Source organism: Jaculus jaculus, chromosome 9 (genome assembly GCF_020740685.1).
Source record: "Jaculus jaculus isolate mJacJac1 chromosome 9, mJacJac1.mat.Y.cur, whole genome shotgun sequence".
Lineage (NCBI taxonomy): Eukaryota > Metazoa > Chordata > Mammalia > Rodentia > Dipodidae > Jaculus > Jaculus jaculus.
This window is the reverse complement of record NC_059110.1, coordinates 78800947-78922842: the sequence shown is the minus strand read 5'-3', so window position 1 is coordinate 78922842 and position 121896 is coordinate 78800947. Positions and strand designations below refer to the sequence as shown.

Genomic DNA, 121896 nt, shown 5'->3' with positions numbered 1-121896 from the left:
AGCAGAGTAAGGTTCCATGTTACAGGACCAGGGGCCTGGCAGGCTAGAAAAGGGACCAGGCATAGAGCTCACACAGGAGGGCAGACTGTTCACAGAAGCCAGTGATCATCCTCTGGCTTTCAAGGGGCACTGACTGAGGACTGAGTATGTCTGGTACGAGCACTTCCAATCAGACCACACAGTTAGCAACTGGGTACACACCCATGTTAAAACAAACATCTCAGCTTTTTTTTTTTTTACATGAATTAATTTATTTGAGAAAGAGAAAGAAGCAGATAGAGAAAGAGAGAATGGGCACACTAGGGCCTCTAGCCACTGCAAATGAACTCCAGACACATGTGCCACCTTGTGCATCTGGCTTACGTGGGTCCTGAGGAATCAAACCATGGTTCTTGAGCTTCACAGGCAAATGCCTTAACTCCTAAGCCATTTCCCCAGAGACATTTTGGCTCTTGAACCAAGTGAGAGCAGAAAGGGAGGAGGCCAGTAGAGAGGAGGACACATAGGCCACTGCCTTCTGCTGCTTCACGTGGCCCAAACAATGCAGAAGCCCCTTCCAGAGGGCATTTCCACAGGAATCAGAGGAGGCCATCCTGTTTGCAGACGTCGCAGAAAATCTCAGCAATGTCTCAAGTTGTTAAGTCAATCTCTAACATCACCCAGAAGACCATGAAACTTCCTGATGTGGCGCTTCTTCTGCAGTTGGCCCAGGGTTTCACTCAGCCTTACTTCTACCTGGCAGCCTAAGCCATTGTTCCTTCTTTGCCCACCCTCCTGAAAGGCCCCCAAGTCTATGGAGCAGGGACTCAGAGCTAGGGAGGGAGAGGATGGCAAGGGGAATTTCCTGTCATCACCCCAACCCCAATGCTCCCCCCACCTGCAGCACTGTAAGCGCAGAGATGACAACCATACCAAGGGAGGGTGAGGGAGTTGTTTAGGTATGTCCCGCTCACTTTCCTCTACCCATCCTCCATGCCTGGGCTTGCCCTACATCCAATCCATCTGACCACCCAAATGAGACAGACCTCCAGCTCTGAGTGGAGGTGCAAGTACTCCAGAATTGGAATACAAAGGCAGCACAACAATGGGGACAGAATCTGTATCCTCCAAGATGGCACCCTACCAGGACCACACAAGGTGATTGGGTTTTTGTGGACTGCACTAAATTTGACTAACCCCTGTGCAAAACCAATCCCTTAATCAATTCAAAGGACTCTGTAGAGCACCAATGATGTAGGCAGAGTCCCTGTCCTCAAAGAGCCAACCAGGTTGGAGGCAAGGACACACATGAACAGGTGAGGTCCTCTCTGACCTGGGCAGTGAAACCTGGATCCGAGTTGGAGGACTAGGGTAACAGCACATTAGCAACACTGTAAATTGGGGCGAGCCCATGCAACACAAGAAATACTGAACTCACACATGGCTCTTTCAGAAAAGAGGATATGAATAGGTTATGAGAAAACTGAAAGAAATTTGAAAATGATTCATGAAGACCTTGTTCATAAAGCAAAAATTCTAGCAGTCTGACTATAAGGCTGAATCCTTATATTCTAAAGATTTAACTTAAAAAAAATATTGTATTATTTATTTATTTATTTGACAGAGAAAAGTGGGAGAGAGAGAAGGGGTGCTCCAGGGCCTCTAGCCAATGCAGATAAACTCCAGATGCGTGTGGCCCCTTGTGCATCTGGCTAACGTGGATCCTGGGGAATCAAACCTGGGTCTTTTGGCTTGGCAGGCAAATGCCGTAACTGCTAAACCATTCCTTCAGCTCCTCAACTTTCATTTTTATCTAAAGGTTTTACTTCTTACAGTTTGCTTAGAGTCTCAGGAGAATGTGGCTGCTGAGGGTCACTAAAGACTAAGGTTATAAAGGAGACCCTGGACATGAAGGCAAGGATGAGGCTTACCCAGCTAAGTGTAAACCTGTGCACAGTGGCCAGAGAGATCTTGAGACCAGGCAGGGAGGCTGGGCCAGACCCATGCCGGAGGTGCTCAGCAACGCCCGACACTGGGGGGCTATGTCTAGTACTACTAAGTGGGGACAATGAGAGGTGGGAACACACATTCAAAGCACTACAGTGATCTTTATGGGAGAGAGCAAATCCATGAGCATGGTGCATCATGGGGACACAGGCTTGTTTGCCCAAATTATCCCCTTCTATACTCATCCATAAAATGGGAATAACGATGCTATCTGCCTCACACTGATAACAACAGCATTAGACAAATCAATGTAGGAAATGCACTTAGAGCAATGCTCTAGTATGTGCTCAATAAATGTTAACTTTTATTATCATTACTTTTTCTCTGACATGGCAAATGGTCCCTGTGTTCATATCAAGTATAAAAGTATTCTCAGTGGTTTCTGTAAATCACATTTCACTTTGCCTCTGGAAAAAAGCAAGTAAATTATTTCAAATAGACATGTTCATACTTCAAAATATTCAATTTATTATTTAAAAAATTAGCACAGTAAAAACTGCCATACAAATGACTTGATACTACCAATGACAAATGCTTCAATTGGTTCAAATGCACACATCCAACTCTTCAGACTGAAGACCTACAATTCCTTCAATGTACTTTTATGTTCTGAGGATATATAACATTAAGCAGAAAAACATTAACATTAAATGAAAATCAATTTTGCACAAATAAGTATGATCAAACAGCTTAAATTATCACCTGAAAGTCTGGCATTTCAGAAGCAATCCTGGACAATACTGTATTGTACATGTTATAACAGGGTTCACATTATTCCTTGGGTGTGTCTCATGCCCTCTGTTCTTCACTTTTTTTTTTTATTTTATTTTATTTTATTTTTTTGGTTTTTCGAGGTAGGGTCTCACTCTGGTCCAGGCTGACCTGGAATTAACTCTGTAGTCTCAGGGTGGCCTTGAACTCATGGCAATCCTCCTACCTCTGCCTCCCGAGTGCTGGGATTAAAGGCGTGCGCCACCACGCCCGGCTCACTTTTTTTTTTTAACCAAACCTGAGGCAAATAATTGTGGGAAACTTTTTATAATCACCTTATTTTTATACGCACTCCTTTTCTTTCTTTCTTTCTCTCTCTCTTTTCTTTCTTCCTTTTGTTTTGTTTTTCGAGGTAGTGTTTCACTTTAGCCAGCCTGACCTGGAATTCACTATGTAGTCTCAGAGTAGCCTTGAACTCATGGTAATCCTCCTACCTCTGTCTCCCAAGTGCTGGGATTAAAGGAGTGAGCCACCACACCCAGCTCCTTTTCTCTTTTTTTTAACTCAGGGGTTCTAAAACCCCAGAGGCTTTTCCCTTGGTTCCAGGACTTTAGCTAAGGGAGAACCAAGCTGTTAGGGTTCTTAGGTATATATCTCCCTCCCTCTGGGAGGTCTTCAACCACCGGCTCTGCTCCCACCTCCAATGAAGAGAAACGTCTGCTCCCTGGGAGACAACAAGGGCCACAGGAGAAGCCCTGATCCTTTCATGTCCTCAAACTTCCTCTGGATTCAGAGAATGCTTTTTATACCAGCATGTGACAATACATAGCAATAGTGACTTTGAGGAGATGAAAATGTGCACAGTCACCTTACAACTGTGTGCTGGGGCTCTTCGTACCACTGCTGCTCAAGCAGAGTTCTGCAGCATCACCAAACTCTACACTGAGTCGACCACACAGGAGAACAGATGAACTAGCAGGACACTGCCAGTGACAGAAAACAGGAACAAGGTGCTGAGGCCAGACAGTAACTGCATGTGGGTTATAATTAATGCCACCGTGGGTTCAACAGCAGTATGAATCCCCATGTGAAATATCTTTATCCATTACCTTTCAAAATATTTTGATCTCTACAGAGCCAGAAGAATGAACATTATTATTTCAGTAGGAACATTATAATTCTGAAAATAATGTACCATCATAATCACTTCACATTTCCTGGGCATTGATAAATGTAACACATTCCATCACAAAGTTCAAGAATCACTGCTGTGAGAATCTTGAAGACCAAGTAAGGTCTTTCCCTTCAGTGGGAAGCCTAGTATAAGGGTTCCCTGTGGGCTAAGACAGGCTAGTGCCATCTCTCCTCCAGGGTGACACAAGGGCCCCACCTGGCGTCTTTATGCAGCAGGCTCCAGGAACTCTGAGGTGAACACGGCTTCCGCATAGTCTTCACACATATCCTGCAGTTCTGCAGCCACAGCCCCCAAAGCTTCATCTACCAGCTCATCTGAAAAGCTGGAAGGCAAACAACACAGCTGAAGACATGGACAGCCATACAGAGAACCACTCTTTACCCAGCTGGAAACCTAGCAAGTCAATGCTAATGTTTTGTTTTGTTTTTGTTTTTTGAGGTAGGGTCTCACTCTAGCTCAGGCTGACCTGGAATTCCTTCTGTAGTCTCAGGTTGGCCTTGAGCCCTCAGTGATCCTCCTACCTCTGCCTCCTGAGTGCTGGGATTGAAAGTGTGCACCACCATGCCTGGCTTTCAACTCTAAATTTTATGGCCATTCATAGGTCCAGATGGGCCAAGATACTTTTAGTGAATAAAGACAATGTGAGTAGCCTGGCTCTCTCAGATATTTAGTAGCACCTAGATTTCCTAAGTTCCCATGGACAAAATGACCTCACCCTTAAGATGGCTGACACCAAAGGGGACCATAACCCAGCCCAAGCTCAGATCCACAGTGTGCCTACTCTTTGGGAAAGGGAGCAGGGTGCTCCAAATTTGTGCTCTCTGCACAAGACCATGCAAACCTACACACACACACACACACACACACACACACACACACACACACACACAATTTTTTTTTATCTGAACTGAGAGTAAGGTGCAGACTCGACAGGCCCCAAGTTCTTCAGTGTGTATTTCCTAGAAACAAGCATATTCCCTTAGACAACCAAGGCACAATTATTAAAAATCCTAACACCACTATAAAACTTCCATCTAATCTTACCTTATCCAAACAATGCCCTTAAAAGAAAACTTTTTCTAGCCCAGAATCCAATCTAGGATCACAGGCTGCATTTAGCTGCAATGTCTCTTTAGACTACTTTCATTTGAAATAGATCCTCAGTCTTTTTTTTCAATGACCTTACTATTTCTTCAAGAATAGACCTGATTTTCTGCAAATTGGCACCAAAATGGGTTTGTCTGATACTTCCATAAAATCACTGATATACTACACATTTCTGGAACGGATGTCATTGGAATAGGGTATCCCTTCAGGAGATCACAGAATATACTTGTCCCATTATTAATGATAATTCTGAATGCTTGAAATGTCTGACAGGACCCCCCCCCCCCGTGAAGTCACTGTTTTCTTTTTGTAGTTAATAAGTAGATAATTTGAGACCATGTGAATGTCCCATTTCTCATTAACCTTTCCTGAACCAATAATAATAGGTTTCCCAAACACTGATTTCTGAATCCATCATTCCTTCTCCATTTAATGGTTAGCACTCCACTATAATGAAGGACCTTCCTTTCTCCCTTACTTATATGTATTCAATCCATCAGTTCAGCATTATAGATTTGGTTTTTAATGTTACTACAATACACAAACACATTTTCTTTTGTGGTGCTGGGGAGTTAGTGCTCTACCCCTGAGCTATACCTCTAGACCTTCTTACTTATTTTTATTGTCTTAGACTTGGTCAACAGGGGTCCCTTCAAGCTGGCTTCTGTGTCCTCTTGACATAACTCCATCATCCTTTAGAGCACCCCCTTTTGGAAACAATATATTTTGGGCTCTGGAATCAGCCCCTTTCCAGGAAGCCCTGGGATCTTTTCATGGAGTAAAATATTTAGAAACTAAAATTTGGATTCCAGGTGAACTTACCTCTTCTACTCTGCTTCTAGAAACTTAACACCCTCACCTCTCTTGTTTCATATGCACCTATAAGAATTCACATAACTAACTCAACAGAGGATTCACTTTACTCCTTCCCTTGAAACCTTGCTTTCATTGTTCAATCTGCACTTACTTATTTGAACTATCTTACAATGTAAAGAAAGTAGCTGTAGAATTACTAACCCATGCCACGATGTTAACTGACTTTTCTTTTTTTAAAATTTTTTATTTATTTATTTGAAGTGACAGACACAGAGAGAAAGACAGGTAGAGGGAGAGAGAGAGAATGGGCGCGCCAGGGCTTCCAGCCTCTGCAAACGAACTCCAGACGCGTGCGCCCCCTTGTACATCTGGCTAACGTGGGACCTGGGGAACCGAGCCTCGAACCGGGGTCCTTAGGCTTCACAGGCAAGCGTTTAACCGCTAATCCATCCCTCCAGCTCTTAACTGACTTTGTGATCATAGCTTAGTATGTCCTCATAGCAGTTTTCTTTAGGCAGAGAGGGAGTTCTGCTGTCTAACCCCTCTAGCATGACTTGATTAGAGGAATGTACAGGAGAAAACATTTAACGTGGCTCCAAAATCAGACTCATACAAAAAAGGTAAATGAAGACACCTTTGCATTGATATCTGCTTCTCTTCTACCCCATCCCCACCTAATCTGATAATCTTTTGTCTTCTATTTCTTTTTAGGTATACAATTTGGGGACTTGGAAGCAAGACAGAGTCTCATTGCAGCCCAGGCTGACTTGGAAGTTACCCTGTGGCCCCAGGCTGGCCTCAAACTCACAGCAATCTGATCTGTCTCTCAAGCGCTAGAACTAAAGGAGTGTGTTAGCCACCATTCCCAACTCAATTTTGTAGCCCAGGCTGACAAGGAATTGACTACCTAGTCTCAGAGTGGCCTCAAACTCATGGCAATCCTCTTACCTCTGCTAGGGTTAAAGTTGTGTGTCACCACGCCTGGCCAACATGTAACTTTTAAATGGCGCCTTCCTGTATTGCAGACATTCCCTTTGTGTTTCCTTTCTGCCTTTAACATTTGTTCCAGTGAAGGCTATCTATTGGTGGTTACAGTCAAGCCTTTGTTCCTTGCTTTCCTTCCAGGAATATATTTCACCAGGTTTAGAATTGTGCATTGCTAGTTGCTAGCTTTTGAAACTTTAAAGACATACCAGGCTATCCAGCTTCTACTGCTTTTTTGATTCTCATTCTTCCTCCTATTGACTTTATGAGTTCCTCTGTCTTTGATCTTTTCCATAACACTATGATTTGGCTAAACATGGATTTCTCTATATTTTCTTTACTTGGGTTTTTTAGAGCCCCCTGAATGTGTCTTCATGTCTTTTTTTTTTATAAGAGAGAGAGAGAGAGACAGAATTGGAGCACCAGGGCCTCCAACCACTGCAATTGAACTCCAAACGGGTGTCCTACCTCATGCACATGAATCACCTTGTGCATCTGGATGTGGGGAGTCAAACATGGGTCCTTGGGCTTTGCAGTCAAGCATCTTAACCATTAAGCCATCTCTCCAGCCCCATGTCTTTTGTTAATGTCTATTAGCTCTTTGGAGGTCTCTGACTCATTTTCTTACACTCCTCTCCTTCTATGACTTTAACCCCACATATATTCAACTACATTATTATATCTGCTGTGCCTCTTACTCTCTCACCTCTTTACTTTTCAGCTTTGTGTCTCCACATATTATTCTGCATATTTTCCTTTGTTCCCTCTTCCAAGTCTTTGAGTTTCTATTCTGTTATGCCTATTTTTCTACTGAGCCTATCCAATACATTCCTCACTTCAGGAATCTTGTTTATTCTTTATTTATTAATTGATTGTGTGTCAGAGGGGGAGTGCATGAATATGTGTAGGCCAGAGGACAATCTTGGGTGCTGTTCCTCAGATACCACCTACCTTCTTAGAGGTAGGATCTCTTATTGGTATGAAGTACAAGTAGGTTAGACTGGCTAGCCAGCAAGACCCAGGGATTTGCCAGTCAGTCTCTGCCTCACCAGGCTGGGATTACAAACACATACCACCATATCCAGCCCCCCCCCCCAACCTCTTTACACTGGTTCTGAGGCTCCAACATAGATCCGCATGCTTGCAAGCAAGGCAAATGCTTTATCAGCTGAGCCTTCTCCCCATCCCTTCTTTCCCTCTTTCTTTTTCTCTCTTTCTCTTTCTTTTGCTCCTTCTTTCTTTCTTTTTCTTTCCTGTGGATGCACATTTGGATTTTTAGTTCTCTGTCTTCAGAAACTGAGACAATGCAGAGTTGAGCAGAGTTCTTGACAAGGCCTATCTGAATCTGGGTCACCCAAACTTGCTCAGTGCACCCTTTCAAGGACCCAACCACAAGTAACACAAGAGCTGGGGATGTAGCTCAGTGGTACAGGGCTTGTCTGTCATGCACAAGGTCCTGGGTCTCTGGAAAGCAACAAAGTAATGTTCACCAAGGCCTTATGTTGGCATCCTATGGATTGCAACCTCTTTCTTCTTACCTGAGAAAGCTGTTGAAGGACTTTTCTCTCTTCAGATGCACTATCCACTGCCACACAGTGGGCAAACTTCCCTGTCTTCTCTAGGATCCTGACCCAGTTATTCTTTATTACCTAGTGTCTTGATGCCTTCAAGTGCATATGTCTTATTTTCTATTAACAGTTATCCTCAGTGGGAAAGATGGTCCAAATTACGAAGTGCGTCATTACTGCAGAAGTGATTACCTGGCTTTGATATTTGCTTTGCTCTTTATAGTCTTACCACTGCTTCACTGCTGAAGTGTGAGAGAAGCACAAAGGGACTTCTGGTGCATTCCAACAGCTTGTGGCAGGTAGGGCAGGGTTTCCCTCTAACCCTCTTCACTCTGCCCCAGGAACATCTCTCCTAGAGCCCTCTGACCCTTACTCCAACCAATCTAGACTAGTTATTTTCTATACTCACTGGAAATTCTCTTGGAAGGTTTTTTTTTTTTTTTTTTTCCTTTTTTTCTGGAAGTTCCATGTTGTAATCCAAGTTTCCTAAACCCGAAGACTTCCTTTTAATGCACACCCTGCACTGAGCAGCACATGTCCTCCAATACCTTATGGACAGTCAGAAAAATTTAACTTTTGGATACAAACACCTAAAAATGTCTTTTAAAATTTATTTTACAGTAAGCATTTATACCCTTATATTAATGCTACTCTCACTTTGGGTAGAGAACCTTCTCTTTTCAGATGGCAGTGACCTTGGGATGTCTCAGAAGGTATCACAGTGCGGGAAAGAAGTGACTGGACTACTGAGTAACATCTCGATCACACCTTCCAAGGCTCAGGGTCTAATGCGGAAGAGGTGGTGGAAAGAATGTAGGAGCAAAAGGAAGGGTAGGACTCCTTACAACCTGCTCCTCCAGACATAAAATGGCCTGGATACCCATGACCTCATAGTGCCTGACACTACCTACACAAGACCATCATAAGAGGAGGAAAAGATCATGACATCAAAATAAGAGAGACTGATTGAGATGGGGAGGGGATATGATGCAGAATGGAGTTTCAAAGGGAAAAGTGGGGGGGGGGAGGGTATTACCGTGGGATATTTTTTTCTCGATTTTTATTAACATTTTCCATGATTATCAAAAATAACCCATGGTAATACCCTCCCCCCCACACTTTCCCCTTTGAAACTCCATTCTGCATCATATCCCCTCCCCATCTCAATCATTCTACTTACATATATACAATACCAACCTATTAAGTACCCTCCTCCCTTTCTCTCTTCCCTTTATATCTCCTTTTTAATTTACTGGCCTCTGCTACTGAGTTTTTTCCTTCTCCATGGGATATTTTTTATAATCATGGAAAATTTTAATAAAAATTGAGAAAAAAATTTATTTCGTTTATTTGAGAAAGTGAGAAAGAGGCAGATAGAGAAAGAATGGTGACACCAGGGCTTCTAGCCACTCCAAATGTACTTCTGACTCATGAACTCCTGACTTATGTGTCACTTTGTGCTTATGTGGGTCTTGGGCAACTGAACCTGGGTTCTTAGGATTTGCAGGCAAGTGCCTAAACTGCTAAGCCATCTCTCCAGCCCCTGAAAATGTCTATTTCACCTTTATCTTTAAATGATAGTGTAGGTTAACTTTTGAAAATATCCTCTTATAAAGTCTTCTAGCTTCCAGAGCTGTTACTGAAAATGATATGCCATTTTCATTTATGATTATTAGAAAGGGTCTAGTTTTAACTCTGTGAAATCTTTTATCTTCTCCTCCAAGGATGCTCACATTTTCCTTTCCATAACAACCTGCCACGGTGTGCTGTTCTGTATGCTCACTAGTTCATTCATTCCATTCCTCACAGTATATAACGCTAAATCCTTTCAATCTAAAGACTCCAGCCTTCTGAGAAACTTTCTTTAGCATCTCTTTGATAACTTCCCATTTTTTTTTCCACTTTCTGGTATTCCTATTCTTCAGATGTTAGGTCTCTTAGGACAACCCTTTGCTCTTTAAAAATCCTTTCTAGCCGGGGGTGTGTTGGTGCACGCCTTTGATCCCAGTACTCGGGAGGCAGAGGTAGGAGGATCCCTGTGAGTTTGAGGCTAGCCTGAGACTACACTGTGAATTCTAGGACAGCCTGGGCTAGAGCGAGACCCTACCTTGACAAACCAAACCAAAACAACAACAACAAAAAAATCCTTTCATCTACTACCTAGCTCCTTTTTTAAAATTCTACTGTTAAAGAGATCTGACCATTTTCTTTGAATTCTTCTGGTAAATTTATTTCAGCCATGTTTTTAATTTCTAAGAACCTTTTTGTAATTCTCTAAAAGCTCCTTTATAATAGCATTCTGTTTTTATTTCATGATATAACAGCTTTATTTAATTTTCTAAGAATATTAATTCTAGGGCTTAAAAAATGCCTTCCTCTGCTCATTGCACTGTCTCTCCAGTTTTCCAAATTCTTACTGATACTGTTGTTTAACATCATTATGGTTCCATGTCTTATTATTATTATTGTTTTTTTTTTAATGACAGATGGTGGGAAGGGATACAGAAGATACAATTAAATACACATATCCAATCTATTAAGCCAGAAATCTCTCTTTTCTAAAACCAGGAATACTAAGGGTTGGCTGTTATTGAAAGCATTATTACTAGGGCTAGAGAGATGGACAATGGGTAAGAGCACTTGCTGTGCAACCACGAGGACCTAAGTTAGTCAGGCGTGGCTGTACAGGCCACCACTCCAGTGCTGAGAGGGGTGGAAACAGGAGGATTGCCAGGGCTCACTGATCAGCCATTCTGGTCAAGAAACAGCAAGCTCTGGTTAGGGAAAGAGTCTTCCTTAAGGAAATAGAGAGAAGAGTGATAGAGGGGCTATGATATCCTCTTCTCCCCTCCATGTGTGAGCACACCCAACTGCACAAATATGCATATATCAAAAAAGGAAAAGAAAAAGAAAAAAAAAAAAGATGGCCTGCAAAGCCACGGACCCAGGTTCAATTCCCCAGGACCCACATAAGCCAAATGCACAAAGTGGCACATGCATCTGCAGTTCGTTTGCAGTGCCTGGAGGCTCTGGTGTGTCCTTGCTCTTTATCTTCTCTTTCTGCCTCTCAAAACAATGTCAAAAAATATTTAAAAAAAAAAAAAAGAAATAAAAGGCACAACTACCTTAAATTTTTCCAAACCAATCTTTTATTTACATCTAGTTCATATTATCTGCTCACTGTAACAATGTTTTTCTTTAAGTAGGAAGGGGAACTGAGACATTAAAATGAAAAAAAAAGCTCAGCTGGCTTCTCCCTTGCCAAAGAGATTATTATGTGAAATCAACTGACTTTGGATACTTTTTCTGAAATTAATAAAACTCATACCTAACCAGGCATGGTGGCACACGCCTTTGATCACAGCACTCAGGAGACCAAGGTAGGAGGGTCACTGTGAGTTCGAGGCCAGCCAGTGACTGCATAGTGCATTCCAAGTCAGCCAGGAATACATTGAGATTCTACCTCAAAAAACAAACATACAAACAACTCGTATCTTTAGATAGAACCCTCAAGCGAGAAATAAAAAGGAGGGCTGGAGAGATGGCTTAGCAGTTAAGCGTTTGCCTGTGAAGCCTAAGGACCCCGGTTAAAGGCTCGATTCCTCAGGACCCACGGTAGCCAGATGAACAAGGGGGCGCACATGTCTGGAGTTCGTTTGCTGTGGCTGGAGGCCCTGGCACGCCCATTCTCTCTCTTTCTCTTTCACTCTTAAATAAATAAAAAAATAAAAAGAAATAAAAGGAGAGCTAAAAAAGAAAAAAGGAAGGAAGGAAGGGAGGGAGGGGAGGAGGGAAGAAAGAAAGGATTATGCTGAATGGACAGATGTCACTTGGAGGAAAAGGATGGTGAAAGAAAACATGTAAATGCTCAAGCATTTTCTTCTCTCTCCCTGAAGCAGAGTGTCACTCTAGCCCAGGCTGACCTGGAATTCACTATGCATTCCCAGGGTGTACTTGAACTCATGGCAATCCTTTTACTTCTGCCTCCTAACTCTCAAGCATATTTTATATTTTTAAATATTTTATTTATTTGTTTGAGAGAAAGAGGGAGAGAAAAAGAGAGAATGGGCACACCAAAGCCTCTAGCCACTGCAAACAAACGCCAGATACATGTGTGCCCTTGTGCATCTGGCTTACGTGGGTCCTGGGGAATTGAACAGGGGTCCTTAGGCTTCACAGAAAAATGCCTTAGCTGCTATGCCATTTCCCCAGCCCTCAAACATGTTTTAACAGCTCAGTCTTCTACATTTTAGCTTACCATTCTTTTTTTTTTTAAGTATTTTATTTATTTGACAGACAGACAAACAGACAGAAGCAAATAGCAAGAGAATGGCATTCCAGGGCCTTTAGCCACTGCAAACTCCAGATGCATGTGCCACCATGTGTATCTGGCTTACATGGGCACTGGGGAATTGAACCTGGGTCCTTAGGCTTTGTACACAAGTGCCTTAACCGCTAAACCATCTCTCCAGCCCTAACCTACCATTCTTGATTGCCATTCAATTAAGAACTGCTAGAAGAATTACTCCTGCACCTAGAAACAAGAATAATAACATACAAGGGGAGAAAAAAAATTAATTTTAAAAAAGAACAAACAAGGAGAGCCAGGCGTAGTTGCACACACCTTTAATCCCTGCACTTGGTTGGGAGGCAGAGGTATATGGATTGTCATGAGTTCAAGGCCACCCTGAGACTACATAGTGAATTCCAGGTCAGTCTGGGCTATAGCAAGACCCTACCTCAAAAAACCAAAACCAAAACTAAACAAACAAAAGAATCACAAAACAAAACAAATTCCCTTTTGTAGAACACAAAAAAGCTGCAGATCGATCCTCAGCTAAAATGACAGATCTGCAATCCTACCCATGGCAGTAGTAAACTAACAGTCCCTCTTCACCTTACCAAAGGTGGGTGTGATGGCTGATGCTAACTGTCAACTGGACAGGACACAGAACCATCTAGGAAACTAACTGCTGGGCATGCCTGTGAGGGATTATTTGGATTAGGTTAACTGGGGTGGGAACACCCACCTAAAGTACAGGGACACCATTCCATGGGCTGGGGTCTTAGACAGTATAAAAAGAAGAAAGCTAGCTAAGCATAAGCATTCATCATTTTCTGCTGCCATTCCTTTCCCACTGTGATGAACTACAACCTCAAACTGTAAACTCAAATAAACCCTTCCTCTATTTAAACTGTTTTTTTTTAATTTTTTAAAAAAGTATTTAATTAATTTATTTATTTAGTTATTAGAGAGAGACTATGAGAATGGGCATGTCAGGCCCTCTAGCCACTACAAACGAACTCCAGATGTATGCACCACCTTGTGCATCTGGCTTATGTGGTACTAGGGAATCGAACCTGAGGTCCTTAGGCTTCACAGGCAAGTGGCTTAACCACTATGCCAACTCTCCAGCGCCTAAAAAACATTTTTATTTATTTACAAGCAAAGAGATAGATAGAAAAAAGAGAGATACAGAGAGGACATGCCAGGGCCTCTAGCTGAGGTAAACGAACTCCAGATGCATGTGTCACTTTGTACATCTGGCTTTATATGAGTACTGGAGAACAGAACCTGGGCCATTAGGCTGTAGAGGCAAATACCTCAACCACTGAGCCATATCTCCAGCCCCTAAACTTATTTTTGTTAGGGATTTTATCCCAGCAACAAAAAAAGGTAACTAATTCACTATATTCTTTGGAAAAAGAATTTAAAACTCAACCAAATTATCAATCAAGTATGAAGGAAGACATTATTAAATTTGTCTCAGTAAGTCTCCTCCAATACACAAAGCAGGACAAGCTCTGGCAAAACATTTTAAGAGTAAACCAAGAAAGAGGAAGACAAGGACAGTAGAATATAAGGAAGTTGTGGAGGGAGGAGATAACCTAGCACTCATCCAGTAAATACATCACAGCTAGAGCAGCCAGCCTGACTGGGGCCACCTCAGAAAAAGCAGGGGTGGGACTGAGAAACAAGGGTTAACCGGTATTTTTGTTCATCAGGAAAATTATACTGAAACATTTTTGGCTACTATGTATAAAAAAGTACGTGCCTATATAAAACAAGAGGCAGTTATTTACTCCAGAGACATGATTAAAACTTATTTTAAAAAGGACTATAACTATAGTATATTACTTAGTTCAGTGATGAAAAACTACCTTGCCGGGAGCTGGGGAAATGACTCACATGGCAAAGCACTTGTTGCACAAGCATGACTATCTGAGTCTGGATCCCTAACACCAACACAAATGCTTGGCAAGGTGGTATGTGCCTGTTATCCCAGTGCTCAGGATACAGACAGGTAGATCCCTGGGGCAAACTGGCTGGTAAGAATAGCTGGGTTCAGGGAAAGACCCTGTCTTGATAACAAATATGGTTGAGATCAATTGAGGAAGACCCACAATGTCAACCTCTGATGTCACACACATGCATGTGCATCTACACAAGCACATGAATGTGCATGCAAACATACACATGCATTGACTACACGCACATACAAAAAAGTACCTTGCAGCCAGGCGTGGCGCACGCCTTTAATCCCAGCACTCGGGAGGCAGAGGTAGGAGGATCGCCAAGAGTTCGAGGCCACCCTGAGACTACATAGTGAATTCCAAGTCAGCCTGAGCCAGAGTGAAACCCTACCTCGAAAAACCAAAAAAAAAAAAAAAAAAAAAAAAAGTACCTTGCATGTTTATAATAAAGTGATAGCAGGAGGAATTTAAATTTTGCCCTCTACAGAATGGATTTATATAATCTTTTAATTAAATATTGTACACATAAAAGAAGGCTATGTTTTATGATTAAAAAACTACATTTCCCAGGAGCGATGACCTGCAGGAAAAGGGCATATGAAGACTGTGCAGAGTCATTGGCTAGTTGTCTCAGCCATGAGGACTTCATAATGAATGTTTCCTGCCCAGAAATACTTGTACTTTCTAATGGAGTATGACCTTCACCAACAGTAACAAGAAATCAGCCTTGACTTGACTTCTGAATACTATAACTCTGCTGTTAAGGGCTGAATATATATGTCCTCACACCAAAGTTCATACACTGAACTCTAATTCCCAATGTAATGGCACAGATCCTTGAAAAGTAATTGAATTGAGATGAAGTCATAAGAGTGGAGCCCACATGATACCCTGAGGAGGAGGAAAAAAGAACTCTGCCCTAGAAAACAAAGTAAGATGGTGGCTGTCTGCCAAACATGAAAGGGGACATTCCCCAGTACTCTGATCTTAGATCTCCCAGCCTCTAAAGTTAAGAAATAAATTCCTGCTGTTTAAGCCCCTGCGTATACAGTATTTTATGGCAGTATGAGCTGGGTAGCCAGTCTAAGAGGAGGAGGCCCAAGTGCAAGCATTCTTCATGGTGGTAAAGCCCATGTTTTCTCATGGTCTTCTGCACATAAAGAATAACAGAGAAAGCTCCCTGTCAGCCCAAGGCAACCACTGAACCCAGGGTCCAAAGCAAAGAAAGCAACTTTTGCTAGTCCTTTATCCAGCTCTTCTGCAAGTCTGAAATTTGATGTATGGTCTGCAAATAGAGACATTTGTACATTTTACTGACCTTTCAGCTATCAGCCATGGGTTGAAGGAGCCCATAGCCTCATGAGATATGATCCGGAGGAACTGCTCAAAACGGCTACAGTAATCACCAATGCTGTGTCGCATCCCTGGTGGGACAAAGAGGGGAGCTCGGCCTTCTCTCTGCTGGGAATCTTCTGTGAGGGAAGGAGGGGGGACTTCCCTTTTCTCTGATCCCTCCTCAGTTCCCATACTTTCATCCAGGGAGCTGAGAATACATAAGGAGGATGAAGGAATTCAAATTGGTAAGTGAAAAAGAACTGTTCATATCCTTACGGTTTCTTTTCCTCACAATGAACAAACCTCAGCATTCTCTAATCATTCACACTCTCTTTCCACTAGGCTAATCCTTGGCACTGTAGGCATTCCTACAATATTCTATAATCATTCACACTCTCTTTCCACTAGGCTAATCCTTGGCACTGTAGGCATTCCTACAATATTCTATAATCATTCACACTCTCTTTCCACTAGGCTAATCCTTGGCACTGTAGGCATTCCTGCTCCTTAGACAAAATAATTGTGGAAGTAAATATCAGCACAACTAGCATGTACCAAATTGAAAACCAGCTGAATGTTGCTAGCATTTTGAAGGACTCCTTATGAAACAACCAACTTGATGCTCACCTTCAGAACTGCACTGGCTTTTTAGTACTTCATTTATTTGAGAGAGAGAGAGAGAGAAAGAGAGAGAGTGAGCACGCGCTTGTGTGTGTGTGTGGGGGTGCACCAGGGTCTCCTGATACTTTAAACAACTCCAGACACATGCACCGTTTGTGTGTCTGGCTTTACAAGGGTACTAGGGAATTGAAACCAAGTTGTCAAGCTTTGCAAACAAGCAACTTTAACCGCAGAGCCATCTTTCCAGTCCCAGAACTGTGCTGTTTGAATGAGCCATCTTAGTGTGCAAGATCTTGCTCAAAACAATTTCCATCTTATGGAAACTAAAGGTATCCAGAATTTGATCAGAATAAACACACCAAACAAATATAAAAGCACAAAGTGTCATAACTTACTTTGCATTGCAGGGCCTTTCAAGCATGATGTTCATGGCTGGCTCTCTGGGGGCCACTGCCTTGATGATGCTGATTGGATGAGGAGCCAGAGGCTTTTCACTTGATGCTTCTAGAGAAGAACAGACATGAAATGACTGCATGTAAAAAAGGTACCTTCTTCTGAGAAATGTCACAGTGAGGAAGCCACATGTATCTTTCTTAAGCCCTGAAGGCCACAAGCTAGTAGAGCAAAGGAAAAAACAGCTTCAAGCACAAAGGTGAACTGAAAATCACAGAGAAGCAAACCACTGACAAGTCAGTTTTGAGACACAGTGCAGGTCTCCCCAGCTCTGCAGGAGTCTGCACACAGCTCAGGCTGAGGAGATGTGGTTCCATTGGGCCCCTGCAACACCCAAGCAGTCTGAAGCACTGAAGTTTGTTTTTAACCTGTAAATACTTTGATTACTGAAGGAGAAAAAAACTTGCACCCGAATGCTTAATTAGCTGCTCTAGCTTGTCCCTGGGCATTGCTGGGGAAAATCTGTGTGACTGTCAAAACATTAATTTATTAACTACAACTTGGAGACTTGACAGCTCTTCTGCATTTCAGATGCTTTCTACTTTTAAATGTGTGAAGGAAGAAAACCTGTCCACTAAGGTAAGGTGTGCTGGTACGTCAACAAACTTTCTATGACTCACATTTACGTGCTTGTGACTGACTGCTGACTGTCTGGCACAAAGACTGCCCAAGTCAGGTTTGAAAGGTCATATTAGTGAGTAGTTTTCAGTTGTTCACAGAGTAGATAAGAGTGGAGATGGAGGCAGAGGTAGGAGATCGCTGTGAGTTCAAGGCCAGCCTGAGACTACAAAGTGAATTCCAGATCATCTTGGGCTAGAGTGAGACCCAACTCAAAAACAAACATAACAAAAATTCCTACTAGGGTTCCATGATGCTGGAATTTCAAGTCCCCAACACTCGTATCAGTCCTTAGTGCTGTAAAGAGCACCTTCTAAATGCATATGTAGACTCTATGCAGAGTCCTAGATAACCACTAATAATTTAAGTTGTCTTTGAGATGCTGTGCCAACCCTGTAGTAGGCACAGTGGAGGACATGACATGACAAACTCCAGGTCTCAATTAATTAATCAGTGGCTTTGTTAGGAGAGATAAGACACCTTAACAAACAGCTGTAATCTGCTAGGAAGGGTTATGGGAGTTCACTGGTAAGAAATACATGGTGCATGCCTTCAATCCCAGGTTAAGGTAGGAGGACTGCTGTGAGTTTGAGGACAGCCTGAGACTATATAGTGAATTCCAGGTCAACCTGGACTAGATTAAGACCTTATGTCGAAAAAACAAAGAAGGGTGGGAGGAAGGGGAAGACAAGAGAGTCCAAGTATAGAGATATAATTTGATTATGCCTTATCAAAATGTTTGGGACCAGAAGTGCTTTAAATTTTGAAATATGTGAAAGGCTTTATTGGTCACCCATCCTTAATCTGAAAATCCAAAATTTTTAGGACTTTGAAAGTATTTTGGACTTTAGATTTCTGGCTGGGGAATGTTCAGCTTGTGTAAGGAAAGGCACTGCACAAGTAGGACACATGAGCTGGGTCCAGAAGAATCATTTAATTATTACATCACATGAGGATACAGATGGAGGCTGGAGCTATGTCAACAGGAGAAATTAAAACAAAACAGTGCATGAAAGTGACAGAGAACCCAAAAGAGTTGTTTACATGGCCTATCTTTCTGTCAAAATTTGACATGGAGATTACTTTTTCTAAAACAATAGCCCAAATTCATATTTTAAAATAATTCCATGTGACATATGCTGTCCTAAATGGACTGCCATGAGTTCGAGGCCACCCTGAGAATACATAGTGAATTCTAGGTCAGCCTGAGCTAGAGTGAGACCCTACCTTGAAAAACAAAACCACAAACAAAACAAAACAAAAAAATATTTCTATCCCCAATGTCCTTTTGTCTCTTAGTAAGTAGAGTATGCATTGTATTCAAACTCCTTTAGAGAGACGTACTGCTTTACCATATTTAATTCTCCTTTCGTGAGTAAGGCAAACCTGAGTCAAACAGAATTTGATTAACACTTCCCAACCAAAATTGGGACATAGTTTGACAACTGCAGCCAAAATGTAAATGTATGAAGTTTGAAAAGTGGAAGTCTTTTTACAAATGTGCTAAAATAAGTGGTATCCTTCAAAGAAAAATGTCAGTGTCATCTTTAGGCAACAAACTTCTATCCAAAATGGATCAAGCTCTAAAGCTTCTAGAAAGAAAGAAAAAACTATCTCCTCACCTCTGTAGTAGACAAAAGTTCCTTAGACACCATAAAACAAAAACCATACAAAACTTGATCTGGATTTCATCAAAATTAAAAACTTTATGCCTTTGGACTGAAGAGATGGCTTAGCGGTTAAGGCGCTTGCCTGCAATGCCTAATGATCTGGGTTCTATTCCGCAGCACCCACATAAAGCCAAATACATGAAGTGATGCATACGTCTGGAGTTCATATGCAGTGGCTATGTGTCCTGGTGCACCCATTCTCTATCCCCACTCCCCGCTTGCAAATAAATAAATATTTTTTTAAAGTTAATGTCAGAGCCAAGTGTGGTGGTGCACGCCTTTAATCCCAGCACTCAGGAGGCAAAGGTAAGAGGATCACCGTGAGTTCAAGACCACCCTGAGACTCCATAGTGAATTCCAGGTCAGTCTGAGCTAGTGAGACCCTACCTCAGAAAAACAAAACATACACACACAAATGTCTTTAGGAAAAGAAGTTAAGCCAGAGATGAGCACAAAAGCTGTGTGAAACATCTACCTGAGTAGCCAGGCAAGGAAGAGGAGGAGGAGGAAGAGGAGGAGGAGGAGGAAGAAGAGGAAGAGGAGGAGGAGTGACAGCTAATGGATATGGAGGTTCTATGGAAATGTTCTGGAATTAAGGAAGTACTGATGATGATGGTCACAAACTATGTGAATATAGTTGTTATTTATAAAAAACAAAAAGGTAGAACTAGGAATGTAGCTCATTGGTACAGGGCCTCCTAGTCATGTATAAAGCTCTGGGTTCAATCCTCAGCATTGCAAAATATAAAACAAAAACCCTCAAAACATGTATTTGACAAAAATTTGTACCCACAACTATAAAGAATTCATACAGCCCAGATGGAAAGATGGTTCAGTGGTTCAGGCACTTGCCTGCCAAGCCTAACGACCTGAGTTCAACTTCCCAGTATCAACATAAACCAGATGCACAGAGCAGCACATGCATCTAGAGTTCGTTTGCAGTGGCTGGAGGCCCAGGTATGTCCATATACTCTCTCTCTCCCTGTCTTATAAATAAAGTATTTTTTTTAAAAAGGGAAGGGCTGGAGAAATGGCTCAGCAGTTAAAGGCACTTGCTTGCAAAGCCCATCAAGCCTTGGTTTGATTCCCCAGTACCCACATATAGTCAGATGCACAAAGTGGCACATGCACCTGAAGTTCTTTTGTAATGGCAAGTGGCCCTGGTTTTTCCATTCTCTCTCTTTCACATTGCAAATAAATAAAACTGTTTTAAAAAATAAAGTCAAATAAAAAGGTAGGGTGAGGAGGTGCCTCAGTTGGTAAAGTGTTTGGTGTGCAAGCATGAGAAACTGAATTTGAACCCTTAGCACCCATATAAAAGCTGGATGTGGTGGTGCCTGTAATTCCAACACAGGGGACTTGGAAACAGGAGGATCATCGGGGCTTTGGTTCAGTAAGAGACCCTGTCTCAAAAACTAAGGTAGAGAATGACTGAGGAAAACTCTGGCTTCCACACATAATGTGAGCTCACATATATATACATCCAAATAAATAAAAGTCAAAAGGCAACCTAATTTTAAAAATGTGGGCTGGCAGGGCATGGTGGCACATACCTTTAATCCCAGCACTCAGGAGACAGAGGTAGGAGGATTGCCATGAGTTTAAGGCCACCTTGAGACTACACAGTAAATTCCAGGTAAGCCTGGACTAAAGTGAGATGATACCTTGGGAAAAAAAAGGGGTGGGGGGAGGCTGAGAGATGGCTCAGTATTTAAAGGTGGCTGTTTGCAAAGCCTAATGGCCTGGGTTCATTTGCAGAGGCCCTGGTGTACTACCTCTCTCTCTCAAATAAATACATAGCTAAAAAAGGTTTTGGATACTTCATAAAGGATGATATACCAATGCTTAATAATCTCTTGAAAAGATTTTTTTTTTCTCTCAGTGATCTTACATTTTGTCATTTTTATTTTCAAGAATATAATTATAAGCCGGGTGTGGTGGCGCACTCGGGAGGCAGAGGTAGGAGGATCACTGTGAGTTCGAGGCCACCCTGATACTATATAGAGAGTTCCAGGTCAGCCTGACCTAAAGTGAGACCTTACCTTGAAAACTTGAAAAACAAAAAAAAAAAAAAAAAAAAAAAAAAAAGAATATAATTATAAGCCAGGCGTGATGGCTCACGTCTTTAATCCCAGAGCTTGGGAGGCAGAGGTAGGAGGATCACTGTGAGTTCAAGGCCACCCTGAGACTACAGAGTGAATTCCAGGTCAGCCTGAACTAGAGTGAGACCCTACCTCGAAAAACCAAAAAAATATATATAATTGTATCTTGGGGCTGGGGAAACTCTTTAGTGGTTAAAGGGGCTTGCTTGCAAGAATATATGTTTTAAAAATAAGACGTGGAGAGCCGGGAGTGGTGGTACATGCCTTTAATCCCAGCACTTGGGAGGCAGAGGTAGGTGGATCGCCGTGAATTCAAGGCCACCCTGAGACTACATAATGAGGTCCAGGTCAGCCTGGACTAGAGTGAGATCCTATCTCGGGGAAAAAAAAAAAAAAAAAAAAGATATGGGGGCTGGTGAGATTGCTCAGTGGTTAGGGTGCTTGCTTACAAAGCCTAACGACCTGGGTTTGGTTCCCAGTACCTACATAAAGCCAGATGCACAAAGTGGCACATGCATCTGGAGTTCATTTGCAATGGCTAAAGGCCCTGGTGTACCCATTCTCTTGTCCCTCCCTCTCTTTCATTCTCTGCTTGCAAGTAAACAAGTAAAAATATTAATAAAAAACGTGGTCCTGACAGATAACTCAGCAATTGAGGTGCTTGGAAAGAGAATAGTGATGGATAGGTAGGTGAAGGATACTCACTGTAGATGCTATTGTAGGAACAACTCTTTAGTAGTGAAATGTACAATGTTAGAAATTACCCAACCCACCCAGTTACTTGGCAGGTAACTGGTGAAAATGTTCCAAATATCACCAAGAAAGTCAAACTGAAGCACAAAGAGATGCCACTCTACTCCTGCCATATGGTTACATTAAAGACTGGCACTATCAAATACTGGCAAAGACATTAAGCAAACAGAGCTCAGTGGAGATGAGAGCTGACAGGAGTGTGACAGGACACAGCCTCTTCAGCAAATCTAGGAGGTTTTTTATAAGGTTATTTATACTTACCATATGGCTCGGCAAGTACACACTCAAGTGTTTATCCAAGAGAAATAAAAACTGGCATTCCACATAAAGACTATGTATTAGACTGGGTGAGGTGGCACACACCTTTAATCCCAGCATTTGGGAGGCTGAGGTAGGAGAATTGCCTTGAGTTCAAGGCCACCCTGAGACTATACAGTAAATTCCAGGTCAGCCTGAGCTAGAGACCCTACCTCAAAAAAATTTTTTGAGACAATGTCTCTGTGTAGCCAAAGCTTGTCTAAAACTCACCATGACACCTAGACTGTCCTGGAGTTCATAATCCTCCTCCTGCCTTAGTTTTCCTCCTGACTATAAGCATTAAAGGCATGTGACACCACAGCTGGCTCCTGATTTATTCCTATTTAGTCCCAAACTATATATCATCAAATATATATCCACAGGCAAACAGATAAGCTATACTCAGCAGAAAAAAAGAAGTAACTACTAAGTAGGCTAAACAACAGACCTCATGGTGCCTATATCCTCATCACTATGACCTGCTTTATGCTTATGGTAAGGAGATGGAAGCATAGTGATCACAACTGTCCTTCTAAGAGGCAAAAACCAGAAAACCTAATGACAGGAGAAAAGGCAAAGTGAGGTGGAAGACAAAATGAGTAAGAAGGCCATGAGCCACAGAATGAACAAACACAGCCTCAGAAGCTGGAAGAACTGGAAGGAACAGATCCTCCCCTAGGGCCTCAGGAAGGAACCTGCTTTGCCAGTACCTCATCTGCAGCCTGTCACTCACTTCTACACTTCTGACCTCCACTACTTGAAGAGAATAAATTTGTATTCTAAAGTCACTAATTTGTGGATCTGAAACGTTGGAAACTTTCGTTACAGCAACAATAGGGAATAAGCAATTATAGATGGATCTACAAAGTACTACGATGGATAGAGTCAAGAGTACATACTATATGGTTGCACTTCATGAGCCTCTAGATTAGCCAATGCTAACTAAAAGTAAAAAGTGCAGTGGCTGCCTGACAGGAGGGCACAAGCAGGAAGGTACTAAGGGAACTTTCTGAAGCAATGGTGTCTGGATTTGGGTTTGGGTAAGAAACACCCATGCATTTGTCAAAACCTCTCACAAGATCCAAGATCTGTGTAAATTTTATCTCAGAAGAAAAAGAACCATAAATATGAAACTCAAACTGATGCTATGCATGTTGTATGTTTAGGTAAAGGATACAATATCTGGCACTCTGAAATACAAATAATTTGAAATGCAAAGAAGAGATGAACTGATGGGTAGAGGGTGAGACATGTGACAGCAAATAAAACAAAATGTTAATTGCACAATCTATAAGGTGTGTATTTCAGTAATCACTGTATAATTTCTTTTCAATTTTCAGTATGTTTGAAGTTTTTTGAAATAAAATGTGGGGAAACACCTACCCTTTTTTTCTTCCTGCATCCATAAATGAGGATCAGCATATACAATTTTATTATATCTTTGGCGAACTGTCTCCTGGTATTTCTTTAAAAAAGAAAGTTTAATTTAGGAGAAAAAAATAAATTTCATTATAAACCAGAAGTAGTAAGGATGGAAAAAGCTATGAATAACAGATATAGTGTTAAGAATAGGTATCTGATGGGAGAGAAAGTGACTTGTTCATGAGGTGAAATCTAAAATAAAACAATGTGGGGGCTGGCGAGATGGCTTAGTATAACCAAGGTTCAATTCTCCAGGATCCACGTAACCTAGATGCACAAGGGGGCACATGCGTCTGGAGTTCGTTTACAGTGGCTGGAGGCCTTGGAGCACTTACTCTTTCTCCCTCCCCCTTTCTCTCTCAAATAAATAAATAAAAATAAATAAAACAATGCAATTAACATTACTACACTCTCAATAAGCTCCTCCACTAGAATCTGATGTAAAGACACACACATTGTATCTCCTGGTCAACTATCGACCACTTGTGGTGTATTCTGGTTCAAATTAGCTTATGTTTCAACAGGTACATGTGGCTACTAGCTACTGTTTGGGACAGTTACCCCAGAAAAAGGGAAAGCAGTTATAAAAGCAGGGTAAACTCTGCATCTTTTAGACTTTCAAAAGCCAACCACAACTTGTCTTCTTTATCTTTCTACTTAGCAACAAAAAGGAAATACAAGTAAAAAAAGAAAATGCTTAACTTGGTACCAGGGAGGCAGATAATCATCCTTGCTGTCTGTTCTTTATTTATTTATTTAATTTGTAACCTTGGTCACACTGCTTACTCCCATAGTGGGTCTCAATTTCCCACTCTGAATAATCCAGGGGTTGGGAAGTCTTATGTCTAAACTTTATGAGGAAAAGCACTCTACATGTAGCATTATAAAATTAAAGAAGGTGAAGGTACCTGTGATTTGACAGGCTCATGCTGTGGCCAGGTAGAAGAAAATGAACAGTGCCTACAAGCTTATATATGAAAAAGCCCATGGTCCAAAACTATGTCCAGGTCATGGTGCCAGTGTTTTCAGAACACAAGTCATTGATATCAGGGGAATAAAAACACTAACCACTTACTGAGTTATGTGTCCAGCAGTTTGCTAAATTCTTTATTCCTTATTCTATCATTAAGGTACCTACTAATGTAGACCAGGTAAGTGTCTACTAAAGTCATACCAAGGTAGTGAGCTGAGACTGAAAAGCAGGACCCTGTGGCTCTAACATATTAAGTGCCAACAGAATGAGGCAAAGAGGCAAGCCCCCAGGAGCAAACCAAACCAGAAGTCCTCAGCCTTACTTCCATTTCCTCCATCCTGAGCATCATGATCTCCAGATTTGGGCTATCCTTGCTGTCCCCCATGGTGGCTGAGGTTTCTGACCCCAAGATCTTAGCATGAGTCATAGCCCAAAGCTCATGAGTAGTGTTTTCCAAAAATTCATCCAGCTGATGGAAACTGTTAGATTCAGAATTACCATCTGGAGCCTACAAAACAAAGAAGGGTGGAAAGATGACACCAAGGGAACAGAAAACTAAGAATTACTGTTGATCCTAACAAGTCCACAGCATAGTGACCCCACTGGCAAACACAACAAATCTCTCCCCATCAATATGTAATAGGAACCATAACCTCAGTATAATTCTTTAAAAATATTTATTTATTTGAGAAAGAGACAGAGATAGAAAGAGACAGAAAGAGAAAATGGGCATGCCAGGGCCTCTAGCTACTGCAAACAAATTCCAGATGCAAGCACCACCTTGTGCATCTGGCTTATGTGGGTACTAGGGAACTGAACCTGGGTCTTTAAGCTTTGCAGGAAAGTACCTTAATTGCTGAGCCATATCTAAAGCCCCCCAATACAATTCTTATTGGTGGTTTAAATGATGACACTGACCAACTAGTACCACTACTGTCCATCTAAATGGTTATTTCACCTGTTCTGCTGTTAGGCAAGTACCCTTCTTTTATCATAGTTAGGAGGACGTGCATATTTTATTCGTCATATGCTCGAAAAGATTCTTCTCTTTCAGGTCAGTATTTTGTGAAGTCTCTGTGAGACTAGTTCTGATCTGAAAGAGCTTCACCAGCCTTTTGTGATTAGGTATGCTGAAGTTGACAAAGAACTTGATAGGCTGCACAGCACTTCTACATGCACTGTATTTAGCTTACAGATACATCTACATTCTGCTCTGAAAAGGGCTTTTGTGAGGGATGTCTTCTGGGTAAAGAATGAGATATTTCTGGGATTAATGTCTGCCTTTGCTTACTCATAAGCCTACTACTTTGAGCACATTTGCTTAACCTCTTTGGACTCACTAATCACTCACTTTGTGCTTGGCACAAAGTAAGACATTCAGGGAAAAGTCATTGCTATAGCAAAATTAAAAAAAAAAAAAACTGTTTCACAGCTTACAAAAGAAAATAATATTAATGGTCAATTTTAAAAGTTCAACCTTAATGAAGAAATAAAAATCAATTTAATGACCAATATAATAAAATTACAAAAAAAAAGCTAGAGACAACCAACAATACTGGTCTCATTAACACATACTTGAGTTTGCACAAGTAATATTTATCACCTATAAAGATTTTGCTGGGTGTTGGTAGCACACAACTTTAATCCCAGCACTCAGGAGACAGAAGTAGTAGGACTGCTACAAGTTCAAGGCAAGCCTAGGGCTATAGAATGAGTTCCAGGTCAGCCTGGGCTACACAAAGACCCTACCTCAAAAACAGTAACAGAAGCCAGGTGTGATGGCGCACACCTTTAATCCCAGCACTCAGGAGGCAGAGGTAGGAGGATCACTGTGAGCTTGAGGCCACCCTGAGACTACATAGTTAATTCTAGGTCAGCCTGGATTAGAATGAGACCCTACCTCGAGCCCCCTCCCCCAAAATTAAAAAAACAGGCTGGAGAGATAGCTTAGTGATTACAATGCTTTCCTGCAAAGCCAAAGGACCCTGGTTTGATTCCCTAGGACCCACATAAACCAGATACACAAGGTGGTACATGTATCTGGAATTTGTCTATAGCACCAGAGGCCCTGGCACATCTATTACTTTTCTCTTTCTAATAAATAAATAAAAATAAAATATTAAGCTGGGTGTGGTGGCACAGGCCTTTAAGCCTAGCACTCAGGAGGCAGAGGTAGGAGGATCACCATGAGTTTGAGGCCATCTTGAGACTACATAGTGAATTCAGGCCAGCCTGGGCTAGAGACAAACCAAAAAATAAAATAATAATAAATAATAAAATATTAAAACAACAACAACAACAACAAGATTGGAATATAGTTGGATATGGTGGTACGTGCCTATAATCCCAACTACTCTGAAGGATGAGGCAGGAGTACAGATTCAAGTTCTGGGCAACTCAGCGAAACCTTGTTACAAAATAAAAAGTACAAAGAAGTTGGGAGTTCTGTGGTAGAACACTTGCATGCTCAAGTCCTTGGCCTCAATCCTAGCATAAGATAAATAAATAAATATCAGAAACACTGTGAGCCATTAAAAAGATGTCCCAATGGGATAATACGAAAAGAACATCATACTATAAAGAATAAAATGTAAGAAGCATGGAATAAAATAGTATATGGTAAGTAAGGAGTTTTTAACATACTTCTTCTGAACTGGTTTGATTTTTAGGCCATTTGTATATCTAACTTTTCATTTTTAAAATCTTCATTTGGTAATTTTTTTTTTTTTTTTTTTTTGCTTTTTCAAGGTAGTATCTCACTGTGGCCCAGGCTGACCCGGAATTCACTATGTAGTTTCAGGGTGGTCTTGAACTCACAGCGATCCAGATACCTCTGCCTCCCGAGTCTTGGGATTAAAGGTGTGCATCACTACACCCAGCTAAAAATGTATTTCACATGAAAATACCAGCAGCAATAGACAAATATATTATCATGGTACTGAAAACCAGAGATTATTTTGTTTACTGGTAAGTCTATCAAGGGCTTATTTTTACTCATTAAGTGTGACTAAAATCAAACAAATATCTCTTCCACTTTAATGATGATAATTCTGAAAATTTGTGTTCAAGGTCCCACAGCTCTTTCCTAAGTTAACATATTGAAAAAAAATTCTACTTCACCATGACAACTTCCATGTGTGAGTCTGTTTGTGCTTATTTTTGTTCAGTTATATTTAAGCACTGACTACTACCAACAGTAGAGCTTGGGAAAACTCTGCAATGATGTTGATGTTTATAGCAGAATTCTAAGCACTAGACTGATTATTTTTCTCTTTAATCAATTGTATTAAAGAGGATTTAATACTCAGAGAATAATTTGCATATTTAAGGGCTGGCTATTCCACATTCAAATGCATCTACTTTACTGTCAGCATGTGTATAACCATTTCACTCTCCTTTTATATTAAAATGACATTATAAACCGGACTTGGTGCACGCCTTTACCCAGCACTCAGGAGGCAGAGTTAGGAGGATCGCTGTGAGTTCAAGGCCACCCTGAGACTATATAGTGGATTCCAGGTCAACCTGGGCCAGAGTGAGACCCTACCTCAAAAAAACAAAACAAGTCCCTCAACAGATGAGTGGATAATGAAGATGTGGTACATTTATACAATGGAGTTCTACTCAGCGGTAAAGAAAAATGAAGTTATGAAATTTGCAGAAAAATGGATGGACCTGGAAAGTATTATACTAAGTCAGGTAACCCAGGCCCAGAAAGCCAAGCGCCACATGTTCTCTCTCATATGTGGATCCTAGCTACAGATGACTGGGCTTCTGCGTGAGAATGAAAATACTTAGTAGCAGAGGCCAGTAAGTTGAAAAGGAGACATAAAGGGTGGAGAAAGGAAGGGAGGAGGATACTTAATAGGTTGATATTGTATATATGTAATTACAATGATTGTAATGGGGAGGTAATATGATGGAGAATGGAATTTCAAACGGGAACGTGTGGGGGTGGGAAGGGAGGGAATTACCATGGGATATATTTTATAATCATGGAAAATGTTAATAAAAATTAAAAAAAAACAAAAAACAAAACAAAACAACAACAACAAAATGACATTACAGAGTTGCCTTCCAGGTTAGATGCTTATTATTTTGATTGGAGCAAAAAAGTTTTTTTTAGCAGCTATGCTACAGAAAATACTAAGCCATGGGCTGGAAGGATGGCTTAGCAGTTAAGGCGTTTGCCTGCAAAGCCAAAGGACCCAGGTTTGATTCCCCAGAACCCGCATTAGCCAGAGGCACAAGGGGGTACATGCATCTGGAGTTCATTTGCAGTGGCTGGAGGCCCTGGCACACCAATTCTCTCCCTCTTTCTCTGTCAAATGAATGAATAAATAAAATTTTAAAAAGAAAAGAAAATACTAAGCCACATACTGGAATCTGTAGTGACCAAATACAGGCTTCCAGCTTCTAGTCATGACAGCCAGACCGAGACCTCACAGTATTGGTACAAAGGAATTATATCACAAATATTATGAATATATACTTCAGCTAAAATATTGCTCAATGATTAGATTATGGATACATTACTAAAATCTCCCTTCTTCCTGTTCCCAAGTCACTGACTAGTGGAACTTCACTTAACTTCCTTCTAAACTCTGAAATATTGGTACTTGCCCTGCATAACTACAGCAATGAGCAACTTTCAGCCCTCACAAAGACTGAAGAGATGCAACTTGCACTCTCTACTCCAAAGTCCCGAGCCCAGGCAAGGGAGGAACAGTCCTCCAAAGGAAGCAGAGTAGACAACAACAAAATAGGTTGTTTTCTCTAATATTTTAATTTCTTTCCTGGACCTTCCTTTCTCCCTGTCAGGTCAAGAATTGGTCACATGCTAGGCACTTCAAACCTGCTTGCCTTAGAAAAATATCAGTCCCAAAGAATAAAGGAAATTAGGTCAGTAATGAGCTAAACTAGGCTGAATGAAAGGAAACGAGGGTGGTTGTTCTGTTGCTACAGGCCATCAACATTCAGGGCCACAGTGTATTCACATTCTGTCATCAGAGGGAGGGAGAAAAGAGCCACTGACAAAAACCTGTGGCTCTAGAAATGTCTGTGTGCTGTTTGCAATGCTCACCCAAGTCACAATGCTAAATGTATACTGTAAGAATTAACACGCCAAATACAAAAAATCATTTTTACCCTCCTGAGTAAGATAATGAAGTATTTGCAAAGTAATCTGCCTATCATTTTTCCTTTGACTAGAGACATTAAGTAATAATACAAGAATACTAGCACACACCTGCTCTGCAGACTGGGCTGCCACTGTGTTCAATGATGGATGATCCTTCAAATGACTATTTGCTTCCACAGAAGAATTAACTCTCTATTAAAATGGACAAATACAATGGATTATAAAAACTTACAACTCATATTAGTACAAATGAACCCTGCTGCCAAAATAACTTGTGTGTGGAACTATTAATCAGCTCCAGCTTCATTAGGCTTTTTGCAGCAATTAAAGCACTTTGTCTTCATGAAAATGCCATGTGTTGTTCTTGGCTCTCCATAATTTTTCCTCCCTCAACTTTGTAAATACTGCCAGAGTAGCTGTGTGCTTTTATGCAAGTCATTCAACTTCTCTATTTCATAGTTTCCTCAATGGACAAATGAGGAGCCTATCTATCTGATCTGTAAAGCTCTCCTAGTTAAATACTCCTGAAATTTTCACAAACTACAAACATAACTTAATACTCCATAGACCTAGAATACCATCCACTCCATTTAAGGTTATAGTATGCTCATGTCTCTCAGGTTCTCATGTATCCCAGACAGGCCTCTCACTCACTATGTAGACAAAAATGACCTTGAACTTCTAACCTTCTGCCTCTACCTCCCAAGTCTCGGATAGTAGGTGTGTGTCAGCACACACAGTTTAGGCAGTGCTGGATCAAACCCAGAGCTGCTATCTGTGGCCTCATCTGTTCTGCATGAAAACACCATGGTTTTGATTTCTAGGGTGGCCCTACAGGGTCTTGCTATAGAATTTAGCTTACTGCTTATAGGAGGGTGGCATACTACAGGTGATGTCATGTTATTTTATCTTTGGGAAAACACTAGATTGTTTGTATAGAGAAGTGTCCAAATCTCTCTGCTGTGTTAAAACAGTCAAACATTCAGGAGGAACAGCGTTAGGGAGCTTTAAGTAACCATCAACATCACAAATAGACATGCTTATGCAAACTGCAATCTAAATTCCTCCCCTGAGTTCAGATGTGATGCTTCTCAAAGCAAGATTCCTCTCTCTCTTTCCCTTACCCTTTTCCCTTCCTCCCAGCAGAGAACACATGGAGACTATCAGGTGGACTACGGGTAGCAAGGGGCTCCAGTAGCAATGAGCCCATATACTGCATGCAGACATATCAGCCCTGCAGTGTCTAGCTGCCAAAGAGATACCTGGCCTTAACAAGGACCAGCATGACCAATATAGCAATTCTTTTCATTTTAGGATTCCCAAAGGTAAGCAAATGAGATCAGTTAGATTACCTGGGCTTTGACCACGAGAGGCTTCAAATGCTCCAGAACTGCCTCCTCTACCTTATCTGCTAACTGGGTGGCAGAAACACTAGAAACAAAATTGAAAATCCAAGTCAAAAGAAAGAATATGTCCTATTCTGTATATTTATCTAACCATCACAGGTGAAGAGAAATCAAGTAATTACAGAACCCAAATGGTCCTTTAACTGTAATGACCACACAAATCCCCTGGGGTCTTGCTAAATTTTCATTTGGATTCAGTTGGTCTGAGTGAGAGGGAGAGTTGGCACTTTCAAATGGGCTCCCAGGTGAGATAGTGCTGGCTAGTCTGGGGTTCTCTCTGCTTAGGATTCCAGCAATACTGAAGGAGAGTGAAGAAAGACTCGGAGGACCATTCAGAAAACATGACTGCCTCTAAACCACTGAAGAGGGAAGTCAACTATACAAAAGAACTTATTTTGCTCTCTTTGAAAACTCCACTAAAGCAATAGTTATAAAACCCAAAAAGATAAGGAGAAAAAGAGTGCTAGGAGACAAAGAACACAAACAAGAACTAACTTAACAGACTCAAGAAAGCTGAACTGGAGGCCATCAATGGGGAACATTTTAGAGAGCCCACATAATGTGTGCCAATGACTTAGGCACACATCTGGAAGTACCAGGACACCTAGACCTGACATGAGCTGGGAGGAAGGGATTTAAACATGAGAGACAAATCAAATGATGCTCCATCTTCTTCTACCTCTAAGAGATGCCTAGTTGTTCATTCTCTGAAGGGTCTCTGATCTAAAGATGACCAATCATGGATGGGGTTGTAGGTGCTGGGCTGGAAGGAGGGGCATATACATCTGCTAAATGCTATGCAGTAAGACTTGCAGCCCCTCCTAGCTCAGATCCCAAAACAGCACTGTCCAGACATTAACCTGCTGGGCAAAGGATCAGAAAACTCTGTGAGCAGCCTGACCTACCCAAAGGGCAGACCAAAAGATCAAATGAGGGTGCCCAGCAAACAGCACACCCAGATGGCATTCAAGGAAAATTTAAGTTCTACAACCCTGTCATCAAGTGATACTGGAATAGCCAAAGACATCCAGAAGGAAAAAAAAAAAAATGTGACCAGCATCTCACTTCATATACAAAACTCATTCAAAATAGATCAGAGACTTAAAAGGTTGAAACTATAGATATTTAGAAAAGAACAGGAGAACAACTTCAGACTTTAATTCAATATCCTGATTATAGTTCTAGTTTGCTATGTTGTTACTTTGGAGAACTGGGTAAGGTTTTTCTGTGTCATTATAACTTTAGGTGAATGTATAATTATATAATAATAAAAAGTTTCACAAAAAAAAGTTTCATAAAGTATCTCTAATTAAGAATTCTAGGGCTGCAAGGCCACTGAGAAATCCTGTTGGAACTGAGCTGATAACCTCCTCCATGTAGACCAGCTGACAAAAAGCTGGAAGAAGCCATTCTGCATGCAGTTCAAGGGGAGAAAGAGAAAATACCAGTGAAGATACTCAACAGTGGACACTGCAAGCTTTATATTTGACCAGCCAGGCCAAATGAGCCAACGGGTGCAATAGTGGCACATCGGTCATGGTGGGAACCAACTGCCCTCTAATTGGACCGGAGGGCCGCTCCATGGAAGGGAATATATTCCTGATACTGAAAACTTAAAACAGGGGTAGTCATGAGCCCTAGGGGTATAACATCTGCTGCTGTCTGGCTAAATGTATATACTATACTTATCAAACTGTGCAGTAAGCACTTCTCTTAATGTTCATACCCTTATGTTAATGCTACTCTCACTTTTAGTAGAGAATCTTCTCTTTTCAGATGGTAGTGACCTTGGGATGACTCAGAAGACATCATGGTGCTGGAAAGAAGTGACCAGAGTGCTCAGTAGTGCAATATCTCTATCACACCTCCCAAAGCTCAAGGTCTAATGTGGAAGAGGTGGCAAAAAGAATGTAAGAGCCAAAGGAAGGGTAGGACTCCTTACAACGTGCTTCCCCCAGACACAAAATGGCCTGGATATCCATGAACTCACAGTGTCTGACACTACCTACACAAAGCCATCAAAATAGAGGAAAAGATCATGACATCAAAATATAAGAGACTGATTGAGATGGGGAGAATGGAGTTTCAAAGGGGAAAGTGGGGGGAGGGAGGGCATTACCATGGGATTTTTTTTTTTTTTTTTTATAATCATGGAAGTTGTTAATAAAAATGACTTTTGGGGGAAAAAAAGAATTCTAGCTCCTTCTCACCTGGGTGAGGGAGGCAGGGCACAGCCAACAGCACAGGCTCCAGCAGGGCTGACGGCAGCCACGTGCCTCAGGCCCAGGTCCCCCAGCAGCAGTGCCTGCACGCGCAACTGCAGGTTTGGCACACGGCATGCCGCAGCCCAGTGAGTGGAGGTTCAGAGAGGATTAGTGATCTATGTGTGCTTCTTCAGGGGAGCAGATAAAGAACTTCTTCCCAAAATGGTTAATACACCGTTAAATGTGAAGTTAAACGAGACAGAAAATGGCAAGCACATCTCTATATTGAATCTACCTGGTGACATTCTTGTCATCCCTCAAGCCACCCTCAGGGGCAGAGTCAAAGGAAGAAGCATGCAGTATCACTCTAACTGTGGAAAAGAAGAAGGGTTAGAACTTTACTCCCAGTTTGTGCACCTATGTGCAAGAAGAGATTGAGGATGGGTGCTTAAGGGCCTCCTGCCACTATAAACAAACTCCAGACAGACACCACTTTGTGCATCTAGCTTTACGTGGGCACTGGGGAATTGAACCCAGGCCTTCAGGCTCTGTAAACAAGTGCCTTTAGCTGCTGATCCATCTCTCTCCAGCCCAAAGAAGGTACTTTTTTTGTTTTTAAGAGTGAAAATTAGGGCTGGAGAGATGGCTTAGCAGTTAAGCGCTTGCATATGAAGCCTAAGGACCCTAGTTTGAGGCTCAATTCCCCAGGACCCATGTTAGACAGGTGCACAAGGGGGTGCATGCGTCTGGAATTCGTTTGCAGTGGCTGGAGGCCCTGGCGTGCCCATATTCTCTCTCTCTCTCTCTGCCTGTCACTCTCAAATAAATAAAAATAAACAAAAAATATTTAAGAGTGAAATTTAGGGCTGTGGAGGTTGCTCAGTGGATAAAGCACTTGCCACTCAAGTCTGAGTACCCAAGTTCAACTCCCAAGACCCCATGTAAAAAGTCAGAAGACACAATAGGCTTCTGTAATCCCAGTACACTGTTGAGATGGAGCAGAGATGGGAAAATTTCCCAGAACCTCTCAGGAAGCATAGCACTCCAAGTCCAGAGAGAAACCTTGCCTCAAGTGAGGTGGAAAGAAGAATGCCCCAAATCTGTCCTCTGCCCTCCACACACTCACTATGGCATGTTCTTGTCCCACACTCACACATGTGTACACACGTACAAAAGGCAAAACCTAATATTTCTAATTACCAAAAAGATGAAGAGGGCTGAGCAGTGACTCAGCAGTTAAGGTGCTTGCCAGCACAGCCAAAGGACCCAGGTTCAATTCCCCAATACCCACGTAAAGCCGGATGCACAATGTGACACACGAGTTTGTAGTGGCTAGAAGCCTGAGTGCACCCATTTTCTATCTGCCCCCCTTCTCTCAAATAAATAAATAAATAAACAAATATTTTAAAAGATGAAGAAATCAAACAGCTGCTGGGTTTTCCTTGTATCACATAATCTCTTTAGTTCTGTGTTCTAACATCCTATAAGCTCTTTTTACACCTGTTTTCTGTATTCTGAACTGTGCTACTCTATTTTGAAACTTGAGAATCAATAGCTGTCTTGATAATGAGCTCATTGTCCTTAACTTTTGCTTTATTGATTCATATATACTTATTGAGATATAATAAACTTCATAAACTTGGGAGCTGCAAATGTCTCAAAGATTCTCCAATGAGATATATCTGTCTTTCAAAAAGATTATATTACCTATCTTAAAAAAAAAAAAAAAAGAACTCTGTAACTAGGAGCCGGCTTAGTGTTTAAGGCACTTGCCTGCAAAGCCTAATGACCCAAGTTCAATTTCCCAGTACCAAAGCCAGCTATACAAAGTGGCACATGCATCTGGAGTTCACCTTGCAGTGGTAGGCCCCAGTACACCCATCCTCCCTGTGTGTGTGATGTGTCTGCTTGATAAATAAATAAATATATACAAAAAGAATTCTATAATTAGGCTAATAATGGGTATGGTATATTGGCAAAATATGAGAGCATATAAACATTTTTAGGTTTGAAAGGTCTGAAAAAACTTATTTTTCCTTCTTCCCTTCTTTTCTTTTGGACAGGGTCTTATAGGCAGGCTGGCCTGTGTGACAATTTTCCTACTGATTGCTGGGATTACAGGTATGTGCCACCATGCCTAGCTCCCCCTCTCCTAAGAAGCTAGACTGAAATGTGGTCTACCAACACAAGCACCTGGACTGAGAAAGAGACAACACAACATGGAAAGCCTTCCAAGCGAGCCCGGCCTCAAGCTTGTCTTGCCTTGCTCGTACACAGCTCAAATCCCTGCTCCCCTCTGACCTGTTGTCTGCTGAGCACCCTTGCCCTCACCCTACAAGGCTAGGCAGAAGAAGCTGAGAGGCAAAGCATGACTAGGCAGCCATCTCTCCAGACCAGGCTTCTTCTAAAAGTTCAGTGACCTGATTCACCACCCATCACAGAGTGTGTAAAATACATACTAGACACTTGCTTTGTGAAAACAATACTGGAAAGCAGCTGGAAGCATCAGCTAGAGGGAAAAGATCCTTCAAATCTAAGATTCTGTAATTGCATGACTGAAAATTGTAATACAGACATCTTGGGTCTCCTATGACCAAAACAGCTTTCTAACTAGGACTGAATGCTCTGCCATGAATGGTGATAGAATGCACAGATGTTTCAACAAATATTTTGTTCCTTTGACTATGGGGTGACTACTTGTCAGAGACAGAAAAAGAGTCAACTGTAGGTGGCTCCACTACATCTGAAGCACACTTTTTCAGAACCATAGTTAGATGGCAGCACTCTCAGGGGGATAAATGGGAGATGCAACCTCATCTGAAAACCTCAGGCAGCATTCCAGAGACATGGGAAACAGAAGCATCCATGTGTTTACTCACCTTAGGACTAGCATCTTCTAAGAAATCAGCACACACAAGACTAATAATTCACAAAGAACTCCTCCTAACTATACACACCCAGGAAAACTGCTATAGTGCACATGGAGGTATGCAGATGATCATTCAGTCATTTACCCTTGGAATGAGGTAAGTCTAACCTGTCTGAATCAGTGACAACAGAGAATCATCCCCGTTTTTCCTCAGAAGCAAACACATACCTTAATGTTTGGAGTCTATCCCTTTCTTCAACTTTCAGTTCATTCAGCTCTTTGGTTCTTCGAGAAGTCTCAGCATCAAGCCAGTGAAGCCTAGAGAACAGTACAGAGTCACACCCCTTCTCCTCAAAGCACAGCTAGGGATCCTTTAGTGTTTATCTTGGCTCCACTACAGACTTCCTAGGTAGCATTATTCTTAAGGTGATAGAAAGCCAGACAGTTTAAGAAGTATGGTAGGCCTCAAATAATGTCAATTGATCTTAAAGGACAAGATGATGTACAACAGGCCTGATTACCTTTTCTACCTCAAAACCAATTATTTACCTCTGTTTTTGCTTTCTGTCCAATTCTTCTAGTTCCTTCAAACTTTTGGATGCATCAAGCCAAGCAAGCCTACCAGATAGTACAAAAATCAAGATAGCCATGTCTTAATGCCACAGGGTGTCATTAACACAGAATAGAACAGAAGTGAGGACCCCTCCCCACAACACCAATCCATCTCCATTAAAGGACCCAGTAGGTAATGTAGACTCTCTGTACCCATGCATTGTGTTCCCAGTAAAAGGACTTTTATATACACAAACATTTTTGAGAAAAGGCCACCTACAAATGTTCTCAAGAAAATTAGCCATCACTATTCTAAGAATTTCTTACTTCACTAGACCAAGACCTAACTGTATATTCAAGTTTAGACAAAGAAATGGACCTCCATGTAGGTATCGTGGAGTCAGCAAAAAATAAAAGAGAGGTGGCTAGACACATGGTTCAGTGGTTAAAGACACTTGCTTACAAAGCCTGATGGTCAATTCCGCAGTACCCAGGTAAAGCTGGATGCACAAAGTGACACATGCATCTGTAGTTCCTTTGCAGTGGCTAAAGGCCCTGGCATGACCATTCTCTCTCTGTCTTTCTCACTCTCATAAAGAGATAAATAAATAAACAACAAATAAATATTAGCCAGGTGTGGTGGTGCAGGCCTTTAATCCCAACACTTGGGAAGCAGAGGTAGGATTGCTATGAGTTTGAGGCCAGCCCAAGACCACATAGCGAATTCTAGGTCAGCCTGGATTAAAGTGTTCTATCTTAAATTATAGCTAAATAAGCAGGACTGGGGCTGGAGAGATGGCTCACAGGTTAAGGCACTTGCCCACAAAGCCTAATGACCTGAATTTAATTCCCCAGTACCCACGTAATGTCAGATACACAATGTGGTGAATGCATCTGGAGTCCGTCCATTTGCAGTGGCTAGAGGCCCTGACATGCCCATCCTCTCTGTCTGCCTCTATATCTTATTGTTTGCCAGATGCACAGTGATGCAAGCATGCAATGTCACACATGTACACAAGGAGACGCATGCATCTGGAGTTCATTTATAGCAGCTGAAGGCCCTGGCATGCCCATTCTCCCTCTCCCTCTCTGCCGCCTTCTCTCTCAAATATAATAAATAAATAAATAAATAAGGGGCTGGAAGGATGGCTTAGTGGTTAAGGAGTTTCCCTGCAAAGCCAAAGGACCCATGTTTGATTCCCCAGGACTCATGTTAGCCAGATGCACAAGAAGGAGCATGCACCTGGAGTTCATTTGCAGTGGCTGGAGGCCCTGGCCTGCCCATTGTCACTCTCAAATAAATAAAAATAAAATATATATTTTTAAATTTTTTATTTATTTATTTGAGAGCGACAGACACAGAGAGAAAGACAGATAGAGGGAGAGAGTGAGAATGGGCGCGCCAGGGCTTCCAGCCTCTGCAAACGAACTCCAAACGCGTGCGCCCCCTTGTGCATCTGGCTAACGTGGGACCTGGGGAACTGAGCCTCGAACCGGGGTCCTTAGGCTTCACAGGCAAGCGCTTAACCACTAAGCCATCTCTCCAGCCCAAAATAAAATATTTTTCAAAATAAAAAAGTAAGCAGGGATAGGACTATGCCTAATTCTTTTTTATTTTATTTTTAAAAGTTTTTTGTTATTTTTATTTATTTATTTGAGAGCAACAGAAAGAAAGAGACAGACAGAGAGAAGGGAAGAGAATGGGCACACCAGGGCCTCCAGCCACTGCAAACGAACTCCAGATGTGTGCACCCCTTGTGCATCTGGCTAACACGGGTTCTGGGGAATCGACCCTCGAACCAGGGTCCTTAGGCTTCACAGGCAAGCACTTAACCACTAAGCCATCTCTCCAGCCCCCTTAATTCTTTATTAAAAAAACCCACACAGAGCCAGGTGTGGCGGTATACACCTTTAATTCCAGCTATTGGGAGGCAGAGGTAAGAGGATTATCGTGAATTTGAGGCCACCCTGAGACTACATAGTGAATTCCAGGTTAGCCTGGGCTACAGCAAGATCCTACTTCAAAACACACACACACACACATACACACACACAATACAACTGTGCCATGTACAAAACTAGCAAATGACATACATGTAACTTTGAATGAATGAAGTAAAAGGAATAAAACACTATAGTAAGCCATAGTGTTGAGTGTAATGAAAAAGTTTAATAGCCCATCTCTTAAGTAATCACATCCAGGGCTGAAGAGAAGGCGTAGCAGTTAAGGTATTTGCCTGCAAAGCCAAAGGACTCAGGTTCAATTGCCCAGGACCCATATAAGCCAGACGCACAAAGGGGTTCATGCATTTGGAGTTTGTTTGCAGTGGCTGGAGGCCCTAGTGTGCCTATTTTCTCTCTACCTGCCTATTTTTTTTACCTCTCTCTCAAATAAGTAAATAAAAATAAAAAAATAAATTAAATCATTACATTTAGACAAAGGGAAAACAAGAAAGGAGCCCTGTAATTTTCAATTAATTGAAAAATACCAGCCCAAACCTGGCTGCTCCATGCGCAACAGCATCTTGCAGTTGACTCGACTCCTGAGTATCTTCTTGCTGGAAAGATCGTTCTTTTGCAGCATCACGGGGGCTGGGCTTCACCTTGAGCCAGGCAGCACTAAGCAAAATAGAACATGATGCCTTCATAATCATCCAGTCCACATCTCATGACTCATCAGAAGGTGTACACTACAAGCGCATTACAGTAATGCAAATCTGTAATATGGTACCTGCATGGGAAGCTGAATATGAACAAGCAAGACCTTCTAGGTTTCAGGAGTGGTATCAAAGGGGAGAAGAACCCTTTGCCTCAAGAAGTAGTCACTACTTTAAATGAAAAAAATTACTATCACAGAATACTGAGTGAACTTAAACAAACCCTGCTTCAATGCATAGATCTGAGTCATTAAGAATGTTCCATGTTGCAGCCTGACATGGTGGCACATGCCTTTAATCCCAGCACTTGGGAGGCAGAGGCAGGAGGATCACCATGAGCTCAAGGCCACCCTGAGACTACATATTGAATTCCAGGTCAGCCTGGGATAGAATGAAACCCTACCTCGAAAAACCAAAAAGAATATTCCATATTGCATTGTCTATCTGCCACATATACAGTCCAGAAGACAGTCCAGTGTAGAGATGGTTAGCAGTACAAACTTCAGCCCATTGATGCTTTTATATTACCAACTGAACTCACATCTCTGTATTGACTTATATATAAAATAGAGAAATCAGAACAAAAAAAAAAAATGGACAATCAAATCAGAAGACCAGATGTAGTTGCAGCTTTGCAAGTGAGTAAAAACATCAGGTTATTTTAGCATTGCTTTTTCTACCTCAGAGGCCGATGGGTGAGCATAAGAACCAATTCAGACCATTCAGTCACTAGAGGACTCCTGCAGACCAGGCTGCTCACCCTGTCCTCTCATGGCTCCCCAAGGCAGCCGTTGCAGTCAGCTACCTTCTCCCTGTTCATATTCACATTACTGTGTCTTCTTCTTTGTACTTTACCTCCTGTTTCTTCCCATTGTGCTGCCAAGAACTACCAAACCTTGGCAAATAAGCCCCATTTATCTTTAACCATGTCCCTAGAGCATATTTACAAACTAGACCCTGCTCCCTCTGAGGACAATACCTTTCTCTAGGTCCACAGGACAGCAGCCCTGCATTCTCCATGTGCTATTGAGGGTAACAAGATAATAATGCCAGCATTATGCTAAATAGTCCCTGTAGTAGGGACAGTCAAGGAGACATGAATGCTTTCAGAGTGCACAATTATCTTAACTTGGAATTAAAACTATTTGAAAATAACTCAGCAAAGATTTAGTGAATACCTACTATGTGTAAGCATTGGACATTAAAAAGTGGGAGATACATAACACAGCCTCAGGTAACCAGAATCTGTTGGTGGAAAAAATGGCAGCCCATTATCCTCCTACAGTCCACCCCCCCACCCCCCACACGACCCATGCACAGGGATGCCCATGGAAGGATGCTCCACTCATAGACAAAAGACAGCTGACAAGCTCCTGGACAGAAATTTCTCATGTGTTACTCACCCAAATAAGCACCTCTGTTTAATGGGAAGAATTTAGGCTACTAGCTCTAATGTGTATGTCACCTTTCTTCTGTGGAAGAGTAATAAAATCACAGTTTTTACATACCACTTGGGAGATGCTGGTGGGGATGTGGGGTTTGGAGGTATCCAAGGAGCCCTGTGGTCTTTCACAGGCTGTCGGTTAATTTTTAATCTAGATGACACTGTTGTCTGTTGTAACCTGCTTTTGCCATGAGGTTGGCTTGGTCTACTACTTTCAAATTTGTGGAGTCCCTGTAAGAGGTAAACAAGAGGGGCTGGAGAGGTGGGTTAATGGCACTCGGCTGAAAAGCCAAAGGATCCAGGTTCTACTCCTCAGGACCCATGTAAGCCAGATGCACAAGGTGGCACATGCATCTGGAGTTTGCTTGCAGCAGCTGGAGGCCCTGGCATGCCCATTCCCTTCTCTCTCTGCCTTTCTGTCTCTCACAAACAAATGAAAATAAAAAAGAGGTAAACAAAAACTACAAAGCCAAACAAATATCAAAGACACTCCAGTTTCAACCTCTGGTAACTGAAGCTCAAAGTGCTTCTTTGTTATTCATGCATTCACACTAAACCTAACAAAATACTATGACAGAAATTTGGAAAAGTATAAAATTACATTGACACAAACTCAGGGAGGTAGTAGAATATATGAAAAGAGCCAGGAATTTGTATTATATCATAGTATTATTTTTTCCTTAATTAAATCCCTTAGTTAAAATATTCCATGTTGCTTACAGGCAAATTATGAAATATTCTTGGTTAATATTTAATTCTTCTGAACCTTAGGTCTAACTACAATAAGTCAAAAAACTGTAAGATACAGCCTGGCATGAGGCTTTAGAGAAGAACATCCAGCTCCCAAGGTTCCTATTAAAAGTCTGTGTGGGAAGGAATAAAGACTTGAACCTAACCGATGATCTGAGTCTCACTTTAGCTCAGGCTGACCTGGAATTCTCTATGCAGTCTCAGGGTGGCCTCAAACTCACAGTGATCCTCCTGCCTCTGCCTCCCGAGTGCTGGGATTAAAGGCGTGCGCCACCACGCCTGGCTAGAATCTTAAATCTTCTTGAGTCTCACACTTTCAAATCCTGAATTTTAAGAGACTGCACAATTAGGATCATGGTATTAAATCAATTAATAATGTACTGAACCAGGACAGGAGAAAATATTCTGTCCTATATTACCATTACAAACTCTTCTTCTTTTTTTTTTTTTGTATTTGAGAGAGAGAGAATGGGCACACCAGGGCCTTCAGCCACTATGAATGAACTCCGGACACATGTGTCCCCTTGTGTGCATGTGCAACATTGTGTGCTTGCATCACTGTGCATCTGATTTACATGGGACCTGGAGATTTGAACATGAGTTCTTAGGCTTCACAGGCAAGTGCCTTAACCACAAAGCCATCTCTCCAGCCCATAAACTGGGTTTCCTTAAAAGAGAAAACCAATCCAGAGCTAAGCTAAACCAGCTTAGCTTGCTGGGTTCACAGGTTCTGCATTCAACTGCCTGAGAGGAAACTCGTCCACCCTTACTATTCTGTATGACCTTGGACAATGCCAGATTAATATAAATGGGCCAAAAGAAAATAATGACTTCATACTTGCTGTGGTCTGACTGACTCCAAAGTATCTTTCTTCCGAAATGGCACGTTCTCCGTTGCAGTCTTCTTTTTCAGTGCTCTTGTTTTTGCTAGGGCTAGGGCTTCATCTTTGACATCTGCACTGTGCTCCAGAATAAATGAGCCACCTTCTTCTGGAAGAATATCTGCACCTAACACATCAAGTTCACTCTCCAGCCTCCGAGTCACAGGTAACTCCACATCAGGCTGACACTGATCTACAGATTTCAGAAGGATAAATGGAGGAAAATTCTACTACAACACAGGTGAGTATGCCTACACAGAATACACAAACTCTTCACAGTTTGTCTAGCTCTGCAGAAAAACACATAGTGCTGTTGCCAGCCTTACTGCTCCCAATCTCAGCTGAATCTCAGCTACCACGTTAGCTAATTTCTCTGGTCTCTATGGTCCTAACTGAAATATCATTTTGCATACAAATATATAGGTGTGCTTTAATTTTTGGTGGAGAATTATATGCAAAGACTACTTCTACAATTGTACTCCTAATGTTTAACATTACGTTGTAATAGCTGGATATGCTTGTCAATTAAAAGGAATAACAAGATTTGTGTGAGCCTTATGGGACCAAAGAGATAAGAGAGGAAAGAAGTGTATAAGATTTCAGGGCTAGAGATGCTTAGTGGTTAAGGTGCTGTGTATATGGCATTCAATCAGCAATGAGAAAGGAAACAAAACTGGAGAGGAGATAAAGGCCTACATAGAAAATTCCAGAGAGGCCATGCTCTTTCACAAAGGTTCACTGCCACAGTACTTCAGTCAGCAGGCAAGCTTTAGATGCATGATGCCTACTGACCTTTGGAATATGATCACGTCCACATTTCTTCAAACTGACTCACTGGTTTATTCATTTAGCAATTTATTTGTTGTTTTCAGAAGCAAAGAAAATTGTTTGATATACACTTTATTTTATTTTTTATAAAATTTTTATTATTTATTTGAGAGAGAGAGAGAGAGAGAGAATGAGCATGTCAGGGCCTCCAGCCACAGCAAATGAACTCCAGATGCGTGTGCCTCCTTGTGCATCTGGCTTACATGGGTCCTGGGGAATCGAACTGGGGTCCTTAGGCTTCACAGGAAAACGCCTTAACAGCTAAGCCATTTCCCCAGTCCTGATATACACTTTAATAATTAGAAAGGAATCTTGTAAACAGGGCGTATAGCAAAGATAGGTCTTATATGTAACTGTATATGAACTTGGAGAATTGTATCTGACTAGAAATAAATGCATTTTGTAGCAAAAAAAAAAAAAAGGAGGAGGGGGAGGGGGAGGGGGAGAAGGAGGAGGAAGAGAAGAAAAAGAAAAAAGAAAATTTCAGGCAATCTAATGTCAAACTCAGTAATAAGTGAGTTTAGCAAAGTTTCTACTTATTGAAGCAAATAAAGAAGGTCAGTTATCATCCCTGCATATCAAAACAGCTAGTTAGGAAATATCAGAGAAAAATATCCCATTAACATTGGCCAAACAAACAAATAAAGCCAAAATCATAAGGTTGAGGGGAAAACAAACAATCCAAGACAGAAATAGGCAAAGGATAAAAACTGTAATTTAAGCAGAAAATACAAATTGTCAATAAAAATATGAAAAGATGACCAACTTCACTTAGTAATGGGGAAATTTTAAGTAATGAGATACCACTTTGCACCTATTAGAATAGGGGAAATATTAACTATGACGATTCCAAGAATAAACAAGGAGAGGACACTTTCACAAAACCACTAGCCCAGGAGTAAAAGTAGGGAAGCTACCTAGAAGAGCAACTTGTTGCTCCAATTAGTTTAAAGATTTGCAGCTGCACCATAGGGAAGATTCACATGGGCATTTCTTTCCTTCATCACTGATGAGGAAAGCAGAAACTAGCCTGCATATGCTGATTGTCTCAGCTTCAAAGAAGGCTGAAGAAGGGGGATCTTGATCCCAGGACCTCTGGGTTAGCCTGATCAACACAGTGAGACCTTGTTTCAGACAACACACACAACAGGAAATTAGGAAAAACCCAATGTCCATGATAAGAAAGAACTAAAAAACTATGACATATTTATACAAGGAAGACTTAGACAACAGATAAGAGTTAGAATTTAGAGGCCCCTGATGGCCCCAAAACATTACATACTATTGACAAAGCTCTTGTTTGTCTACCAGAACTTTATGGTAAGACCCAACTACTGAATCCTACACATGCTGGGGCTGCAGGTCACTGAGAAATCAAGCTGGACCTGAGCTGGAAGCCTCCTCCCTGTTGACTAGGTACCAGGATGCTAGAAAGAGTGATGCAGCCTGTTGGGGGACAAAAGTCATCAATGTTATTGACCAGCAGTGGACCCTGAAAGCTTTACAGCTGGCCATCCAGGCCAATACACCAACTGGTACAATGGTGGCATGTCTGTTATGGGGGAAATCAACTGGTCTGACTGGACTCAAGGCCTGCTCCACAGGAAGGAATTCATGCCTGATACTGCAAACCTAATGAAAAGCCTATAGCTGGAGAGGTAATGATCCTTGGGGGCCAGGAGGAGAAAGGAACTACTACTGTTGTCTGGCTAAGTGGATACATAATATCCACCAAACTGCCCTCTAAGTGCTTATGTTTATGCCCATGCATAAATGCTACTCTCATTTTTTTTTTCCCGAGATAGGGTCTCACCCTAGTACAGGCTGACCTGGAACTCACTATGCAGTCTCAGGGTGGCCTCGAAATCACAGTGATCCTCCTACCTCTGCCTCCCAAGTGCTGGGATTAAAGGTGTGTGCCACCACACCTGGCTTACTTCTGATTTAGAGAAACTTTTCAGATGGTGGTGACCACTGGGGTGACTCGAAAGTCACTATAGTGCTGGAAAAAAATGACAGTGGCATGTTCAACACTGAGACATTTCTATCACACCCTCTAAGACTCAGAAGCCACTGAGGAAGAGGTGGTGGAAAGAATATAACAATCAAAAGAAGGGGAGGAATGCTTACAACACTGTCTTCCAGATACACAGTAGCCTTGACATTCATGACCTCACAGTGGCTGACACTACTTACACAAGACCTGCGTAACAGGAAAAAAATGATGACATCAAAATAAGAGAGAGACTAGTTGGGAAGAAAGGATTCAGTGGAGGGGGGGTTTGGGAGGGGGAAAAGAGGAGATGGGAAGGGATTATGATCATATTATATTGTCTATATATATGGAAGTTATCAATAAAAAGTTAAAAATTAAACAAAATTAGAATTCACTGGGGTAGGGATATACAATGGTAAACAGATTGCCTAATATGTGTAAGGCTCTATGTTTGATTCTCAGCACTGGAAAAAAAATTAGAATTTACCTATTAATATGAAGAAACCTGAAGCTGGAGAGATGGCTTAGTGGTTAAGGCGCTTGCCTGCAAAACCAAAGGACCCGGGTTCGATTCCCCAGTACCCATGTAAAGCCAGATACATAAGGTGGCACAAGTATCTGGAGTTTCTTTGCAGTGGCTAGAGGCCCTGGCATGACCTTTCTCTCTCTGCCCTCCCATAAATAAATAAATAAAATGTTTAAAAGCTATGAAGAAACCTTACAAATTTAAGTAAAAGGAATGCAAACTGAAGGATGATGCATACTGTAAGATATCATGAAACAATATACTGTTTAGGTACATCTATGAGCAATACAAATATGAAAATACACCAAGCTTATAATAGTAACCTCTAGAAAGGGAGGTAAGAAAAGGAAATAAAGAGAAAAATATTAAAGAGATTTAAACTGTATCAGAACTAAGTAAAAAAAATTTAACTTGCATAGTGAATATGGAGTGTCCATTATTTTTATCCCTTTCCATTTTTAAAATTACTTATTTATGTATTTATTTATATATGTTTTAGAGAAAGTATGAATGTGGATATGAGCACATCAGGGCCTCTTGCTATTGCAAATGAAATTTCAGGCACATATGCTACTTTGTGTATCTGGCTTTATGTGGGTCCTAGGGAACTGAACCCTTTGCTGTCAGGCTTTGCAGGCAAGTACCTTTAACCATTAGTCATCTCTCCAGCCCCTAGAATATTTCATAACCAAACAAAAACTTTATTTAGACTTCTTTAGCAGCTTTAAGTATAGGGTCAGAATTTCCCTGTGTAATTTCTTTAATCAGATGGATTTCAAAGCTACACAAGTCAGGCAGCAAGGAAATCGGAAACAGAACAAAAGAATCCTCAGCCTAGAACTTATTTGTTAACTTCTAATTTTACACACAAGCAATTCTGACCTCTAAGTTCTATCACCTTTGTAGCTGTGACAAGCATCAATCAGCATGCAAGTTCCATGGAGCTGGGTCTGAGGACACCACCATCCTTAGAGCCGACAAGTTACACTAATGTAATCAGCTTGTCCTAGAACATTTCAGAAGCCACTAAGAAAGCATCAGCCAACAATTATGTAAATCACAAAATAGTTGATCCCATCAGACTCAATCATAAATCCCAAATGAAGAGGGCACAATGACGATCATCCTCCCTTGGGACTCTCCATACCATTTTGAAAGGGATGTGTGGGAAGGAGGAACCTTAGGAAATCAGAATGAACAATTAAGTAGAGTGGTATCTAAAACAGAGAGAGAACAAAGTGACCTTCTGAAAGATCACAAGAGTAAGAAAAAGAAAAATCACCACATTCTTCTCCATGAACAAATGTATTAAAGTTGCAACCAAATGAAGAGGGCACAATGACGATCATCCTCCCTTGGGACTCTCCATACCATTTTGAAAGGGATGTGTGGGAAGGAGGAACCTTAGGAAATCATAATGAACAATTAGGTAGAGTGGTATCTAAAACAGAGAGAGAACAAAGTGACCTTCTGAAAGATCACAAGAGTAAGAAAAAGAAAAATCACCACATTCTTCTCCATGAACAAATGTATTAAAGTTGCAAAGCAGTTACTTAGAAGCCCACTTCAATGCATAATGATGGGAACAAGGGTTATTATCATCCTTCAGATTCTGCACCACACTGTTCTGTTCATAATTAATTCACATTCACCATCTCATTCGAGCCTCACTATGACATCTCACAGAATAGGTCAAGATTACTAAGATTTTTGGTGAAGAAATAAGAGTGAAGCATGAGAACTTCCTTTTTTCAGGTGGCAATGACCTTGGGATGACTCAGAAGGCATCACGGTGCTGAGAAAAAGAGGGTACATTGTGGAAGAGGTGGCAGAAAGAATGTAAGAGCCAAAGGAAGGGTACAACTCCTTACAGCGTGCTCCTCCAGACACAAAATGGCCTGGATATCCATGACCTCACAGTGCCTGATACTACCTACACAAGTCCATCATAATAGAAGGAAAAGATGATGACATCAAAATAAAAGAGAGACTGACTGAGAGGGGAAAGGTATATGATGGAGAGTGGAGTTTCAAAGGGGAAAGTTGGGGGAGGGAGGGAATTACCATGGGATATTGTTTACAATCATGGAAGTTGTTAATTATTAAAAATTTTAAAATAAATTAATTAAAAAAACAGTGAAGCATTTTGCTCAAGGTCCTAAGGAGTGACCCAGCCTAGTCATCTGGCTTCAAGGCTGGGCTTATTCATTCTGTACTGCCAGGGACTGTGGAGTTGTTCTGTGTAAATGCATTTTCAGAAATAAGAAGTATACTTTATGACCATACAAAAGTCATTTTTCTTATTTTGAATAGGTCTAACATAATCTGGCTATATCAATACCAAAAGCACTGTTACAAACTAGAATAGCTACATTTTCATAGCACTTAGTAATTAGCCAATTTGTTACTTACAACTAAGTCACAAATGAAAATTATTTCCCCCATTTTACAGATTGAAAACTTGAGGTTCAGGCTGATTAAGTCAACCTAGGGTCACAAACTGGTACAGCTGAGATAATAATGTAGGTCTTCTCATCCAAGTCCTCCTGGTTGGTTTCTGCTTTTTCCTACTATTACTACTCTATGATGAGCTTTCATTAGTGGCATTTGCAACTTCTCTCTGAAGCTAGGCGGTCACTTTTTTCTAGAATTGACAGGCACCTCTAGTTTCTAACCTATCTAGCTAGGAAAACACATCTTTATGTGTAGGTCTGGAATGATGTCTACTTCCTCCATACCATTACAACCCAGAGCTCTTGCCCTGCTATAGTCTACTGCTTGAGGCCTTATTCCATGACATACCTTAAGTAGAGGACACAAAGACAGACAGACCCTCATCTGCAAAGTGGTGGTAAAGACAGACTTTACCTGCTTTATTCTGGCTGAATGGAAGATACTATATTAGTTTTACCTGCTTACCAATGGAGGGGAATACATAGCCCAACTATAGTGAATATATAATACTTAACTGACCAAATTAGATGCTCTCATTTTGGTACTGTGTAGAAACTAATGATATTTGATCTCTGTTTCAGTTCCTAATTTAAAAAAAAAAAGAGATAGAAGCTAGGAGCATGATCCATTTGGTAGGATATCTGCCTGAGGACTAGGTTCACCCCTGGAACTGAAGAGGCAGGAGGGGATGAAAAGAAACAGTGTGAAAGTAAGTCAAGCAATTCAGAGGAGGGAAGAATGGTGTAGTGGTTTGATTCAGGTGTCCCCCATAAATTTAGGTGTTCTGAATGCTAGGTTCCCAGCTGATGGAGATTTGGGAATTAAAGCCTCTTGCAGGCAGTGTATTGTTGGGGGTGGGCGTATGGATGTTACAGCCAGTTTCCCCATGCCAGTGTTTGGCACACTCTCCTGTTGCTATTGTCCACCTGATGTTGGCCAGGGGGTGATGTCCACCCTCTGTTCATGCCATTGTTTCTCCTGACATCATGGAGCTTCCCCCTTGAGCCTGTAAGCCAAAATAAACCTCTTTTTTCCCCAGAAGCTGCTCTTGGTTGGATGATTTCTACCAGCAATGTAAATCTGACTACAACAAATAGAATGAGACATGAGACTTCACAAAAGAATCTGAATGGAATAGAAAGATATTAAAAAGTGCTCAAATGATTAAGCTGCTCTTGGTTGGATGATTTCTACCAGCAATGTAAATCTGAGTGCAACAAATAGCGTGAGACATGAGACTTCACAAAAGATACCTGAATGGAATAGAAATATATTAAAAAGTGCTGAAATGATTAATTATCCTGAAGTCAATTAAAAGCAAAATAATATTGTCTATATGTACAGAGACTGTCAATAAAAAATTTTAAACCACAATAATAAATGTCTTACATACCAACCAAGTGGCTAAAGCTTAAAAATATAGTAAGTGTTGGCAAGTATTAGTAACAACTGTTCTCATACACTACTGGTGGGAGCATCAAGTGATAAAACTACTACTAAAAAATCTTCAACACAGCCAAGAGTGGTGGTGTACACCTTTAATCCCAGAACTTGGGAGGCAGAGGTAGGAAAGGAACCATGAGTTTGAGGTCACCCTAAGACTATATAGTGAATTCCAGGTCAGCCTGAGCTAGAGTGAGACTTTACCTCGAAAAAAATAAAATAAAAATAAACCTTCAGACCAATGGAATAACATGTATTTATCATCTACCTAACAATTATATTCTTGAGAATGTACCCAACAAATAAACAAGTACATGCACACTGAGAGACATATGAGCATAAGAGCAACCAGTGTTTGTCTTTGTAGTCACCAAGACTAGAAACAACCCAATGATTAAAAACACAAAATAAATTGTGATGCATTCATACAATAAGCAACAGAGATAAATAATCACAGCTACACACACAAATGGAAGAATCGCAGAAAGTATAAAGTCAGAGAAGTCTAAAAAGAGTAGCTATTTTATAAAGTTCCAAATCAGGCAGAACCAAAAAATGACATTAAAACTGTAATAATTTATTTTTACCAATTAATTTATTTAAAAAAATTATTATTACCTATTTATTTACTTGAGAAAGAGAAACAGGCAGATAGAGAATAGGCATGCCAGGGCCTCCAGCCACTGCATGAATTCCAAGCACATGCACCATCTAGTGCATCTGGCTTTACATGAGTACTGGGGAATCGAACCTGGGTCCGTAGCTTTATAGGCACGTGCCTTAACCATTAAGCCAGCTCTAATTAATAATAAAAATAATTTGAAAGAGGTGGAGGCGGGGGGGAAAGGCTGGATGGGGAGAGTACAAGGGGGATTTCATAGGTGCTAGTAATCTTTTTTTTTTTTAATTTTTCTGAGATAGGGTCTTATTCTCACCTAGGCTGACCTGGAACTAACTCTGTAACCAAAGTTATCTGTAACTCACAGTAATCATCCTATCTCTGCCTTCCTAGTACTGGAAGGAAAAGAATAGTACCTATTCTGAAGCTGCATAGTAGTTATATAAGTAGTTTTTTGAAAAAATTGTATTGGGCTAGAGAAATATGGCTTAGTGGCAAAAGTGCTTGCCAGCAAAACCTAACAAACAGTTCAATTCCCCAGTACCCAAGAAAGCCAGATGCAATAAAGAGATGAATGCATCTGAAGTTCTTTGCAGTGACTAGAGGCCCTGGCGTACCCATTCTCATACTCTCTCTCTCTCTCTCTCTTTCTCTGCTTACAAATAGAAGCAATAATCAATAACAATATTTTCAAGCTGGGTGTGCTGGTGTAGGAGGAAGGAGGATCACCATGAGTTCAAGGCCACCCTGAGACTACATAGTGAATTCCAGGTCATCCTGGGCTACAGTGACACCCTACCTTGAAAAACTAAAATATATACATATGTAAAAAAATAGTCCAGTTAAGACGGCGTCATAGGAACCACACCAAAGCAGCCTAGGGGAGAAAAAGCCAGAAAAAAAAAAAAAGAAGAAAAATATACTCTTCTACTAAAATGTGAGGTGTATGAGAAATTACCAACAGCAGCAGAGAAGTAGGAGAGATCCAGAGAGTCTAGGGCCCACAGAAGCAGGCAGAAATGGCTCCAGCAGCAGCAGCACCAGGTCTGAGTGGCTCCAGCCATAAGGCTCTGCCTGAGCAGCAGGAAAAGGCAGGCGAGGAGACTCTCCACTCACACGGGCCTGCTTGCAAACTCAAAAAACCTGAAGGGAGGACAGGAGGGGAAAATGGAGGAGCAGCTCCTGAGGAAGATGATTGCGAAGAACAGGGATGATGGATCAGCCACTATTCACAACCTCTCCTACCCCATCACCCAAGGCACCTTAAGGGCCAGCAAGCACCAGAGACCCGGGAAAGGGAGCTCATCTACACAGCACCTGACAGGCAATCAGAGCACCAAACACAGGGCTCCAACTTCATCAAACAAATGCTATTAGAACTAAGGTCACAGATAACACCAAACACAGTGGTAGTGGGTGACTTCAACCCCTCACTCTCATCAACTGACAGGTCATCCCGGCAAAAAATAAACAGAGAGGCATCTGGATTAAATGAGGTCAAAGAAGGAATGGACCTAGCAGGACATTTCATCCAAATGCTGCAGAATATACATTCTTTTCAGCAGCACAAGGAACATTCTCTAAACAGACCATATAGTAGGAAAAAACACAAAAAATCTTACCAAATACAGGAAAATTGAAATAATACCTTGCACTCTATCTTATCACAATGAGATCAAACTACAAATCAATACAAGAAAAGCTATAGAGCATACACAAAATCATGGAAACTAAACAATACACTACTAAATGATGAATGGGTCAATGAAAAAATCAAGAGGGAAACCAAAAAATTCAAAGTCCAATGATAATGAGAACACAACATACCAAAACCTTTGGGATAAAATGAAGGCAGTCCTAAGAGGGAAATTTATAGCTTTAAGTTCCTATATTTAGAAAGTAGAAAGGTCTCAAGTAAACAACCTAATGCTTCACCTTAAAGCCTTGGAAAAAGAACAAGGCAAACCAAAAATCAGTAGATAGGAAGAAATAATAAAGATTAGGGCTGAAATTAATGAAATAGATACCAAAAGAATCCAAAGAATCAATGAAGCAAAGAGTTGGTTCTTTAAAAGGATAAACAAGATTGATAAACCTTTAGCAAATCTGAACAAAACAAAGAGAGAAACGAAACAAATTAAGAAAATTAGAGATGAAAAAGGCAACATCACAACAGATACCAGAGAAATTAAAAAAATCATAGGGACTTACTATAAGAACATATACTCCACTAAGTTTGAAAATATGAAAGGAATGGATGATTTCCTTGATTTATATGACCTACCTAAATTAAATCAAGACGAGATTAACCACTTAAATAGAACTAAACAAGTATGGAGATCCAAGCAGTTATCAAAAATCTCCCAACTAAAGTCCAGGCCCAGATGGATTCACTGGTGAATTTTACCAGACCTTCACGGAAGAACTAACACCAATGCTTCTTAAACTTTTCCATAACATAGAAAAAGAAGGAATCCTACCAAAGATGAAGCCAGCATCAGCCTGATACCAAACCCAGTCAAAGATAGAACAAAAAAAGAAAATTACAGACCAATCTCTCCCTCATGAACATAGATACAAAAATTCTCAACAAAATATTGGCAAACAGAATACAAGAATATATCAGAAAGCTATTCATACCAACAAAGTAGACTTTATCCCAGAGATGCAGGGATGGTTCAATATATGCAAATCAGTAAATGCAATACATTATATAAACAGAGTGAAGGACAAAAATCACATGATCATCTCATTACATACAGAAATGCATTTGACAAAATCCAACATCCCTTCATGATAAAAGTCCTCCAGCGGCTGGGAATAGAAGGAACATATCTCAATATAATAAAGGCTATTTATGACAAGCCTACAGCCAACATATTACTAAATGGGGAAAAACTGGAAGATTTTCCACTAAAATCAGGAACAAGACAAGGATGTCCACTGTCCCCACTTTTATTTAATATAGTACTAGAAGTCTTAGCCATAGCAATAAGGCAAGAGACACACATAAAAGGGATACAATTGGAAAGAAAGAGATCAAGTTATCATTATTTGCAGATGACATGATTCTATACATAAAGGACCCTAAAGACTCTACTAGCAAACTGTTAGAGCTGATAAACACCTACAGCCATGTAGCAGGATACAAAATAAATACACAGAAATCAGTAGCCTTCCTATATGCTAACAACAAACACACAGAGGATGAAATCAGAGAATCACTCCCATTCACACTTGCATAAAAAAATAATAATAACAATAAAGTACCTTGGAATAAACCTAACCAAGGAAGTAAAGGATCTCTACAATGAAAACTTTAAAACATGCAAGCGAGAAACTGCAGAAGACATTAGGAAATGGAAAGACATCCCTTGTTCTTGGATCAGAAGAATCAATATTGTGAAAATGGCAATCTTATCAAAAGCAATCTACACATTTAATGCAATCCCTATCAAAATTCCAAAGGCTTTCTTCATGCAAACAGGAAAAACCAATCCAAAAATTCATTTGGAAACATAAAAAACCTCGAATATCTAAAACAATTTTGAGCCTCAAAAATAAGGCTGGTGGTATCACCATACCTGATTGTAACCTATACTACACAGCCATAGTAACAAAAACAGCATGGTACTGGCACAAAAGCAGACATGTAGATCAATGGAACAGAATAGAGGACCCAAATGTAAATCTGGGTAGCTAGAGCCACCTGATATTTGATAAAAATGCCAAAAATATTCATTGGAAAAAAGACAGCAAATGGTACTGGGAAAACTGGATATGTATCTGTAGAAATATTAAAATATATCCGTATCTCTCTCCATGTACAAGAATTAAGTCCAAATGGTTCAAAGACCTTAATATCAAATCTGAAACTCTGAAACTGCTAGAGAAAAAAGTAGGGGAAACCCTTCAACATATTGAGTTGGCAAGGACTTCCTGAATATAACCCCAATTGCTCAGGTAATAAAACCACAGATTAGTTGCTGGGACCTAATGAAATTTCAATCCTTTTTGTACGGCAAAAGACACTGTAAATAAAGCAAAAAGGCAACCTACAGAATGGGAGAAAATCTTTGCCAGGTATACATCTGATAAAGGATTAATATCTAGGATATACAAAGAACTCAAAAAAATATACATAAGAAATCAAACAACCCAATTAAAAAATGGGCTATGGAACTAAACAGAGAGTTCTCAAAAGAAGAAACACAGATGGCATATAAGCATCTAAAAGAATGTTCTACATCCTTAGTCATCAGGGAAATGCACATTAAAACTACGTTGAGATTCCATTTCACTCCTGTCAGATTGGCCACCATCATGAAAGCAATTAAACATAACTGCTGGCGAGGCTGCAGAAAAAGAGGAACCCTGCTACCCTCTTGGTGGGAATGCAATCTGGTCCAGCCATTATGGAAATCGGTGTGGAGGTTCCTGAGACAGCTAAAAGTAGATCTACCATATGACCCAGTTATAGCATTCCTAGGCATATATCCTAAGGACTCATCTCACTACCTTAGAGATATTTGCTCAACCATGTTTATTGCTGCTCTATTCACAATAGCCAGGAAATGGAACCAGCCTAGATGTCCCTCAACTGATGAGTGGATAATGAAGATGTGGCACATTTATACCATGGAGTTCTACTCAGCAGTAAAGAAAAATGAAATTTGCAGGAAAATGGATGGATCTGGAAAGGATTATACTAAATAAAGTAACCCAGGCCCAGAAAACCAATCACATGCTCTCTTTCATATGTGGATCCTAGCTACAAATAACTGGACTTCTGTGTAAGTGGGCGGAAAACTCAGTAGCATAAGTCAGTAAGCTAGAAAGGAGATGTAAAGGGAATAGAAAGGGGGGGAGCTAATAGGATGACATTGCATATATATGTAAGTAAAAGAACAGATTATAATGAGAGCGAAAAGGTCTAAGTGAGGTCAGGGGAAGGGATTGAGTAAAGAAAGGTGGAGGGAGGGCTAATCAAAATCTAAGAGGATATAAATTATAAATAAGTCATATGGAAACCTACTTTTTTGGACAATGGAACATACGGAAGCCATAGATTGTTACTAGAAAATTTTCAGTGCCAGAGATGGGATACATTCCAGTGAGTTGTTGGCCAGGGAGGTCCCTGATGCCCCAAAACATTACAGGCCATTGACAAGGCCCTTGGTTTCCTACCAGGAATAGATGGTAAGACCCTATTGCTGAAGTCTCCATATACTTGGGCTGCAAGGTCACTGAGAAACCTTGCTGGAACTGAGCTGATAACCTCCTCCATGTAGACCAGCTGACAGAAAGCTGGGTAAAGCCTTGCTGCACACAGTTCAATGGGAGAGAGAAATCGCCAGTGAAGATACTCATCAGTGGACACTGCAAGCCTTGTATTTGGCCAGCCAGGCAAATAAGCCAATGGGTACGTACAACAGTGGCATGTCTGTTATGGGGGAAATCAACTGACCTTTAATTTGACTGGATGCCCGCTCCATGGGAGGGAAAATATTTCTGATACTGAAAACCTACAATGGGGGTAGTCATGAACCCTAGGAGTGTAACGTCTGCTGCTATGTGGCTAGAAGCATATATTACACTCACCAAACTGCCCAATGAGCACTTCTCTTAAAAGCCATGCTGCACACAGTTCAATGGGACAGAGAGAAATATCCAGTGAAGATACTCCACAGTGGATACTGCAAGCCTTATATTTGGCCAGCCAGGCCAAATAAGCCAATGGGTACAAAAGTGGCACGTCTGTTATGGGGGAGACCAACTGCCCTTTAATTTGACTGGGGGCCTGCTCCAGGGGAGGGAATATATCCCTGATAGTGAAAACCTACAACAGGGGTAGTCATGAACCCTAGGAGTTTAATGACTGCTGCTATATGGCTAGAAGCATAATTATGCTCACCAAACTGCCCAATTAGCACTTCTCTTAACATTTATAGCCATATATTAATGCTACTCTCACTTTCGGCTAGAGAACCTTCTCTTTTCAGATGGCAGTGACTGTGGGATGACTCAGGAGACATCTTGGTGCTGAGAAGAAGTGATAGAGGAGGGCTCAGCACTGAAATATCTCAATCACACCTTCCATGGCTCAGGGTCCATTGTGGAAGAGGTGGCTGAAAGAATGTAAGAACCAAAGGAAGTGTAGGATTCCTTACAATGAGCTCCTCCAGACACAAAATGGCCTGGATATCCATGACCTCACAGTGCCTGACACTACCCACAAAAGACCATCATAATAGGAAGAAAAGATGACAATATAAAAATAAAAGACAGACTGATTGAGAGGGGGAGGGGATATAATGGAGAGTAGAGTTTCAAAGGAGAAAGTTGAGAGAAGGAGGGAATTACCATGGGATATTATTTATAATTATGGAAGTAGTCAATAAAAAATATTTTAAAATACACACACACACACACACACACACACACACACACACACACACTCACACACATATTAAACTTGGGTGGAGAGATGGCTCAGTGGTTAAAGGACTTGCTTGCAAAGCCTAACTACCTGGGTTCAATTCCCTAGAGCCACATAAAGCCAGACACACAAAGTGATACATTCATCTGGAATTCCTTTGTAGTGGTTAGAGGCCCTGACATGTCCATTCTCTCTCTATCTGAAAATAAAGAAATATTTTTAAAATAAAATTCTTTATATCTATTTAATTTGTATGTGTGTTGGGGGGTAATCAGACAGAGAGAATGGGTATACCAGTGCCTCCAGCCACTGCAAACAAACTACAGATGTGCCCCTTTGTGCATGTGGCTTACTTGGGTCCTAGGGATCAAACCTGGGTCCTTTGGCCTTGCAGGCAAGCACCTTAACCACTAAGCCTTCTCTCCAGCCCAATAAATATTTTTTTTTTAAATTTTTATTTATTTATTTGAGAGCGACAGACACAGAGAGAAAGACAGATAGGGGGAGAGAGAGAGAATGGGCGCGCCAGGGCTTCCAGCCTCTGCAAACGAACTCCAGATGCGTGCGCCCCCTTGTGCATCTGGCTAACGTGGGACCTGGGGAACCGAGCCTCGAACTGGGGTCCTTAGGCTTCACAGGCAAGCGCTTAACCGCTAAGCCATCTCTCCAGCCCCCAATAAATATTTTTTAATAAACATAAAATATAGCAAACTTACAGTGATACAGAAAAAGGGATTTTTTTTCCTCTTCTACAGAAAAATTCTCCAACCTCTAGTCTAGGCACCATATTGACTGCTACTTACCAATTCTAGTTTAAATGTAGCTCTTATTGACAAGGTTATAAATCCTGACTTTTCCTTCAGTGCAACAACTGTTATAGCTCACCTTCAAAGAATAAAATATTTGGCAGTAACATTTTAAGACACATACCAGCAAGAAGCCTCTTTGCCACTGAAGGTCGACTTGTTTCCTGTGGAAATGTCTCCTTTGTTACAAAGGATCTCCTCTCCCTCTTGGATGATATAGTTGGCCATTTCTCCAAAGTCTTTTGACTACCAACAGGAAATCTGCTCCGAACTTCTGTGACACATTTTTTCACCTTTTTGGGGGATAGTTTCTTTTCTAGCAGAGATTCCAAAGCCTGTCATGAAAGAGTATCTCAGAAAATTGGAAAACAACATCCTAGAGAAATGCTATTAAATATCTATACTGGCTAACAAACTGTTTTATGCCAGGCATGTGGTGGCACATGCCTTTAATACCAGCACTTGGGAGACAGAGGTAAGAGAATCAATGTGAGTTCAAGGACAACCTGAGCCTATAGAGTAAGTTCCAGGTCAGCCTGGACTAGAGCGAGACCCAACCTCAAAAAAAAAAGTGCTTCACTTAATTTAAATTTTCATTACTAAGTATAAACATGATTAATAAAAAATAACTTCTATATGTTCCTTTATAAGTTTAACTCACTAAAAACAACAGAGACAACAGTTGACACAGCAAGCCTTAAGTTTGGCCAGTTAGGCCAAATGAGCCAACAGGTAAAATAGTGGCATGCCTCTTATGAAAAAAAACCAACTGCCCTCTAATTAGACTGGAGGCCCACTTCATGGGAGAGAATACATGCATGATACTGAAAATCTGTGACAGGGGAGGGGGAAGTCATGAGCCCTAGGGGTATAATATTTGCTGGTTATAACTATAGAGCTAAATGTATATATACACTATGCTCACCAAACTGCCAGGTAAGCACTTTTCTTAATGTTCATACCCATATATTAATGCTACTCTTACTTTTGGTTACAGAAGCTTCTCTTTTCAGATGGCAGTGACCTTTGGGATGACTCAAAAGGCACCATTAGTGCTGAGAAGAGGTGACAGAGGAGTGATCAGCACTGAAACATCTCTATTACACCTTCCAGGGCTCAGTGTCCATTGCAGAAGAGGCAGCAGGAAGAGTGTAAGAGCCAAAGGAAGGATAGGACTCATTACAACACACTCTTCCAGGTACAAAATGGCCTGGATATCCATGACCTTGCAGTGCCTGCCACTACCACAGAAGAGCAGTATAATAGGAGGAAAAGATGATGACATCAAAATAAAAGAGACTGACAGAGGGGGAGGGGATATGATGGAGAGTGGAGTTGTGAAGGGGAAAGTGGGGAGGGGAGGGAATTATCATGGTTTATTGTCTAAAATTATGGAACTTGTCAATAATAAAAAAGAAAAAACAGAGAGAAGTAGATATGACCCCTTTTAAGGTGTCCAAATTTAAAATTAAGGATCATTTTACAAATTAACTAGTCTTCCAAATATAATTGGACATGCTTTAACAACATTTAAGTTCTCAACAAGGCCAAATAAATTCAAAGTACTTTTTTTTTTGAGGTAAGCCCAATAGATTGGCCTTTTTTTAAAAAATGAGAGTGGGAACAAAAACAACAGTGTGTGTGTGAGAGACAAAGAGAATTGGCACTTCAGGGCTTCCAGCCACTGTAATTGAACTCCAGACAAGTGCACCATCTTCTGTGCATATGCGACTTTGCGCACTTGCATAACCTCTAAGCCATCTCTCCAGCCCATTTAAGGTGTTTTAAATGAGCAAATATATGATATTTAACACGTATTCTCATAAACTAAAGAACAGTTAGTGGGTCCACTGACTTTGGGTCATTCATCTACCATAGTAATAGCAAGAGGTTGTGTCACTCTCATCCTAGAAAGACATTTTCTCTAAGTACCCACCCACTCAATACTGGGCAGTATCTGGCCAGTGCAGAAAAATCAAGGACATGTGAATACGGCTACAGACTGCTGACAAAAGTAACAAAGATAAAAGTTGTGAAATGGTACAGCTTATCAATAAGAAATGCCAGTTTCTAGCCAGCCGTGGTGACGCACACCTTTAATCCCAGCACTCGGGAGGCTACCCTGAGACTACAATAGTGAATTCCAGGTCAGTCTGGGCTAGAGTGGAAAAAGAAAAAAAGTCAGTTTCTGAGGGGAAAAAAAATCATTCCTCCTGGCTTCCCAAAGAACGGAAAAACTACTTGGCCAACATGGCCCTGACTCATCCTAACAGACAACACCAGTATCAGAGGAGCTTTAGGGCTACTCTTGGGTCCCTAACATCTCCTTTGGAGAGCCATTAGTGACCTCCAAAATTAATCCTTGATTAAATATTGGCTATCTGCGTGGTCTTAAACACTCAGAGAGAAATGTATAATCAAAGATAAAGGGATATCTCAAATATTATATGGCCAATTAAGTAACAGAAGAGCTTTCCAAGAGGGTAAACAAACAAGGCCTTAAGACAATAGTTCTAATTCTATAATAAGAAAAAACAATTACAGATGTCAAAAGGGTTATTTAATCTAAAATATATATGGATGAAGGTCACTTAATTCAGAAGACTTCCTTATACTTATGCTAGGACATCATTAAATAAATCCTGAGGCCAACAACATATTGTATAGCCCTTAATGGCACCCACTGGCTCTATGGTACCAACCTTTGGCCTTGGCTACTCCCATATTAAAAAAGGTACACTCTGGAAGGCTATTATACAAAATATGGCATATTCCCCATATTCAAAGTTAAATGTGTATATGTTCCTGATAGCTCTGCTAATATATGGGCCATGTCAGACACTACTATGCCATTCAATGAACAGTTCTGGAAGAAAATCTCAGCCAGCTCATGCTCAGATGGTCCTGAGACAGTCTAACTCCATCTTCCTGGATTCTCTTGAACGCTCCCCAAGGCCTGGAAGTCCACAAGAAGGAAACACTAAAGCGACCAGTTTGCTGTGTGCTCACTTCTCGACTCCCTACTTTTTTTCTTTCTCCCCAACATTTTCTTCCAAGACTAACTTCCTGTACTCCTTCAATACACAGTTCAGGGTCCTTTAGAAAGAATAGTTCCCCTCTCTGGGAAACACTAACTGCCACAACTCCATGCCATTCAACAGGAAAGTTCGTGGTCTGACATCATCACCCCTTGTCCTCTAATAGCAATTAGAGGGGGAAATGAGAGGGTGACTAGACACCTGAAGGTAAAAAAGGAAGGAAAGTTTGCACTTGTTAGAAATCAAAGATGATCTGACTTATCTCTTGCCTAATTCCCTACATTTACTTTTCCACAAACAACCAGGACCCCTCCTGGGAGGGAGGTCTTTCATAGGATTTAAACATTGGTTGGTCAAGTTCAGCCCCCAGAACTTGGTACCAGAGCTAACCTCTTCCTGAGAGAGCCCCTAGCCCTCAACAATCAGCCATCCCTCTGGTTTCACCTAAGCCAGAAGACAGTCCATCACTGAAAGGTTAGAAATACCTTTGCAATCCCTCCACACAAAAAATTGGCCTCGACATCCATGATCTCATAGTGCCTGACACCACCTACACAAGACCATCATAAGAGGAGGGAAGGATCATGGCATCCAAATAGAGGAGAGACTTATGGAGATGGGGAGTAGATGTGATGGAGAATGGAATGTCAAAGGGGAAAAGGGAGGGAGGGTATTACCATGGGATATTTTTTATAATCATGGAAAATGTTTAATAAAATTGAGAAGAAAAAAAAAAAAAAAGAAATACCTTTGCAAGGGGAAAGCAGGCTCTCAAGACAACTTGGGAACTTCCAGCAGTAGGTGAGTTTTTCCCTCTGCTGAGCCTGGGCTGGTTCAAGTGCAGGCCCAGAGGGGAGGACCCTAAGTCCTTACTCTCCACTTGGGCTCCTTTATTCCCTTCAGATCCCCACAGGGCAGGAGCTCCTTGAACTTTCTTTTCTCTTTTCTTTCCACACTTTTTTTTTAGGGGGGGGGTTTCAAGGTAGGGTCTCGCTCTAGCCCAGGCTGACCTGGAATTCACTGTGGAGTCTCAGGATGGCCTCAAACTCACGACAATCCTCCTACCTCTGCCTCCCAAGTGCTGGGAGTAAAGGCGTGCACCACCAAGCCCAGCTCCACATTTTTTTTAGTCTAGGCCCTCCATGTGGGATTTCTATCCATGAGGGCACCTTTCTTTGTCTCTGTACTTCCCTAAGTAAATTTAATAATTTGATAAATAAAACAAAGAAATGCTAGTTTCTTGCATTATTGGAGATTTTCAAATCTAGGAGAGAGAAACATCATGTTTGCAAAGCATTATAAAGCTTACTCTTGCCCAAAATTTGGCATATTCTCTTGAGATCCTTTCTAGGATTATGAAGAAATGCCCTCTAAATGAAATTGTTTTGGTTAAAAAAGTTTCTTACAGGTAAATTTAAACATCATCATGATTTGGTGCTAGTGCCAAAAACTTGGGATCTGCATTTGACATTAACTTTCCTAAGCGACATTAACATTAACATTCCTCTGTGTCTACACACTGTATTGGAAGTAAATCACTAAATAATGTAACTGTAAAGCAGAGAGGACCTAGAGACCACCTAGAGCCAGGTAATGGGATTCTTCCCCTGCCTCACACACCTTTCCTTGATAGCCAACACCTCACTGTGATGTTTCATGAATATATACTATCCTTTTCTATTTGTGGATGAAAACAAAGTAAGAATTACCACTGGCATGGGAGGCAAATCACTTTTAGGTCTCAAGATAATGAACTGCATCATCCATCTAGACTTTGCTTTTATTTATCCTAATCTAGCTTTCCCCTTTGTTTCCACAGCATGGCTCCGCCGGCACCTTGGCTGTTCCTAGTGCCTGGTGAGGGCACGCAGAGAGATGGCAGGTGGAGCTGGCAGAGTGGGAAGGGCCACAGCACTGCCCAGGCTGCCCTGCTCAGTGATGGCTGAGAGTGGGTTTGTGCAGCCTGCTCCAAAGTGTGCACCACCGGCTAGGTAGGTCAGCTTTCCAGGCCTTGAAAAGTCCTCTAGTTGCCTGGGGGCAGAAAGAATTTACCATTTCCACCTTGATTTAAGAGCAGTTAAATTCAGTGTCACCAAATTTCTACAGTCCTTGGGACGTTTTCCAGCATAGCCTTTGTGTTGCTCATTCACTTTTGGAAACTAGTGCTGAATGTGATGTCAAAAAAGCACAAGCAAATGCTTTTGCAGCCTTTTCCTACCCTTATGTTTTGAATATTGGGTGTAGGAGCTGCATAAGTGACATCATGCTTAAAAAACAAAATCTTGATCTATAAAATAGTAGTTACAGGCTGGGGAGATGGCTCAGTATTTTAAGAACATTTGTTACTTAACTATGAGGGGCTCTAAGGCTAGAGACCAGCAAGTTAGACTCCTCAGAACCAACATAAAAAGCTGAGCATGGGGCTGGAGAGATGGCTTAGTGGTTAAGTGCTTGCCTGTGAAGCCTAAGGACCCCGGTTCGAGGCTTGGTTCCCCAGGTCCCACATTAGCCAGATGCACAAGGGGGCGCACGCGTCTGGAGTTCGTTTGCAGAGGCTGGAAGCCCTGGCGTGCCCATTCTCTCTCTCCCTCTATCTGTCTTTCTCTCTGTGTCTGTCACTCTCAAATAAATAAATAAATAATTAAAAAAAAAAAAAAAGCTGAGCATGGCCATGAATGTCTGTAACCTCAGTCTGCAACTCCAGTCCACAGAGGGCTCACGGATGGAATAGTAGTACTGGGTTAAGGGCAGGACTCTTTCAAGCATATATGTGGACAAGAGAGTAAGATATGGTCCAATGTTCTCTCCTGTCTTCTTCATGTGCGTGTTTGAGGCTTGCACATATGCAAGCACACATGCATGTGCATGCATACTCACACACACTCTAGTGGTAGCAGAATCAATTACAAAATCACAGTGCCTCAGTAATGATGAATTGGCACAACTGTATGGTAGCACATTGCCAACTGCAGGGACTATAGAATTTAGGATATAGGTTATTCCTGTCTTTGTCAATAATGAGAACTAAGAACATTGTCCATTCCTAACTAGAACATGCTGTTTGACTACCAGAAGTTTCTAGTCATATCGTAAGACTTGAGACTCTGCAAGTATCTTTCTTTTTTTTAAAAAAAAAAAATTTTTTTTAAATTTGAGAGACAAAGAGAAAGTTGAGTATGAGCAGCCCATTGCCTTCTGTTGCTATAAATAATCTCCAAATGCATGTTCTACTTTGTGCATCTGGCTTTACATAGGTACTTAGAGAATCAAACCTGAGCTGTCAGGCTTTGCAAGCAAGCACCTTTAAAGGTTGAGCCATCTCCCCAGGCCCATCTTTCTTTATTTTCTAGAACTCACCTACAGTAAATACCAAGATTCTAATCTAATCACTAACTGGAAAGCCCTTTCTGTTTTCTTCTATGTTAATGATTTTTTTTCTTTCTCTCTTTTTCTCTTTTACCATGCCAGGGTTGACTAGGGCCTCACACATGCTAGGCGCTTTAGCCCTGTCAATAAACTCTATTAAGTGTTACAATCAGGAAATGGGGATGGAGACACAGCTTAGTGGTTAAAGCACTTGCCTGCAAAACCTAAGGACCCATTTTCTACTCTTTAGATTCCATGTAAGCCAAATACACAAAGGTGAGGCAACTGCAAGGTCACACATGCCCACTAAGTGGCGCAAGTGTCTGGAGCTCAATTGCAGTGGCTGAGGCCCTGGCATGCCAATTCTCTCTCTCTCTCTGGCTCTCTTTAAAATAAATAATAATAACAATAAAAAGTTACAACCAGGAAATGGGGCATTCTATATGATTAATGGGTCCAGTACCCATGTAAAGCTAGATGCACAAGGTGGCATACCCATTCTCTCTCTGCCTATTTCTCTCTCAAATAAAACTTTTTTTGAAAAAAAGAGAAATATAATATAGAAGAGTCTGTAAAAACAAAATAAAAATGAAAGTATTTTTTTCTCTCTGCAAATCTCTCAGTTCCAGACAGCAGTTTGTTTTGTATTCTCATGACTGCTACCAGGAACAGTGAGCATTACTTAATTGTTTGGAAACAATTCTTTCTACACAAAAATTGGAGTCTATTTCTTACCTCAATTTGTTGCAGAATATCTATAACCACATCAGGGATGGAAGGATCAGCATCTAGCTTGGCAGAACAAAGTGAAAGCTGACGAATAAGACTGCCCAGTTCCCTACACCGCGTAGGAACTGGGTGCTCTCCTCGGTCAGTAAACTGAGTAACAAACATCTGCAAAGCCCTAATGGCTCCTCGATGAGCAGCTGCCAGCCTGGACACTGCCCATGACTGCAACAAATAGCAAAGAAGGAATTAGTTCAACATCCAGACATTCCTAATCAAAACCTTTACGAATATTTGTAGTTAAGCAGGTATGTGGCTTATACCTTTAATCCCAGTACTCAGAAGGTCAAGGTAGGCAGGGGAACAGTAGTGACAGCAAGGCCAGGCTAGGATACAAAGTAGATTCCAGAACAGCCTGGACTACTGTGAGACCCTGACCCCCACCAAAAAAAAAAAAAAAAAAAAAGGAATCTACTATCTACTTTCTTTCTATAGAAAGTAGTTGTGAAAACTTTTTCAGAGTAAAGAGGACTATAATGATTCAAGGTTAAAAGAAAAAAAGGTTTTTTTTTTAAATTTTAATTTGCATACCAGGTTCTCTTGCAGCTACAAACTAACTATATAGATACTTGTGCCACTTTGGGTCTGGCTTTATGTGGGTGCTGGGGAGTTGAATCCAGGATGGTAGGCTGTGTAAGCAAGCACCTTTAATTGCTGAGCCATTTCCCTAGCCCCAAGCTTCAAGTTTTCTAATGACAAGTTAAGTCTTCTATCCTGTTCTGTTTTTATAGTGGTAGCAACCATAACAGGAAGGAGCTCAATCCTTAACAAGTATTCACAAACATGGACAAGAGTATTAGTATACAATACTAACATAGCAGGACATGGTGGTGCACATCTTTAATCCCAGGACTCTGGAGGCAGAGGTAAGAGAAGCTCTGTGAGTTCAAGGCCAGCCTGGGATTACAGAGTAAGTTCCAGGTCAACCTGGGTGAGAGTGAGACCCTATCCTAGGAAAACCAACCTGGGCTGGGGAAATGGCTTAGCAGTTAAGGCATTGGATTCTTCTATCTCTCTCAAATAAACAAATAAAATAAAAAACCACCCATACAATGCTAATATAACACTGTAATATGTGCTTTATAAATAAGCATCTATCATAATTCAATTATATCTTACCTTCTTAGTGTGCTTAATTTTACGGGGACTCAATTTATCTAACTCTTCCTGGATTTCTTTTACCTGTTTTATAAAGGGGAAAAAGTGAAAGCTTCATACCTGTCCATTATTTTTTCCTGTACAAAAAACAAAACAAAACAAAACACCACATCTTATCTTGTCCAAACACACCATTATTAACTCAAGTCACCTGAAAATGAGAAAAAGCTCCTCATTCACATACTACCAGACTGGCTGGTTTCTAGATCAAAATGGCAAATCGAGAAGTATTCAGCTGCCACATTGGGTCCCCAGTGTGAAAGGAATTTAATATAAACAAAAGGCAGTGTATCAGGTCATTAAGTCTTAAGAGTCAAGCTAAAAGTTTAACTTTCATTCTCTAAAATATAGGAAACCACTGAAGGCTTTTAAAGCAAAAGTCTGACAGGGTAAAACTCATGTTTTAGAAGAATCTGTGCTCAAGAGATAGCTCGGTGGTAGAGCATTTGCCTGAAACAATCTCTATGGCAGCACTGTAGAACAAGGACCAAAACAGAACTCAGAGAACTCCAGGCTGGAGAGCTAGATCATTGGCAAAAGGCACTTGCTTGTAATACCTGATGGCCTGGGTTCAATTCCCTAGTACCCATGTAAAACCAAATACACAAAGTACCACATGAATCTGGTGCTCATTTGCAACAGCAAAAGGTCCTGAAGTATTCATTCTTTCTCCCTCACCTCATGTAAACAAACAAATAAGCAAATACTCTAATTTAGGCACTTTCCTTCCAATGAAAAAGTGGCCAGGTGTGGTGGTGCATGCCTTTAATTCCAGTATTCAAAAAGCAGAGGTAGGAGGATCGCTGTGAGTTTGAGGTTAGTCTAATAGTACAGACTGAATTCCAGGTCAGCCTGGGCTACAGTGAAAGCCTACCTCAAAAAATAAAATAAAATAAAAATAAAATCAGTATGTGCCTATGAAAACCAGAAAGGAGTTAAAGGCTTATCCAGGAATAAGTAATTAAAGCTAAAACAAACTTTTAAAAAAAATCCATGCCATCAAAATATAAGAGAAACCAGTTGGAAAGAAGAAGAGATTCAGTGGAGAGGAGGTTGGAAGAGGTAAAAAATAAGGTGTTGGAGGGGGCTAGATCATGGTATGTCACCTATATTATCATGGTATATTGTCTACATTTATGCGAGCTGTCAAAAAAAATCCCATGCCAATGTAAACAATGGAAATGTCTATTTACTAACGATAAATGTTTCCTAAGACACTTCACAACATGTTTGTTTACTATTTAATGAAGAATAATTCAGCATATAATAAACTTGAGACGGATGGGAAACTAATAATGTCCCTTCCTCTAAAACTCAGGTTCATATTTATAAAGCATTTTTTCAGGGGAGAAATGGCTTTTAGTCTATTCTCAAAAGTCTATGACTTTACGGCCGGGCATGGTGGCACATGCCTCTAATCCCAGCACTTGGGAGGCAGAGGTAGGAGGATTGCTGTGAGTTTGAGGCCACCCTGAGACTCCATAGTGAATTCCAGGTCAGCCTGGGCTAGAGTGAGACCCTACCTCTAAAAACAAACAAACAAACAAACAAAAAGTCTATGACTTTAAAACATCAAAAGCTACAGTTTAAGAAGCAGCCTGGCAATTCACATATAACACACACACACAAATGACAGAAGGAAGACTAATGCCTGGTTCATGTGAACACACACGTGCACATGCACACACACTAAGGAAACTCAGAATTTATGTAGGACCCTTTGGTGTTAATCTTTCTGAGATAAAAGGAAAATTGAAATGCCCAAGAAAGTAATACTCAGGTGATTGTTGCTTTACTTCTCCCCAGGCTTTCCATACCTGCTGCTGAAGGACATAGAGCATCCGGGTACAACGCACAGCTTGCTCCTGTCTCCTGACATGGATTCTCCGCTCCTCATCTGGATCCAAAGCTTCTTCTAGTCTATCTGAAAATATTTTCCCCCAAAAGTGGATTATAAATGATATACAGAAACATAAATTACTTAAAAGAGTAGCAGTGGAGATCTCTAGTTTTATTTTAAAACACAAACAAAGCTTCCGTAACAGAAACTTTCACTTCTCATTAGTCAAGAAGCCAGGAATGAGTGAATGGGCCAGCATACACATACACAGATGGAAGGGACATGAGACATTGTTACGGTCTCCTCTATTCTAAACCAAATCTCAGGGGACAACCCTACTGTGAGCCAACAGCTGTTACGCTTTCTATATTTTCCAAAAACTCTTTATTGGACTATTTTTATGTTTTGTAAGATTATTTTTATACTTTCTTATCTTGAATTCAAGAGAGAGGTTCTTTTTCTAAAACATCAGGATAGGAAGTGTAACTGTCTAGTCTTCCATATATTTGCCTGGTAGTATACTCTTATGCACACTGGTGCTTCTCATTTTTAAAAGATTAGCTTAGACTAATTAATTGTTTCTGAAAGAAACTGAGGGAGATGCAGTCTGTCCAGTCCTTCAAGTCTGAGGTTTCAAACAACCCCCTTTTTAAAAACTCTCACAAACAAAAGCAATACTTAGTAGCAAAAGTGTATGAGTTTAATTTTCCTTTTTTTTTTTTAAAATTCAATGTAAGGTCTCACTCTAGCCCAGGCTGGCCTTGAACTCACAGTGATCCTCCTACCTCTGCTTCCTAATTGCTGGGATTTAATTTTCTTGTTACTCATTAAAAAGACAAACTAGGGCTGGAGAGATGGCTTAGCGGTTAAGCGCTTGCCTGTGAAGCCTAAGGACCCCAGTTCGAGGCTCGGTTCCCCAGGTCCCACGTTAGCCAGATGCACAAGGGGGCGCACACGTCTGGAGTTCGTTTGCAGAGGCTGGAAGCCCTGGCGCGCCCATTCTCTCTCTCTCCCTCTATCTTTCACTCTGTGTCTGTTGCTCTCAATTAAATAAATAAAAAATTAAAAAAAAAAAAAAGACAAACTAGAGGGGCTGGGAATGTAGCTCAGTGGCACAGTACTTGCCTAGCACACATGCCTTTGATTTTCCAGCACACACATAAGCACATGCACACACACTGAAGTCAACTAAGAAGACTAAGACTTTGTTCCCTGGTAACATGGCTTCTACCTAAAGTATCTGCTAGGGTCACTGCACAGCCCGACATTGAGGGGTGTCATAAGAAATGAGCCACAGCACATCTGCAACATTTCTGTGCAAATGTTTGTGAACTGTTCATGATATTACACAACATACTTTTTTTTAAAATTTTTTGTTGTTTATTTATTTGAGAGTGACAGACAGAGAGAGAAAGAGGCAGAGAGAGAGAGAGAATGGGCGCGCCAGGGCCTCCAGCCACTGCAAACGAACTCCAGATGCGTGCGGCCCCTTGTGCATCTGGCTAATGTGGGTCCTAGGGAACAGAGCCTCAAATCAGGGTCCTTAGGCTTCACAGGCAAGCACTTAACCGCTAAGCCATCTCTCCAGCCCATACACAACATACTTTTTAAGGAGGCTGACAAGAGAAACTTCTGTCCACTATGGAAGTTGTTTTCCCTACATAATTGCTTTTTTCTGTTTTAGATTTTGTCATAACAGCAGTCTCCTCTGCAACTGGCTTATAGAAAACTCAGATATAAGTTTGTAACCCACCCTAGTAAATCTGTTTTTTCCAATCTTCTTGCCTCCTATGCCATAGCATCCTCCAATATGTAATTTTAGCTTATTTTAAGTCAACAGATATTTTATAAGGTAAGTTAAATTCCTTTTATAATCTGCATATATATATATATATACACATACATATATGTATATACATTGTATATATATACACATATATATGTATGTATGTACATATATATGTATGTGTATTTTAGTTAAAAACACAAAATATAATTTTAAGCTATACACTATCCTAGCCAAGTAGTTCCTTTTGATACTCATCTCCTCACTCTTCACAATCTGAAAAAGGCTTGATTTCTTACTTGTTGGCTAGAATGACCCCAAATCCTATAGACATCACTCCCTAAGGAAATGCAAGGAACCTGAGATTACAAAAGAACTGCAGAAAGCCAGGTGTAGTAGCACATGCATAGCACATGCATTTAATCCTAGCACTGGGGAGGCAAAGGTAGGATGATGAAAGGCCATCCTGAAACTACACAGTGAATTCCAGGCCAACCTGGGTTAGTGAGACCCTACTTCATTAAAAAAAAAAACGCAGAAACTGGTAGATGATGATACTTCTTCATTTATACCCTGTTCCCAGGCATGATGGTGCATGCCTTGAATCTAAACACTTGAGAGGCTGAGGTAGGAGGACTGCTGTGAGTTTGAGGCCAGCTTGAGAATACATAGTGAATTCCAGGTCAGCCTAGGCTATAGAAGACCCTACCAAGAAAAAAAAAAAAAAATCTCATTTCTACCCTGTCATAAGGTATTTCACACAAATATCCACAACCTCCCTTTTGCTCTTTTGTTACTGCTGTATATATTTATATTTAACATTGTCCAGGTAGGAACTGGTTTTATCTACAATATACAAACATACTCTGATCTTTTTAATCAGTTGGAAATAATTTTGCCAGAAGGACTTTTAGGTTAACAAGGAAATTACAGGTATAGGAGTTCTAAGGTTCAAACAGCAGGGGCCTCAGTCTACATACAAAGTCAGTGCACAGTGAAGTCCACAGGGCAAGCTCATCTGAGAAAGGAGATCCTGTCAAACTTTAAGCCCAACTTTCTTGTCATGACTACTCAGCTTTAGTGAGACAACCACCCAATGGGAGGCAGAACTTAAGTGACGACAGTGGCAGGTAGTGCCCTAAATGAATATATCAGAATTATTCCACACCTGTTGCATATCACTGAAGAATCTAATTGTTCTCACCTCTTTTAGTTACCTCTTCAATTTTATGAATACAACTGCTCAATTCTTTCTGGAGTCGCTGAACTTCTAGCAGGCTTTTCTGTTCACAAAGGTTTTTGTGGTCCCCTATCCTGGATTGTGGCTGAAGTCCTGGATCATGGGTAGGTGATGAATTCTGAACCCTAAGATCTGACCACCCTGGATGAGATGTGTACACATATACCTTGGCACCTGAACTGGAAATTCCTACTTTGGATGGTCGGTGCCTGCACTGACACACTTGACTCTTCATGTCCTTCCTTTCGACCTTGTGGTCAGGAATTTTACACTTGGCATGTCCACATTTGTTAGCACTTCTGGGTTGACTTCTGAGATGATGTTCTTTTACATGTTCTTCAAATTGTCTTCGCTTCACATCTCTTTTGGCTAGGTGGACAGCATAGCTAAGTCTCTCTTCTGATATGACAGAAAATGAAACAGAACTGCTTAGGTCAGGTCCAACTCTCAAATCTGAGTCTCTACAATGATATGATTCATTGTACGAGTGTTTCAGTTTTTCAATTCTAATAACATGTGGACAAGAATATCGGATTGCCAAGTTGCTCGGATGTGTAGGGACATTCCTATTAAACTGCAGCTGGTTCTTTAAAGAACAAACAAAAGTTAAGCTCATATTAGAAAAATAACATATTGCATAGCTGATACATGTATATAGTCATATTCCTGATAGTTCACCCACAGAATTATTTGTGTGATACAGTCAACCATTTACATATACCTTTTGGTTCATTACATAGCCAAGTTTCTATACTACAATCACCTAGTCACACAGTTTCCATCTACTAATCATATTGGGGGTCTGTTGCAGTTAGCTTCATGATGCTGGCAGAAAACACCCAACTAAGAGCAGCTTGTAAGAGGACAAGCTCATCTGAGAAAGGAGATCCTGTCAAACTTTCAGCCCAACTTTCTTGTCATGACTACTCAGCTTTAGTGAGGCAACCAGCCTATGGGAGGCAGAACTTAGTAATGACGGTGGCAGGTAGTGCCCCAAATGAATACATCAGAAGGGTTTATTTTGGCTTACAAACTTGGAGGGAAGCTCCATGATGGAAAGGGAAATGATGGTATGAGCAGAAACTAGACATCACCTCCTGGCTAACATCAGATGGACAACAGCAGCAAGAGTGTGTCCCAAACTGGCAAGGGAAGCTGGCTGTAACACACATAAGCTCACCCCCAACAATACATGACCTCCAGGAGGATCTAATTCCTAAACTGTCACCAGCTAGGGACCTAGCATTCAGAATACAAGTTTATGGAGAACACCCAAGTCAAACCACCATAGGGTCCTCGCCTAAAAGTCATCTTATAAAGCTTCAAGTAGTAACCAGTAAGTTCCTCTAATTCCAATTATGAATTTCTACCCTGTTTTAAAATGCCAAGATGCCAGGCATGGTGGTGCATGCCTTTAATCCCAGCACTCAGAAGACAGAGGTAGGAGGATCACCGTGAGTTCGAGGCCACCCTGAGGCTACATAGTTAATTCCAGGTCAGTCTGGGCCAGAGTGAGACCCTACCTCGAAAAACCAAATAATAATAATAACAATAATAATAACAATGCCAAGAGACACTTGATCCACAAACATAACACACCAGAGTAGCAGATTTCAGCCACTGGGTGATATTTCCTAAGGTTTTCCTAAGATTTTTTTTCAATCTGGTGGTTAAATACATACCTAAAAACACCTTAACCCAGGTTCTTGAACTTAAGGTTGCATTTTTCTTTTCTTTGTTTATTTTTATTTACTTATTTGAGAGGGCCAGACAGAGAGAAATAGGCAGATAGAAAGAGAATGGATGCACCAGAGCCTCCAGCCACTGCAAACGAACTCTAGACTCGAGGTTACATTTTTCTTAAATTCCAAAGTTTTCACATGGAACTACAACTGTATTAAACAGACAGATTTTTCTAGCTTTTCCACTAACAGAAATATTTATGTGTCATGTGGTGGTTTGATTTAGGTGTCCCTCATAAACTTAGGTGTTCTGAATGCTAGGTTCTTAGCTGATGGATATTTGGGAATTAATGCCTCCTGGAGGCAGTATATTGTTGGGGTCGGGCTTGTAGGTGTTATAGCCACTTTCCCCTTGCTAGCGTTTGGCACACTCTCCTGTTGCTATGGTCCACCTTATGTTGGTCAGGGGGTGATGCCCACCCTCTGTTCATGCCCTCATTTTCCTTGCCATCATGGAGCTTCCCCTCGAGCAGTAGAAGTAGCCTGAGACACCATGCTTCCCTCATCCCTGCAGAAACTGACTGAGGCCTCTTGGTCTCCACAATGAATATCCATAACCCTATCGAAGACCCTCAACAGAATTTGGGCAGGGATGAAGGTAACTGTGTGTGCAACCTTTTTATTAAAACAAAGAAATATGAAAGTGGAAAGGAGGCTATGGTGGGAGAGGGACAGAAAAAAGGGAGTAGGGAAACATAAACTAGTTTGTTTCAAATACAACATGATGTAAACTAATTCTTTGTATGCTAGTAAAAAATAAGCTGGGAATAGTGATGAATGCCTTTAATCTCAGCACTCCAGAGGCAGAGGTAGGAGGACTGTCATGAGTTTGAGGCTACCCCTAAGGCTACATAGTGAATTCCAGGTCATCCTGGGCTAGTGTGAAACCCTACCTCGAAAAACCAAAATATAAAATAAAATTTTAAAAAAGAAAAAAGAAAGTAAGAGACAATGGAAGGGGAGGAGTGCTTTGCAATGCTATCTTCCAGACAAAGTGGTCATGGTATTGATGACCGCACAGCAGCTGACACAAGACCTTTACAACTGGAGGGGAAAAATAATGACATCAAAATAGAAGAGACTAGTTGGAAAGAAGTAGGGACTTGCTAGAGGGGGTATAGGGAAGAGAAAAAGGGAGGGTGGTAAGAGGGGATTATGGTAAGGAGCTTGTCAATAAAAAGTTTAAAAAAAAGAAAACAGGACAAATTGTCAGCAAATATCAAATCTAGACAGTGGTTTAAAAATGTTCAATGTGTTGGGAAAACTGGATATATATCTGCAGAAGGATGAAAATAGATTCTTCTCTCTCTCCATGCACAACAATTAAGTCCAAATGGATTAAAGACCTTAACATCAGACCTGAAACTCTGAAACTGCTAGAGGAAAAAGTAGGGGAAACCCTTCAACATATTGGTCTTGGCAAAGACTTTCTGAATACAACCCCAATTGCTCAGGCAATAAAACCACAGATTAATCACTGGGACCTCATGAAATTACAAAGATTTTGCACTGCAAAGAACATAGTGAAAAAAGCAAAGGGGCAACCTACAGAATTGGAAAAAATCTTTGCCAGCTATATATCTGATAGAAGATTAATATCTAGGATATACAAAGAACTCAGAAAGTTAAATAATAAGGAATCAAACAAGCCAATCAAAAAATGGGCTATGGAGCTAAAGAGAGCATTCTCAAAGGAAAAAATACGAATGACATATAAGCATCTAAAAAAAAAAATGTTCTATATCACTAGTCATCAGGGAAATGCAGATTAAAACTACATTGAGATTCCATCTCACTCCTGTCAGACTGGCCACCATCATGAAAACAAATGTTGGCAGGGATGTGGAAAAAGAGGAACCCTTCTACACTGCCGGTGGGAATGCAATCTGGTCCAGCCATTGTGGAAATCAGTGTGGAGGTTCCTAAAACAGCTAAAGATTGATCTACCATATGACCCAGCTATAGCACTCCTAGGCATATATCCAAAGGACTCATCTCATTTCCTTAGAAGTACGTGCTCAACCATGTTTATTGCTGCTCAATTTATAATAGCTGGGAAATGGAACCAGCCTAGATGTCCCTCAACTGATGAGTGGATAACAAAGATGTGGCACATTTATACAATGGAGTTCTACTCAGCGGTAAAGAAAAATGAAGTTATGAAATTTGCAGAAAAATGGATGGACCTGGAAAGGATTATACTAAGTGAGGTAACCCAGGCCCAGAAAGCCAAGCGCCACATGTTCTCTCTCATAAGTGGATCCTAGCTACAGATGACTGGGCTTCTGCGTGAGAAGGAAAATACTTAGTAGCAGAGGCCAGTAAGTTTAAAAGGAGATATAAAGGGAAGAGAAAGGAAGGGAGGAGGGTACTGAATAGGTTGATATTGTATATATGTAAGTACAATGATTGAGATGGGGAGGTAATATGATGGAGAATGGAACTTCAAAGGAGAAAGTGTGGGGGGGGAAGGAGGGAATTATCATGGATTTTTTTTATAATCATGGAAAATGCTAATAAAAATTTAAAAAAAATGTTCAATGTGGGCTGGAGAGATGGCTTAGCAGTTAAGGTGCTTGCCTGCAAAGCCAAAGAAGCCAGGTTCAATTCCCCAGGATACACGTAAGCTAGATGCACAAGGTGGTGTATGAGTATGTAGTATGCAGAGGCCAAAGGCCCTGATGTGCCCATCCTCTCTCCCCTCAAATAAATAAATAAAAATAAACTCAAAAATATTCAATGTCTTTTTTTTTTTTCAATTACCTGAGGCTGGAGATTACCGAGATCATGCATTGCACCGAGTTGGACACTGGATGCTAGATGAACACAGGTGGAGGCTGGCTGGCTTGGTCCCATCACGTTAGATCATGCAGAACAGAGTTGACTTAGTTATCAGGCAAGTCTTCCAAAAATTAAACAATGCTCTTTCTAGACCAATAATCTTCAAACAAGAAAACAGATTTAAAAAACAACATAATACCAGGCTCACACAGCAGTACTCAAGAAGTAACCACTGTAACCTCATGCTAAGAATGGTTGCTTAAGAGAGCTGGAGAGATGGTTCAGTGGTTAAAGACCCTTGTTTGCAAAGCCTGACAGCCCAGGTTCCACTCTCTGGCACTTATGTAAAGCCACATACACAAAGTGGTGCATGCATCTGGAGTTTGTTTGCAGTGGAAGTCCTGGTGCACCCATATTCATTTATTCTCTCCCTTTCTCTCTGCTTCTTTCTCCCTCTTTCAAATAAATATGTTTTTTAAAAAAATAATGGGGTGCATGCCTTTAATTTCAGCACTCAGGAGGCAGAGACAGAAGGATCACCATGAGTTCGAGGCCACTCTGAGACTACATATTGAATTCTAGGTCAGCCTGGGCAAGAGCAAGACCTTCCTCAAAAACAAAAACAAAACAAACAAAAAAAAGCAGGTGCTAGAAATGGCCCAATGTTTTAAGGTCCTTGCCTGCAAAGCCTAACAATCTGTATTTGATTCCCCAGTACCCATGTAAGCCAGATGCACAAAGTAGCATACATATGGAGTTCATTTGCAGTGGCTGCAGGCCCTGGCACGCCCATACTTTCTCTCTGGATCTGTACCTCATTGCTTACCAATAAATAATTTTTAAAAAATGGTTGCTTAGAGATAGATCAACCGACTTTTGAAATTCTTATTTTTGAAAGATTTCAGGGCTGGAGAGATGGCTTAGTGGTTAAGGCACTTGCCTGCCTGCAAAGCCTAAGGACCCAGGTTTGATTCCCCAGTACCCACATTAGCCAGATGCACAAGATGGAATCACATGTATCTGGAGTTCATTTACAGTGGCCAGAGGCCCTGGCATGCCCACTCTCTCTATCTCTTTCTCTCCCTAATGAATAAATAACAAATAAAAAGAAAATACAGATGTACCTAGTTGCCTTTAAAAAAAAAAAAGATTTGGGAGAAACAATTTTAATGACAATATTTCAGTTCCTTTTTTTGTTTGTTTTTATTTTTTGAGTTAAGAGTCTCACTGAAGCCCAGGCTGACCTGGAATTCATTGTGGAGTCTTAGGGTGGTCTCGAACTCACAGTGATCCTCCTACCTCTGCTTCCCAAGTACCGGCATGAAAGGCATGTGCCACCATGCTCAGCCTCTTGGTTCCTTTTCATTTCAAGTCTCAAGGTTCCATAATAGGAAATGAGTTCTGTTATGATAAACTAACACTTTGTTGTAGGCAGTTTTTGTTTTTGTTTACCCGAGGTAGGGTTTCACCCTAGCTCAGGATGACCTGGAATTCACTATGTAGTCTCAGGGTGACCTCAAACTCACAGCAATCCTATCTCTGCCTCCCAGTGCTGGGATTAAAGGTGTGCAGCACCACGCCTGGAAGTTTTTATACATTCTATATGAATAAATCCTAGTAGCTAGTCAAAAACAGAATGCTTCCCTCTTCATGGCTCAAACGGACAAAATTCCGAATAACTCTAAACCCAGAATTCAGAAACTCTCAATTTAAACTAAGATTTGCCACTAACTAGCTAAACAGCTCTCTAAATATACCATTTCCCCAACACTCCCACCCTATTCACTGAGATGGAAGGCAGTGAAATATTTAGTAAGGAGTAGATTTCTGCCCTTCACAAAATTTCTCCATTCTGAGGTCTCTTCAGTAACACTGTCACTCACGCGCTTGTCACATAGTGTCATCTCATATAGTTATTTACCTATTTCATAGGCTTGTGTTTCGTCTTGCCAGTTAAACAAGGTTTCTTGAGGATAAAGGACCTTGTCTTGTTCTATTTCCAATAACATAGTACTCTGAGCACAGTAGATGCTTTAACCATTTATGTTCAGCTGATTTTCTGAAAACGGACTAGTTTTAAATACACTAGAGAATTTGTTCTCTCAAAAAATTCTAGAATACAATTGGGAAATTCAATTGATTTTTAAAACTAGTTTGAGGGTTTTCTTAAAATAAATCCAAAGATTTGTTTCAAGACACATATATTATAAAGACATTGTCCAAGATTCCTTATTTCTAAGACTACAGAGACATGATCCAAAAGCAGCTGGGAAGACATGAATAAGGTAACGTCAACTGGCCTGACATCACTACAGGGCAGGTGCTGGGGCTGCAGAATGACCTGCAGACCTAGGGCCAAGTACTTTAAATGCACGCGCGCGCGCGCGCGCACACACACACACACACACACACACAGTGTCCAGGGACAACCAGTCCAGACTATTCCCTTATAAAAAGTCCCGAGACATTCCTTGCCATCTCCTTGCCATGTTCCCAGAAATCTCCCAATTTGTCACCCTACACACCCTGTAACATTACCACAAAGTATCACTCCCCACATCCTGACACTTCTACAAGTCTGTTCCTTCATTCACAACCCAAGATAAATCTTCCCCCAAACTGTTCCCTCTGAGCCCCAGGACATGCCAGTTGCATACTACATACTACTACATACTAATGGAAGGCCTCCCTCAGTCTTCCCTCTCCCACATAATTCTCTCCTAAATTATCTCCCCTCACTCTGACTGCAGGCACTCCTCCCACTGGTCTCCTCTCGCTCTGCTGCAGGTGATCCCTGAAGTGACCAATGCGCGTTTCCCCCCTGGACACCAGGGGCCCAGCCATTCTTGTACCAGACACTCCAGGAATATTCTCATAGACTGTTTCTTCCTCCGTAGACCTTGGGTCACCCCACCGCCTGGTAACATGCCCATGGGTATAAGAAACCCCCACAGTGTGGCCCCTCCCTGCCTGCCCCAGGATCCCTCTACCCCTCATCTCTTCCCCTGAGGCCCCTGCTTCTTCTGTGGACTCTCTCCTAACCACTGTCTGACCTGAGGCACCTTCATCTGCTTCCTCTCTGGGGGACCCAGTCACCCACATGGTAGCAGGTACACACCCAGCCATAGAAACTCCCACAGAAGCAAGCATCTCCTGGGGCAAAGTTCCCCTCACAGTTTCAGAAACTGTCCCACAGTGTCTCCTACACAGGCCTGATACGCTTTCAGAGCCTGCCTTCACCTCCACAGGTCTAAGAACCCTGGCAGCAATGGGCACGTCTGTGGTCTGTCTGCTTTGTGCTATGCCCGAGTCTTCTCTGAAGTCACTTTCCCCCACTCTTTGGAGCCCAGAAGTCACAGGCATCTCAGCACTCTGTCTTCTGCCTAAGCCCTCAGAAAGTGCCTCTTCCCCTAAGGACTCAGGGACCCCCATAGCCATGGATACAACTGCTGCTGGTCTGCTTCTCACCATGTCTAAGACTCTTCCAGAACCAATTTCCTCCTGTACAAGCCTAGATGTCCTGGAAGACACAGGTCCCCTACCAGCTGAGGATGTTCCCACAGTCACAGGTATTCTGGCAGTCTGTCTCCTATCTGACAAGCCTGAGAAACCCTCAGAGTCAATCTCTACCTCCAGAAAACCAGGTGCCTCAGGAGCTATGGGAACCCCAACAGCTGATCTCCTGACCAAAGAAATTGGAAAGGCCCCAGTGCCAGTGTTCCCAACCACAGACCACTGCTCCTCAGAAGCCACAGGCCTCCCAGAAGCCACAGGCACTGGGGCAGCACAAGCCCTTTCTGAAAGGTTCACATCATCTCTAGGGCCACTTTCATGACACATGAGGCCAGGCATGCATATCGCAGCAGGTACAGCCAGACCCACAGGCATCCCTACTGAAGCACACCTGTGCTGGGGTATGACAGCCTCAAACTCCCCCACAGCCTGCCTTCTCCCACAAAGACACGAGACAGCCCTACAGCCAGCATCCTGATTCACAGGTGCAGGCCCCGGGGTCTCCTGCTCCCTCATGGCCTGCCTTCTTTCCCAGTGGTTTAGGACATTGCCACTGTGTGTATCCTCCCTCCTCAGCCCTGACACTGCCTCAGCCAGAGGCATCGCAAGAGCCTGCTCTCTCCCCGACAGGTCTGAGATACGACTGTACCTCGTCTCTTCTTTCCTATTTTCTGGTACCACCAAAGTCTGACACACTCCTCGCAGCTGCCCTGTTCCCCACAGTCCTGGGACACTGGTACCATCTGCCTCCTTACCCAAAGCCCTGGGTGCTCCCATAGCCTGTTCTATATTCCACACACCCCGGACACCCTGACACCCTGCCTCTTGCTCCCCAGAACCAGACAGCCCTGGAGTCTGTGCAGCTCCCCATGATCCTGGGTCACCCCCAGATCTCACTCCCCCTTCACTAACACAAGGCACCCCTACAGGCTGCCCTGTGCCCCACAGGTCTGGAATACCCCCAGTGCCTATATCTTCCACCTCTTGTCTCCTGTGCCACATGCCTGAGGCATCCACAGGGGTAGTTTCCTTCTCCACAGCTGTGGGTAACCCCAAGGCATCATGGACACCTGCAGCCTGTCCCCTTTCCCATAAGCCTGGGGTATCCCCACAGACAGCCTCTTGTGCCACGGCCCTAGGAGTCTGCACTGACTGTCCTCCCCCACATAGACCGGGGGCACCCCCACATGCCCTGTCCACTTCCTGGGCTCTGGGCCCTCCCATGACCTCAGGCCACTCCATGGCCCCAGACACACCCGTAGGTTGTCCTCTTTCCGAAGGACCTGGGGCAACTGCACAGCCTATATTCTCCACAACTCCAGGCCTACCTATAGCAGGGGGGGCCCTCCAGGCCTGTCCCTGCCCACCGAAGTCTGAGGCTCTCTCACCAACAGCCCTTAACCCTATGACTGTGGATAGTTCTGAGGCCCGAGGGTATGTCCTAACCTGTCCTCTCACCCAGGGTCCAGTGACACCATCTCGACTAGTCTCTACCCAGGAAGCCCGTCCGGGGACACCCCTTTCGACTGGCCCTTCTCCCGCTGGAACCGGGTGGAGCTCCACTCGGCTTCCTTCCCAGCATCCTGAAGCTACCCTCATAGCCTGCACCTTCAACCACAATTCCAGAATGCTCTCATGGCCCTGCGCTCCCGGGCGGCCTTTTCTCTCGCAGCCCCGGGGACTCCTACCTTCGGCCTCGTCCGCCCCCGATCTAGTCACCCACACAGCCCCGGCAGGCCCCACCACCTCGGGCTCGCCCACCGCTCCGTTCACCCACACGGCCCTGGGCTCCCTTGCGGCCTCAATCGAGCCTGCAGTCCCAGGAGTCCCCAGGGCTGCGTTCACCCCCGCGGAGGCGGCGATCTCCGTGGTCGGCCTCCTCCTCCTCCGTGGCCGTCGGCAGTCCTGTAGCTTCTCTGCACTCCGACCCCGCGTCTCCCGCACCGTGGACCTCGCCCGGCGCCTGACTCCAAGGCGTCGGGAAGTCCCTGCACCCCATCTCCGGGCCCGCAGGTGTCGAACGCCCCGCCGCGACCTGCTAGTCCCCACGCAGCGACCCGGCATCTCGGCGCCCGCCCACCCGCAGAGGCCCCGCTCCAGAGCCCAGGCACCAGGGCAAGTCCTTCGGCAACGCAGCCCAGCCTGGACGCTGCCTGCACTGCCTGCCTGGCCCGCTCCACACACGCACGCACGCCTGCACTCGGTCCGGCTCTCGCAGCCGCCCTCCCTCCCAGCTCCCCTCCGTACGCCCGCCCCGCTAAAGCCTGACAACAGGAAAGGTAACTGGAGAGACGGATGGCTTCGGTCCGCCTGGGGTGCAGGTCTCCACTCCCCTAGGTCCACGACGTCCAACGTGGCTTCCCAGAATTCCCCCCAGCTCCCGCCCGAGCCCACCTGGCCCGGGGATAGGCGCCGCAACCCTGAGGCTAGCCGGGGACCCCTACTAGGCCTCGCTTCCGGCCTCTCGCCCAGTCGCCATAGCAACAGGCGTAGAGCCGCTTTATAGCCGTTGCGCTTCCTGAGCCACTTAAGGGTCCGGGTGCTGCACGGCGGCAGGTTTTGCAGTCAGTGTCTATGAGGCCGGGTGAAGACCAGATTCTGAGCGCAGGAGGGGCGCTGGCACCAAAAAGAAAAAAAAAAAAGAAAGAAAAAGACTAAGGAAAAGACCAGCAGTTCGTACTAGTGAGTTATGGCCTTCCGAGGCTCCCGTAGCACCACAGAGCCAAGCCGACTTAGCCGGCACCACCCACCCGGAAACGACTTCCTCTCGTCCCACAATGGGCCCCGCCTTGCCGCGGGACCTGAGAACTCCTCCAGTCCTGGTCGGTGCGCAGTCCCCATGGCCTGCTACGAGGAGGTGTGCGTGTCCGGATTCGAGGAGTTCAACCAGGCGGTGGAGCAGCACCGCGGAAAGACCATTTTCGCTTACTTCAGCGGTTCCAAGGACGCCGAAGGGAAGAGCTGGTGTCCGGACTGCGTACAAGGTGAAGTGAGGACGGGGGGCTGCACCCCAGAAGCGGTGAGAAGGCTCGCTGCGGCGAATGTCAGGTGGAAGTCTGGTTCCCGCGACTGCGGGGTAGTTCGAGCTGTCTGTTCCCTTGTCTTCTATTAAGCTCTTACCCGCTCCGTCCAGAGCGGCCCTCTAAAAACCATGGGGCCCAGGTCTTGGAATCTAGTGCTCACTTCCCCAAATGGTTAGCGTCTTGTGAGATTCGTGAGTTGGCCTCCTTGCACTTAGCAAATACATGCTTTTCATTGTTCTGGACGTGTGTCTTAAGGACAAGCAGGATTCGGACTTGGTGTAAACTCCAAAGAGAGCACCTGATTTGCTTTACTGCAGGTTAAAGTCTGAGTGCTTTCTAAGATGGGGGTGGGGGTGAGATGGCAGTGTCTGTAGAGTGGATGTGTGATTATTTCGTATTAACTTTGTTAAACAGCTGAGCCAGTCGTTCGAGAGGGGCTGAAGCACGTTACTGAAGAATGTGTTTTCATCTACTGCCAAGTCGGAGAAAGATCTTAGTAAGTATTAACAGTACACCACTTTCACAGACATGGACTTGCTAATTAAGTAGGAAGGACCTCAGAAATTTGCTAAGGTTCTGATTTAAGGTAATGTTAGATAATTCAAACAATTAGAAGCTATCATATTTAAAATGCTAATAATGTTCATCCACTTAAATTGATTGCAATTCAATGCATTTGGCTTAGAGTACTGAACTAGCTTTATGTTTATGCTATCTTAGTCACCTTAAATGAAAATTTTGCAGAAGGTAATGCATGAGTTATAGTCCTTAAATTTTTTTTACATGTTAGTAAGATTAATTTCTAAAACACTGAATGTTGAGCTGGGAGTGGTGGCATAGACCTTTTAGTCCTAGCACTTCACTAGAAAGGATAAGGCAGGAGGATCTCTGTTATTTCCAAGCTAACCTGGGGCTACAGTAATTTCCGGGTCAGCCTGGGCCACAGTGTGCCTCTACCTTGAAAAATAATACAAGCATAAAGACAACCTAAAATACTGAATGTTGAAGTATGTCAAATGTTAACCTGTAACATACTGGGTCACACTTTTCATGGTTACTTTTTCCTTTTGGAATAGTTGGAAAGATCCAAATAATGACTTCAGACAAAAACTGAAAATTACTGCAGTGCCTACACTACTTAAATATGGAACAGTAAGTATCTTTAACTATGTTGAGGCTATAATGCACTGTCAAAACTAAATCCATGCACAACTTGCTGGGCTCAAGCCTTTAATCCCAGTGCTCATGAGGCTGAGGTGGAGGATCACCAGGAGTTAAAAGGCCAGCCAGACCTACAGAGTATGTTCCATGTCAACTTTGGCTAGAGTGAGACCTTGCCTCAAACACGCACATACAGCATGGTGGTGCATGCTTTTAATCCCAGCACTTGGGAGGCAGAGGTGGAGGATCACTGAGTTTGAGGCCAGCCTGGGACAGAGTGAGATCACACACACACACAACTTTGATTGTACTTCTTAGGTATCTATCCTTCTTCTAATCCCAATAAATAATGTAAAGACTGAGTCTCTTTTGTTTTCTAGACATTAAAAGTTCAGGGGCCTGTTGAGATGGCTGAGCAGTTAAAGGCACTTGCTTGCAAAGCCTGCTGGTGCAGGGCTCAGATCCCTAGTACCCATGTAAAGCCAGATGCACAAAGTGGCACAGGCACCTGGAGTTCATTGACAGGAGCAAAAGGCCCTAGAACATCTATATTCTTTCTCAAATATATAAAAATATCTTTAGCCAAGTGTGGTTGCACACACCTTTAATCCCAGCACTTGGGAGGTAGAGTAGGAGGAGTGCTGTGAATTTGAGGTCAGCCTGCACTAGAGTGGCACCTTAACTCAAAATTTTAAAATTCTGTAGCCAGAAACAGTTGATTCCTAATTCCAGAAAGCACTAACATCAGTAGCTTTCTGCTTAATGATTCATTATTCAGGTTTAAAAGAAAGGGCTCCTCTCTTATTTCAACCATGCTTCTAGGATCCTACACTAGAGTTGAGGGGAAAAGGATAGCAATGGACTTGCTGTCTCCTGTTTTAGTCTGGAATTTGAGGTTTATGGCCCTTGAGTGAGGCCAAGTATTATGATTCACCTTAAATGTTTGCCTGAAACTTTTCAATAAAACTTGTTGTAACTAGTTGTTTCTGAATAACTCTAAATAATACACCAGTTCTGTGTTCAGAGGTTTGTCATTCAAGGTAAAACTCACTCTGCTTCTAGTAACATTACATAGCAATTGTTAAAACTTAAACCTTCTCTTACAGCCTCAGAAACTGGTAGAGTCTGAGTGCCTTCAAGCTAACCTCGTGGAGATGATGTTCTCTGAAGATTAAGATTCCATGATGGCAGTTATCCTGGCTTACTCTACAACAAAAGAAACTGCCTATTTGCTTCGAATTTATGTTAACAATAAGTAAACGATGGTGTTAAAATCAGTGTATGTCTAAACAATAAAGAATGTTCTTAAATATAACCCTTCAATTTGCCGTTTCTGCCAGTTGTGAAGGTCAGTGTCTGGTTGTCAATTTGACAGGATTTAAAATCACATGGAAACAAATCTCTGGTCAAGTCTGTGAGGAATTGTGTAGACTAGATTAGATTAGATTAGATTAGATTAGAAGTGGGAGGACCCACCCTAACTATGGGTAGCACCATCTCATGGGCTGGTTTCCTGGACTGTATTAAAAGGAGAAAGCTGAGCATTCAGCATCAAGCTGTGCTTCCTCACTGTAAAAAGAATGTGACCAGCTGCCCAAGCTCTTGCTGCCATGCCTATGGACTCCACCCTCTGGAACTATAAGCTGAAATAAGTTCTTTCATTCACTACGATGCTCTGGTTGCATATTTTGTCTCAGCAACAAGAAAGTACTTGGTACAGGTGTAATCCTAACATTCTGGAGACTGAAGTAGAATCACAGATTTGAGACCAGTCTGGACTACACAAAAACCCAAGAATTGCCTGGTGTGACACATGTCTTTAATCCCAGCACTTGGAAGGCCCAAGTGGATCTCTTGAGTTCACGGCCAGCCTGGGGCTACAGAGTGAGTTCCAGGTCAGCCTGAGCTAGGGTGAGACCCTACTTTGAAAAACAAAAACCTAAGGATTATTCTGTAAATGAGAACACAAATTCCGTACCAGCCTGGAATGTGTAGTAAGGCCTTGTCTCAAAAAATATGATATAAATGAGAATGCAAAGAACCATTTAACCCAGAACCTAGTTTATGGTCCCTACCAAGTAAATGCTAACTTTCCCAAATGAGCACAAGTGTTTGAAGCTCATCTTTGTTCTACTTTTTAAGGTTGAGTCAATCATTAAGCACCAATCTTTTCCCTGCCTTCACTAGGTCAGTAAAATACCAGTGAGTCTTTCTAGTTTGCAAAGTACAATGCAATCCATAAAGAACATTGTGCATGCAGTTCTTCATCTATGACTTGGTTTCTTGACTCTAGTCCTCTAATTATATAGACAGGTGGGGGGCATTAGCTGATTTCAGACATTAGGTTCCAGAAGATGCTCTTACTACTTACAGTATTTTAGGACCAGGTGGGCTTAGGTTCTGTTTATTTGGCAGCTCCCCTCCCATACTGACTCATCAAATTGGTCTAAAGCACCTATTAGCTCCAATCTTATTCATTTGGTTCTGTTAAATGCTAATAAAAATTCACAAATCCACAGGAAAACCAAAGCAGACCAATTCTGGCATAAATAGTCTATTAACAATAAAAAGTATGCTGCTTAAAAAGTACACTAAAAGTTCTGGGTGCTACCACACGAAAAGCAGTAATGAAGAGTCTTTTGTTTGTTTTCACTGTACAACAAATACATTCTATACATGTCTTAGAGCCCGGCCTGCTCTCCGCTCTTCATTTTCCCGATGTGTTATTTTGCTGTTGCTGTTCTGCCAGGGCTTGTTGAAGGCGCATCCGCTTCCGGGAATAATGCTGCCAGTGTAGAATCTGCTGTTCATCAATGAATTTCGCACACTGAGCATTCACCAGCTCCTTTCGAAAGTGTTCATACTGGAGCAGTTCTAACATATGTAAACACTGAGGGTACCTGGGTTTAAGTTTATAAGTTAATTATCAGCATGATTTAAGGCATCCCAAATTCAAATTCTGTTACTCAAAAGTGACCTCACAATCTACCATTTCTATTAACATGAACTTAGTACCCTTTGGGAATGTAGATTTCTTCCCCTCTATACAGAAAGGCTAGTCATCACTAAGCACAATTTTCAAGGAAGAGTATAAATTCAGAAATACTAAGTAACTTGCCCAAGACCACACAGTTACTTATTGGTAAGTAGAGATAATCATGTGGACATAAATCATACTATTCCAATGGTTCTCAAAGTGAAGAACACGAACACTTTTTATTTTAGTAATTATGTTTTTATTTAGTGGTGCTAAAAATTCAGTGTGAGACTTCACACATGCTAGGCAAGCACTTGACCACTGTATTCCCAGCCCTTAAAATTTTATTAAGAGTTTAATCCTTCCACCAGGAACAATAAAAGACAAGTTTTATTTACAAGTGAGTTAATTTCAAGAAGAATCGTATACAAGCTTGGTGAGGGGATGCATACCTTAATCTCAGTAACTAGGAAGAAGATATAGGTAGATTGTGAGTTTGAGTCCACCTGAGCTGCATTACAAGACCCTTTGACCAAAAAAGGAAAGAAACCCTACATACAAATATTGTACTCTAGTTTTCCACAGGGATTATAGAAATGTTATAGCAGTTCTGAAACTATGTATACTCTAGGATTGAGTAATAAGTACACTAGAGATAAAGATTGCCAAACTCTTGATTGTAAGAATAAGAAAAGGGGGAAAGCTAGGATGAACACCATTACTGAGCTAGAACTGAAAACAGCACTTGTGTCTTTTGTGTGTGTGTCTTTTAATAATACAGGCAGACACAAAAGTAGACACAGATGTTTATGTGCACGTATATAAACATACATGCATGCAGTTCCTAGTTTCATGTAGAAGGCCTAGAAGCAAAACACTGCTACTAATAAATATACTTAATGCCCAGATCTTGATTTCAAATAACATTTCCAAAAGTTGAAATAGCTCAGTTCTAGGGCTAAGACAGAAAGTACAATATGAATACAGAATATTACATACTGCCAAAAAAACAGCTAAACATTGATGGGATATATCAAGAGTACACAGAAGCCAATCTATAGGTGCTCTAGCACCCAATTCTGGAATAAGTGGAGCAAGAAAAGCCAAGTGTAATACATAAGATCAAAATAAGTATGCAGGGACTGGAGAGATGACAGCAGTTAAAGGCGCTTGCTTGCAAAGTCTGCCTTCCTGGGGTCAGTTCCCCAGAACCTATGTAAAGCCAGATGTGAGTTCATTTGCAACAGCAAGAGGCCCTGATGCGTCCATTCTCATTCTCTCTCTCTCTCCTTGTGAATAAATACATAAAAATATTTTTTTTCAAAAGAATGCAAAAGTCCACATTGATTTTTTAATGAATAAAAAATAAATAACAGGGAATGTTTTCCCTTGCCAAAGAATTCCAACTAATAAATGTTAGACATAATCTCATAATAAAAATTGTTTTGGGCAAATATCTTCAATAATGCTAAAATCAGAAAGAGAATGAACTAGAACAAAATTTAATGACAGCCTATATGAAGATGTCATATGAAAACCATTACTTTTCATGCTGACCTAAAAATTGAAAAAATAAAAATAATTCTAGGACTTGAGAAATGGCTTAGTGGTTAAGGTGCTTGCCTGCTAAGCCAAGGGACCCATGTTCAATTCCCCAGGACCACATAAGCCAGATGTACAAGGTGATGCACATATCTGGAGTTCATTTGCAGTGGCTAGAGGCCCTGGCATACCCATTCTCTTCCTCCCTCCCTCCCTCCTCCTCCCTCTCTCTATTAAATTAAAAATAAAAAATTAATTCCAAAATTAGTGGTGCAAAGTCGATGCAACAAGATGCTTACATTTTCAATGTATTTCCCCATAATATACTTAAAAACATGTAAGGAAAAATAGTAACTTGATATGGAAAATCTTGAAGGCAGTACCTCAACCAAGAAACCAAAATTAACATCACCACTAATGAGACAAACAGGCTTCACCTGACTCCAGATAATAACATACCAAGGACAATTTCTGTTTTAGAGAGAAAAGGGAGGGAGGGAAGGAGCTCGGTTTAAATAAGACCAAGACAACAAAATGCAATAGGTAGGCCTTGACAGGTAATACATTACAAATAGGACACCAGTGGTTCAATCACAGAATCTGAGTGGGGTCTGTGGACTGTCTTACAAAGTAGACTGTTGCTGGGTGTGGTGGTGCACGCCTTTAATCCCAGCACTTGGGAGGCAGAGGTAGGAGGATCACCGTGAGTTCAAGGCCACCCTGGGACTACAGAGTGAATTCCAGGTCAGCCTGAGTTACAGTGACACCCTACCTCAAAAAACTAAAAAAAAAAAAAAAAAAAAGTAGACTGTTGATGCTATTTTGACTTTTGTACTATGGTTATATAAGATAATACACTTATAATATTTGCATGAATATATGGGAATTTTTCTTCCAGCTTTTTGTAAGTGAAATTTAACACTGAAATGCAAGATCAAAATAAAACTACTAAAATATATTTAATCATACAATGCAAGGAGCCAGAAATGTATGAATGACATTCATCTACAGATGAGAGCAGTCTTTCTTAAACTTTAATGTGTATATAAGTGACCTATTAAGATGCAGCTTTGGAGGCCAGCTGTGATGCACAAGTGTAATACCAGCATGCAGAAGGCAGAGGCAGGAGGATTGCCTTAAGTTTGAAGCCAGCCTAGGTTATACAGAGCCAACCAGGGCTATACAGTGAGCATATCTGAAAAAACTAAATAGCTGGGCGGGAGGCAAAGGTAGGAGGATCACCATGAGTTTGAAGCCACCCTGAGACCACATAGCGAATTCCAGGTCAGCTTCAGCTAAAGTGAAACCCTACCTCGAAAAAAACCAAATACAAATAAATAGGGCTGGAAAGAAGGCGCTCATTTGCAAAACCTTTACCCACACAAAGCCAGATGCCCAAAATGGCACATGCACCTGGAGTTCATTTGCTGTGGTAAGAAGCCCCGACACAACCCATTCTCCCTACCTCTCTTCCTGTCTTTCTGTACTTACAAATATAAATACACACACACACACATAGACTGGGTGTGGTGGTACACGCCTTTAATACCAGCATTCTGGAGGCAGAGGCAAGAGGACCCCCATAAGTTTAAGACCACCCTGAGACTACACAGTAAGTTCCAAGTCAGTTTGGGCTAGAGAGAGACCTTACTTCAACCACCCTCCCAAAAATTATTATTTAGAGAGAAAAATTATTATTAGAGAGAGAGCAAGGATGCACCAGAGCTTCTTGTCACTAAAAACAAACTTCAGATGCTTGTGCCACTTTGTGCATCTGGCTTATGTTGGGTACCGGAGAACTGAACCCCATGCCATTAGGCCTTGCAAACAAGCACCTTTAACTGCCTAACCATCTTACCAGCACGGTTTTTCTTACTAAGATACCTAATAAATTAATTTAATTGAAATGATTATTATAAGGAAACTACTGTGGTATCTTTCATATGTAGAGAAACCCATACTTATTCATAAAGATATTTAGTTAAACTTTAGTCTTGTTATGAACTTTGTCATTTTTTTAACCTTTTATTGAAAACGTCTATAAATATAGGCAACATACCACAATCATAATCCCCTCCCACCACTCTCCCTTTCCCCCCCCTTCAATGAATCCTTTCTTCTTTTCAACTAGTCTCTCTTCTACTTTGAAGTCATTATTTTCCCTCCTATCATGCAGAGCTTGTGTAGATAGTGTCAACCCCTATGACAAGTCATTTTCCCTCCTATTATGCAGGTCTTATATAGGTCGTGTCAGCCTTTGTGAGAAGTCATAATCCTTTTTTTAAGGTATTTTTATTCAAGTAAACTGATTTTTTTTTTTTAGTTATTGTGTATGCACATGTTCACATGTGTGCCAGCACATACATGCCAATGTGTTGGCACATTTAGAGATCAGAGGACAACCTCAGGTCTCACCATCTACCTTGTTTAAAGCAGGGACTATTGTTCACAGCTGTAGTCACCAATCTAGTTGGCCAACAAGCTTCTGGGAATTCCCATTTCTACCTCCCACCTCACTATAGTAATATGAGATTACAGACACTTCCAGCTTTAATGTGGGTTCGGAAGGGATCCAAAATCAGGTCCCTCATGGAAGCACTTCACCCACTGAGCAATCTCCTCACCCCATCACTATTGTTTTCTGACTACATGGTTAAAACAAAGTAGAGATATTAGTTCAAAGTTTTGCTGTTTTATCACTTAAAAAAGACTAGGTTTGGGGTTATGTTTCTTAGGATTTTGATCTTATCATGAAAGTTATCTATTGAACAACCCAGCAGTTGGCGTGTTTTTTAAAAAATATTTTTATTTTCAAACAGAGTGTGAGTGAGTATGGGTGTGCCAAAGCCTCTTGCTACTTCAAACAAACTCCATATACTTGCATACACCACTCTGTGCATCTGAATTTATGTGGATACTGGGGAACTGAACCAGGGCCAGAAAGCTTTGCAAGTAAGTGCCTTTGCTGAGCCATCTCCCCAGTCCAAGTGTTTGTTTGTTTACTTATTTATTTGCCGAGAGAGAGAGAGAGAGAGAGAGAGAGAGAGAGAGAGAGAGAGAGAGAGAGAACGCGCGCACGCGCGCATGGGCATACCAGGGCATCTTGCCACTGCAAATGAGCTCCAGATGCACGTGCCACTCTGTGCATCTGGCTTACGTGGTCACTGAGGAATTGAACCCAGCTCATCAGGCCCTATAAGCAAGGGCCTTTATCCAATGAGCCATCTCTCTAGGACTTTTAAATCAGTTAATGCTGGGCATGGTGGCACACGTCTTTAATCTCAGCAGTTAGAAGGCCAAGGTAGGAAGATTGCTGTGAGTTCAAGGCCAGCCTGAGACAACATAGTGAATTCCAGGTCAGCCTAGGCTAGAGTGCAACCCTACCTCAACACCCCCCCACACACACACACAGTGAGCTAATGCCTTTACATGTGTGCTGGGATTTGTACTCAGGTCCAAATGCAGAACAAGCAGCTTTAACTGCTGAGCCATCTCTGTGTCTATAATCCCAAGTCTACAGCAATAGAAGACGGAACCTGGAGAAGCCCAATGCTCACCAGTTAGTTAGACTGGTCTTCCCAGCAGCTAAAATGCAACAAAAGAAAGCCTGTCTCAAAAATGGAGGAAAGGACCAACACATATGCATCATGCACACACACACGCATACACACACATACACAAAAACTGAGTTAATGGACATGAAGCATATAGTGCAGTGCTTGGACATAGGAGACTCTAAAGAAAAGACACCAGCTAAAAGATTAAAGTTACCCTCTTCGAGTTTCTATTTAAGTCCCACATTCTGTATGTTCATTTAATTTTCAGCCTTTGGCTATGCATCTATAGATTAAAGGTTTGTGGGCATCAGACACAGTGATAACAAAACATAGTATGGGAGTAGAGATTGCTCCATAGTTAAAGGTGCTTGTATAAAAGTCTGGTGGCCTGGGTTCAAATCCCCAGTACCCATGTAAATCCAGATGCATAAAGTAGCACATATATCTGTATTTCATTTGCAGTGGCAGGAGGCCCTGGTACTTTCTTTCATTCATTCATGCTTTCTCTTTCTGCTTACATATAAAAATAAATAAATAAAAACAAAGTCAGATGCTACCAGACCATATAAGAGCTTAGTTCAAGAAAAGGGAATGGATTTCATCCTATATACAATTAATGCCATCAGAAAGTGACATGTTCTGATTTACATTTGTACTAGATCAGTTGGCTTCTGTGTGGAAAGTTGTCTGATTTTGTTTATTTAAAGGGGGAAGTAAGAATGACAGCAGAAATAACCAATGAGAAGACTATAGCAATATCTAAGTTAAAAATGAGGGTCTTGTAATAAGGTGGTAACTGAAAATGAAGTTTCCAAATCAAGTTTTCCAGTGTGAAACTAATTAGACTGCTAAACATCAGACCTTTGGTTTGGATTTGTAATACAGTATATACAAATTTAAGATTATAAAAATTAAACTTACTTTAGATACTTGGCATATTCTGGCTCTTTCCAGTAAAGCAAGTACTTAAGATAATTAACAAAAGCTTTGTCTTTGAAGTAACCTCTTTGAGCAAGAACTGAAAGACATAAAGAAACAATTTGCAGGTCAACCCAATCCTTGGATTACTGATTTGTAACTTCTAAAATAAAAACTCTAACATCCCCACCAGCAACACACAAAGAACTCAGAATAGTTTGCTCAATTATCTACAAGTCTGTATAAACAAAATCCCATTCAGTTGAAAACATATAAAAATAAGTATTATTATGAATCAAACCTCTTCTGTCAGAAATCATTAACAGTTAGATACTAAACTTAATGATATGCTCAGCAACTTACAATTAAGGTAATTTGGGTTGGCTAGACATTGTACAAATTCCAATTCCAACTGAAACCGTAGTCGATTTCCAGCATCATCTAGGAGAAAAGACAGCAAAAATTATCCAAAATAAATGTCGAGATATATATATATATATATATATATATATATATATATATACACACACACACACACACATACACATATATATATATATATTTTGATTTGTAGAAATAGTAGTTGGGGGGGGGGGACAGCAGAGCGTGGTGGTCCGCGCCTTCAATCTCAGCACTTGTGGAGGCAGAAGTAGGAGGATTTCTGTGAGTTCGAGGCCAGCCTGAGACTACATAGTGAATTCCAGGTCAGCCTGGGCTAGAGCAAGGCACCCTATCTCAAAAATAAAATAAGATTAAATAAAATAAACCGGAGCCGGGGAGACGGCTCAGCAGTTAAAGGCACTTGCTTAAAAGCCTACAAAAACAGGTTCGATTCCGCAGTACCCACGTAAAGCCAGACGCACAAAGTGGTGTATGCGCCTGGCGTTCACTTGCAGTTGCAAGAGGCCCTGGCGCGCCCATACTCTCTAATATCTCAGATAAATACTTAAAAGGAAAAACTACACAATTTTACCGACGATATTTCTAACTTATGCAAGCACAAACCCAAGGAGATCGTTGAAGACCTAAGTCCTCTCCCCGAGCCTCGCTCACAAGGAGCCAGTCGGATCGCCGTCTGATTTGATGAGAACTAGAGAAAAAATGTCCAAACCAACCAAATTCTGAGAAAGACAGGGCTGCTGCCTTCGCCCTTGCAAAGGCCACCAGAGCCTGCTCCCACCCAGGTCCCAACCCTAGCCCAGCCGACTAGGGCCAGGAAGACGGCCCAACCGAGCGGTGGAGGCGGGCGGAGGCCCAGAGCGCGACTCACCGGTCTCCATAGCGACGGCACCTGCCATGACCAGCAGACGCGCTCAGCAGTCACCAGCCAGCCCCACAGAGGAACTGCCCAGAGCGGCGAGGACAGCTCCGGAAGCCAAGGCGCCCACTTCCTGTCGCGGGGCAGTGTGGGATAGCGGGCGGACCCAGCCTCACAGGCTCCGCCCACCACCGGCCCGCCCAGGCCCGGGCAGCAGGGCGACGGCCAGGAGGCGGTGCCCGAGCCGCTGGAGCCATATTTGGTACAGGCAGTTATGCCACTACGTGGCGTGGCACTCCGCTCGTTCTCCGCCCTTGTACCTGCGGTGACGCAACACGCCGTCGTGACGTCATCGCTTGCTCTGCCGTGACGTAGAGGCGTGACCTCGGGTGACCTTTGGGCCGTGGGGCCCCCGGAGCCCCCACTGCCCCTCTTGATTCCCCCTTGTACGGGCAGAATGGCCTCGCCCCTGGGGAGCAAGCCCTCCACCTCGCGGGTGGAGAGCACCCGCTCCAAGGAGACGTCCACGGTCCACGTGGAGACCTCGTCCCACCGCGTGGAGACGGTCTCTCGGCGGGTGGAGACCTGCCAGAGCCACCGCGAGGGGCCCTCCCTGTCCGCCTCCGGGAAGCGACTCCCTTGGGTCTTCGAGGTGTCCACCCAGCACGTGGAAACCTCCTCCCATCGCACAGAAACGTCTTCCCGCCACGTCAGGACGTCATCCGTGCGGGTGGAGACGTCCCTGCACCGCGTGGAGAGTCCTGCCGGGCGGGACAAGCACGCTGCGCGCCACAATGCAAAGATGGCTCGATGAATTGCTTCCCACCGGCCATGGCCCTCCGCCAAGGCAGAACTGCTTCCAGTTTGCAGCCAACCAGCTGCCAAGTGAACCAGTCATCTTTGATTTCTTGGAAACAACCCAAACATCAATGAAAGAAACAGCCTGTCTGCGGTTTCTGGGCGCTGCCAGCATTTATTGACCTTTCTACACCATAGCCCATCCTGCTTTTGACCCACTGGTCTACTTAACTTTAAGACGGTGCAAAAGGTTTTCAGATACACGGTACTGTATAAATTGACCAAGGCTGTTGAAACCACTGCACCAGGTAAGTTTTGGATTCCTAGCCCCCAAAAGACCTTTGCCCCTTGAAATTTATGAACAGGGATCAGCTAAGTTCATGACCAGTGTGATTATATGCCTGTTTGGAAACTACATGGCAAGGGCAGTCTTTCATAAAAAATATTTTTAGAGCCAGGTGTGGTGGTGCATGCCTTTAATCCCAGCACTGGGAGGCAGAGGCAGGAAGACCGCTGCGAGTTCGAGGCCACCTTGAGACTCCATAGTGAATTCCAGGTCAGCCTGGACTAGAGTGAGACAAGAAAAAATATTTTTAGGGCTGGAGAGATGGCTTAGCAGTTAAGGCACTTCCATGTGAAGCCTAAGGACCTATGTTCGACTCCCCAGATCCCACGCACGCCAGTTCTCTCTCGCGCACACTTTCATTCTCTTTCATGAAAACTCTTTCATTAAAAAAAAAAAAGCTAGTCTGTTGGGTTTGCCTCAAAAAAAAAAAATTTATTTATTTGCAAGCTGACAGAGAAGACAGACAGAATGGATGCACCAAGTCCTCCAAGCTGCTGCAAAGGAACTCCAGATGCAAGTGTCACTTTATGCATCTGGCTTTACTTGGGTACTAGGGAGTCGAACCTGGCCCATCAGCTTTGCAAACAAGTGCTCTTAACTGCTAAGCATCTCTTCAGTCCCATACATTTGTTTTTAACACAAATGAAAAGTTGTTAAAAAATAAAGGCTAGGGCTGGAGAGATGGCTTAGTGGTTAAGGCACCTGCCTGCAAAGCCTGAGGACCCAGGTTCAATTCTCCAGGACCCACATGAGCCAGATGCACAATGTGGCACATGCATCTGGAGTTCATTTGCAGTCACTAGAAGCTCTGGCATGCCCATTCTCTCTTTTCCCCTCTCTCTCTCTCTCTCTCTAATAAATAAATATATATTTAAATAAAAAACAAAGGCTAATCTAATAATCAAAGATAACCTGAGAAGAGAAAGAGAGGTCATAACACCTGACCTGCGGTAGTTATTGAGTACCTACTCTGGGCCAGGTATTATTTTGAGCACTTCAGATATAGCAGTGGGGGAAAAAAAAAAAAAACAAGTTCCTGCTCTAGTGTCTAGGCAGATAATAAATGAGAGTATGATTAGCACTGTGAAGTGAGTGAATGGGTAAGAATGGTTGTAAAGAGATTCTTTAGAATAGTCAGGAAAGGCTTGCTGATTAAGCGGATTTTAATCTGAGATGTTTGTGTATATACAGTGAGCCTGAGGCTACTCTAATTTAGCTTTTGCCTCAAAACTGCTATAAATTAATAAATCACCTTTGGAATTTGAGTCTTTTTGAGTTTACTAATTCTTTTTTTTAAGAATTTGTATTTTTTTAGTATAGTGTGATTTAAATATTTTATTTTTATTTATTTATTTGACAGAGAAAAAGGGAGGGGGAATAGAGAGAATGGGCACCCCAGGGCCTCCAGCCACTACAAACAAACTCCAGACACGTATGCCCCCTTGTGCATCTGGCTAACATGGGTCCTGGGGAATCAAACCTGGGTCCTTTGGCTTTGCCAGCAAACACCTTAACGGCTAAGCCATCCCTCCAGCCCATGAGTTTTAGTATTTTTTTTTCTTTTTTTTCAAGGTAGGGTCTCACTCTAGCTCATGCTGACCTGGAATTCACTGTGTAGTCTCAAGGTGGCCTCGAACTCATGGTCATCCTATCTCTGCCACCCAAGTGCTGAGATTAAAGGCATGTGCCACCACACCCAGTTTACTAATTCTTTATAACATTCCAGGCTATACATTATATACAAATACTCTTGGTGCAATTGCTTCTCTTTAACAATGTTACTCAGTATTATTTGCTTTATTTTCTTTTCTTGAGTCAAGATTTCACTCTGTAACCCAAGCTGCTGTGAATTCATGACAGTCCTCCTACCTCACCCCCTCATTTTCCCAAATATTGGGATTACAATGTGAGCCACCACTCTGGCTCTTATTATTTAGGGATTTTTTAAACTTTTTTTGGTTTATTTTTATTTATTTATTTGAGAGGGGCAGACAGACAGACAAAGAGGCAGAGAGAGAGAGAGAGAGAGAGAGAGAGAGAGAGAATGGGCATGCCAGGGCCTTCAGCCACTGCAAACAAACTCCAGATACATGTGCCACCTTGTGCATCTGGCTTACATGGGTCCTGGGGAATCGAACCTTGAACCAGGGTCCTTAGGCTTCCCAGGGAAGCACTTAATCGCTAAACCATCTCTCCAGCCCCTTGTTTTGTTTTTTGAGGTGGTATCTTGCTATAGCCCAGGTTGACCTGAAATTCACTATGTAGTTGCAGGATGGCCTCAAACTCAGCGATTCTCCTACCTCAGCCTCCTGAATGCTGAGATTAAAGGCATGCACCACCCTGTCTGACTGGGATTTTTAAACTTTGTATTCACAGCAATACAATAGTATATTATGGTCATAATCTCTTTCACAACCCTCCCTTTTCTACCTCCTGAATCCTCCCCCTGTACTTTCTAACTAGTTTCTTCCTTTTTTATTTCATCATTTTTTCCTCCTGTTATGCAGGTCTTATGTAAGTAGCATCAGCTACTGGTAGGTCATGAATATCAAGGCCACTTTTTGTCTGGAAGATAGTATTATCAGCAGTCTTCCCCTTCCTTTGGCTCTTACATTCTTTCTGCCATCTTTTCTTCAATGGTTCAATGATCCCTAAGCCTTGAAAGGTGTGATAGAGATGTCTCACTTAATGCTGAACACTCCTGTCACTTCTAGTACATAAGTGTGTTTTAAGTCACCTTGGTGGTCACTGCCATATATATGTGTGTGTGTGTGTGTGTGTGTGTGTGTGTGTGTGTTTGTTTGTTTTTAAAGATAGAGTCTCACTCTAGCCCAGACTGACCTGGAATTCACTATGTAGTCTCAAGGTGGCCTTGAACTCACTGTGATTCTCCTACCTCTGCCTCCCGAGAGCTGGGGTTAAAGGTATGCGCCACCACGTCCAGCTCCACTGCCATCTTTTGGGGTTACTTTCTGTCTTTCTTATTGTTTTTTTTTTTTGTTTTTTGTTTTCTGTTTTTTAATTTTTTTGTTTTGCAAGGTAGGGTCTCGCTGTAGCCCAGGCTGACCTAGAATTCACTATGTTCACTATATATTCTCAGGGTGGCTTCAAACTCACAGCAGTCCTCTTACCTCTGCCTTTTAAGTGCTGGAATTAAAAACATGCGCCACCATGCCTGGCTTCTCTTATTGTTTTTATTAAAATAGTGATATGTGCCTAATATAACAAATGGTATAAATCAAAGATGTGTAAAGAAACATTTACTAAGTATCATTCCTTTCTAGGTCTAGCCTCTGGGAATAATGTTAGAAATCTGTATTGCTTTCCAGACTTTTCTCCATTAACTAACTACTTCTATTTCCTATTTTAGTAGTATCTGGAAGACTGAGTGAGACTCCGGAAAAGCCAAACACCTGGTTTCTGACTCCTTGATATTTCAGGAAGGGCACAGGATCCTCATAGCATCTTCCTGTCATCCTTTTGCCTAGGTTTCTTCCTCCTGATTTCCTTCAATCGTGTTTCAAAGCTAGAATATGGAGAGAGACACACTGAGCAAGAAATGACCAAAAAGCAAAAGAAAAAAAGAAAGCTGGGGAGATGGCTCAATGGTTAAGGTGCTTGTTTGCAGTGCCCACATAAAACCAGATACCCAAAGTGGCACATGCATCTAGAGTTTGTTTGCAGTGTAAAGAGGTCCTGGTGCACCCATTTTCTCTGTCTCTCTCCTATGTTTGCAAATAAATTTTAAAAAACCAGAAAGCAAAAGACATGAAGAACAGATATTTTACAGATTCTGCAACTTGAAAATGATGTGTGTTAAAGAAGCCTTTTATCGCCTATGTTAGTGTACCTACTGCATTTTATTAATGTTAGTGTTATCCATACTTTGTGTCCTCCTTTCATTGTTCTCTCTTGGAAATGGTGCTTTTACCTGTAACATTTTATATAATACTAAAAATGATGTTACAGTAGTGAATGAACAGCAATACTGCCTCTCTATTCCCAGCCAAGAAAGTCTTCATGGCTTAGTCTAATAATCCATTAGATTCCTTCTACCTGGTAATATTTATGACTTGCCTTCAGTTGTACCAGCCAGATTATTTGAGAAACTAAGTAATGCACATTCTTTTTTTTTTAATTTTTTATTTATTTATTTGAGAGCGACAGACACAGAGAGAAAGACAGATAGAGGGAGAGAGAGAATGGGCACGCCAGGGCTTCCAGCCTCTGCAAACAAACTCCAGACACCTGTGCCCCCTTGTGCATCTGGCTAACGTGGGACCTGGGGAACCGAGCCTCGAACCGGGGTCCTTAGGCATCACAGGCAAGCACTTAACCGCTAAGCCATCTCTCCAGCCCAGTAATGCACATTCTTAAAAAGAAAAATAGGGGTCTGGAAAGATGACTTAGTGGTTAAGATGCTTCACTGCAAAGCCAAAGAACCAAGGTTTGATTCCCCAGGACCCATGTAAGCCAGATACATGTGTCTGGAGTTTGTTTGCAGCAGCTGGATGCCCTGGCTTTCCTATTTCTCTGCCCCATTCCTTCTTCCTTCCCTCCCTTTCTCTCTCTAATAACTAAAAATAAAATATTTAAAAGAAGTAGTTCTGGGGAGATGGCTCAGCACTTAAAGGTGCTTGCTTGCCAAGCATGCATGGCCTGGGTTCAATCCCCAGTACTTATGTAAAGCCTGGCACACAACATGGTGCATGCATCTGGAGTTCATTTGCAGTGGCAAGAGGCCCTTGTGTGCCTATTTTATCTTTCTCTCTGGATATCTTCACAAATAAAAATATTAAAAAGAAAAACTTTTCGTTCTCATAATCTCATTTCTATGTAAGTTGAGGGTAGTTTATAGAAATATATACATACACACACACACACACACACACACACACACACACACACACATATATATTACTATTGTTATAGTGTTGAATATACTTGAAATGACTACATGTGGTGGCACACATTTGTAATTCCAGCACTCAAAAAGCTCAGGCAAGAGTTCAAGGCCACCTTGGGCTACATGATGGATACAAGGCTAGTCAAAGCTACATAGAAAAACCCTGTCTTAAAAAATGAAATAGGGCTGGAGAGATGGCTTAGCTGTTAAGCACTTGCCTGTGAAGCGTAAGGACCCTGGTTCAAGGCTCATTTCTCCAGGACCCTCGTTAGCCAGATGCACAAGGGGGCAGTACACGTCTGGAGTTCGTTTGCAGTGGCTGGAGGCCCTGGCGTGCCCATTCTCTCTCTCTCTATCACTCTCAAATAAATAAATAAAATTAAACAAAAAAAAAGAAAGAAAAAAATGAAATAAAGGCTGGGAGTGGTTGTACATGCCTTTAATCCCAGCACTCAGAAGACCGAGGTAGGAGGATTTCTGTAAGTTCGAGGCCCCCCTGAGACTCCAGTGAATTCCAGTCGGCCTGGGCTAGAGAGAGACCCTACCTCGAAACTCAAAAAAAAAAAAAAAAAAAAAGGAAAGAAGAAATAAGTGGGGCTGAAGAGATGGCTTAGTGGTTAAGCGCTTGCCTGGGAAGCCTAAGGACCCTAGTTCAAGGCTCGATTCCCCAGGACCCACATAAGCCAGATGCACAAGGTGGCACATGCATCTGGAGTTTGTTTGCAGTGGCTGGAGGCCCTGGTGCACCCTTTCTCTCCCTCCCTCCCCCCCCCCGCCTCTTTCTCTCTGCCTCTTTTCTTCTCTCTTTCTGCCTGTCACTTTCAAATAAATAAATAAAAACAAAGAAATTTAAATAAAATAACTGAAATTATGAAATTTGCAGGGAAATGGATGGATCTGGAAAGGATTATACTAAGTGAGGTAATCCAGGCCCAGAAGGCCAAATGTCATATGTTCTCTCTCATATGTGGATCCTAGCTACAAATGTTTGGACTTGCATGGGAGTTGGAGTAACAATAGCAGAGGCCAGCAAGCTAGAAAGGGGCTATAAGGTAAGGAGGGGAGGACTTAAGAGGCAGAAATATATATAATTATATAATTACGGGGGGTGCAATGGCCTAAGTGAGGTCAGGGGAAGGGATTGAGTAAAGAATCGTGGAAGGACGGCTAATCAGAATTTAAGATGTTACCAATAAGCCACATGGAAACCTACTTCTTTGGATGATGGCATACCCAGAAACCATAGATTGTTACTAGAAAAATTTCAGCGCCAAGGATGGACTACCTACCTTCCAGTGAGTTGTTGGCCAGGGAGGTTCCTGATGCCCCCAAAACTTTACAGGCCAATGCCAAGGCTTTTTTTCCCCCCCATCAGAAATAGATGGTGAGATCCTATTACCAAAGACTCCACATGTTTGGGCTGTAGGTCGCTGAGAAATCAAGCTACAGCTGAGCTGAAACCTTTTCCCTCTGGGACCAACCACCAGAAAGCTGGAAAAAGCTATGTTGCATGCAGGCCAATGGGAGAGAGAAGTGATGAACAGTGGCAAACAGCAGTGGACATTGCAAACCAGAAGACTGGCCACCCAGGCCAAAATGTGCCAACTGGTACAATAGTGGCAGGTCTGTTATAGGGGAAACAAACTGCTCTCTAGTTGGACTGGAGGCCCGTTCTGCAGGAGGAAATACATGCCTGATGCTGAAAACCTAGTCAAAAGCCTATGGCAGAGGAGGTCATGAGCCCTAGGGGTGTAATGCCTGCATATGTTATTCTAACTAAAGTGCCCTATAAACATTTTTCTTAATGTTTATACCCATATATTAATGCTACTCTCACTTTTGATTACTTTGGTCTTTTTTTTTTTTTTTTTTTTTTTTTTGGTTAGCTTCTCTTTTCAGCTGGTGGTGACTACTGGGATGATTCAGAAGTCACCATAGTGCTGAGAAGAAGTGACAGAGGAGTGCTCAGCACTGGGACATCTCTATCACACTGCCCAAGGCTCAGGGTCCATTGTGGAAGAGATGGCTAAGAATGTAAAAGCCAAAGGAAGGGTAGGACTTCTTACAATGCAATCTTCCAGACACAAAATGGCCTGCATATTCATGACCTTGCAGTGCCCGGCACTACCTACATAAGATCTTCATAACATTAGGAAAAGAGGGTAACATCAAAATAGACGGCTGGAGAAGTAGTTTAGTGGTTAAGGCACTTGGCCTACAAAGCCATAGAATCCAGGTTTGATTCCCCAGGACCCACATAAACCAAATACACAAGGGGGGCACATGCATCTGGAGTTCATTTGCAGCAGCTGGAAGCCCTGGTACACCCATTCTCTCTGTATCTATCTGCCTCTTTCCCTTTCTCTCTCTCTCTCTCTCTCTCTCAAATAAAAATAAATTTTAAAAAAGACAGACAAGGCCGGGCATGGTAGTACATGCCTTTAATCCCAGCACTCAGGAGGAAGAGGTAGGAGGATTGCCGTGAGTTCGAGGCCACCCTGAGATGACACAGTGAATTAGAGGTCAGCCTGAGCTAGATTGAGACCCTACCTCAAAAAACCAAAGAAAGAGAGAGAGAGACTAATTGAGAGGGAAAGGAGAGATGATGGAATGTGGATTGGTGAGGGGGAAAGTGGGGATAGGGAGGGACTGATCATGGTTTATTGTCTGTAATTATGGGATGTCAATAAAAGGGCTGGAAAGATGGCTTAGTGGTTAAGATGCTTGCCTGTGAAACCCAAGAACCCAGGTTTGATTCCCCAGTACCCACAGAAGCCAGATGCAAATGGTGGCACATACATCTGGAGTTCTTTTGCAGGGGCTAGAGGCCCTGGTGTACCCACTCATTCTCTTTCTCTCTTTTCCCTCTTTCTGTTATAAATAAATTTTTAAAAAATTACAAAAAAGGAAAGAAGGAAAAGGCGGGTGTGGTGGCATACACCTGTAATCCCAGCACTCAGGAGGCAGAGGTAGGAGGATTGCAATGAGTTTAAGACCAGCCTCAGACTACATAGTTAATACTAGGACGTCTCCCTTTTTCTCTCAAATAAAAAAAAAAAATGACATTGGCAGATACGATACTCTTTCCAGACCACAGGCCACGGGAAGAACCAGGAATCCGATCAATGAGGTGTTTGTCTCATATCTTCATCTAGAGTCTCCAAAATTCCTGCTTCTCCATCCTTTCTATTGCTACCATCCTAGTATGGCTGGTACTAGAACCCACACCCAGATATTGACCCAGCCTCTACTGGGTTACGATGACTTATCTTTACCTCTTCTATCATCAATCTGAGCCCTTTCCTTTTTAAGTGTCATGCAAAGTAATCTATATAGTTAAAATTGTGTGGCTGTAAATAACAGAAACTGAGATGGAGAAATGGCTTAGCACTTAAGGCTCTTGCCTGCAAAGGCAAAGGATGTTGGTTTGATTACCCAGGACCCATGTAAGCCAGATGCACAAGGTGACACATGCATCTGGAGTTCGTTTCCAGTAGCTGGAAGCCCTAGCACACCCATTTGCTCCCTCCCTCCCTCCCTCCCCCCCTTTCTCTCTCTCTGCCTTTTTTCCTCTCTTAAATAAATTTTAAAAAATTAAAAAAGACTTCCAGTTAAGATGGTGGCATAGGAACCACACTAAAGCAGCCTAGGGGAGAAAAAGACAAAAACAACCCAGCAAAATACACTCTTCTACTAAAATGTGAGGTGTATAAGAAATTATCAACAGCAGCAGAAAGGTAGGAGAGATTCAGAGTATCCAGAGCCCACACAGGCAGGCAGAAGTGGCTCCAGCAGCGGCAACACCAGGTCTGCAGGGCCACAGCTGTAAGGCTTGGTTTGAGCCACAGAAAAACCAGGTGAGGGGATTTTCCACTCACACCAGAGCTCTTTGCAAACTCAAGAAATGTGGAGAACTGCAGCAACAAGAGAGGAGCAGATCATGAGGTAGAGGATCACATGGACCAGCGGAAGAACTACAACCACTGTCCACAGCCTCCCCTCCCCCACTGCCAGTGCAAATGCTAGCAAGCACCAGAGACCAGCAGAAGGGAGCTCACAGCACCCAGCACCGGCAACCACAGCAGTGATCCAACAATCCAGCCAACCTACTTGAACCCACAGTACACCAAAGAGGGACCCAAGCAGAAGTGCAGCATAACAGAGACCAAAATCATCCCAAAAGGTAACTGGGATTACACCAGCCAGCAAACCCAACAACTAGGGTCACTTCTGTAGATACTCTGAGAGTCTTGAGAGCCACACCTCACACCTTAAGCCCCTACCCTGAAGATATATAACAACAGATTGATTGATGCATCTAATAATACTGCAGCTAACTAGAAAATCCAAGCATTAAATTAATCCAAGATGCAAAAATATGTACATTATAACACAAGAAACACCAAAAATCAAGACAATATAAATCCACCAAAAAGTTTTAATGCATCAGAAATGACCTCCAGTGAGAATGAGTTAGAGGAAATGCCTGAGAAAGATTTCAAAAGAATGATTGTAAATATGGTCAAAGAAGTCAAAGAGGAAATCAAAGGAATGAAGGAGGAAATTAAAGATATCAAAGAAGACACAGGACACCAATTTAATGAAATTAAGAGGTCAATACTATACATAAATAAGGACATAGAAGTAAACAACAACCAGTTAGAGTTACTAGCAATGAAGAACACAGTTAATGAAATTTTTAAAAACTCTGTAGAAAATCTCACCAGTAGAATGGACGAAAGACAGGACAGAATATCTAAACTAGAAGACCAAGTGGCAGATCTAGTACAGTCCAACAAAGAGAAACACAAACTAATAGGAAAGTATGAATGGGGATTTCAAGATATTCAGAACACTATGAAAAGATCAAACATAAGAATTCAGGGTATGGTAGAAGAAGAAGAACTTCACTCCAAAGGTATATTAGGCATTTTCAACAAAATCATAGAAAACTTCCCCCAAATTGGGAAAGAGGTGCAAATGCAGATACAGGAATCCTTTAGAACCCCAGCCAGACAAAACCTGGAAAGAACCTCTCCTTGCCATATTATAATTAAACTACCAAACATACAAACCAAAATATGTATATATTGAAAGCAGTTAGATAGAAAAATCAAGTTACCTACAAAGGCAAGCCCATCAGTATCACAGCAGATTACTCAACGCAAACTTTAAAAGCCAGATGTGATGTAGTCCAAGTTCTGAAAGGTAACAGCTGTCAACCAAGGTTACTTTATCCTGCAAAGCTATCCATCCAAATAGACAGAGAAATAAGGACATTCCACAACAAAAGCAGGCTAAAGGAATATTTAAGATAAAACCAGCTCTACAGAAAATACATGGAAAAAAAAAAAAAGACTTGAAAGAATCCTCCATGCTGAAGAGAAAGATAAGCAGGAACCTGGCAAAAGCAAGCCATACTCAAATATGAGTTAATACAAGAAAAGGTAAAATGGGAAGAACTACCCAAAAAAAAGGGCAAATATTTCTAATTTATTTATTTATTTATAATATTTCTTAGTATCAATGGCCTCAATGCCCCAACCAAAAGGCATAGGTTTGCAGACTGGGTTAAAAAGCAGGATCCTTCAATTTGTTGCCTCCAAGAAACTCAGCTTTTTTTCTTTCTTTTTTTTTTTTTGTTTGTTTGTTTGTTTTTCGAGGTAGGGTTTCACTCTGGTCCAGGCTGACCTGGAATTCACTCTGTAGTCTCAGGGTGGTCTTGAACTCATGGCGATTCGCCTACCTCTGCTTCCCGAGTGCTGGGATTAAAGGCATGCGCCACCACGCCCGGCTCAGAAACTCAGCTTTCTATAAAGGACGGACACTATCTTAGGGTGAAAGGTTGGAAAATGGTGTTTCAAGAAAATGGTCCTGGAAAACAAACAGGGGTTGCTATCCTAATATCTGACAAGGTAGACTTCAGTCCAACATTAGTTAGGAAAGATAAAGAAGGTCACTTTATATTGGTTAAAGGCACACTGCAACGGTAGGACATTGCAATCCTAATTATATGTGAACCTAACATTGGGGCTTCCAACTACATCAAACAACTGCTATTAGAACTAAGGTCCCAAATAACACCAAACACAGTTGTAGTGGGTGACTTCAACACCCCACTCTCATCAATGGACAGGTCATCCTGGCAAAAAATAAACAGGCATCTGGATTAAATGAGGTCATAGAAGGAATGGTTCTAACATATATACAGGACATTTTATCCAAATGCTGCAGAATATACATTCTTTTCAGCAGCACATTGAACATTATCTAAAATAGACCATATATTAGGACACAAAGCAAATTTTAAAAAATTCAGGAAAATTGAAATAATTCCTTGCATTCTATCTGACCACAATGGGATTAAACTACAAATCAATAGCAAGAAAGGCTATAGAGCATACACAAAATCATGGAAACTAAACAATACACTACTAAATGATGAAGGGGTCAATGAAGAAATCAAGAAGGAAATCAAAAAATTCATAGAGTCAAATTATAATAAGAACACAACATACCAAAACCTTTGGGACATAATGAAGGCAGTCCTAAGAGGTAAACTTATAGCTTTACGTGCCTATATTAAATTAGGACTTCCAGTTAAGATGGCGGTGTAGGTACCACGCCAAAGCAGCCTGTGGGGGGGGGGGGGGAGAAGACCAAAAAAACTCAGCAAAATACACACTTTTACTAAAAAGTCAGGTGTATAGGAAATTGAAGCAGCAGCAGAAAAGTAGAAGAGATCCAGAGCGCGCACAGGCCAGCAAAAGCAGCCCCGGCCACTCTACCAACCGCGGTGGCGGTGGCACACCAAAAGCCACCAGCCTCAGCTCCAGCCGCAGGAAAAGCCAGGTGCATGGATTTTCCACTCACACCGGAGCTCTCCGCAACTCAGGAAACATGAAGGGAGAGCAGCAGTGAGCAATGAAGGCGCAGACCACGAGTAGAAGAACACGTGGAGCAGCGAGAGAACCAGAGCAGCTGCGGCTCCCTCCCCTCTCCCACCGTCTGAGCCCAGCTCCAGCAAACAGAGCAGCGTCCCGGGACCCGGCCACGCCAACTTGAACCAACAGTGGGACCCAAGCAGGAACAGAGTCCAGGAGCAACATCAGCGCCTCCAGCACCGGTAGCAGCAGACCCAGGAGTGGCAGCAGTGGCAGACCCAGCAGCAGCAGCTTCAGTGGCAGCAGCAGCAGTGGACCCAGCAGCAGCAGCTTCAACTGCTGACAGACCAGGCAGAGGCACCTTTAGCAGCAGCAATTCCAGCAGCAGAGGTGCTGATCTGCAGGGCCAGAGTTGCCAGGCTTGGTTTGCCCGCAGGAAAAGCCAGTGCCCAGCTCAAGAAATCAGAACAGAAGCCCGACGACCCAGGCAGCAACTTGACTGAAACCAAAATCAAGGTAACTGGGATTGTACCAGGGAAGGGTCTCACTTGGTCACAAGCTAACTTGGATCCCTCAATAGACCAGAAATCCTAACCTCTATGTTGATAGAGGATCGTGTTGTTATAATAACTACTCTGGCATACATACTTGGGGCTGTTTTTGATTGAATGGGTACAGTGTTTAGTTAACTTTTAGAATCTACCTGTATTTTATTCCACTCAGCCTACTTGAATACTCCCATAGCAGGGAAACTCAACCCCTAGGAGCACCTTTGTAGATACTCTGAAAGTCTTAAGAGCCACACCTAACACCTTAAGCTCTTACCCTGAAAATATATAACATCAAATCAATTGATACAGCTAAGAATACCCAGCTAGCTAGAAAATCCAAGCATTAACTTAATCCAAGATGCAAAAATGTATATATTATAACACAGGAAACACCAAAAATCAAGACAATATAAATCCACCTAAAAGTATTAATGCATCAGAAATGACCTCCAGTGACAACGAGTTAAATGAAATGCCTGAGAAAGATTTCAAAAGAATGATTGTAAATAAGTTCAAAGAAGTCAGAGAACAAATCAAAGGGGTCAAAGAGGAACTTAAAAAGGAAATCAAAGGAATCAAAGAAGATGCAGGACACCAATTTCATGAAATAAAGAAGGCAATACAAGACAGAAATAAGGAAATAGAAATAATAAAGAAAAACCAGTCAGAATTACTAGCAATGAAGAACACAGTTAATGAACTAAAAAACTCTGTAGAAAATCTCACCAGTAGAATGGATGAAGGAGAGGACAGAATATCTAAGCTAGAACACCAGGTGGCAGATCTAATACAGGCCAACAAAGAGAAAGACAAACTTATAGAAAAGTATGAGTGGGAATTTCAAGATATTCGGGACACTATGAAAAGATCAAATATAAGAATTCAGGGCATAGTAGAAGGAGAAGATTTCCACTCCAAAGGCATAGTAGGCGTCTTCAACAAAACCATAGAAGAAAATTTCCCCCAATTGGGAAAGAGGTGCCAATGCAGATACAGGAAGCCTTTAGAACCCCAGCCAGACAAAACCTGGAAAGAACCTCTCCTCGCCATATTATAATCAAACTACCAAACACACACACCAAAGAAAAAATATTGAAAGCAGTTAGAGAGAAAAATCAAGTTACCTAAAAAAGCAAGCCCATCAGGATTACAGCAGATTATTCAACAAAACTTTTAAAGGCAGAAGGGCTTGGAGTGATATATTCCAAGATCTGAAAGATAACAAATGTCAACCAAGGTTACTTTATCCTGCAAAGTTATCAAATAGACGGAGAAATAAGGACATTTCATGAGAAAAGCAGGTTAAAGGAGTATTTGAAAACAAAACCAGCTCTACAGAAAATACTTGATAGGATACTCCATGCTGAAGAAAAGGAAAAGCACAGATATAAGGAACCTAGAAAAAACAAGCAATACTCAAATACTAGTTAACACAAGAGAGCACAGATAGAACCGGAACCACAAAAAAAAAAAAAAAAGGCAAACATAAATACACACCTTTCAATAATATCTCTTACTATCAACGGCCTCAATGCCCCAAGGAAAAGACATAGGTTTGCAGACTGGGTTAAAAAGCAGGATCCTACAATTTGTTGTCTCCAAGAAACTCACCTTTCTACAAAGGATAGACATTATCTTAGGGTGAAGGGTTGGAAGACGGTGTTTCAAGCAAATGGACCTAGAAAACAAGCAGGGATTGCTATCCTAATATCTGACAAGGTAGACTTCATTCCAACGTTAGTCAAGAAAGATAAGGAAGGTCACTTTATATTGATTAAGGGCACACTCCAACAGGAGGACATTACAATCCTAAACATATATGCACCTAACATGGGGGCTCCCAAATTCATCAAACAAACACTATTAGAACTAAGGTCACAGATAACACCAAACACAGTGGTAGTGGGTGACTTTAACACCCCACTCTCATCAATTGACAGGTCATCCTGGGAAAAAATAAACAGAGAAGCATCGGAACTATATGAACTCATAGAAGGAATGGACCTAACAGATATATACAGGACATTTCATCCAAAGGCTGCAGAATATACATTCTTTTCAGCAGCACATGGAACATTCTCTAAAATAGACCATATATTAGGACACAAAGCAAATCTTAAAAAATTCAGGAAAATTGAAATAATTCCTTGCATTCTATCTGACCACAATGGAATTAAACTACAAATGAGTAGCAAGAAAGGCTATAGAGCATACACAAAATCATGGAAACTAAACAATACACTACTAAATGATGAATGGGTCAATGAAGAAATCAAAAAGGAAATCAGAAAATTTATAGAGTCAAATGATAATAAGAACACAACATATCAAAATCTCTGGGACACAATGAAGGCAGTTCTAAGAGGTAAATTTATAGCCTTAAGTGCCGATATTAAGAAATTAGAAAGGTCACAAGTAAACAACATAATGCTTCACCTTAAAGCCTTGGAAAAAAGAACAAGGCAAACCAAAAATCAGTAGGCGGGAAGAAATAATAAAGATTAGGGCAGAAATTAATGAAATAGAAACAAAAAAAAATCCAAAGAATTAATGAAACAAAGAGTTGGTTCTTTGAAAGGATAAACAAGATTGATAAACCCTTAGCAAATCTGACCAAAAGAAAGAGAGAAGAGACACAAATTAATAAAATCAGAGATGAACAAGGTAACATCACAACAGATTCCAGAGAAATTAAAAAAATCATAGGGACATACTATAAAAGCATATACTCCAAAAAGTATGAAAATCTGAAAGAAATGGATGATTTCCTTAATTTATATGACCTACCTAAATTAAATCAAAATGAGATTAATCACTTAAATAGACCTATAGCAAACATGGAGATCCAAACAGTTATCAATAATCTCCCAACTAAAAAAAGCCCAGGCCCAGATGGATTCACTGCTGAATTTTACCAGACCTTTAAGGAAGAGCTAACACCATTGCTTCTTAAGCTTTTCCAGGAAATAGAAAAAGAAGGAATTCTACCAAACTCCTTCTATGAGACCAGCATCACCCTGATACCAAAACCAGGCAAAGATAGAACAAAAAAAGAAAATTACAGACCAATCTCCCTCATGAACAGAGATGCAAAACTTCTCAACAAAATATTGGCAAACAGAATACAAGAGTATATCAAAAAGATCATTCATGGGCTGGAGAGATGGCTTAGCGGTTAAGCGCTTGCCTGTGAAGCCTAAGGACCCCGGTTCGAGGCTCGGTTCCCCAGATCCCACGTTAGCCAGATGCACAAGGGGGCGCACGCGTCTGGAGTTCGTTTGCAGAGGCCGGAAGCCTTGGCGTGCCCATTCTCTCTCTCTCCCTCTACCTGTCTTTCTCTCTGTCTGTTGCTCTCAAATAAATAAATAAATAAAAATTAAAAAAAAAAAAAAAGATCATTCACCCTGACCAAGTAGGCTTTATCCCAGAGATGCAGGGATGGTTCAATATACGCAAATCTATAAATGTAATACATTATATAAATGGGTTGAAGGACAAAACAAATCACATGATCATCTCATTGGACGCAGAGAAAGCATTTGCCAAAATCCAACATCCCTTCATGATAAAAGTCCTACAGAGACTGGGAATAGAAGGAACATATCTCAATATAATAAAAGCTATTTATGACAAGCCTACAGCCAACATATTACTAAATGGTGAAAAACTGGAAGCTTTTCCACTAAAATCAGGAACAAGACAAGGGTGTCCACTGTCCCCACTTTTATTTAATATAGTTTTGGAAGTCTTAGCCATAGCAATAAGGCAAGAGACACACATAAAAGGAATACAAATTGGAAATGAAGAGATCAAGTTATCATTATTTGCAGATGACATGATTCTATACATAAAGGACCCTAAAGACTACTAGCAAACTGTTAGAGGTATTCAAAACCTACAGCCATGTAGCAGGATACAAAATAAATACACAGAAATCAGTAGCGTTCATATATGCTAACAACAAACACACAGAGGATGAAATCAGAGAATCACTCCCATTAACAATTACATCAAAAAAAATAAATAAATAAATAAATAAAGTACCTTGGAAGAAACCTAACCGAGGAAGTAAAGAATCTCTACAATGAGAACTTTAAAACACTCAAGCGAGAAATTGCAGAAGACACTAGAACGGGGAGAAACATCCCTGTTCCTGGATTGGAAGAATCAATATTGTGAAAATGGCAATATTACCTAAAGCATTCTACACATTTAATGCAATCCCTATCAAAATTCCAAAAGCATTCTTCATGGAAATAGAAAAAACAATCCAAAAATTCATTTGGAATCACAAAAAACCTCGAATATCTAAAATAATACTGAGCAACAAAAATAAGGCTGGTATATCACCATCCCTGATTTTAACCTATACGACAGAGCCATAGTAACAACAACAGCGTGGTACTGGCACAAAAACACCCATGTAGATCAGTGGAACAGAATAGAGGACCCAGATGTAAGCCCAAGTAGCTATAGCCACCTGATATTCGATAAAAATGCCAAAAATGCTCATTGGAGAAAAGACAGCCTCTTCAGCAGATGGTGTTGGGAAAACTGCATATATATCTGTAGAAGGATGAAAATAGATTCTTCTCTCTCGCCATGCACAAGAATTAAGTCCAAATGGATTAAAGACCTTAACATCAGACCTGAAACTCTGAAACTGCTAGAGGAAAAAGTAGGGGAAACCCTTCAACATATTGGTCTTGGCAAAGACTTTCTGAATACAACCCAAATTGCTCAGACAATAAAACCACAGATTAATCACTGGGGCCTCATGAAATTACAAAGATTTTGCTCTGCAAAGGACACAGTGAAAAAAGCAAAGAGGTGACCTACAGAATGGGAAAAAATCTTTGCCAGCTATATATCTGATAGAGGATTAATATCTAGGATATACAAAGAACTCAAAAAGTTAAATAATAAGGAATCAAACAAGCCAATCAAAAAAATGGGCTATGGAGCTAAATAGAGCATTCTCAAAGGAAGAAATACAAAGGCATATAAGCATCAAAGAAATGTTCTATGTCACTAGCCATCAGGGAAATGCAGATTAAAATTACATTGAGATACCACCTCACTGCTGTCAGATTGGCCACCATCATGAAAACAAATGATCATAAATGTTGGTGGGGATGTGGAAAAAGAGGAACCCTTCTACACTGTTGGTGGGAATGCAGTCTGGTCCAGCCATTGTGGAAATCAGTGTGGAGGTTTCTAAAACAGCTAAAGATTGATCTACCATATGACCCAGCTATAGCACTCCTAGGCATATATCCAAAGGACTCATCTCATTTCCTCAGAAGTATGTTCTCAACCATGTTTATTGCTGCTCAATTTATAATAGCTGGGAAATGGAACCAGCCTAAATGTCCCTCAACTGATGAGTGGATAATGAAGATGTGGCAAATTTATACAATGGAGTTCTACTCAGCAGTAAAGAAAAATGAAGTTATGAAATTTGCAGAAAAATGGATGGATCTGGAAAGGATTATACTAAGTGAGGTAACCCAGGCCCAGAAAGCCAAGCGCCACATGTTCTCTCTCATATGTGGATAGTAGCTACAGATGACTGGGCTTCTGCATGAAAATGAAAATACTTAGTAGCAGAGGCCAATAAGTTAAAAAGGAGACATAAAGGGAAGAGAAAGGAAGGGAGGAGGGTACTTAATAGGTTGATATTATATATATGTAAGTACAGTGATTGAGATGGGGAGGTAATATGATGGAGAATGGAATTTCAAAGGGGAAAGTGGGGGGGGGGTGAGGGAATTACCATGGGATTTTTTTTATAATCATGGAAAATGCTAATAGAAATTTTAAAAAATTAAAAGGAAAAAAAAAAAGAAATTAGAAAGTTCTCAAAAAAAAGAAAGAAAGAAAGAAATTAGAAATCTCAAGTAAATGACCTAATGCTTCACCTTAAACGCTTGGAAAAAGAAGAGCATGGCAAACTGAAAATCAGTACACAGGAAGAAATAATATAGGGCAGAAATAAATGAAATGGAAAACAAACAAACAAAGAAAAAGAAAAAAAAAAACAATCCAAAGAATCAATGAAACTAAGAGTTCTTTTAAAGGTTAAACAAGATTGATAATCGCTTAGCAAATCTGAAAAAAAGAAAGAGAGAAGAGACACAAATTAATAAAGTTAGAGATAAAAAAAAGAAAGGCAGCAGCACAACAGATACCAGAGAAATTAAAAAATGATAGGGACATACTATAAAAACATATGATCCACTAAATAAGAAAATCTGAAAAAAATGGATGATTTCCTTGATTTATATGACCAACCTAAATTAAATCAAGATGAGATTAATCACTTAAATAGGTCTATAACAAGTATGGAGATCCAAGCACTTATCAAAAATCTCCCAATTAAAAATAGTCCAGTGGGCTGGAGAGATGGCTTAGCAGTTAAGCGCTTGCCTGTGAAGCCTAAGGACCCCGGTTCGAGGCTTGGTTCCCCAGGTCCCACATTAGCCAGATGCACAAGGGGGCGCACGCGTCTGGAGTTTGTTTGCAGAGGCTAGAAGCCCTGGCGCGCCTATTCTCTCTCTCTTCCTCTATCTGTCTTTCTCTCTGTGTCTGTCGCTCTCAAATAAATAAATAAATAAATAAATAAATAAATAAATAAATAAGAAATAAATTAAAAAAAAATAGTCCAGGCCCAGATGGATTCACTACTGAATTTTATTAGACCTTCAGGGAAGAACTAACACCATTGCTTCTTAAGCTTTTACATAAAATAGAAAAAGAAGGAATCCTAGCAAACTCCTACTACAAAGCCAGGATCACCCTGATACCAAAACCAGGCAGAGATAGAACAAAAAGGGAAAATTACAGACCAATCTCCCTCATGAACATAGATGCAAAAATTCTCAACAAAATATTGGTAAACAGAATACAAGGATATATCAGAAAGATCATTCACCCTGACCAAGTAGGCTTTATCCCAGAGATGCAGGGATGGTTCAACATAGGCAAATCAATAAATTTAATATATATATGGACTGAAGGACAAAAAAATCACATGATCATCTCATTGGACGCAGAGAAAGCATTTGACAAAATCCAACATCCCTTCATAATAAAAGGCCTACAGTGCCTGGGAATAGAAGGAACATATCTCAACATAATAAAGGCTATCTATGACAAGCCTACAGCCAACATTTTACTAAATGGGGAAAAACTGCAAGATTTTCCAGTAAAATCAGGAATACACAAGGGTGTCCACTGTCCCCACTTTTATTTAACATAGTTCTAGAAGTCTTAGCCATAGCAATAAGGCTAGAGACACACATAAAAGGGATACAAATTGGAAAGGAAGAGATCAAGTTATCATTATTTGCAGATGACATCATTCTACACATTAAGGACCCTGAAGATTCTACCAGCAAACTGTTAGAGCTGATAAACACCTACAGCCATTTAGCAGGATACAAAGTAAGTACACAGAAATCAGTAGCATTCATATATGCTAACAACAAACACACAGAGGATGAAATCAGAGAATCACTCCCATTCACAATTGCATCAAAAAAATAAATAAATACCTTGGAATAAACCTAACCAAAGAAGTGAAGGATCTTTACAATGAAAACTTTAAAACTGTCCAGCGAGAAATAGCAGAAGACACTAGGAAATGGAAAAACATCCCTAGTTCTTGGATTGGAAGACTCAATATTGTGAAAATAGTAGTCTTACCAAAAGTACTCTACACATTTAATGCAATCCCCATCAAAATTCCAATGGCATTCTTCACGGAAATAGAAAAAAAAACCCAAAAATTCATTTGGAATCACAAAAACATCTTGAATATATAAAATAATACTGAGCAACAAATAATAAAGCTGGTGGTATCACCATACCTGATTTTAACCTATACTACAGAGCCATAGTAACAAAAACAGCATGGTACTGGCACAAAAGCAGACATGTGGATCAATGAAATAGCATAGATATAAGTCCAAGTAGCTATAGCCACCTGATATTCGATAAAAATGCCAAAAATACTCACTGGAGAAAAGACAGCCTCTTCAGCAAATGGTGCTGGGAAAACTGGATATATATCAGTAGAAGGATGAAAATAGATTCTTCTTTCTCTCCATGCACAAGAATTAAGTCCAAATGGATTAAAGATCTTAACATCACACCTGAAACTCTGAAACTGCTAGAGGAAAAAGTAGGGGAAACCCTTTAACATATTGGTCTTGGCGAAGACTTTCTGAATATACCCCCAGTTGCTCTGGCAATAAAACCACAGATTAGCCACTGGGACCTCATGAAATTGCGAAGATTTTGTCTGGCAAAGGACACATGAGTAAAGCAAAGAAGCAAACTACAGAATGGGAAAACATCTTGGCCAGCTGTACATCTGATAGAGGATTAATATCTAGGATATCCAAAGAACTCAAGAAATTAAATAATAAGAAATCAAAAAATCCAATTAAAAAATAGGCTATGAAACTAAATAGAGAGTTCTCAAAAGAAGAAATACAGATGGCATATATGCATCTGAAGAAATGTTCTACTTCCCTAGTCATTAGGGAAATGCAGATTAAAACTACGTTGAGATTCCATCTCCTGTCAGATTGGCTACCATCATGAAAACAAATGACCATAACTGTTGGCAAGGATGTGGAAAAAGAGGACCCCTTCTACACTGTTGGTCGAAATGCAATCTGGTCCAGTCATTGTGGAAATCAGTGTGGAGGTTCCTAAAACAGCTAAAAATAGGTCTATCATATGACTCAGCTATAGCACTCCTAGGCATATATCCTAGGGATTCATCTTATTACTTTAGAGATACTTTCTCAATCCTGTTTATTGCCACTCAATTCACAATAGCTGGGAAATGGAACCAGCCTAGATGTCCCTCAACCGATGAGTGGATAACAAACATATGACACATTTATACAATGGAGTTCTACTCAGCAGTAAAGAAAAATGAAATTATGAAATTCGCAGGAAAATGGATGGATCTGGAAAGGATTATACTAAGTGAGGTAACCCAGGCCCAGAAAGCCAAGTGTCACATGTTCTCTCTCATATGGGGATCCTAGCTACAGATAATTGGACTTCTGTGTGATTAGGAAGAAAACTCAGTAGCAGAGGCCAGTAAGCTACAAAAGAGATATAAAGGGAAGAGAAAGGAAGGGAGGGGGGTACCAAATAGGATGGTATTATATATATGTAAGTAGAAGAAGAGATTAATGGGGGTAAACAGGCCCAAGTGGGGTCAGGGGAAGAGATTGGGTAAAGGAAAGGTGGAGGGAGGGCTAATCAAAATCTAAGTGGATATAAATAAATCATATCAAAACCTACTTTTTTTTGGACAGTGGAACACTTAGGAGCCCCAGATTGTTGCTAGAAAATTTCAGGCCAGGGACGGAATAACTTCCAGTGAGTTGTTTGCCAAGGAGGTCCCTGATACCCCAAAAACATTATAGGCCATTGCTGAGGCCCTTGGTTTCCCTACAGCAATAGATGTTTAATACCCTACTGCTGAAGTCTCCACATACTTGGGCTTCAAGGCCACTGAGAAATCCTGCTGGAACTGAGCTGATAACCTCTTCCATGTAGAACACCTGACAGAATACTGGAAGAAGCCATTCTGCATGAAGTTCAATGGGAGAAAGAGAAAACATCAGTGAAGATACTTAACAGTGGACACTGCAAGCCTTATATTTGGCCACACAGGCCAAATGAGCCAACCAGTGCAATAGGAGCACATCTGTCATGGTAGTAACCAACTGCCCTCTAATTGAACTGGAGGCCTGCTCCATGGGAGGGAATACATCCCTGATACTGAAAATTTAAAACAGGGGTAGTCATGAGGCCTAGGGGTGTAACATCTACTGCTGTCTGGCTAAATGTATATACTATGCTTATCAAACTGCCCAGTAAGCACTTCTCCTAATGTTCATACCCTTACATTTTTTTGAGTTTTTAAAATATGTTTTTTTCTCAATATTTATTAACATCTTCCATGATTATAAAAAAAATATCCCATGGTAATAACCTCCCCCTACCCTACTTTCCCCTTTGAAATTCCATTCTACATCATATCCCCTCCCCATCTCAATCAGTCTCTCTTTTATTTTGATGCCATGATCTTTTACTCCTCTTATGATGGTCTTGTGTAGGTAGTGTCAGGCCCCATGTGGTTATGGATATCCACGCCACTTTATGTCTGGAGGGAGCACGTTGTAAAGAGTCCTACCCTTCCTTTGGCTTGTACGTTCTTCCCTCCACCTCTTCCACATTAGAACCTGAGCCTTGGAAGATTTGATCAATATGTTACTCAGTACTCCAGTTACTTCTTTCCAGCACTATGATATCTTTTGAGTCGTCCCAAGGTCACTGCCATCTGAAGAGAAGATTCTCTACCCAAAGTGAGAGTAGCATTAATCTAAGGGTATAAATATTAAGAGAAGTGCTTACTGGGCAATTTGATAAGCATAGTATATACATTTTTCTAGACATCAGCATATGTTACACCCCTAGGGCTCATGATTACCCCTGTTCTAAGTTTTCAGTATCAGGGCTGTGTTGCCCGCCCCCCATTTGAGTGGGCCTCCAGTACAATTGGAGGGCAGTTGGTTTCCACCATGACAGACTTGCCACTATTGCACCCATTGGCTCATTTGGCCTGGCTGGCTAAATATAAGGCTTGCAGTGTCCACTGTTGAGTATCTTCACTGGTGGTTTCTCTTTCTCCCATTAAACTACATGTAGAATGGCTTCTTCCAGCTTTCTGTCAGCTGGTCTACATGGAGGAGCTTATCAGCTCAGTTCCAGCAGGATTTCTCAGTGGCCTTGCAGCCCAAGTATGTGGTGTCTTCAGCAATAGGGTCTTATCATCAATTCCTGGTGGGAAACCAAGGGCCTCAGCAATGGCCTATAATGTTTTGGGGACATCAGGGACCTCTCTGGCCAACAACTCACTGGAGGTATCCCATCCCTGGCACTGAAAATTTTCTAACAACTATCAATGGCTCCTGAGTTTTCCATTGTCTGAAACCGGATGATTCCATGATTTATTTGCACCCTCTTAGATTTTAATTAGCCCTCCCTCCACCTTTCCTTTACTCAATCTCTTCCCTTGACCTCAGTTTGGGCCTTTTCACCCCCACTAGTCTATTCTTCTACTTACATATATACAATAGCAACCTATTAAGTACCCTCCTCCCTTCCTTTCTCTTCCCTTTATATCCCTTTTTTAACTTACTGGCCTCTGCTACTGAATTTTTTCCTTCTCACACAGAAGCCAAATCATCTGTAGCTAGGATCCACATATGAGGGAGAACATGTGGCACTTGGCTTTCTGGGCCTGGGTTACCTCACTTAGTATAACCCTTTCCAGATCCATCCATTTTCCTGCAAATTTCATAACTTCATTATTCTTTACTGCTGAGTAGAACTCCATTATATAAATGTGCCATATCTTCATTATCCACTCATCATTTGAGGGACATCTAGGCTGGTTCCATTTCCCAGCTGTTATAAATTGGGCATCAGTAAACATGGTTGAGCAAGTATCTCTATGGTAGTAAGATGAGTCCTTAGGATATATGCCTAGGAGTACTATAGCTGGGTCATATGGTAGATCAATCTTTAGTTGTTTTAGGAACCTCCACACTGATTTCCACAATAGCTGGACCAGACTGCATTCCCACCAACAGTGTAGAAGGGTTCCTCTTTTACCACATCCCTGCCAACATTTATGATCTTTTTTTTTTAATGATGGTAGCAAATCTGACAGGATTGAGATGGAATCTCAATGTAATTTTAATCTGCATTTCCCTGATGACTAGTGACGTAGAACATTTTTTTAAGATGCTTATATGCCATTCGTATTTCTTCCTTTGAGAACTCTTTTTAGCTCCATAGCCCATTTTTTTGATTGGCTTGTTTGATTTCTTATTATTTAACTTTTTGAGTTCTTTGTATATCCTAGATATTAATCCTCTATCACATATATAGTAGGCGAAGATTATGTCCCATTCTGTAGGTTCCCTCTTTGCTTTTTTCACTGTGTCCTTTGCAGTGCAAAACCTTTGTAATTTCATGAGGTCTCCGTGGTTAATCTGTGGTTTTATTGCCTGAGCAATTAGGTTTATATTCAGAAAGTCTTTGCCAAGACCAATATGTTGAAAGGTTTCCCCTACTTTTTCCTCTAGCAGTTTCAGAGTTTCAGGTGTGATGTTAAGGTCTTTAATCCATTTGGACTTAATTCTTGTGCATGGAGAGAGAGAAGAATCTATTTTCATCCTTCTACTGATATATATCCAGTTTTCCCAACACCATTTGCTGTATAGGCTGTCTTTTCTCCAGTGAGTCTTTTTGGCATTTTTATCAAATATCAGGTGGCTATAGCTATCCGGACTTATATCTGGGTCCTCTATTCTGTTCCATTGATCTACATGTCTGCTTTTGTGCCAGTACCATGCTGTTTTTGTTACTATGGCTCTGTAGTATATGTTAATATCAGGTATGGTGATACCACAAGCCTTTTTTTTGAAGCTCAGTATTATTTTAGATATTTGAGGTTTTTTGTGATTCCAAATGAATTTTTGTTTTTTTTTTTTTTCTATTTCCATGAAGAATGCCTTTGGAATTTTGATAGGGATTGCATTAAATGTGTAGATTGCTTTTGTTAAGATTGCCATTTTCACAATATTGATTCTTCCAATCCAGGAACAAGGGATGTTTTTCCATTTCCTAGTGTCTTCTGCAATTTCTCGCTTGAGTGTTTTAAAGTTCTCATTGTAAAGATCCTTCACTTCCTTGGTTAGGTTTATTCCAAGGTACTTTATTTATTTATTTAGTTAGTTAGTTTTGATGCAATTGTGAATGGGAGTGATTCTCTGATTTCATCCTCTGTGTGTTTGTTGTTAGCATATGTGAAGGCTATTGATTTCTGTGTATTTATTTTTTATCCTGCTACATGGCTGTAGGTGTTTATCATCTCTAACAGTTTGCTGGTAGAGTTTTTAGGGTCCCTTTTATATAGAATCATGTCATCTGCAAATAATGATAACTTGATCTCTTCCTTTCCAATTTGTATCCCTTTATGTGTGTCTCTTGCCTCATTGCTGTGGCTTAGACTTCCAGTACTATATTAAATAAAAGTCGGGACAGTGGACACCCTTGTCTCATTCCTGATTTTAGTGGAAAAGCTTCCAGTTTTTCCCCATGTAGTAATATGTTGGCTTTAGGCTTGTCATAAATAGCTTTTATTATATTGAGATATGTTCCTTCTATTCCCAGTCTCTGTAGGACTTTTATCATGAAGGGATGTTGGATTTTGTCAAATGCTTTCTCTGCGTCCAATGAAATGATCATGTGATTTTTGTCCTTCAATCCATTTATATAATGTATTACATTTATCAATTTGTGTATATTGAACCATCCCTGCATCTCTGGTATAAAGCCTACTCGGTCAGGGTGAATGATCTTTCTGATATATTCTTGTATTCTGTTTGCCAATATTTTGTTGAGAATTTTGGCATCTATGTTCATGAGGGAGACTGGTCTGTAATTTTCTTTTTCTGTTCTATCTTTGCCTGGTTTTCATATCAGGGTGATGCTGGCTTCATAGACAGAGTTTGGTAGAATCCCTTCTTTTTCTATTTTATGGAAAAGCTTAAGAAGCAATGGTGTTAGCTCTTCCTTGAAGGTCTGGTAAAATTCATCAGTGAATCCATCTGGGCCTGGGCTTTTTTTAGTTGGGAGATTTTTGATAACTGTTTGGATCTCCTGCTTCTTATAGGCCTATTTAAGTGATTAATTTCATCTTGATTTAATTTAGGTAGGTCATATAAATCAAGGAAATCATTCATTTCTTTCAGATTTTCATACTTTGTGGAGTATATGCTTTTATAATATGTCCCTATGATTTTTTGAATTTTTCTGGCATCTCTTGTGATGTTACCTTTTTCATCTCTAATTTTTATTAATTTGTGTCTCTTCTCTCTTTCTTTTGGTCAGATTTGCTAAGGGTTTATCAATCTTGTTTATCTTTTAAAAAAACCAATTCTGTGTTTCATTAATTCTTTGTATTATTTTTTTTTGTTGTTGTTGTTGTTGTTTCTATTTCATTTATTTCTGCCCTAACCTTTATTATTTCTTCCCATCTACTGATTTTTGGTTTGCCTTGTTCTTCTTTTTCCAAAGCTTTAAGGGGAAGCATTAGGTCATTTACTTGTGACCTTTCTAATTTCTTAATATAGGCACTTAAAGCTATAGATTTACCTCTTAGAATTGCCTTCATTGTGTCCCAGAGATTTTGGTATGTTGTGTTCTCATTATCGTTTGACTATAAATTTTTTTATTTCCTTCTTGATTTCTTCATTGACCCCTTCATAATTTAGTAGTGTATTGTTTAGTTTCCATGATTTTGTGTATGCTCTATAGCCTTTCTTGCTACTCATTTGTAGTTTAATCCCATTGTGGTCAGAAAGAATGCAAGGAATTATTTCAGATTTTCTGAATTTATAAGATTTGCTTTGTGTCCTAATATATGGTCTATTTTAGCTAATGTTCAATGTGCTGCTGAAAAGAATGTATATTCTGCAGCCTTTGGATGAAATGTCCTGTATATATCTGTTAGGTCCATTCCTTCTATGACCTCATATAGTCCAGATGCCTCTCTGTTTATTTTTTTGCCATGATGACCTGTCAGTTGATGAGAGTGGGGTGTTAAAGTCACCCACTACCACTGTGTTTGGTGTTATCTGTGACCTTAGTTCTGATAGTGTTTGTTTGATGAATTTGGGAGCCCCCATGTTAGGTGCATATATGTTTAGGATTGTAATGTCCTCCTGTTGGAGTGTGCCCT

The 121896-nt window shown here is 41.4% G+C and overlaps 5 protein-coding genes and 1 non-coding gene across 14 annotated transcripts; 3 read left to right on the top strand and 3 right to left on the bottom strand.

Moving 5' to 3' along the window:
• Window positions 1-2430: 2430 nt before the first annotated feature.
• Window positions 2431-81753, bottom strand: Kiaa0753 (KIAA0753 ortholog). 7 transcript variants are annotated; one of them, XM_045158061.1, is made up of 19 exons: window positions 81525-81753; window positions 75600-75777; window positions 71059-71680; window positions 68046-68152; window positions 66190-66252; window positions 65020-65235; window positions 58005-58215; window positions 42727-42962; window positions 41203-41369; window positions 39537-39656; window positions 37035-37103; window positions 36714-36803; window positions 31359-31437; window positions 30115-30198; window positions 25189-25374; window positions 23855-23936; window positions 16974-17082; window positions 15941-16165; window positions 2431-4214 (listed from the first exon to the last, which is right to left on the bottom strand). In XM_045158061.1, the coding sequence occupies exons 2-19, from the start codon at window positions 75690-75692 to the stop codon at window positions 4097-4099; spliced, it is 2877 nt and encodes a 958-aa protein (XP_045013996.1). In that variant the 5' UTR covers window positions 75693-75777; window positions 81525-81753; the 3' UTR covers window positions 2431-4096. The 7 variants fall into 7 exon arrangements, with proteins under 7 accessions (XP_045013996.1, XP_045013995.1, XP_045013992.1 ...); XM_045158060.1 differs by lacking the exon at window positions 81525-81753 and adding an exon at window positions 77539-77683; XM_045158057.1 differs by lacking the exon at window positions 81525-81753 and adding an exon at window positions 77540-77670 and having other exon boundaries at window positions 75600-75695.
• On the top strand, window positions 63047-63182 carry LOC123463853. Its single transcript, XR_006639225.1, has one exon. It is a non-coding gene; the product is annotated as a small nucleolar RNA SNORA13 (small nucleolar RNA).
• Window positions 78290-81219, bottom strand: LOC123463342. The gene has a single exon (XM_045158064.1). The coding sequence runs from the start codon at window positions 81192-81194 to the stop codon at window positions 78291-78293; it is 2904 nt and encodes a 967-aa protein (XP_045013999.1). The 5' UTR covers window positions 81195-81219; the 3' UTR covers window position 78290.
• Window positions 81723-84629, top strand: Txndc17 (thioredoxin domain containing 17). The gene is made up of 4 exons (XM_004665708.2): window positions 81723-82114; window positions 82568-82649; window positions 83230-83305; window positions 84421-84629. Exons 1-4 carry the CDS (start codon window positions 81820-81822, stop codon window positions 84487-84489), a joined length of 522 nt encoding a protein of 173 aa, XP_004665765.2. The 5' UTR covers window positions 81723-81819; the 3' UTR covers window positions 84490-84629.
• A 1073-nt stretch (window positions 84630-85702) lies between these two features.
• On the bottom strand, window positions 85703-93695 carry Med31 (mediator complex subunit 31). The gene is made up of 4 exons (XM_004665707.2): window positions 93579-93695; window positions 92672-92749; window positions 92312-92408; window positions 85703-86214 (listed from the first exon to the last, which is right to left on the bottom strand). The coding sequence occupies exons 1-4, from the start codon at window positions 93604-93606 to the stop codon at window positions 86022-86024; spliced, it is 396 nt and encodes a 131-aa protein (XP_004665764.1). The 5' UTR covers window positions 93607-93695; the 3' UTR covers window positions 85703-86021.
• Window positions 93696-93775: 80 nt separating this feature from the next.
• C9H17orf100 (chromosome 9 C17orf100 homolog) lies at window positions 93776-98912 on the top strand. 3 transcript variants are annotated; one of them, XM_045157888.1, is made up of 2 exons: window positions 93776-94672; window positions 98199-98912. In XM_045157888.1, the coding sequence occupies exon 1, from the start codon at window positions 94024-94026 to the stop codon at window positions 94378-94380; it is 357 nt and encodes a 118-aa protein (XP_045013823.1). In that variant the 5' UTR covers window positions 93776-94023; the 3' UTR covers window positions 94381-94672; window positions 98199-98912. The 3 variants fall into 3 exon arrangements, with proteins under 3 accessions (XP_045013823.1, XP_045013822.1, XP_045013821.1); XM_045157887.1 differs by having other exon boundaries at window positions 98084-98912; XM_045157886.1 differs by having other exon boundaries at window positions 98081-98912.
• Window positions 98913-121896: the final 22984 nt, after the last annotated feature.

Coding starts and splice junctions, on each gene's coding strand:
- LOC123463342 (XM_045158064.1), bottom strand. CDS start 81,194: ATGCCGGGTCGCTGCGTGGGGACTAGCAGGTCGCGGCGGGGCGTTCGA.
- Txndc17 (XM_004665708.2), top strand. CDS start 81,820: ATGGCCTTCCGAGGCTCCCGTAGCACCACAGAGCCAAGCCGACTTAGC. Junction 82,115..82,567: donor GTGTCCGGACTGCGTACAAG/GTGAAGTGAGGA, acceptor TTTGTTAAACAG/CTGAGCCAGTCGTTCGAGAG. Junction 83,306..84,420: donor CACTACTTAAATATGGAACA/GTAAGTATCTTT, acceptor CTTCTCTTACAG/CCTCAGAAACTGGTAGAGTC.
- Med31 (XM_004665707.2), bottom strand. CDS start 93,606: ATGGCAGGTGCCGTCGCTATGGAGACCG. Junction 92,409..92,671: donor CAACCCAAATTACCTTAATT/GTAAGTTGCTGA, acceptor TATGTCTTTCAG/TTCTTGCTCAAAGAGGTTAC. Junction 86,215..92,311: donor GAATATGCCAAGTATCTAAA/GTAAGTTTAATT, acceptor ACTTAAACCCAG/GTACCCTCAGTGTTTACATA.
- C9H17orf100 (XM_045157888.1), top strand. CDS start 94,024: ATGGCCTCGCCCCTGGGGAGCAAGCCCTCCACCTCGCGGGTGGAGAGC.
- Kiaa0753 (XM_045158057.1), bottom strand. CDS start 77,626: ATGTTATTGGAAATAGAACAAGACAAGGTCCTTTATCCTCAAGAAACC. Junction 75,696..77,539: donor AAACACAAGCCTATGAAATA/GGTAAATAACTA, acceptor GCATGATCTAAC/GTGATGGGACCAAGCCAGCC. Junction 71,681..75,599: donor TCGGTAATCTCCAGCCTCAG/GTAATTGAAAAA, acceptor TGTTCTTTAAAG/AACCAGCTGCAGTTTAATAG.